General features: G+C 45.2%; 1 protein-coding gene across 3 annotated transcripts; it reads right to left on the reverse strand.

Moving 5' to 3' along the window:
- Nucleotides 1–7,292: 7,292 nt before the first annotated feature.
- dctn6 (dynactin subunit 6) lies at nucleotides 7,293–93,196 on the reverse strand. 3 transcript variants are annotated; one of them, XM_067992926.1, is made up of 7 exons: nucleotides 93,091–93,196; nucleotides 68,717–68,781; nucleotides 44,463–44,568; nucleotides 39,621–39,709; nucleotides 31,644–31,691; nucleotides 21,312–21,454; nucleotides 7,293–7,569 (listed from the first exon to the last, which is right to left on the reverse strand). In XM_067992926.1, exons 1-7 carry the CDS (start codon nucleotides 93,123–93,125, stop codon nucleotides 7,471–7,473), a joined length of 585 nt encoding a protein of 194 aa, XP_067849027.1. In that variant the 5' UTR covers nucleotides 93,126–93,196; the 3' UTR covers nucleotides 7,293–7,470. The 3 variants fall into 3 exon arrangements, with proteins under 3 accessions (XP_067849027.1, XP_067849036.1, XP_067849044.1); XM_067992935.1 differs by lacking the exon at nucleotides 68,717–68,781 and having other exon boundaries at nucleotides 44,463–44,561; nucleotides 93,091–93,140; XM_067992943.1 differs by lacking the exons at nucleotides 68,717–68,781; nucleotides 93,091–93,196 and adding an exon at nucleotides 48,013–48,047 and having other exon boundaries at nucleotides 44,463–44,561.
- Between the last annotated feature and the right edge of the window lie 50,983 nt (nucleotides 93,197–144,179).

The following is a 144,179-nucleotide window of genomic DNA, read 5'->3' on the forward strand; positions in this document are numbered from 1 at the left end:
CCTTTTACCTTGAATCTATGCCCCCTTGTTATAGAACCCTCAACGAAGGGAAAAAGCTCCTTAGTATCCATCCTATCTGTGCCCCTCATAATTTTGTACACCTCAATCATGTCCCCCCTCAGCCTCCTCTGCTCCAAGGAAAACAAACCCAATCTTCCCAGTCTCTCTTCATAGCTGAAGCGCTCCAGCCCTGGTAACATCCTGGTGAATCTCCTCTGCACCCTCTCCAAAGCGATCACATCCTTCCTGTAGTGTGGCGACCAGAACTGCACACAGTACTCCAGCTGTGGCCTAACCAGTGTTTTATACAGCTCCATCATAACCTCCTTGCTCTTATATTCTATGCCTCGGTTAATAAAGGCAAGTATCCCATATGACTTCTTTACCACCTTATCTACCTGTTCCGCCGCCTTCAGGGATCTGTGAACTTGCACACCAAGATCCCTCTGACCCTCTGTCTTGCCGAGGGTCTTCCCATTCATTGCGTATTCCCTTGCCTTGTTAGTCCCTCCAAAGTGCATCAACTCGCACTTTTCCGGGTTAAATTCCATTTGCCACTGTTCCGCCCATCTGACCAACCTATCTATATCGTCCTGCAGACTGAGGCTATCCTCCTCGCTATTTACCACCCTACCAATTTTTGTATCATCAGCGAACTTACTGATCATACCTTTTACATTCATATCCAAGTCGTTAATGTAGACCACAAACAGCAAGGTCCCTGTGGTACCCCACTGGCCACAGGCTTCCAGTCACAAAAACAACCTTCGACCATCACCCTCTGCCTTCTGCCACTAAGCCAGTTTTGTATCCAAAGTGCCAAGGCACCCTGGATTCCATGGGCTCGTACCTTCTTCACCAGTCTCCTGTGCGGGACTTTATCGAAGGCCTTACTGAAATCCTATTAAAATCGGCCTTCCCCCAATTTAGAACCTTTATTTCCGGCCCCTCCCTGTCCTTTTCCATGACCACCTTAAATCTCACCGAATTATGGTCACTGTCACCAAAGTGCTCACCTACTAGCACTTCTTCCACTTGGCCGGCCACATTCCCTAGAATTAGGTCCAGTACCGCCCCCTCTCTTGTAGGACTTTCTACATGCTGGCTCAAAAAGCTCTCCTGGTTGCACGTTAAGAATTTTGTACCCTCTAAGCCTTTTACACTCTGAGTATCCCAGTTAATATTGGGGAAGTTGAAATCCCCCACTATTATTACCCTATTATTTGCACAATTTTCTGAGATTTGCCTACATATCTGTTCCTCTATCTCCCCCTGACTGTTTGGGGGTCTATAGTACACTCCCATCAAAGTGCTTGCCCCCTTTTTGTTTTTAAGCTCCACCCATATGGCCTCATTTGAGGAACCTGCTAATATATCATCTCTCCTTATGGCAGTAATTGATTCTTTAATTAATATTGCGACCCCCCCTCCTCTTATACCTCCCCCTCTGTCTCGCCTGAAGATTCTGTACCCCGGAATATTGAGCTGCCAGTCTTGCCCCTCCCTCAACCATGTCTCTGTGACAGCAACAATATCATACTCCCATGTGTTTATCAACACCTTCAGTTCATCCACCTTATTTGCAAGACTCCTTGCATTAAAATAGATGCCATCCAGCCTTGCTCTTACATATTTGCCCTGTCTTCCAAGCTGACTTGTTTTTTTCTCAATATTTGGATGCACATCACCCCCTATTGTAGCTCCACTCTGTATCCCATCCCCCTGCCAAGTTAGTTTAAACACCCCCCCCAACAGTGCTAGCAAACCTCCCCGCAAGGATATTTGTCCCGCTCTGGTTCAGATGCAACCCGTCCGACTTGTACAAGTCCCACCTTCCCCAGAAGCAGGCCCAGTGATCCAGGAAACTGAAACCCTCCCTCCTGCACCAACTCTTTAGCCACGCATTCATCTGTTCTATCCTCCTATTTCTATACTCACTAGCCCGTGGCACTGGGAGTAATCCAGAGATTACAACCTTTGAGGTCCTGCTCTTTAATCTGCTACCTAGCTCCCTAAATTCTTGATGCAGGACCTCATCTCCCTTCCTACCTATGTCGTTGGTCCCAATGTGGACCACGACCTCTGCCTGCTCACCCTTCCCCTTGAGAATGCCCTGAAGCCGCTCAGTGACATCCATGACCCTGGCACCAGGGAGGCAACAAACCATCCTGGAGTCACGTTTACGGCCACAGAAACGCCTGTCTGTTCCCCTTACGATAGAATCCCCTACCACTATAGCTCTTCCACTCTTTTTCCTCCCAGCCTGTGCAGCAGAGGAATACTGGTGCCAGGAAGTTGGCTGCTGCTGCCTTCCCCTGATAAGTCATCCCCCTCAACAATATCCAAAGCGGTATATTTGTTTGAGAGGGGGACGGCCACAGAGGACCACTGCACTGCCTGCCTGCTCCTCTTACTCTGCCTGGAGGTCACCCACTTACTTCCTGCCTGTACAACCTTTCCTGCGGTGTGACCATCTCACTAAACGTGCTATCCACGACGTTTTCAGCATCGCGAATGCTCCATAATGAATCCATCCGCAGCTCCAGTGCCGCAATGCGGTTTGTCAGTCGCGCAGCTGGATACATTTCCCGCACACATGGTCGTCAGGGACACCGGAAGGGTCCCTGATTTCCCACATAGAGCAGGAAGAGCATAACACGAGGCTGGGCTGTCCTGACATGACTTACCCTTTAACTAATTAATTCAAATTAAATGAATCCCACCAATTTCACTTCAATTAAAAGGTATACTCAAGGGCCCTTGCTGAACAGCAGTCCCCCACTACACAACAGAGACCCGAGAATCCACAAACTCTAACCTTAGACAAATTCAGCAGGAAAATACTCACCAACCAATCACTTACCTCTTCCTTGGTGACGTCCCACTTGGATTACTTTTTGCTTCTTATTTATCTTAGGTCCAGGAGTTAAGTCCCTGAAAACAAAATATAAAAACGAACCTACCCTTTAAATTCCCTCTACCCCCCAAAAGGTTAGAGGAGGTGGGATTCATTTAATTTAAATTAATTAGTTAAAGGGTAAGTCATGTCAGGACAGCTTCCCTTTTTTTTTTGCCTTATCTTACCCTGTATGCTCCTTGTCATCCAGGGGGCTCTACATTTGGGAGTCCCACCCTTTTTCTTTGTGGGAACATGTTTACTCTGAACCCCTGGAATCTCCCCGTTGAATGCCTCCCATTGCTCTGACACTGATTTACCTTCAAGTAGCTGTTTCCAGTCCACTTTTGCAAAATCACTTCTCAGCTTAGTAAAATTGGCCTTTCCCCAATTTACAACTTTTACTCCTGTTCTATCTTTGTCCTTTTCCATAACTATGCTAAATCTAACTGAATTATGATCACTACTACTAAAACACTGTCCCACTGATACTCCTTCCACCTGCCCAGCTCATTCCCTAAAACTAAAGCCAGAACTGCCCCCACTCATGTTGGGCTTGCTACGTACTGGCTAAAAAAGTATTTAAGAATTCTGCGCCCTCTATACCTTTTGCACTGATTGTGTTCCAGTTAATATTAGGGTAGTTGAAATCCCCTACTGTTTTTGCACTTCTCAGAAATTTGCCTACATATATGCTCTTCTATCTCCCTCTGACTATTTGGGAGTCTACAGTACAATCCCAACAATGTGACTGCAGCTTTTTTGTTCTTTCTGACTCACTGACTCCTGCAAGTGAATTTCTAAGACTGCCATTTTCATCCTTGTCAACTATTTTCAGCTGACTGTCCATGTGAAAGGCTGAAGGTTGACAAGTGTGTAGCAGTGTAGCTGGATCTTTATTGTGTGAGTGGATGGGAACTGCAGGTAACTCCAGTCATTCATTGAGTTTGTGCACATATAAATCCCAATATTCTCTGCGTATAGCAACTCACATCCAAATTATGACTCTCAGGGTTCTCTGCCCACTTTTATTTCTGTAGCGATGGCAGATAACAGACTATGCAAGTCCAGTTGAAAGCACGTGAATTTCGTGCTGCCTGGTCATTTACCTAATTCCTGCGAGCAGCCAGGCCTAGCTGCGCTGTTGAGTGGCTGCTCACCAACAGGGGGCCCCGATATCACGTGAGTGGCTCGCAAAGGCAGCCTGTACCTCTTACTTGGAAAATATAAGATACAGGTCCGCACAGAGTCTGAACGGAGATCAGACATCGCACACGTAAAACACAGATACAGGTCCCGTCCCTCTGTTTACAAACTGTTGTTATGTTAAAACAATGAACAATGGTTGCGCACTATTAAATCCCACATCCTCCAATCTGCACGCCAGACCTCACCAATCTGCCGATCTGAGTTTGTACGAGGTCTGCGAGACAGCGTGCACCAAGGTTCTCTGCTGATGCACTAGACGCCTTGGTGCAAGAGGTGCAGAAGAAGGGGCCATCCTATATCTGCAGGGGACAAGAGACCCTCCAGACATATGCTCAAGAGGCAGTGGGAGGTAGTAGGAGACGAAGTCAACCTCAGGCGCATAGCACCAAGAACATGGATGCAGTACAGGAAGAAGTTCAATGCTTTGACACGAGTAGTCAAGGTGAGTGAGGTCAACTGTCAAGTGACATCTCCTACCAAATGCACCACTAGCCGCTTCCGCTGCTCCACACACTACACCCTCTATCACCCACATACCAATAAACTCTTTCAATCAGTACTCAACTCTGCCAATCAGATGCTTCTTCTCACCCTCACACCTTATCACTGTTGCAAGCCGCACACCCACAACTCACAGGTCACACACACTAGCGGCTATTCAACCATGACAGGCACTTCACCCAAACATCCTGCAGGACACTCACTGATACACGTCCCGCTTTCTTGTAGGAGAAGGTGGTGCATAACAGGAGTCAGCAAATGGCAGTGGCTCCACGGAACATAAACCTCTCAGGATGACAGCACTCCTGTCCCACCCCTGCCACTCTGCCAGTGCCCTTGCTGTTGCCTGTCAGCTAGCCGGCCCACTCCCTGTAGAGTACTGAAACTTTATTATAGGAACATAGGAAGATAGGAACAGGAGTAGGCCAATTAGCCCCTCCAGCCTGTTACGCCATTTAATGAGATCATGGTTGATCTGTGATTCCATATCCCTGCCTTGGCCCCATATCCCTTAATATGAGGGGACTCAATAGGGTAGATGCTGAGAGGATGTTACCCCTCACGGGGGAATCTAAAACTAGAGGGCATAGTCTCAGAATAAGGGGTCGCCCGTTTAAGACGGAAATGAGGAGGAATTTCTTCTCCCAGAGGGTCGTGAATCTTTGGAATTCTTTACCCCAAAAAGCTGTGGAGGCTGAGTCATTGAATACATTCAAGGCTGAGTTAGACAAATTTTTGATCAGCAAGGGAGTCAAAGGATATGGGGAAAGGGCGGGAAAGTGGAGTTGAGGTAAAAATCAGATCAGCCATGATCTCATTAAATGGCAGAGCAGACTTGAGGGGCCGAATGGCCTACTCCTGCTCCTATCTCTTATGGCCTCTTATGGTCTTATGTTTGGTTAACAAAAATCTATCAATCTCAGATTTAAAATTAACAAATGAGCTAGCGTTAACTGCCATTTGCAGAACAGCGTTCCAAACTTCTACCACCCTTTGCGAGTAGAAGCGTTTCTTAACCACTCCTGCAAGTCCTGGCTCTAATTTTTAGGCTATGTCCCCTAGTCCTAGTATTCAAGTATAGGAGACCTTCAAAAATAGGTACAAATGCATCAGCAGCCAGGAGCAATAATCTAGTAACTAACCTGTAAATCCTGCATGGTCCTTTAAATAGTGCTGGTGGGGGGGGAATCATCCATACTGTTTACAACCTGTTCAGCTGTGCAAGGTTAAGACAGTGCGTTAGCTGGAGAGTTGAGTTCCAAAATCATATCAGTCCCTTTAAATTAGCGTTGCACACTGATCTAATGCATATTCTCTTTCCTTTACATGCTGCCAGCATTCGTTATCTGGCGTTATATGGTGTCCGGCACACGTCACGCTGGAAGCCACATAAATACTGCGGCTACAAGAACAGATCAGAGGCTGGGTATTCTGTGGCGCGTGACTCATCTGACTCCACAAAGCCTTTCCACCGTCTACAAGGCACAAGTCAGGAGTGTGATGGAATCCTCTCCACTTGCCTGGATGAATGCAGCTCCAACAACACTCAAGAAGCTTGACACCATCCAGGACAAAGCAGCCCGCTTGATTGGCACTCCATCCACCACCTTAAAAATTCATTCCCTCCACCACCGACGCACCGTGGCTGCAGTGTGTACCATCTACAAGATGCAGGGCAGCAACTCACCAAGGCTTCTTCGACAGCACATCCCAAACCCGCGACCTCTATCAGCAGGCGCAGGCACACGGGAACGCCACCACCTGCACATACCCCTCCAAGTCACACACCATCCTGACTTGGAAATATATCGCCTTTCCTTCATCGTCGCTGGGTCAAAATCCTGGAATTCCCTACCTAACAGCATTCTGGGAGAACCTTCACCACCACTGCAGCGGTTCAAGGCGGCGGCTCATCATCAGCACCTTCTCAAAGGCAGTTAGGGATGGGCAATAAATGCTGGCCTTGTTAGCACGTCCACATCCCATGAATGAATTAAAAAAAACGTGCACATGCATTCTGGACGCCATTTTGGGTCCTTAGGAGGCCGTGTTGTGCCTACAAAACGGGTGCTACACGGCCCAATTTATAGCTCGCAGTTTTAAAAATCAATGAGGAAACAATCCAGTTCATTTTTTTTTAAAATACAAAGAACCATTGACCACTCAGAAATCTCAGCCATGACGTAGAAACTCTTAAAATTATGTTTGCAATCAAAATGTAACCATAGACATTACAACAAATCTCTAATTGTTTTCAGTCGGTGAAGCATACATGCCAACCATCTGTTTTTTAAGCGATCAGCGTTGACACTTTTAGTTACAGGTAGCTATCATTTCTTGTTTGACCAAGGATACAGCCTACAACATCAGAGATAGAAAGCACTGTGTTGAAAATGGGATCAAGGAGCCAACATTAAAGATGAGCTTTATTTATGACCAAGTTCTGGCACTTTAAGCTTTAGTTTCCTCATTTAATTGGGGGGGGGGGGGGATAATTTTATATGAAGTATTTTGAAGATTTGAAGTGTAATCATTTTGACTTTAAAATCTAATCTTTTGTCCATAACTAAGACTATCTGTGTGATAAATCATCTACAAGATTGCTTCATAAGAATGGGATTAACTGAAAAATGTGAAAAAAACAGGACATGAAGTTAATTGAATGGTGAAACTGAATACTTAACAATTGTTCTGCCTAATTTCTAGTTTCATTTTATTGCAAAGGACACATTACACACTTCAGTAAAGAGTTTTACGTACAATTGTTTATCTTATTGTAGCTCAGATTACTGTTTTTAGGTGACCATGCATATAACAAAATAAAACTTATTGATTACTCTGCAGAACCCAGATTCTGGTTCTATTCAGCTCTTTACTGGAGTGGAGCTTCCTTTGACTGTTTTCTTCAGGTGATGATAATTAGGCAGAATCTTCATCAGGAAATCCAGCTGCAGTGTTTGTGGCTGTAAATGAAAAGATTAGACACTAATTAAACAGATATTCGGGCCATTGCATTTCATCATGTAGGTAACCAACAGCAAAATTAAATTTCAACAAAGAATAAAATCCACTAAATTGGATGTGAATGTTCATTTCTTTTTGGTGCTGGTGGAAGTGAGGAATGGAACACTTGTTCACATTTCACCTGGTGTCAGTATCAAGCTGCTATACAGCATGAGCCAAATGCAGAGTGGAGGTATTTTGACTGCTCCAACATTGGAGTAGATTTTCTACAAGGAACTTGCATAATTTTGACCTCCCATTTATAACTACCACACTTAACAATCCAAGCAGTGTGGAAACCTTGTACAATTATATCAAACTGTTCACCACTGAGGTGAGCAAGTGTTCTAGTTTAGATGATACATTTGTGTTGAAGATGCAGCTATAATCTACATCTGTAAATATGTCCTAGACCATTGGCCAGCCAATGGTTTGTTCTAGTCCTGTACATTCTTGCATTCCTAGGTTTTCTCACTAGTTGGAAAACTGGCCTTTAGAGCTGATGTTAGGAAATGCAAAACCAAAAAAAAAATTTAAAATGGCTCCTATCTCCAAAACAGATAGTGAGAAGATAGGCAGAAAGCCTATCCTGTAGGTGTTTTACCTATGCTTCGAAAGAGTTGACGAGTCCTGATCAGGTTCTAGGGAAATCTTGATGAAACAACACTCCTGATGTTTCAAAGATGTGGAGATGCTGGTGATGGACTGGGGTGGACAAATGTAAGGAATCTTACAACACCAGGTTATAGTCCAACAATTTTATTTTAAACAACAGGCAGCAGTATTCCAGATGGTGCACCTACTTGTAACCACGAGGTATATGTTTACCCAATTCTTAAGTATGAAAAGGAGCAGAAAGCTATAGGCTGCAGGAAGATATCAATGGACTGGTCAGGTGGGCAGAAAAGTAGCAAATGGAATTCAATCCAGAGAAGTGTGAGGTAATGAATTTGGGGAGGCAAAGGCAAGGGAATATACAATAAATGGGAGGATACTGAGAGGTGTAGAGGAACAAAGGGACCTTGGAGTGCATGTCCACAGATCCCTGAAGGTAGCAGGACAGGTAGATAAGGTGGTTAAGAAAGCATACGGGATACTTTCCTTTTTTCTATTTATAAAGCCCAGGAGATTTATGAGAATATTGCCAGGATTGGAGAATTTCAGCTATGAGGATAAACCCAGCAACTATAGGCCAGTCAGTTTAACCTTATTGGGGGGGAAACATTTAGAAACAATAATCTGGGACAGGATTAACAGTCACTTGGATGAGTGTGAATTGATTAGGGAAAGCCAGCACGGATTTGTTAAAGGCAAATCATGTGGTGTATATGGGCTTTCAAAAGGCGTTTGATAAAGTGATACATGAAGCTTATCATCAAGATTGCGGCCCATGGAATAAAGGGGGCAGTAGCAACATGGATACACAATTGGCTAAGTGACAGGAAACAGAGAGTAGTGGTGAATGGTTGTTTTTCGGACTGGAGGAAGATGTGCAGTGGTGTTCCCCAGGGTTGGTGCTGGGACCACTGCTTTTCTCGATATGGACTTGGCACCACTGCTTTTCTTGACTTGGACTTGGGTGTACAGGGCACAATTTACAAATTTGCAGATGACACAAAACTTGGAAGGGTAGTAAACAGTGAGGAGGATAGTGATAGACTTCAAGAGGATATAGACAGGCTGGTGGGATGAGCGGACACATGGCAGATGAAATTTAACGCAGAAAAATGCAAAGTGATACATTTTGATAGGAAGAACGAGGAGAGGCAATATAAACTAGGAGGGCACAATTCTAAAAGGGGCACAGGAACAGAGAGATCTGGGGGTATACGTGCACAAATCTTTAAAGGTGTCAGGGCAGGTTGAGAAAGCGGTTAAAAAAGCATACGGGATCCTGGGCTTTATAAATAGAGACATAGGATATTAAGAGGGAGGCGGGTTGGCAGCGGGTAACGCGCCCGGTGAAATCGGAGTGCTCCACACGCGATCGCAGCCTAATTGAATGTACTTACGCGTGCTTCTGGGTTTCCCATTCCAGACCTGCACAGCGGGCGCACTGCGCACCCGCATCACAGGCTGTCAGCAGGAGGAGCCCTATTTAAAGGAGCAGTCCTCCAATGCTGCTCCTGCAGCAAAGAACCAAAATAATAGAATGGACCAGGCCAGGGGCAAAGCTGCTCCAAGATTTTCTGACTCCTTACTCCAGGTGCTGCTCGATGGGGTGTGGAGTAGGAGGGAAACGTTTTTCCCATCTGATGGGAGGAGGTGGCCTCCCTCTGCCACCAAGGATGCCTGGCTCGAGGAGGTCAGCAGCAGCAGCAATGTCGGCCGAACCTGGGTCCAGTGCAGCAAGTGCTTTAATGACCTAACCAGGTCAGCCAAAGTGAGTATACTTACACATTCTCCCACACTCTGTCTTCCATATCACCTCCACCACCACACAACTCCTTCTGCACTGCCACCACAATGCTCTCGCATCACTCCTCATATCCACTCAACCATCATCCTCACCTTGCCTGCACTTACTCATCGCCCCAGTTCCCATTCGAACACTACCACGCAACGCAATCCTCATACAATCTCATAGCTATGTCTCAAACGCACCCTCCCCATCATGCATCTCCCTCACGGTCACCCCCACCCACACCAATGCATGCAGCGGGTCACTATGCAACCATCACTCAATCACGCCTCTCTGTTTTGCCTTGAGGAGAAGAGATGCCAGAATGCCCGGGAGAGGGCAAGGACCGGAGGGGGCCCGCCACACCAGGTGGTCCTAACGGACATGGAGCCGCACGCTGGAGTGCCTGTCCGTGGCGGACGCCGAGACTGGGAGCGCACAAACGGCTGGTGACAGAAATCTAACACTCAGCACTAATGATAGCGAATGATCTTAACATCTGCAGCACCTCAACATCTGTTCTCTTAAAAGGCCATGTGCGACCGCTGTGACTGCAGAGGGCGATTCCTCAAAGGACCTGCCAGCCTCTGATAAGGCATCGTCACATCTGAGCCAGCCATCCACCAGCGCAGATATACACACCTCGGTGGGTCCCCATCCTCACTTAGTTGGGCTTGCACATGGTGAGTCACCACGCACATGTGAGCACGAGCAGACCCTAGTGGCAGGGGCAGCCGTGGAGAGTCCGCGTCGGTGGGTGCACTCTTCTCCAGGCTCTGTTCAGCTGGACCCAGATGCTGAACCCTGGGGGCCAGCCATGAAAAGGAGAATTATCGAGGGCCAGCAGCACATTGCCAAGGTACTGGAACAATTGCCACGCGCACTCTCCACAATCGCGCAGATGTTGGAGGAGTCCAACTCCTGCTTGAGTGGAATACTGTCACAGGGACGTGAAGGCATCTCTGAGATAGTGTCGCAGGTAGGTGCGGGAATGTCTGCGATGGAGGAAAGGCTAGCCTCCATTGAGCTTCAAGCACGGCTCAACAATGAGTCCATTTAGACCCTGACAACAGCCGTTCAGATTCAGGGTGAGCAACATTCTGCCGCCTTAACCAGGCTGACAGATACATTACAACTGGCCTTCCAAGGCTTCACACAAGTCCTCCAAACTGTCGTTCAGCAGGGTGGAAGGAGTGATGTGGGCCTGGGCCAAGAGAGGAATGATGGCAAAAGGGGACATGGAAGTGGGGACGCCACTCAAAGCGCTTCCACATCTCACCCGTTGCCCCCCTCTCAACCAGTACCCGCAATGCTGCCTCCTCTCCAGGTGGCCGAGACTGTCCCTGCAGTCTTTGGAGGGGCCCTCACGGGCACCATAACCCAGAGGGCGTCCGCGCAAAGCATCTCATCGGTCAGGGCACGAGCAACCTGCCACTACCTCTGCTGAAGCCACAGGGGTAGCACCACGTAGGGGTTCCCGTAAACGTAAGGCTAAGTTTTGTGAGCACATAGGGTGTATGACAGAATGTCATGATTTTCATTCAGTTATGTTTGTTTTGCCAAGCACATTAAAATTGTTATCACCACTACTGCCAGGTCTTTGCAAATCTTGTCTGGTTTGTGCAATAATTCCCTTTCCTGAGGATCACCATGAAGACCCACACCTGATACCACCCATTGTGTCACTGCAGAGTGGGTGTAGGTGTATTTGCAGGGCTTTTTTGTGCAGACGACTGAGACACGCCGGTGATGTCCCCGGTGACACCCTGCAAGGATCCGGAGGAGAAGTTGTCGAGGGCAGTGGTGACTGACAGCTACAGGTAAGAAGATGGTGCTCGGGCCAGCCGGGAGCAGCTCGGCATCAAGGAGGCTACAGATGTCCACGACTACATGTCGAGTGACTCTGAGCCTTCGTGTGCACTGCTGCTCAGAGAGGTCCAGGAAGCTGAGCCTTGGGCTGCAGACCCTGTGGCGAGGTTAGTGCCTTCTGCGACACATCGCTCTCTGCGGTTGCCCTCCCTCCTGCTGTGCAGGTGGATGTGTCACAGCACTGTGTTTGTGGAGCTCCACGAGTCAGAGGTGGACGGCGTGGCTGGTGATGCTGTTGTCCTCCGATGAGGTCATGACTGCAGCTATGGCGGCCCCAATCCGCAAGATGTACATTTGAGGGGGTCTGCAAGGTAGGTAAATGGGTCTGCACATTGGAGTTGAGGTTCCAAGTTTGTGAATTTTTATGTTAGGAGGAAGATGGTGCAGGCCAAACTTTGTCCAAAGTGACAGAGTGGCCTCCTGCAATGAGTGAGGGTCTCACCCACCCCCCGCCCAACCTGTCAAATGGACCTTTGCAGCTTCCACCGGCTGGTGGCTGCAACACATCTGTTTCAACTGTTAAGTGTTTCCCCCAGTACGGGAAACATGCTCAGTTGAGATGAAAATCCCACCCCTCCTAAAATATCCTCCCAATCAGGTCTGCAAACGACCTGAACCATCTAATTAATTTTTTAAAAGTAGGATCCCGCCGGCTTTAATTGTCAGTGGGAGTCACGCATGCGGGGGCTGCGCGCACATCATTGGGGAACCCAGATGTGGGCGGGTTGGAGCCGGGCTCTGGACCCGCCCCAGGAATTTCAAATTTTTTTTATATATGCGTTCATGGGATGTGGGCGTCGCTGGCAAGGCCAGCATTTATTGGCCATCCCTAATTGCCCTTCAGAAGGTGGTGGTGAGCTGCCTTCTTGAATCGCTGCAGTCTATGTGGTGAAGGTTCTCCCACAGTGCTGTTAGGAAGGGAGTTCCAGGATTTTGACCCAGCGACGATGAAGGAACGGCGATATATTTCCAAGTCGGGATGGTGTGTGACGTGGAGGGGAACGTGCAGGTGGTGTTGTTCCCATGTGCCTGCTACCCTTGTCCTTCTAGGTGGTAGAGGTCGCGGGTTTGGGAGGTGCTGTCGAAGAAGCCTTGGCGAGTTGCTGCAGTGCATCCTGTGGATGCTACACACTGCAGACACTGTGTGCCGGTGGTGGATGGGAGCCAATCAAGCGGGCTGCGTTGTCCTGGATGGTGTCAAGCTTCCTGAGTGTTGTTGGAGCTGCACTCATCCAGGCAAACGGAGAGTATTCCATCACACTCCTGACTTGTGCCTTGTAGATGGTAGAAAGGCTTTGGGTAGTCAGAAGGTGAGTTACTCACTGCAGAATACTCAGCCTCTGACCTGCTCTTGTAGCCACAATATTTATATGGCTGGTCCAGTTAAGTTTCTGGTCAATGGTGACCCCCAGGATGTTGATGGTGGGGGATTCGGCGATGGTAATGCCGTTGAATGTCAAGGGGAGGTGGTTAGACTCTCTCTTGTTGGAGATGGCACTTGTCTGGTGCGAATGTTACTTGCCACTTATAAGCCCAAGCCTGGATGTTGTCCTGCTGCATATCTCGCTACATGCAGGCACGGACTGCTTCATTATCTGAGGGGTTGCGAATGGAACTGAATACTGTGCAATCAGCGAACATCCCCATTTCTGACCATATGATGGAGGGAAGGTCATTGATGAAGCAGCTGAAGATGGTTGGGCCGAGGACACTGCCCTGAGGAACTCCTGCAGCAAAGACCTGGGGCTGAGATGATTGGCCTCCAACAACCACTACCATCTTCCTTTATGTTAGGTATGACTCCAGCCAATGGAGAGTATTCCCCCTGATTCCCATTGACTTCAATTTTACTTGGGCTCCTTGGTGCCACACTCTGTCAAGTACTGCCTTGATGTCAAGGGCAGTCACACTCACCTCACCTCTGGAATTCAGCTCTTTTGTCCATGTTTGGACCAAGGCTGCAATGAGGTCTGAAGCAGAGTGGTCCTGGCAGAACCCAAACTGAGCATCGGTGAGCAGGTTATTGGTGAGTAAGTGCCACTTGATAACACTGTCGACGACACCGTCCATCACTTTGCTGATGATTGAGAGTAGGCTGATGGGGCGGTAATTGGCCGGATTGGCTTTGTCCTGCTTTTTGTGGACAGGACATATCTGGGCAATTTTCCACATTGTCGGGTAGATGCCAGCGTTGTAGCTGTACTGGAACAGCTTGGCTAGAGGTGCAGCTAGTTCTGGAGCACACGTCTTCAGCACTACAGCTGGGATGTTGTCGGGGCCCATAACCTTTGCTGTATCCAGTGCACTCAGCCGTATCTTGATATCATGTGGAGTGAATCGAATTGGCTGAAGACTGGCTTCTGGGATGGTTGGGAAATCGGGAGGAGGCCGAGATGGATCATCCACTCGGCACTTCTGGCTGAAGATGGTTGCAAACGCTTCAGCCTTGTCTTTTGCACTCACATGCTGGACTCTGCCATCATTGAGGATGGGGATGTTTACAAAGCCTCCTCCTCACGTTAGTTGTTTAATTGTCCACCACCATTCACGACTGGATGTGGCAGGACTGCAGAGCTTTGATCTGATCCGTTGATTGTGGAATTGCTTAGCTCTGTCGATAGCATGTTGCTTCCACTGTTCAACATGCATGTAGTCCTGAGTTGTACCTTCACCAGGTTGGCACCTCATTTTTAAGTCTGCCTGGTGCTGCTCCTGGCATGCTCTTCTACACTCCTCATTGAACCAGGTTGATCCCCTGGCTTGTTGGTAATGGTAGAGTGAGGAATATGCCGGGCCATGAGTTTACAGATTGTGCTGGAATACAATTCTGCTGCTGCTGATGGCTCACAGCGCCTCATGGATGCCCAGTTTTGAGCTGCTAGATCTGTTCTGAATCTAACCCATTTAGCACGGTGATAGTGCCACACAACACGTTGGATGATATCCTCAGTGCGAAGACGGGACTTTGTCTCCATTTTAGCAGCCCCCCCCCACCACACGCCACGAACGTACCCACTTGGACATCTGAAAATCGACCCCATAGAGTACAAAAGTACAGAAGTCATAAAACACTAGTTCAGCCACAACTGGAATACTGTGTACAGTTCTGGGCACAGGATTTTACTGAAAGATGTGAGGTGCAGAAGAGATTTACTGGAATGATTCCAGGGATTCAACGATTTGTGCACATATATCCCCAGATCTCTCTGTTTCCTGTACCCTTTTTAGAATTGTGCCCTCTAGTTTATATTGTCTCTCCTTGTTCTTTCTACCAAAATGTATCACTTTGGATTTTTCTGCGTTAAATTTCACCTGCCACGTGTCCGCTCATTCCACCAGCCACACGTGGATAGACTGGAGAAGCTCCTTGGAACAAATATGGTTGTGAGGAGAATTGATAGAGGTATTCAAAATCATGAAGGGTCTAGACAAAGTGGATGGAGAGAAACTGTTCCCATTTACAGAAGGGTCAAGATCCAAAGGACATAGATTTAAGATGATTGGCAGAAGAATCAAAGGTGACACGAGGAGCGGATCGGAGCAGAGAGAGCTGCGACGGAGTTCGAAGTGACGTCAGGAATCAGAAAGGGACGCGACACAGGGGAGGCACCTGATTGGTAAGTAGGTTCAGGTGAGTATTTCTACTTATCTACAGTAACTAAAGTAAAAAGAAAGGTAAGGTCTGCAGGTCTTATAGCAAGTAGCGTTTTTTAGTGAATCAAGGTCCCTAGTGTAGTTAACATTCTCTAAATTAAGAATAATTTAAAGAAGTAAACTCCTTAAAGGGAGTGGTAAGTAGTTTTTCTTTCCTTTTTTTTCTCTTGACATTGTCGTTGTTGTTAAGCTAAACTTAGGGGTTAAGTCATGGCAGGAGATCCCAGAGCCGTGTCACGTTCCTATTGTGGGATGTGGGAATTCAGGGATCCTTCCTGTGTCCCTGGTTCCTTCACCTGCGGGAAGTGTGTCCAGCTGCAGCTACTGTTTGACCGCTTGACGGTTCTGGAGCTGCGGATGGACTCACTTTGGGGCATCCGCGATGCTTAGGAAGTCGTGAATAGCACGTTCAGTGAGTTGGTCACACCACAGATAAAAATTACTAAGGGAGATAGTGAATGGGTGACCAACAGACAGAGGAAGAGTAGGAAGGTAGCGCAGGGGTCCCCTGCAGTCATCTCCCTCCAAAACAGGTATACCGTTTTGGATACTGCTGGGGAAGATGGCTCACCAGGGGAAGGTGACAGCGGCCAGGTTCATGGCACCGTGGCTGGCTCTGCTGCACAGGAGGGCAGGAAAAAGAGTGGCAGAGCTATAGTGATAGGGGACTCGATTGTAAGGGGAATAGACAGGCGTTTCTGCAGACGTAACCGAGACTCCAGGATGGTATGTTGCCTCCCTGGTGCAAGGGTCAGGGATGTCTCGGAGCGGCTGCAGGACATTCTGGAGGGGGAGGGTGAACAGCCAGTTGTCGTGGTGCATATAGGTACCAACGATATAGGTAAAAAACGGGATGAGGTCCTACAAGCTGAATTTAGGGAGTTAGGAGTTAAACTAAAAAGTAGGACCTCAAAGGTAGTAATCTCAGGATTGCTACCAGTGCCATGGGCAAGTCAGAGTAGGAATGACAGGATAGCTAGGATGAATACGTGGCTTGAGAGATGGCGCAAGAGGGAGGGATTCAAATTCCTGGGCCATTGGAACCGGTTCTGGGGGAGGTGGGACCAGTACAAATTGGACAGTCTGCATCTGGGGACTGGAACCAATGTCCTAGGGGGAGTGTTTGCTAGTGCTGTTGGGGAGGGTTTAAACTTATGTGGCAGGGGGATGGGAACCGATGCAGGAAGTCAGTGGGAAGTAAAGTGGTGACAGAAACAAAAGGCAGTAAGGGAGAGTGTACAAAACATGATCGGACAGATGGTCTAAGAAAGCAGGGCAAAGACCAAGGGAAATCTGGATTAAACTGCATTTATTTCAATGCAAGAAGTCTGATGGGAAAGGCAGATGAACTCAGGGCATGGATGGGTACATGGGACTGGGATGTTATAGCTATTACTGAAACATGGCTAAGGGAGGGGCAGGACTGGCAGCTCAATGTTCCAGGGTACAGATGCTATCGGAAAGATAGAGCAGGAGGTAAGAGAGGAGGGGGAGTTGCGTTCTTGATTAGGGAGAACATCACGGCAGTAGTGCTTTAGACTGAGACTTTTTTCCCTGGAGAGTAGGAGGTTAAGGGGTGATCTTATAGAAGTCTATAAAACAATGAGGGGCATAGATAAGGTAGATAGTCAAAATCTTTTCCCAAAGGTAGGGGAGTCTATAACAAGGGGGCATAGATTTAAGGTGAGAGGGGAGAGATACAAAAGGGTCCAGAGGGGCAATTTTTTCACTCAAAGGGTGGTGAGTGTCTGGAACGAGCTGCCAGAGGCAGTAGTAGAGGCGGGTACAATTTTGTCTTTTAAAAAGCATTTGGACAGTTACATGGGTAAGATGGGTATAGAGGGATATGGGCCAAGTGCAGGCAATTGGGACTAGCTTAGTGGTATAAACTGGGCGACATGGACATGTTGGTCCGAAGGGCCTGTTTCCATGTTGTAAACTTCTATGATTCTATGAGGAAAAACTTTTTTACACAGCGAGTGATTAGGATCTGAAATGCACTGCCCGAGGGGGTGGTGGAGGCAGATTCAATCATGGCCTTCAAAAGGGAACTGGATAAGTACTTGAAAGGAAAACATTTGCAGGGCTATGGGGATAGGGCGGAGGAGTAGGACTATCGCTGGATTGCTCTTGCATAGAGCCGGAGCGTACTCAATGGGCCGAATGGCCTCTTTCTGTGCTATAACCTTTCTATGATTCCATGAAAGATTGGATAGGCTGGGGTTGTTTTCTCTGGAACAGAGGAGGCTGAGAGAAGATTTAATTGAGGTGTATAAAATTATGAGGGGCATCGATAGAGTGGATTGGAAGGACCTATTTCCCTTAGCAGAGAGGTCAATAACCAGGGAGCATAGATTTAAAGTAATTGGTAGAAGGACTGGAGGAGAGTTGAGGAGAAATTTTTTCACTCAGAGGGTTGTAGGGGTCTGGAAATCACTGCCTGAAACTCACTGCCAGAGGCAGAAACCCGCATTGCATTTAAAAATTACTTGGATAAGCACCTGAAGTGCTGTAACCTACAAGGCTATGGACCAAGAGCTGGAAAGTGGGATTAGGCAGGATAGCTCTTTTTCGGCCGGCACAGACATGATGGGCTGAATGGCTTCCTTCTGTGCTGTAAATTTCTATGATTCTATGAGTCAGGAGGTGAACCACTATCTGCAGAATACCCAGCCTCTGACCTGTTCAAGTTGCCACAGCATTTATGTGGCTGGTCCAGTTGAATTTCTGGTCAAGGATGTTGATGGTGGGGGATTTAGCGATGGTAATGCCATTGAACGACATGGGGAGGTGGTTAGACTCTCTACTGTTGGAGATGGTCATTACCCGGCACTTGTGTGGCACAAATGTTATTTGTGACTTATTAGCTCAAGCCTGGATGTTGTCCAGGTCTTGCTGCATGTTGGCACGGGCTGCTTCATTATCTGAGGAATTGCAAATGGAGCTGAACACAATCATCAACAAACAGCCCCGCTTCTGACCTTATGATGGAGGGCAGGCCATTGATTAAGCAGCTGAAGATAGCTGGGCCTAGGAGGCTGCCTTGAACTCGTGCAGCGATGTCCTGGGCTGAGACGATTGGCCTCCAACAACCACAACCATCTTCCTTTGTGCTTGTTATAATTCCAGCCACTAGAGTGTTTTCCTCCTGATCCCCATTGACTTCACTTTTATGAGGGCTCCTTGGTGCCACATGCAGTCGATTGCTGCCTTAATTTCAAGGACAGTCACTCTCACTTCACTTTAGGAATTCAGCTGTTTTGTCTATGTTTGGACCAAGGCTGTAATAAGGTTCCTGGCGGAAACCAAACTGAGCGTCAGTGTGCAGGTTATTGGTGAGTAAGTGCTGCTTGATAGCACTGTTGACTACTCCTTACATCACTTTGCTGATGATTGAGTGTAGATGGATAAGATGGCAAATGGCCAGGTTGGATTTGTACTGCTTTTTGTGGACAGGACATACCTGGGCAATTTTCTACATTGTCCAGTAGATGCCAGTGTTGTAGCTGTACTCAAACAGCTGGTTTTGGAGAACAAGTCTTCAGCACCACAGCTGGGATGTTGTCGGAACCCGTAGCCTTTGCTGTGTCCAATGCACTTAGCCATTTCTCGATATCACGAGGATTTAACTGAATTAGCTGAAGACTGGCATCTGTGATGGTGGGGACCTCAGGAGAAGACCGAAGGAAAATCCACTGGGCATTTCTGGCTAAAGGTGGTCAGGAGAGTACGTGGGTTTTAAGGAGGCTCTTAAAGGAGGAGTAAAGGGGGTGCAGCAGAGGGTAATGCAGATTGTGGGATCTAGGTGGCTTAAGGCATAGCCGCCAATGGTAAGGCAAAAGATGGGGACGCACAAGAGGCCAGTCCAAGGAACAGAGAGTTGGATGGGGTACGGTTGCAGTACTGCAAGAGGTCACAGAAATAGGGAAGGGCGAGGCCCTGAAGTGATTTAAACACAGGATGAGAACTTTAAATTTGTGGGGTTGGAAAACCGGAAGCAATGTAGGTCAGCAAGGATAGGGATGATGGGTGAGTGGGACTTGATGTGAGAAAGGAAAGGGGCAGCAAAGTTTTGGGTAAGCTGAAGGATGGGCGGGCTGGCCAGGATAGCATTGGAATAGTCAAGTCTGAAGGTTACAAAGTCATGGATTAGGATTTTAGCTGCAGATAGGCTAGGGTAGGGGCGGTGTCCACGTACGTTATGGAGGTGGAAGTCTCTGTGATGGAGAGGATATGGGATCGAAGGCTCAACTAGGAGTCGAATAGGATACCGAGATTGCAAACAGTCTGGTTCAGCCTGAGACAGTGATTGGGGGGGAATGGAGTCGGTGGCAAGAGTACGGGGTTTGTAGCGGGGGCTGAAGAAAATGGCTTTGCTCTTCCCAATGTATCACTGGAGGAAATTGTGGTTCATCCAAGCAGTCTGACAGCACAGAGACAGTGCAGGGATTGAGTGGAGTGGTGCGGTGCAGAGGTAGAGCTAGATGTCATGAGTATATGTGTAAGAAGCAGCATGTAGATAGGAAGACAGCACCAGCGATGGATCTTTAGAGGGCTCCTGAGACTGAAACATGAAGAGGTGGAACTGCAAGTACTTGAAACCAACAAAGATCACATTGCACATTAAAAATATCACTAATACACTGACATGCGCCCTTGAGTACTTGAGATTGATTTAAATCAACCAACTCTTCCCTCTACTGAGGATTGTCCCTCTATTACCTGTTCCTAACTAACAAATGGATAGAGAGCACGAAAAGGGAACTGCAGTCTCTTCCATTATCTTACGGTTGCACTTTTGACAGAAAATGTTCACTCTTTTACTCCCCCTCAGCACCACTGCAAGTAGAATAGTACACATGCAAAGCAAAAAACACAATCTCCCACATTGTTGGGTAGGAGTATCTTACATTTCAATTTCATTCATCCGATTAACTTACTTTCTTTTGCAAGCTCATGGCATCTGGACAAGTACCTGGTGAGAGTAGAATGGATACAGTAGTCTAGTGGCTATCGTATTGGATTAGAAACTCAAAGGTCAGGAGTTCAAATTCCATCATGGCAAGTTGTGAAATTGAATTCAATAAATCTGGTAATTTGTGGACTAGCACTGGAAAATGACCATGAAAGCTACGAAATTGTCATAAAAATCCAATTAGTTCACTTGTCCTTCAGGGGACTTGCCACCCTTACCCAGTCTGGTCTACATATGACTCCAATCCCACACAGTGGTCGATTCAATACCATCAGGGCAATTAGGGACGAGCAATTAATACTTCCTTGCCAATGTCGCTCACATCCCAATAACAAATAAAATTTAAAATTCTCATCCTTGTATTCAAATCCCTCTATGACCACACCCCTTCCTATCTCTGTAACCTCCTCCAGCCCTACAACCTCCGGGATCTCTGTGCTTCTCTACTTCAAGCCTCTTGCCCATCCTTGATTTCCGTCACCCCACCATTGACGGCCATGCTTTCAGCTCCCTCCCTAAACCTCTCTCCTCCTTTAAGACGTTCCTTAAAACGTACCTCTTTGACCAAGCTTTCGGTCACCTGTCCTAATATCTCTATGTGGCTCGATGTCAAATTTTGTTTGATTACGCTCCTCTGAAGCTCTACCACGTTAAATGCGCTATATAAATAGAAGTTGTTGTTGTATATTATTAGAAAACCTCTCATTGCATTGCTATTCCTCAGCACACAGAAACACAGCATCGCGTCTTCTACCTGGGAAGAGAATCTGAAGTTGCATTAACCTACACTGTAAAGATCTCACCTGTGGCCGTTCTGACTGCACTCTTCGCATACAGTCTACCCCGTAGATAACTGTGTTCTCTGGAATAACTTCACAGGAATTTACTTGGCAGCAGGCTCCAATAATACAGCCACTGGATAGGATCACATTTCTACCTATAAATGCTGAGACAAAAAAAACCCAGAAGTTACAAACATTTGAAATAGATAAGTGGTAGCTCAAAAAAATCTCAAAATATGCAGTTTAATTGACACAAATTTATTCCAGAAAAATGTAATCGAGGTAGCAATATCCATCCATATATGATGCAACACTGCTACTACAAATGAAGGTGAAGGTTAAGCTATTGCTTAAAAATAAACACCTTGGGCACGATTTTAACATGTCAGCGGGTGGGTGACTAGTCGTGTGGGAAACCTGGAAAACTTTTCTGCTTCTGCTTGAGCGATCACAACTAAATTGAAGGCCCTTAATTTTACTTCCGGGTTTCACGTCTCCAAGCTGCGCAGCAGGCGTACTGCGCATCCGAATGACGTATTGTGAACTGGAGTATTTAAAGGGCCATTGCAATCATGGATTTTGCAGGAGAAAGGAGGAAAATTGAAAAATGCAGCATCATAGGTCGAAGGCAGAACCCCGTTTTAGCGACTCTTCGAGTTGCTACTGGCTGGTGTCAGGAGCAGGAGGGAATATACCTGGCTGATCGGAGGAAGCGCCCTGCTTCTGCCACCAAGGTGTGGCTGGAGGTGGCAGAGAAGTTTAGCAGCAGGTGGGTGCAATGCAGGAAGTGCTTTAATGAACTAACCAGGTCAGGAAAAGCGAATACAGTTACTGATTCACCTACATCCTGTGATGTACAATACGCCCCCCTCTCTCTTTGTTTTGCCAAGCATACTCCATCACATCACTCCTCACAGCCACTTAAGTCTAATCAGCTTACTTTTGCTTTCTGTGCACTTCCTCACCTCCCCATTTATGAACCCATCACTCCAATCCTAATGCAATGGGATGAATCTGTCTGATACTTACTCTCTGTGATGTAACCACTATTGTCAGCCTCACCCAAAGCAATGCATCCATCGGGTGAACACATCACCTTCACTCACTCACACGTCTGTTCTTTCTCCCCTTGTAGGAGAAGGGAGCGCAAAATGCACGGGAGAGGAATAGGACTGGAGGGGGCCCAACGCAAATAGTACCCTGTGAGATGTGGAGGAGGCAGTGTTGGACATCAGTCGCACAGTTGCATGCCTGGCCGTCGGACATGGCGAGATTGGCAACCCGCAGATGGCTGGTGACAGAACTTTAACATCCTTCACGCACATCATGAATTGATGTTATCAATGGTTGATCTGTTGCACACCTCAATATGCTCATTAGAAATTAACTTCTGCAATGATTTTTTAATATTGCTTTATGTTCTCTTCCAGGGCCTTTAAGGATTGATGAGGAGGCAGGCGCCATGGAAGATGACGATTCCTCAGAGGAGCTCAATTCCTCTAAGGGTGCACCATCACATCACATCCAGCCATGCGCCAGCGCAGATACTGGCACTTCAGTGGATCCTGTTAGACAGATAGTTGGGTTGTTACCTGCTGATTCAACACTCGAGAATGGACAAGCAGGCACTGGTGGCAGGAGCACCTGTGGGGAGTCCGCGTCGGGGAGCGCACTCCTCTCCAAGCTCTGCTCAGCTGGAAACAGATGAAGAACCTCAGGAGACATCGTGGAGAGTGAGAATGAGCGAGGCAGAGCTCCACCTTTGTGAGGTAATGAAAAACGTGTCACGCACATTCTCCACAACAGCGGATAGGATGGAGGAGTCCAACTCCATTGCTAGCGGATTGGTGGCGCAGGTAAGTGCGGGAATGTCTTCGATGGAGAGAGTTGCAGCCCCCATTGAGCTTCAAGCACGCTCTCAAATGAGTTCATGCAGGTCATGACAACGCCCGTGCGGACTCTGGATGCCAACATGTCTGCCATCTTAAACAGGCAGACAGAAACTTCAGCCATGGCCTTAGAAAGCACCACATCTCCTCACCAGCCTGCTGTTCAGCAGAATGGTGGGAGTGATGTTCCACCGGCCCGGAAGAGGGATGACGACGAAAGGAGACACGGAAATGGGGACTTCACTCAAAGCACTCCCACGTTTCACCCGTTGTCCACCGCCACCCCCCCCACCCCATCAGTACCTGAAATGCTGCCTTCTCTTCCGATGTCAGAGTCTGCCCCTGCATAGATGCAGGTGGAGCAGTCTTTGGCAGGCTGCCCCTGCATAGATGCAGGTGGAGTAGTCTTTCAGTCTTTGGCAGGGCCCTCATGGGTACCAAAACCCAGAGGTCGTAGGCAAGAATCTGAGCAACCCGCCACGACCTCTGCTGAAGCCACAGGGGATGCGCCCTGTCGAAGTAGTAGGAACAGGAAGGCAGAGGTTTTGTAATCACCAAGAGTGTGCTCGGAATGTCATGTTTTTCATTTATATTTGTTTTTTGTTAAATGCAGATTAAATGTTAGAATTCTCACCACCACTGCCACGTCTTGCCCATTCCTGAATCCCTTTTGTGATGTGCTTCACCATGAACACCAAAACACGATGCCATCCATTGGGCACATGTACAATGGGTGTATGCGTGATAGAAGGACTGTTAGAGGTGGTCTGAGTAGTTCACTATCTTCACGTTGCAGATCTCATTATGAGGACCTGTTAGATACGAGTGAATCCCTGGCATCACGAGCATCCATGTGCGCCGCTGCTATGGCAATGGGTTCCCCATCTTCATCCTCTTCTTCAATGTTGCCAGCAGATGAGGATGCTTCATGAGCACATTCGAGCTCCTCCATCCGTAACCCTCTATGTTGTGATGTTGTGTAGGATGCAGCACACAATGATTATTCCGCACACCCTTGCAGTGAGTACTGAAGGGCTCCCCCACATCGATCTAGGCACGTGAAACGCATCTTGAACATTCCTCTGATTTGTTCAATGACAGGCCTGTTGGTGATGTGACTGTCGTACCGCTGCTGTGCCTCATTAGTGGGGTTTCTCATGAGCTACGTCTGCAGGGGGTATCCTTGTCTCCAAGGAGCCAGCCCTTAATTCTGTCTTGTGCGTGGAAAAGGGCAGGAATGTTGGACTCGCGCAAAATGAAGGAATCATGGCAGCTGCCAGGGAATCTGGCATACACCTGCTAATACCTCCTCCGGTGGTTGAAAATCGCTGCGCATTGACGAAGTGATATCTCTTTCGGTTTATGAACGGTCCTGGTTCACGTGGAGATCCTCAGATCAATTGCGCCCTGCACCCGTGGGAAGTCAGCCAGAGATGAAACCCACTGCCCCCTCAGTCCAGCTGATGTCATTGCGGGGGAAGTTGATGTAGTCGACTGCCGTGGCAAAGAAGTCATCCATCACCACATTTATGTGCAAACGACTGAGACGCCCTGGAGATGTCAACGGTTCCGCCCTGGAAGGATCCGGAGGCAAAGAAATTGAGGGCGGTGGTGACTTTAACTGGGACGGGCCACTAGGTCCAGCCGGGAGCAGCTCTGCATGAAGGAGTGTGCAGATTTGTGTGACCACCTGGCAACTCAATCTGAGCATGCGTAGGCACTGCTCCTCAGAGGGGTCCAGGAAGCTCAGCCTCTGCCTGTAGACCCTCTCACATGGGTAGTGCCTCCTGTGACCTCCGCCCCTCCATTGGTCCCCTCTTTGCTCTTCTGCAGGTCCTTGAGGTGCACCTGCAACTCGCAGAACTGCATGCCGTGGTGTGCCTCCACCTCACATGTGCTGTGGAATAGATCCATTGTGACCCCACTCTGATGTTGTTAGTTTGAGGGGGTCCAAGATGTAGGTAAATTTGTCTGAACACAAGAATTCTCAGCGTGAACAAAGAATTCTCAGTCTAAACATAAAGCACTCCCAGCCAAAGGTTTGTCTGAGAGAACTGAGCGCCCTGCTGCAAAAGCTCACCTTTTAGTCATGTGTCAATCACTGATTTAAAAGGTCCAAATGAGGGTCGGCTGCAATGCACCTCCATTTCCATGGCATGTTTCAGAGACCATGGGAGACACATTCAGGGAAAGTTAAGATAGTTTGTCCGGCTCAATACACAAACATTTAATTGCCTTAAGTGGTTCAACAGCGTTAATTATATATTGGCCCGCCGATTTTAAGTGCCAGCGGGGCTTCCGGGTGTCAGTTGCGCACACGCATCCAAACGCATCTGGGTTAAAACCAGAAGTGGGCAGGGCCGGGATGCGGTCCCATTCCGAAATCTTGTAATTTTCACTGCCCACCCGCCTCCAACCCACCCATTTTTGGGGGTTAAAATTACCCCCCTTGTGTCTAGTGCACATACGGGTGTTACATCTAGTTGACTCAAATTACATATCTGTAAAACAGCAACAAACATCAAAAAATTAAAAGAATGTAAACTACTGATCACAAAAAAGTATCAAAAAATGGGCAGTAGCCAATAAGAAGAAGTTACTTTACATACTTTTTGAAAATCCTTTGGGCGGATATCTAGATTTCTCACTAAACTGCAAAACTTAGTGCTGGAAATAAGGTGTACAGCATAAGAGATACTTAAAAAATTTACAAGAAAATTAAACTTACCTATTTGGCAGTTTCAGTGTTCAAAATGGCTCTAACAATGTTTTATACCAAGGTCCTTTTGTCTCTGAGAAGCCTGGAGTTTCCCTGAGTTACGACTGAAGAGGTTCAAACAACTCCTAGAATGCACCAGTACTTAGCTCAAGAAATCTGTGCCTCCAAGTCCCAGAGTTTTATTTACTGATTGACAAAACTGGCAATTCAGAGCATGCCAAGACTTGCTGTTAAGAGCTACCCACTCCAGTAATGGAAAAAATAATGAGGACTGATTGCACTAATACCCTTTAGAAATGTAAGACGGAGGCAGACAGATAGAAAGATAGGGTGCACAGTTACATTGAAAATAGTCTACCACCTTCTTTACTTCATATAATTCAAACAATATTTGATCCTACTTAATTTAAATCTAACACATGCCACCATTTCACAACTAAATAATTTATTATTTCTAAATCCACTAAAAGGGAAAGGAATGTGTAAAGTTCGAAGTCCTACATCTTTGAAAAAGAAAATTACACTTTTACTAGTTATGTCTGATATTTACTTCCTTCCTAGGCTGGTCTGGAGCAACCCCACTGCAAGATAATTCCAGGAGTAAGTACCTCGAACCTGTTCACCATTCTGTGGATCGCCAGGGCCGATTTATACCTCAATTCCACTTATCCGCCTTTGATCCAAATTCCTGGATAGCCTTACCTAACAAACATCTGTCGACCTATGTCTTGAAGATTTCAATTGACCCAGAATCCACAGGCTTTTGGGGAAAGAGTTTCACATTTCCACTATCCTTTGTGTGAAAAGAATCCTGATTTCACTTTTAGATCATTTGCTCTAATTTTAAGATTGTGCCCTCAAGGGAATACAAACCAAGTTTATACAACCTAACCTCATAATTTAAGCCTTTAAACCTTGGTATCATTCTCATGTCCTCTTCCTCTACTGTGGTAACATATGCAAAGTATTCATTCAACAAGTCTGCCATTTTCTTATTATCCATGTTAAACCCCTGTTCAAAAAAGGGGAGGGATAAACAGGGCAATTACAGGCCAGTCAGCCTAACATCTATAGTGGGGAAACATTTAGAGACAATAATCTGGGACAAAATAAATTGGCACTTGGAAAAGTATGGGGTAGTAAATGAAAGCCAGCACGATTTCTTAAAGGAAAATTGTGTTTGACTAACCTGACTGAATTCTTTGATGAAGTAACGGAGAGGGTTGATGAGGGTAGTGCAGTTTATGTGTATATGGACTTTCAAAAGGCACGTGAAAAAGTACCTCAAAATAGACTTGTTAGCAAAATTAAACCCATGGGATTAAAGGGTCAGTGGTAGCGTGGATAAAAGATTGGCTAGGGGACAGAAAGCAGAGAGTAGTGGTGAAAGGTTGTTTTTCAGACTGGAGGGAAGTATACAGCTGTGTTCCCCAGAGGTCAGCATAAGGACTACTGCTCTTTTTGATATATATTAATGACCTGGACTTGGGTATAGAGGGTATAACTTCAAAGTTTGCAGATGACATGAAACTCGGAAATGTAGTAAACAATGTGGAAGATTCTAACAGACTGCAGGAGGACATAAACAGACTGGTGAAATGGGCAGATACATGGCAGATGAAATTTAATGCAGAGAAGTGTGAAGTGATGCTTTTAGTAGGAAGAATGAGGAAAGGCAATATAAACTAAACGGTACAATTTTAAAGGGGGGTGCAGGAACAGAGAGACCTGGGGGTGCACATACACAAATCTTTGAAGGTAGCAGGACAAGTTGAGATGGCTGTTAAAAAAATCATATGGGATCCTGGGCTTTATTAATAGAGGCATGGGCCCCAATATTAGAATGGAGGCGGGATGGCTGGGGGGGGTGGGGGGTGGAGGGGGAGGGTGAATGGGCATGTAACCCAACCAATAAAAAATGTCCGTTTTCCACACGATCGCAATTGAATTGGTGCCACTTTTTAACGTTGCTTCTGGGTTTGCCATCGGAAAGCTGTGCAGCGGGCGGACTGCACACCCGCATCACAGGCTGTCAGCTGGAGGAGCTCGATTTAAAGGGCCATTGCTCCAAAGGCTTTTACTGGAACAAAGACCCACAAACCACAACGGAGCAGCACAGGGGCCAGGCTGCTCCAAGGTTCAAAGATGCCTCACTCCAGCTGTTACTGGACTGGGTGAGGAGGAGGAGGGAGGTGTTTTACCCGGCGGACGGGAGGAAGTGCCGTGCCTCTGCCATCAAGAAGGCCTGGCTCGAAGTGGCAGAGGAGGTGACCAGCAGCAATATCTCCCGCACCTGGAACCAGTGCAGGAAACGTTTCAATGGCCTAACTAGGTCAGCAAAAGTGAGTACACTTACTGATTCTCCTACATTCCATGTTGCACTGCCAAGACTAATCCATCACATCACTCCTCACACCCACTTAAGGCTCATCCTCAACTTACCTGCACTTCCTCACCTCCCCATTAGTCACCCCACCACTACCACTCACCCCAATCCTCATCCAATGTGAAGGCTCTCTCTCATACTCACCCTCTGATGCACCTCTTTCACAGTCAGCCTCACCCAAAGCAATGCATTCATCAGTTAGCCACTTCACATCACTCACTCAGACTTCTGTTCTTTCTCCCTTTCTAGGAGAGAGCGCAAAATGCACGCGCGAGGACGGCAAGACTAGCACCCCACAAACGTCTGGTGACACAACTTTAACGTTCATCACACACAATATGAATTAATGTTAACAATGGTTGCATCTTCAACACCTCAGAATGCTCATCGCAATATGACACATCTGTGATGATGCTTGATATTACCTTCTGTTCTCTTACAGGGCCTTCAGCGACTGCAGTGGGCGATTCCTCAGAGGACCTGCCGGCCTCTGAGGGTGCACTGTCACATCTTAGTGAACCATTCACTAGCGCAGATACTCACTCCTCGGTGGGTCCTAGTACTCAGTTAGTTGGGTTGGCACAAGTGAGCACAAGCAAACAATGGTGGCAGGGGCAGCTGTGGAGAGTCCGCTTTGGTGGGACCACTCCTCTCCCGGCTCTGCTCAGCTGCTCGCAGATGCTGAACCCCGGGGGCCGTCCTTTAAAAGGAGAATGATCGATGGACAGCAGCACATTTGCGAGGTACTGGAACAGGTGCCACACGCACTCGCCACAATAGTGCAGAGGATAGAGGAGTCCAATTCCTGCATTAGTGGAATGGTGGCACAGGTACAGGAGGGAATCTCTGAGATACTGTTGCAAGGACGTGAGCAACTGTCTGAGATAGCGTCACAAGTAAGTGCAGGACTGTCTGCGATGGAGAGAAGGCTAGCCTCTGTTGAACTTCAAGCACGGCTCACAAGTGAGTCCATTCTGGCCCTGACAACGGCTGTTCGGACACAGGGTGAACAACATTCTGCCGCCTTAAACAGGCTGACAGATACCTTAGAGGTGGCCTTCCAACACATCACACATGTCCACCATACTGTTCTCCAGCAGGGTGGTGGGAGTGATGTGGGCCTGGCCCAGGGGATGGATGATGGCAAAAGGGCACATGGAAGTGGGGACGCCACTCAAAACGCTCCCACCTCTCAACTAGTACCCACAATGCCGCCTCCTCTCCAGGTGGCCGAGTCTGCCCCTGCACAGGTGCAGGTGGAGCAGTCTTTGGAGGGACCCTCACGGGCGCCAAAACCCAGAGGGCACAGGCCCAAACATCTAAGCAGTCAGAGCACGAACAAGAGCAACCTGCCACTACCTCTGCTGCGGCCACAGGGGATGCACCACGTAGAAGTAGTCATAAGAGAAAGGCAAAGGTTTTGTGAGCACAAAGGGTATGCACAAGGGTTTTTGACAGACTGTCATGTTTTTCATTTATGTTTGCTTTTTGTTATATTCACATTAAATGTTATGATTGTCACCACTACAGCCATGTCTTGGCCATTCTTGACTGGCTTTTGTGATAGGGCCCTTTCATGAGGTTCACCATGAATGGCAACACCTGATGCCACCCATTGAGTCACTTTACAGTGGGTGTATGGGGCCTCCTCTAGCGGCACCCCTCTCTGTTGTGCCGGGCACAACTACTATAATGCGTCCCACTCTGTCTGGTGCGTAATGAAGCGCTCCCCCAGAACAATTAAGGCACCTAAATTGCATCTTGAACGGCCCTATAGCATGCTCAATTGTAGACCTGGTGGCGACGTGGCTATTGTTATATTGACGTGATTGTTCGGTGATGGGGTTCCTCAGAGGTGTCATGAGCCATGTGTGCAGGGAGTATCCCTTGTCTCTGAGGAGCCAGCCCTTAAGGGTGTTCCGGTGCTTGGAAGAGAGGCAGGATGTTGGATTCCCTCAGGGAATCTGGCGCACATGTGAAGGAATCTTTTGCGGTGGTCACAAACAAGCTGAGTGCTGATGGAGTGATACCTCTTTCTGTTGATGAACAGTCCTGGCTTGTGTGCAGGTGCTCGTATTGCCAAATGGGTGCAATTGATTGGAGATGTCTGTGACTACCTGGCAACTCACTCTGAGCCTCCATATGCACTGCTCCTCAGAGAGGTCCAGGAAGCTGAGCCTTGGTCTGTAGACCCTGTGGCGGGGGTAGTGCATCCTGCGACGTCTCTCTCTCTGTTGTTGCACTCTGTGCTCTTGTGCAGGTGCCTGTGGCGCGGCAGTGTTGTGGAGGTGCAAGTGGTGGAAGTGCACACCATGCCTGGCGAGGCTGGGGATGTTGCTCGTCCTCGTAGGTACTGCACAGGAGGAGGCCATTCGGCCCATCATGCCTGTGCCGGCTCTTTGACAGAGCTATCCAATTCGTCCCAGTCCCCTGCTCGTTCCCCATAGCCCTGTAAATTTTTTCCCTTTAAGTATTTATCCAATTCCCTTTTGAAAATTACTATTGACTCTGCTTCCACCACTTGTTTTATTTCTTATGCTATACGCAGATTCGTGTACAGAATTCTTATTTGGGTAACTGACCTTACCCTGCCCATATGTCCTGATGGTGCATTTTTCACACTTTCGGATCCATCAAACTTTTATAAATCACAAGTCCATTCCAGAGATGTTCTCAGGTATTATACTTTTCAGCAAGGATATTTGTCTGATTATTTATTACTATTTATCTATATTTCTTATTTTTTTTTCTTACATCTTAAAGTCTATAAATTTGAAACATTACGTTGCAGTGCTCACCAACCACTTAATTATCAAGATTTTGTTTTTGTGAGTTTTTTTAAAAATTCTTCTGAGGCTCAGACTATCTGGATTCATTTTAAATTGGCTAAAATCAGTGCTCAGGGAATTCCAATGGGATCAGCAGAGGTGAGAGCATACTGTCTCTAGCACTCACAACTGAAGAAGCACTTTCACTTTTAACCCACTCGGTTGGGTCTCCAACAGGTCTGTCTGAAGACACAGGTGGATGTGTGGGCAGTGCTCTGACGTGGCAAATCACCAGATTAATCAGTTGCATAGCACCAGCCAATCTTGCCAGCAGGGCAACATTGCAGTCAACCCTGATCCTGCTGGTCTCTCATTTATCTGCCAAGATCCTCGTGGATAATTGAGAATTTGAATAACAAGAGTGCAGGTATTCAAGATTCCACTGTATTTTGTTTTTCTGAGGCTTTGAAATTTTCAGAAATCACTGCTAGGATGAAACAGTAATGGAGAAATCTCTAACTACTGACAAACTTCATTGGAAACTTCTTGAATAGCCTGTTTCAGCAAAAAGAATTTAGAAAAGCAACTCACCTTTAGATTCAATTACATTGTTATCTCCAATCTTCAGAGCTTCAAAATCTGATCATTACAGTTAAAGAAAACTAACCATTTCCCTGAATTTCCTCATCATTCCAATCTTTCTCTTGCGAAGGCAACTTGTCATTCTGAGGAAGAGTCCCCGGTACTTTACATAAGAACATAAGAAATAGGAGCAGGAGCAGGAATAGTTCATCAGGCCCCTCGAACCTGCTCTGCCATTCAATAAGATCATGGCTGATTTTCAACCTCAACTCCACTTTCCCGCCGATTCCCATATCTTTTGATTCCCCTAAGAGTCCAAAAATCTATCTATCTCAGCCTTGAATATACTCAACTAATGCAAGCATTCAAAAAACAAAATACTGCCGATGCGGGACTCAACATTGATTTCAATAACTTCAGATCATAACCACTGCTCGTTTTTTCAGATAGCAGGTGCTGGTAATGGTTCTGCTATTGCCATTTTTTTGTTTCTTTGCCTTGCAAAATTATCCCTTTTGTCATTTAATCTCTCCTACCCTCCACCCCATCCCTTTTGTTCTTTCCTCCAATCTCCTTTACCTGGCTCTGTACTTGCTTAAAAACTGTTAAAGTTTTAATTCTTCCCGGTTCTGACGAAAGGTCATCGACCTGAAACATTAACTCTGTTTCTCTCTCCACAGATGCTGCCTGACCTGCTGAGTATTTCCAGCATTTTCTGTTTTTATTTCTTACAAATATTGTTCACAACTCTCCTCCCCCACCCACCCCCACCTCTGAGACATCGATGCCAATACTAGCACCCGAATGCTGCCCTGTCTGAGATGCACTAACTTAGTACAAACCAGCTATCAAATCTGGGACCCTCATGATCTGTAGTTATGTCAGTGAGCATTTGGGGAAGTCCACAAATGCAAAATATCTGAAGCAAAATTGTAATTAAATACTAACATCACAGCAATTTATCTCCGTACAGTAATTACTCAACAGTAGTACTTCAGACTGATATTTTAAACAAAGACTAATAAACGCTGTCTCCAATATACAAAAATATCACTGGTTAATGCAGGAACCAATGAAAGTTCGAAGGATTCCAAATTTTGTATTTTTTGTATTGGAATAACTGTTGCAGTCAGAATTCCAAGAGGCCTACAGAATATTTGGGTAAGAGAAACAAAAAATCAATTTATGGATGAAACAACTCTCAGAATAACATTTTTGCATTGAAAGTGACATCCTGATGCTGATTGTGCTGGTGCATAATTCCTAGCATTTGCTGATTTTCTTTTTTCAGCCTCGCTCTTAAAATTACAGCTTTAAAACAATACAGCCCATCTCTACTCTTGTGTAGAAGAGGAATTTTCTTCTTGCAAATACTGGATCAATTAGCATTGAGGGCCACAATAAAGGAGGAAGTGTAGAAATTGCAGGTGACAAACAAGGGAAAACAGCTTAATACAGAAGTCAGTACTAATCTGTGTAATATGAATTTACTCTGAGATACAGGCTAACACTGTTTAGATTAGGCCTTTAGGGTTCTGTGAGCTAAGCAAAATAGGATGTGTTTTCAAGTTTAGGGTAATTTAAGAAGGAAAGGAAGTTTCATCAAAGGATCTGTGTAAAGAATTATGGCTTAGTTTGGAGACAGTATGTGTGAACTAGATTATTGATATCTTGAGAAGAGTGAATGGTAACAGCCATGCAAAGTTCTACTTCTGCTGATAAGAGATGGAGCCACCTACATTCCAGAGAGAATAAAGTATATATGGTGCAACATCGCCACCTACTGGAGCAGTGGCACGGCAGTCCTCTTAAGAGTGAATAGGTGTCAGAATAAAATAATTACCCAGTTAAAATCTGAGGGGTAATCTTCTGTTTAGATTGTGAATGGCAGTTTCAGGTCACCCTTGCAGCCTGAAGTAGCAGATACCTTCATAGTATTTCTTTGAATCCAAGATATAAAGATGCCAGGAATGCACTTCTGAATTCAGATTAATCGTGAGTTCCTCCTCCAACCACCTCCCTAAGTGATTTGTTATTAAATGGAGGTGACAGCAGTAAACAGGGTGTAAAATACAAGCAATGCTGTCGGAAACGGACAGGGGAAGATAGCCACACTGCACTGATGCACCCGTTTTCAAACTAGGGTCGCCAAGGTAATCAGGTTTCTGTATTGTCTTTTCATTTGTTGTCTGACTAGCACATTACTTCTTTTGCTACATACTAATGAAATTAGAACACTGTTTTCCTTTGGGTGGCCAACAGTATCTTTCTGAAGTTAGGACAGAGTGTCCCTAGGAGTGTGTCCATTTTTGTATACAATATCACAGCGGTTTCTACCCGAAATAAACGGAGCACTTAAGATGCTACAACCGGTAACTTTGAAATTGATGTTAATGGCAATGGATAATGGTTATCGCTTTATGGCAGATACCAGCGACTGCCTGTCTTAAATGTCGACGTTTTAAGTGGTGGGGACTGTAACATCGTTAGGTGCTTCGCATAAGAACAAAAGAAATAGGAGCAGGAGTAGGCCATACAACTCCTCGAGCCAGCTCCTCCATTCAATAAGATCACGGCTGATCTTCTACCTCAACTCCACTTTCCCACCATATTCCCATATCCCTTGATTCCCTTAGTGTACAAATATCGGTATCGATATTTGTACACTAAGGGAATCAAGGGATATGGGAATATGGTGGGAAAGTGGAGTTGAATATACTCAACGACTGATCATCCACCACTCTCTGGGGTACAGAATTCCAAAGATTCAGAACCCCAAGTGAAGAAATTTTTCCTCATCTCGGTCCTAAACGGTCGACCCCTTATCTTGAGACTATGACCCCTAGTTCTAGACTTTCCAGCCAGGGGAAACAACCTCTCAGCATCTACCCTTTAAGAATTTTATACGTTTCAATGAGATCACCTCTCATTCTTCTGAATGCCAGAGAATATAGGCCCATTCTACTCAACCTCTCCTCATAGGACAACACTTTCATCCCAGAAATCAATCTAGTGAATCTTCATTGCACCCCCTCTAAGGCAAGTATATCCTTCTTAGGCAAGGAGACCAAACTGTACACAGTACCCCAGCTGTGGTCTCCCCAGAGCCCTATATAATTGCAGCATGACCTCCTTGCTCTTATACTCCAAATGTAAACAATTTTACAACACCAAGTTATAGTCCAGCAATTTTATTTTAAATTCACAAGCTTTCGGAGGCTTCCTCCTTCCTCAGGTAAATGTTTCATCTTATACTCCAAACCCCTTGCAATAAAAGCTAACATATCATTTGCCTTCTTAAATGCTTGCTGTGCCTGCATGTTAACTTTCTGTGATGTGCGTACAAGGACGCCCAAATCTCTCTGAATAACAACATTTCATAGTCTCTAACCTTTTAAAAAATATTCTGCTTTTCTATTCTTCGTACCAAAGTGGATAATTTCACATTTCTGACCTGCCATCTTCTCACCCACTCATTTAACCTGTCTATATCCCTTTGCAGCCTCTTTCTGTCCTCCTCACAGCTTTGTATCATCAGCAAACTTGGATACATTACACTCGGTCCCCTCATCCAAGTCACTGTAAACAGCCGAGGCCCAAATTATGTTTGGGCCTTGCGGCACCCCACTAGTTACAACCTGACAACCCCAAAATGACCCATTTATTCCTACTCTCTGTTTTCTGTCCACCAACCTCAATCCATGCTATTACCCCCAATCACGAGCCCAAATCTTGTGTAACAACCTCTTATGTGGCACCTTATCAAATGTCTTTTGAAAATCCAAATATACTACATCCACTGGTTCCCTGTTATCTACCCTGCTAGTTACACCCTCAAAAAACTCTAATAGATTTGTCAAGCACAATTTCCCTTACATAAAACTGTGTTGACTCTGTCTAATCATATCTGTAGTATCATAATAGGCACAGCACAGGAGGAGGCCATTCGGCCCATTGTGCCTGTGCTGGCTCTTTGAAAGAGCTATCCAATTAGTCCCATTCCCCTCCTCTTTCCCCATATCCCTGTAAATATTTTCCCTTCAAGTATTATCCAATTCCCTTTTGAAAGTTACAATTGAATCTGCTTCCACCACCCTTTCAGGCAGTGCATTCCAGACCATTACAACTCACTGCATTAAAAAAAAAGGTTTCCTCATGTCACCTCCGGCTCTTTGGCCGATCACCTTAAATCTGTCACATCTGGTTACCGACCCATCTGCCACTGGAAACAGTTTCTCCATATTCACTCTACCAAAACCGTTCATGATTTTGAACACCTCGAAATCTCTCCTTAACCTTCTCTGTTCTAAGAAGAACAACCCCAGCTTCTCCAGTGTCTCCATATAACTCAAGTCCTTCATCTCTGGCACCATTCTAGTAAATCTCCTCTGCACCTTCTCTAAGGCATTGACATTCTTCCTAAAGTGTGGTGCCCAGAATTGAACAGAATAGTCCAGCTGAGGCCCAGTGTTTTATAAAGGTTTAGCATAACTTCCTTGGTTTTGTACTCTATGCCTCCACTAATAAAGCCCAGGATCCCATATGCTTTTTAACAGCCTTCTCAACTTGCCATCTTCAAAGATTTGTGTCTTCTGTAGTGCAATCACATTTTTCCTGTAATCTGGTGACCAGAACTGTACTCATTACTCTGTACAGCTTAACTGGTGTTTTATACAGTTCTAGCATAACCTCTCTACGGCTCGGCTAATAAAGGAAAGAATCCCGTATACCTTCTTAACCACTTTTCCTGCTACCTTCAGGGATCTATGGACATGCACTCCAAGGTCCCTCTGTTCCTCTACACTTCTCAGCATCCTACCATTTATTGTGTATTCCCTTGCCTTGTTTGCCCTCCCCAAATGCATTACCTCACACTTCACTGGATTGAATTCCATTTCCAACTTTTCTGCCCACCTGACCAATCCATTGTCATCTTCCTTCCTCACAATCAGCCAAATGGCCAATTTTTGTATCATCCGCAAACTTTTTAATCATGCCCCCTACATTTAAGTTTAAATCAATGATATTTACCACAAAAAGCAAGCGACCTAGTACTGAGCCCTGCGAAACCCCACTGGAAACAGCCTTCCGGTCATAAAAACACCCCTCGACCATTACCTTTTGTTTCTTGCCACTGAGCCAATGTACAATCCAACTTGCCACTTTCCCTTTGATACCTTGTGACACCTCATGTCACCCAGCACTCTTGAAAGAAGCCACAACCTGCCCTACACATTGCTAGCAAAATCTAGCGGGTTCCTGATGGTTTGAGTTAATTAGTACGTTTACAGTAGGTACATAGTATCATAGTAGGTATAGCTCAGGAGGAGGCCATTCGGCACATCGTACCTGTGCTGGCTCTTTGAAAGAGCTATCCAATTATTCCCATTCCTCTGCTCTTTCCACATAGTCCTGTGATATTGTTTCCTTCAATTATTTGTCCAATTCGCTTTTGAAAGTTACTACTGAATATGCTTCCACCACCCTTTCAGGCAGTGCATTCCAGATCATTACAACTTGCTGCGTAAAAAGAAAGATGTTTCCTCATATCGCCTCTGCCTCTTTTGCCGATCGCCTTAAGTCTGTGTCCTCTGGTTACCGACCCATCTGCCACTGGAAATAGTTCTCCCTTTTTTCTCCGTCAAAACCGTTCATGATTTTGAACACCTCTATCATATATCCCCTTAACCTTCCCTGTTCTAAGAACAACTACTGCTTCTTGCCACATAACTAAAGTCCCTCATCCCAGGCACCATTCTTGTAAATCTCCTCTCCCTAAGACTTTGACATCCTTGCTAAAATGTGGTGCTCAGAATTGAACAGTGGCCTAAACAGGTTTATAAAGATTTAGCATAACTTCCTTGCCTCTATTCCTGTACTCGATGCCTCTATTAATAAAGCCCAAGATCCCATATTATTATTTTTTTTTTATAACAGCCTTCTCAACTTGTCCTGCCACTTTGAAAGATTTGTGTCTGAGCACCTCCAGGTGTCTCTGTTCCTGCATCTCCTTTAAAATTGTACCATTTAGTTTGTATTGCTTTTCCTCATTCTTCTTACCAAAATGCATCACTTTACACTTCTGTGTGTTAAATTTCATCTGCCATGTGTCTACCCATTTCACCAGTCTGTTTATGTCCTGTTACTATCCTCCACATTGTTTACTACATTTCCAAGTTTCATGTCATCTGCAAACTTGAAATTATACCTTCTATACCCAAGTCCAGCTCATTAAAAGAGCAGTGGTCCTAATACTGACCCCTAAGGAACACCACTGAATACTTCCTCCAGTCTGAGAAACAACCGTTCACCACTACTCTCTACTGGCCTTTAGCCAATTTTGTATCCATGCTGCCACTGTCCCTTTAATCTCATGGGATTTAATTTTCCGAACATGTCTATTACGTGGTACTTTATCAAATGCCCTTTGAAAGTCCATATACACATCAACCGCACTACCCCCATCAACTCTCTGAGTTCTTTGAAGAAGTAACGGAATCAAGTTAGTCAAACACAAATCCGCGCTGACTTTCATTTACTAGCCCATAGTTTTTCAAGTGCCAATTTATTATGTCCCGGATTATTGTCTCTGTTATTGCCGGGTTTATCCCTCTCCCCTTTTTTGAATAGGGGTCTGCAATCCTCCAGTCCTCCGGCACCATCCCCTTATCGATAGAGGATTGAAAGATTATGACCAGTACCTCCGCAATTTCCACCCTTACTTCCCTCAGCAACCTAGGATGCATCCCATACTTATCTATTTTAAGTACAGCTAGCCTTTCAAGTACCTCTTTTGTCAATTTTTAGCCCATCCAGTATTTCAACTATATCTTCCTTTACTGAGACTCTCGCAGCATCTTCTTCCTCGGTAAAGACAGATGCAAAGTACTCATTTAGTACCTCGGCCTTCCACTCTGCCTCCATGAGTAGATCTCCTTTATTATGGTCCCTAACCGGCCCCACCTGTCCTCTTACTACCCGTTTTCATGCCTGTCGAAGACTTTTGGATTCCCTTTTATGTTGATCGCCAGTCTATTCTCATACTCTCTCTTTGCCTCTGAATCTTCTGAAAGGTGACATGAGGAAAAGCTTTTTTCCACAGCAAGTGGTTAGGATCTGGAATGCACTGCCAGAGAGGGTGGTGGAAGCAGATTCAATCACAGCCTTCAAAAGGGAACTGGATAAGTACTTGAAAGGAAAAAAATCTGCAGGGCTAGGGGATGGAGCGGGGGAGTGGGACTTGCTGGACTGCTCTCGCATAGAGCCGGCATGGACTCAATGGGTCGAATGATCTCCTTCCATGCTGTAACCTGTGATTCTAACGTTCTAAAGTTCATCCAGGAACCAAGAGTTCCCGGTGCCTAAGGGGTACGGGTTAACAAATTCAGTAAGTCACCAAGCAGAGAAAAAAATCAGCTGTCAGAAACTAGTAATTTTTTTTTTAAAAAGAACTCAAAATAGCCACACTATGATTTTTATTTTACTGTGTATTTGTTGAGCAGCAACTCACATTAACTTGATAAAGTTTTACTAATTCTAATTAAAAGGATACCACTTGGCATTTAACTAGTAAAAAATCAACATTGTGATAGCCTAGCTGAAAACAAAAATAGAGCTGCTGGAGATAACATTGATCTTACGAAAGAGCTGGGTTATCTTTGATTAGATTACAGTAATCAAATATCTTTAAACTAATACAACCACAGTGCATATGGAAACAGATACCACACCAAAAACAATTCCTGATTTTGCTTAAGTTTCATAACAAACTTATTGGCATTGAAGATAAAATCTTCTGGAGAAATTGAATTCTTAAAACTAACCTAAAAGTTAGTAATCTCAACACTCTGGTCACCCAATACTCTGGTCACCCAATACTCTGGTCACCCAATACTCTGGTCACCCAATACTCTGGTCACCCAATACTCTGGTCACCCAATACTCTGGTAGCAAATCCCACTGATAATTATTTACAAGAAAGGATACGACACCCAACTTCAAATACATTGTTTGTTCCAATAGTCATTAGTTTGAGTTCAATATCTCCCTTCTGAGGCCTGCGATTTTCTGGATAGCTGGAAGAAACAACAATTAGTAATTTTTATTAAAACTAGAAAGCAAGGACTCATTTATTGCTCAAAAGATGACAGCAACTTTCATTTTAAGTTGCACCTTTAACACAGAAACTGTCCTAAGGTGCTTTATGGGGGTGAGGCGGGGTGGAGGTGAAGAGGAAAAACTAAATTAAAAGGAAGGGTGTTTGAAAGTGTGGTTTAAAAGTTAGGTTTTGAGAAAGTTTTCAAAAGCTGGAGAGAGAAGTGGAGAAGTTAGTGCTGAGGCAGCTAAAGGCAGTGCAAGCACAAAGGGTCAGAGTCGGGGGACTGAAGGATGCAAGAGGGGATTTAAGGATGAAGGAAGTTACAAAGATACTGCTGCTGCAAAGCTATGGAAAGATTTGACAACACGGAATAGGATTTTAAATTTAATGTGCTGAGGGACTGAAGCCAGTGTAGGTCAACAAAGACGGAGGTGATGGGTGAGTTGGGCAGTGCATCATCACGACATGGGTGTCACGATAGATAATCTATGTATTACATAACATCTATAATCTATTAAAAGTATAGCACACAATTCCTATAACGTCATATTTACTTCTTGTCACACTTTGTTGGTAACATTCTACTGAGCAACAAAGTGAATAACATACGCACTTATTATAAAGCCTGATGCACGGCTAACTGGATTGCAGGTAGAAAAGGTCATAAAAAGGCAAATGGGATTCTAGAACTTATACATAGGGGCACTGAATTTAAAAGCAAGGAAGTGATGTTAAATTTGTGCAACACACTGGTTAGGCCACAATAGAAGTGTTGTGTGAAATTCTACGCACCCCACCATAGAAAGGATATTACAGCCACAATTCAGCAGAACAACGCCAGGAATATGAGAGGTTATAAAATTTTGTTTGGTATTCCCACTTCACAAAATGTAAAGTGACTGCTGCCAATTTCTAAAGTTCATCCAAGAACCAAAATGTTTAGCTGCTTGGAGGTGTACAATCAGCTAGCCACTGAGATGAGAAAAAACCCCAATAGGAAGCCCCATCCTTTGTTCAATGGTTTTGTTGACTATATTTACAGCCATCCCACAAGCACTATTCTTGCTTGCCAAATAACCCCTTTTCATCAAAGGGCACCTGTAGCAACTGTAGCTGTAGTTCTTAAGAAAATCCTAACAAACCTAGCCAAGCAAGATCCCCTGGGCAATGGACCATGCACCAATATTAAAGGCATCCTTTCAAGGTGTGAGTCCCACTGCTTGCAGTCTTTGTAACAAATGTAGTTAGGCCGTTTGCTGGTAAGAAAACCTCAATAGACCTAATTACAGATAATGCACACATCCCTTGAACTCTAAAAGGCTGAATAGATAGGCCTCCTACGGAATGGCCTACGTGCATTGGTGTCAACATCTGAAAATGATGTTAATGACTGATGTGGAGATATGCAGGAGGTCAATGGAGGCTTGATAAACCCAGTAAGTTCTATCCGAGACAATTTTCTAGAACAACATGTCAAGGATTTAGTATTGTGTAATGAGACAGGATTAATTAGTAACCTTATAATAAAGGATCCCCTGGGGAAGAGTGATCATAATATGGTAGAATTTCACAGTGAGTTTTAGCCCAAACCAAGGTCTTAAATTTAAACAAGGCCAATTATGTAGGTATGAGGGGTGACTTGGCTAAGGTAGATTGGGAAATTAGATTAAAGGATGTGACAGTAGATAAGCAACGGCAAACATTCCCAGCGAATATACATACCCTTGAGGAATAAAAACTCTACAAGAAAAGTGATCCAACCATGGCTAACTAGAGAAGTTAGTATTAGATTAAAAGGGGCTTACAATGCTGCCAAAAAGAGTGGTAAGCTTGAGGATTGGGAAGGTTTTAGAAATCAGCAAAGGATAATCAAGAAATTGATAGAGAGAGAAAATTGAATGAGAGCAAACTAGCAAGAAATATAAAAAGATTTTAAGAGCTTCCACAAGTATATAAAAAGGAAGAGATTAGTGAAAGTAAGCATGGGTCCCTTAGAGGCAGAGACAGGAGAAATTATAATGGGGAATAAGGAAATGGCAGAGAAGTTAAACAAATATTTTATATCTGTCTTCACAGTAGAAGACACAACAAATATACCTGAAATAGTGTGGAACCAAGGGTTTAATGAGAGGGAGGAACTTAAAAGTAATTAAGATTAGTAAAGAAAAAAAGTTTTAGAAAAATTAATGGGACTAAAAGCTGACAAATCCCCTGGACCTGATGGCCTACATCCTAGGGTTTTAAAAAGAGGTGGCTGCAGAAATAGTAGAGGCATTGTACTTGGTTTTGATCTTCCAGAATTCCCTAGATTCTAGAACGATCCCCATGGATTGGAAGGTAAATGTAACCCCACAAAAAAGGGAGAGAGAAAACAGTTAGCCTGACAACCGTAGTAGGGAAAATGTTAGAATCTATTATTAAGGACTTAGTAACAGGGCACTTAGAAAATCATAATATGATTAGGCAGAGTCAACATGGCTTTATGAAAGGGAAGTTGTGTTTGACAAATCTATTAGCGATTTTTGAGGGTGTAACTAGCAGGTTGGATAAGGGGGAGCCAGTGGATGTAATATGTTTGGATTTTCAAAAGGTATTCGATAAGGTGCCACATAAGAGGTTGTTACACAAGATTAGGTCTCATGGGATTGTGGGTAACATATTAGTATGGATTGAGGATTGGTTAATGGACAGAAAACAGAGAGCTGGAATAAACGGGTCATTTTCGGGTTGACAGGGTGCCGCAGGGATCGGTGCTTGGGCCTCAGCTATTTACAATCTATATCAATGACTTAGATGAAGGGACTGAGTGTAATGTTTGCTGATGATACAAAGCTAGGTGGGAAAGTAAGCTGTGAAGAGGACGCAAATGATAGAGACAGGTTAAGTAAGTAGGCAAAAGGAGTATAATGTGGGGAAATGAGGTTATTCACTTTGGCAGGAAAAATAAAAAAACTGAATATTTTTTAAATGGTGAGAAACTATTCAATGGTGTTCAGAGGGATTCGGGTGTCCTTGTACTTGAAATGAAGTTAAAATGCTGGTATAACAAGCAATTAGGAAGGCAAATAGTATGTTGGCCTTTACTGCAAGAGGATTGGAGTACAAGGGTAAGGAAGTCTTGCTGTAATTGTATAGGGCTTTGGCGAGACCACACGTGGAGTACTGTGTGCAGTTTTGGTCTCTTTACCTAAGGAGGAATATACTTGCCTTGGAGATGGTGCACTAGATTGATTCCTGGGATGAGAGGGTTGTCCTGTGAGGAAAGATCGAGCAGAATAGGCCTGTACTCTCTGGAGTTTAGAAAAACGAGAGGTGATCTCAGTGAAGCATATAAGATTCTAAGAGGGCTTAACAGGGTAGATGCTGAGGGGACATTTCGGAAGATCTGATGCGGAAAGTAGTATCGTCAGAGCAATTGCGACAACAGTAGAGAACCTGGGAGAAAGCAGTGGGATGGGAAGAAGCATAATCTCTGTAGTTGTGGAAAATGCTGGGTTTGTAATGAATGTCACAATTTTTATTCTTTTTGGCTCATCAGAACTGGAAGGTATTACAATTGAACAGCATTTAAAAAGGAAGACAACAAAGGGAAGGGGGATAAAACCACAAACACAAATACACAGAAATAGAACAACCTTTAAAGTGGTTAAGTTCAAAACACGAGACAGTTTGCATTGGCTCAACTCATATCTTGCATTGCAGCAGACAGCAGACAGTTATTTTGCGAAAGCATACTCTTAATGGACTACCTATACTGTAATAGGGCATTGCAATGGAGCTCCTGACCAGCAATACCACATTCCCTTCCCTTGAGCATAGAACCATGATATGGCCTAGTGCAATACTGGTGCAAGCCAAAATTATGCCAAAGAATAATACAAGTAGAACAACATCAGTGGATGAAGAATTTCAGCAAATACCTCAAGCAGTATATTCCTGAAAGAACTGCAAGAAACCACTGCTCACCGATCTGGGGAAATAAAATCTCTTCCCTCCCCCCACCCCGTAAAACAAGGACTTTTGTTCTTGTAGATGGTCATCAAATCACCCTCTCCTTCCCCGCGTTCCCCCCCACAAACAACTTAGCATCAACACAAAATAATTGCACTCACGCCTGTCTACCAGAATGGCCTCTCTGCCCGTCACCCCCCACCATTAAGACACAAAACACGTCCTCTAACCACTTCTACCTTTCCCTAACTATGCAGCAGAATTGCCCCTTCCTCACTAAGCATTAAAATCTGCCAAACTTCCCCACCGACCGGAAACATGGACTCTTTGCCCCCACCCTCTCCCCTACCACAAGACGGTTTCTCAGCCTTTTCTCTCCCCCATCCCCATTCCATCTGCCTTATCCACTCCCTTGCCTGTGTCCAATTATTCCCCCACCTTCGAACATCGCTTGACTCAAATTCTGTACTTGGTCTTGGCTCTCTGTATGGCAGACTATAAGAAAATACGCAGTTTGAGCTGATCATGGATTTGTCTAAAATTTTCAAAGCTGTAATGAGACATATTGCACTTTTGGCTTCTTCATCATTAGTTGTATATAAGTTTTGTTTCAGCTTTCAAATGGAAGTGTGTAAATGAAAAATGAAAGTGAGGTGTCATTACACTAGTTGTTTTAAATGTATACACACTAAAAGAACAAAATTATTAAAATAATTTTCTGTTACATCTCAAATGCTTTTCTTTGGGAATACCCATTTAACATTTGGTCTCATACTCACCTGTTAATAATAAGTGCTTGTTCTTCAATCAAGTTCCCTTCACCAATGATGATTGGACCTGCTTCAGCAATAATGCGAGCCTTAGGGTGTACTACTGTCCTAGGTCCTTAAAAAAAGAGACTCCATTAATACTGCCTTCACCCTCACCCAACAACTTATGGACAGAGCAACAGGGTACAGAAGTATGTACATTTGTCAGAATAATGCAGTGTATGAGAACCAGAACTATTAAAAATACAACAAAAAATTATTTTGCACTAATTGTTGCAATTAAAGAAATTAAAAATGCCCTTCCAAGTAAAATTAAAACCATTAGGTTTATCCCCAGAGGTTAAAAGTGAAGACGCACTTAAGAATAGAACTGTAGCAAGATTTGAATTGCTGGTTTAATTTACTTAAATGGTGTAAGTTATTTGTTGGAAAAATTCAGGACAGGCAGTGTCTGTGGAAAGAACAGAAGAGTTAATGTTTGGATGCTGCCTGACATGCTGAGTGTTTCCAGCATTTTCTGTTTTTGTTTCAGATTTCCAGCACCTGCAGTTTTTTGCTTTTTGTTTAAGTTGTGTTTTTCCCTGAATGCCCCCGTTTGTTCCTTTGATCTGAAAGATCTATTTTGTTCTACATCCATATTGCTCCGGGATATACCCCACAATGTTATATTCCACAAGGGGAGTCAAGGCCAAGTGCAATACTCAGATCATAGGGTTAGAGGGTGGGGTCAATTTGAACAGGGCCAAGGAAGGACCGGAATGATGGAGGCCAGAAGTGATCAAAGGGGCAAGGTAGAATATGGTTGGGTGATGAGGAGGAGTATGAATTAGGTTAGAGGCTATGGGGAAAGGTGAAGGAGGATTATGGGGGGAGGGGCATTAGGGAAGACAGAAAATGGTTAAACTCAAGGGGAAGGCAGAGGTTAGGGGCAAGGTAGTTTCAGTAGCAGAGGGGCTGAGGCAAAGGCAGAGACGGGCGATATTACAGAGGTGGAAGTAGGAGGTCTTGGTAATGGAGACACTATGGGTTCGGAAGCTCAGGTCAAATAAGACGCCAAGGTTGCTATCAGAATAACGTACAGGGTGGATAAAGGGGAACCAGTGGACGTAGTGTATTTAGACTTCCAGAAGGCATTCGACAAGGTGCCACATAAAAGATTATTGCTCAAGATAAAGAATCACTGGATTGGGGGTAATATTCTGGCATGGGTGGAGGATTGGTTGTCTGGCAGGAAGCAGAGAGTTGGGATAAATGGTTCATTCTCGGACTGGCAACCAGTAGCCAGTGGTGTTCCACAGGGGTCGGTGCTGGGTCCCCAACTCTTTGCAATCCATATTAACAATTTGGAGGAGGGGACCGAGTGTAACATATCAAAGTTTGCAGATGATACAAAGATGGGAGGGAAAGTAGAGAGTGAAGAGGACATAAAAAACCTACAAGGGGATATGGACAGGCTGGATGAGTGGGCGGAGATTTGGCAGATGCAATATAATATTGGAAAATGTGAGGTTATGCACTTTGGCAGGAAAAATCAGAGAGCAAGTTATTTTCTTAATGGCGAGAAACTGGAAAGTACTGCAGTAGAAAGGGATCCGGGGGTCCTAGTGCAAGAAAATCAAAAAGTTAGTATGCAGGTGCAGCAGGTGATCAAGATCAATGGAATGTTGGCTTCCATTGCTAGGGGGATAGAATATTGCTGCAGTTATGTAAGGTATTGGTGAGACCGCACCTGGAATACTGCATACAGTTTTGGTGTCCATACTTAAGAAAAGACATACTTGCTCTCGAGGCAGTACAAAGAAGGTTCACTCGGCTAATCCCAGGGATGAGGGGGTGGACATATGAGGAGAGGTTGAGTAGATTGGGACTCTACTCATTGGAGTTCAGAAGAATGAGAGGCCATCTTATTGAAACATATAAGATTGTGAAGGGGCTTGATCGGGTGGATGCGGTAAGGATGTTCCCAAGGATGGGTGAAACTAGAACTAGGGGGCATAATCTTAGAATAAGGGGCTGCTCTTTCAAAACTGAGATGAGGAGAAACTTCTTCACTCAGAGGGTAGTAGGTCTGTGGAATTTGCTACCCCAGGAAGCTGTGGAAGCTACATCATTAAATAAATTTAAAACCGAAATGGACAGTTTCCTAGAAGTAAAGGGAATTATGGGTTATGGGGAGCGGGCAGGAAATTGGACATGAAACTGAGTTCGGATCGGTCAAGGCCCTGTGGGTGGTGGAGCGGGCCCAGGGGCTGAGTGGCCGGGTCCTGCTCCTACTTCTTGTGTTCTTTAGATTTGAGGTTAGGATCAGATCAGCCATGATCTTATTGAATGGCGGAGCAGGCTCGAGGGGCCGATTGGCCTACTCCTGCTCCTATTTCTTATGTTCTAGTCTGGTTCAGCCTGAGACAGTGGCCATGGAGGGGGTCGAATCGGTGGCTGGGTAACCTAGATTGTGACGGGGGCCGAAGACAATGGTTTCGGTCTTTTCAATGTTTAATTGGAAGAAATTTCTGCTTATCCAGTGCTGGATGTCGGACAAGCAGCATGACAGCATAGAGGCAGTGGATGGATTGAGAGAGGTGGTGGTGGTGAGGTAGAGCTGGGTATCGTCAGCATACATATGGAACCTGACGTGTCTTCAGATGATGTCGCCAAGGGGCAGCAAGATGGGAGGTTGGCCAAGAGGCATTGGATTAGTTCAGTCTGGAGGTAACAAAAACAGAGCAGAGTTAGAAGCTGGTAGGGAAGGGTAATGAAGTACAGTAAGAGGCCAGAGGAGAGTTAGCAGACTGAAGGGGTGGGAGAGAATCGAAGGTCACTAAAGGATGCCAGAAGCAGGGTAGAGTTCCGATCAAGCATCCACAAGACTGCAATCAGTGACACCAGTACAGTATGCCCAGCCAGAGCGAAGGATGGGGAGCAGAGGATGTGGAAGGGTAGAGAGAGGAAGAGGTAGGGGTATCATTAGGTTTAGAATAATTATGGGAAAGGACAAGGAACAATCAAATGTGAAAATGCTTTTCTGGAGGAGGGCAAATTTCAGTGAGTTAAAAAGAGATCTTGCCCAGGTGGATTGGAATCAAAAATTGGTAGGCAAAAACAGTAATTGGACACTGGGAGGCCTTCAAGGAGGAGTTGGTTTGGGTACAGAGTAGGCACATCCCTACGAGGAGGAAAGGAAAGGCACCCAAAGCTAGAGCTCCCTGGATGACAAAAGATATAGAGATTAAAATGAAAGAGAAAAAGGAGGCTTATGACAAAGTACAGTTCATAATACAGTAGAGATCTAAAAAAGGGAATAAGCGGCTAACATAAAAGGGAACCCAAAAGTCTTCTATAAACATATAAATAGTAAAAGGGTAGTCAAAGGACGGGTGAGACCAATTAGGGACAAGGAGATTTTTTTTGTGGAGGCAGAGGTACTAAATGAATATTTTGCATCTGCCTTCACTAGAGAAGAGTATGCTGCCATTGTAGCAGTAAAGGAGGAGGTACTAGCAATATTGGATAGGATAAAAATAGATAAAGAGGTGGTATTTAAAAGATTGGCAGTACTCACCTGGTCCAGATGGGATGCATCCTAGGTTACTGAGGGAAGTAAGGGTGGAAATTGCGGAGGCTCTAGCCACAACTTTCCAATCCTCCTTAGATATGGGTGCTGGAGGACTGCAAATGTTACACCTCTGTTCAAAAAAGGGCAGTGGGATAAACCCGGCAATTACAGACCAGACAGCCTAACGTCCGCGGTGTAAGGATTTTGGACATTGGGTTAAACCCAATCTTTTAATCTTTTGAGCTACTGGACAATTCAACATAAAGGGTTAATCAGTCCCTTTAAGGATTTAGGCATTCACTTGGATAGTATATTTACAGTACATTTGAAAACAAAGGTTAACTTACCCTGGACATTACAGTATAAATGCACAATTGCAAAACAGCGATGTGCAGACCGTTTAAACTGGACAGTTAGACATCAGTTTAACGCTGCAGGAGCAATACAGTACAGAAACTGTAGACAGGCTGCGACTTTCAATAACAACCGATAAGGAGAAACTTCCAGAAGGTTTTCGATGTCAACAACAACTGCGAAGGACAAAGAACTGATAGGACACCTGGCTTCGCGTAGAAGGGAGGATATAAGGGGTTCACACGGTTCATGAGTGGTCCAACCAGCCATTAATCTTAATTGTATGGACAAATTGGGCCTTCTCGTAACTTGGTTCACACCTATTTGCTCAGAAGCATATAAAGATAAGACATTGTAGCAGTCAAAACAGACAGACAACATTGGAGAAGCTGGCAGAAGCTTCAAGAGTTAACCGCTGCAGCATGCGTTCCTCCAACGAGACTTTGTTTCTGAACTTTGACAAAAAGACTTTGATTCTGAGCTTTGATCAAACAACTTTGTCTCTAAACTTTGATGAAAAGACAAACCTTGATGAGAAGAATTTCGACACATCGCCTATTACCACAGTAATCAACTCCCTACTTTTGGACCTAAACGACTGCTTTGACGCCTGCTCCTGTGCTCTTTTAAATCATTAAGTAAGGGACGTTGTGAACCCCCACTTGCATTATCAGGTAGAGCAATCCTTGTATTAATTGAGTTGCTTCACATTTGCTATGTGTGCTTTTTAAATTACTAAATAAAGAAACACTTGGATTCACAAAAACCACCACGTCAGGTGGCTTTCTTTGCCTGAACCATTGTCCAGATCCATGAATCTCTGGGAAAAATCCTAAATTCCCGACATAATGGCGTCCAAACAGTCAGGGACTCTGACATAGTTCAAAGAAAGTGTACCAGTGCACGTGAAATGACCCCGCAGAATAAAAGCTAAAGAAAAATCCCTGGTCAACGTCCAGAGAGACATAGGAGGATATAACAAGCAGGATGAAGAAAAATACTGGAGCCACGTTTAGACAGAAAACAGGGAAGAGAGTTTTCTGGGCAGGAATGGGTGGAAGGTATAATCTGAGAGAAATTATTCTTCAGCTTAGGTAAGGCGGGTGGAATATAAAATGGAAGCAGCAGTTCAAAACTACATAGCAAAGAAGTTGCCAAAGATTGAAGAATGGTTCCTGGTTGAGGACCATCAGGTAGGCCCCTTCAAAGTATACGATGATATGTGGATACATATGTTAGCAGAGAGGCCGAAATTTTTTTGAAAGGCTAAAGCTGTATGGCTCGTAGCCTTCAGTAAACAAAAAAAAGCGATGAGAAGCACAAGGCAGGGTTAGAAGCAGAAGTATTGGATCTAAAGCAGGACCTAGAAGAGGTAAAGGCAGTTGGGGGACGCTACAAAAAAAAGGCAGGTTTAGACACAGAAGTCGCTAGATCAAAATCCTGGAACTCCCTACTTAACAGCACTGTGGGAGAACCTTAACCACATGGACTGCAGCGGGTCAAGAAGGCAGCTCACCACCACCTTCTCAAGGGCAATTAGGGATGGGCAATAAATGCTGGCCTTGGTAGCGACACCCACATCCCATGAATGAATAACAAAAAAGTATCAGAACTAAAGCGGACAGTGGAAGAGGTAGAGAAAAAGTTAGAAAAGACACTTGATGTGAAATGGGAGGGACAAAACAGTGAAACACGTGTCCAAACACTCCAAGGCTATGTAGAGTACTTTCAGACCCAAGCAGTAATGAAAGAAACTGAATTAGGTTGTATTGCAGGAGGCTCAAAGTGAGACATTACAGCAATTGCACAAAATACTTATGGAAAGAGATGATCTAAAGGCGAGTATGATCTAAATATGAGTACAAATGAGCGTCAATAAAGAACTTCGTAGAGGAACAGAAATATCTCAATCCCATTGTAGATACAGGATAGCTGAATTAGAAAAAGACCTGCAAGTAAAACAAGGAATTATCTGCTCCATGAAAGGAAATGATAGTGATAATGATTTAGATGGCCAGGATTGGGGTGAGTTAAAGAAAGATCAGCCGTGGGACGAGCGCCCCCCATCATGGTAGCAGTGGCCCCTCCAATGGCACCTATGGAACAGGTCAAGTGCAATGCAGATATGCCCAAGGTGTAAGGGGAACTGTGGCCAGCAGATTTACTGTGCCCTACACCCCACAGCAGCTACAGGAAATGCCCAAACAGATTCCCAAATTTGATGGCAAGGGACATGTGGTGAAACATTTCACAGACATAGAACAAGTTGCTGATGTTAGTGGGATGGACGAAGCTGAAAAAGTCCACTTGTTACTGTACACCCTGGGATCAATGGTATATGGGGCGCTCCCTCAGGACAGAAAACATGGCAGAGGAATCTGGGCAGAAACTCAAGTGTCTGTACTCACTGCCATTGGCTTTAACAGGGGGGAATCCCAGCCAGGTATTGACCAAGTGTAAGCAAGAACCCAATGAGCATCCCAAGGTATATGCCTATCGCTTACGGCAACACTATGATAGCGTCTATGGGCCAGGACTAGATCGAGCTGCCCCAGCAGACCGTTCCGCTGAGGCTAGGTGGTTGAGGACTTTGATTAGACACGCACAACAGTACCTGCAAGCGGCGTGGGTGGATTTTGACCGAGAAAACGTAGCCCAGACTGACCCCATAGTTCTGAGACGGATGGTACTGAGATGGGTGAACAGAAATTTGGCGGGTAAACCAAAACAATCAGTATTGTACAATGCAAGCTCCAGCATGGAAATATGAGGTTCCTCAAAGAGAGGGACACAGAATAAATCCCTGGGCTGATAAACAATGTTACAATTGTGGGAAAGTGGGACATTGTACCAAACTTTGCAGAGCACCCCCCCCCCCCACTGCCGGAACCCTGCCCACAAGGGAAGCAGAACTCAGGGGGAGAAAAACCAGCAAAGCTGTATCCCAGTTTGGTGGACATAGAAAACTTTATTACCACAGCATTAAAAGGGGTGCAGTACAAGAGTTACCCAATGCTCCTCCTATATGCGTAATCGAACAACAAGTGATTCCAGCGGTTAATTCACCGCAAACCACCCCCCCCCCCCCCACCACCAATGACGGGGACAGGCCTCTAAGTATTTGTGACCGTTACAATATGACTTACATGGATGACCGTGTGTAACCGCTGCGGCTGGAGACCACCGTGGCATATTTGGTTGACACGGGAGCATCCAGAACTGTCATTTCTGTACGAGAGCCGAGGGAATCTCTGTTTTCCTCTGGGACACCCTCTAAATTAAGTGGATTTATGGGGAACACCCAGGTGGATGTTAAATCCCAGCCAATTCCTATCAAAATAGGATCTAGTGAGGGCAAACAGCTGGATGATTGAATGAACGATGTCTCAAAGAAGGAACAGGAGAAGGGGCAATTGTTAGGGCATCTTCCATTAACTAGGGCAAACAATATTACCTGTGCAGATGCTTTGATAGAGAGAAGTCAAAGATGTGAGGTATTGGCACGAAATGTGCTGGAATTACAGAATAATCTGAGTGCGGTGGAATTAAATAGGCATGATCTGAAGAGTAGCTTTAGACAAACAATACAAACCCTACATTAATTAGAGCCGGGAGGCTCGCAACACATGGTTACAGTTTTAGATGACAAGCCTGTATCGTTAAAACAGACCCCTGTTGCGGTTACTGCATCCAGGCTCAGTCGGCACGGAAGAGTTAAAGGAAAAAGAAAATAAGCAGAAACAGTTAGAAATAGAAGCACAGGAGAAGGAAATCCAGCAATTTGGAGATGAGATTGTTGACCGATAAGCAGTAGTAGCTTGTTCAGAAGCATTTAAAGTTTCTGGAGAAAGGAGCCATCTCAAAACTGAGAGTGAAAAGGGAAAATGTGAGGTGTAAAGATGGTCTGGGAATTGCACGAGTGAAAGAGGCAGTCGAAGAGGTTCGAGAAAGTGAACTGAGGAAGAGACTTCCAGCAATGGTGGAGGAGGAGAAAACTTTTAAACAGGCGAGCCTATACAAGCCTGATAAATGATCTTTCCCACGAGATGTTAAATCGGTTCAAAATTGAGTTAAGGAAACCTTGGAGATAGAAAATGGAGTTCAGAGATAAAGGATAACACAGGATTTAAAACAGATGAAAAGGGAAAAGGGAAGATTCCCTCTCCTGTTACAAGCTAGAGAATTTTTCTTTAGCTTGAGTGTTTATTGCTTTACTTGTTTTGTGAATGGTTGAAGTGATTTAAAACATTTTTCTTAATGTGGTTACATCTTGAAAACACAGGACATGGAGATGGAAATTCCAAATTCAGCTGTCCTGTGTACGTCTGTGTGTGGGATCGATAGGGTTAATTTCAGACGGGCCGCTCACAAAAAGGAGAGCGCAAGACCTTGGAAGATAAGACAGAAAAGCTAGCCAGTCTCTCCCATGTATTTTCTCGACATATTTTGTTGGGTTTCTTTGAAATTTTGTGCTATTGTTGCAATGCTTTAGTCAGGCGTATAAATTTTTAAAATTTCATAATTTAAGATAGTTCCCCACGGTGATAGAAGGAAATCTGATGTGTCACGGAGAAAAGTAGCAGTGTAAGGTGGCCAACCACAACCACCACAAAGGTCCAATAAAGGCACTTAAAGGAAATCAGAAAGCAGACGAATTGGCTAAGAAAGGAGGAGAGAAGGAAATGGATTAGGATCTGGTAGTAATGTTTCCCCCATTGGAAACTAATCAGCCTGAGAAATTGCCCGACCCAATCAATTTGAAACAATTACAAAAAGAGGATCCTGTAATAAAGCAGGCTTGGTGATGCTAGAAAAGAAAAAAAGCCCAAGGGCTTTGCTATGCTAATCAGCCCAAATTAAAGGTGAAAGATGGGATCCTGCTGTATGATCAAAAGTGGGTGGTACCACAGAATAAGTGTAATGCTTTTCTTTACCAAGCCCATGACGCACCCACTTCAGGACACCGCCCGGTCCACGGGGAACATTAGAGAGGCTCCAGCGCGTGGCATGGTGGCTAGGAATGAAAAGCCAAATGGAGCATTGTCAAAACTGTTTAATTTGTGTACAACACAACCCGGATTACTTGCCTCCCTGCTGTACTGTGGGATGAGCAGGCTGACAACATCTTACACCCACCTGTGGAAGGACATAGAGCCCTCAGTCCTAGATGACTGAGACAAAGGCCAGTCCCTCTGCTTGATAGGTACGCTCCTCCACGGGAGTACAGACAAAGACGGTTACGATATGTAAATGGCAGAAGACATTTATATGTTGTTCTCCTTAGAACAGAGAAGGAGAAGGGGAGATTTGATAAAGGTGTTCAAAATCATGAACGGTTTCGTCAGAGTAAACAAAGAGAAACTGTTTCCAGTGGCAGACGGGTCGGTAATCAGAGGATACAGATGCAAGGTGATCGGCAAAAGAGCCAGAGGCAACATGAGGAAACATCTTTTTACACAGCGAGTTGTAATTGTCTGGAATGCACTGCCTGAAAGGGTAGCGGAAACAGATTCAATAGTAACATTCAAAAGGGAATTGGATAAATACTTGAAGGCAGAAAATTTACAGGGCTATGGGGAAAGAGCAGGGTAATGGAACTAATTAGATAGCTCTTTCAAAGAGCCGGCATAGCCGGTGGACCGAATGGCTTCCTCCTGTCCTGTAGCTACTATGATATAATACTATGATAGTAGGCAGCAGGGCAAACAGGGAGGGGAGAAACCAGGTTTCAGTCACTCCTACAACATCTATTTCTCCCTATGTATGAGCATTGTTAGTTGACTTATTTTATTCTTTATATTGCTTGCATTCATACAAGCACAATTCAGGTATATCATACAGCACAAACGGAAGCCATTCGGCCCATCATGCCTGTGCCGGCTCTCTGAAAGAGTTACCAGTTAGTCCCACTCCCTTGCTCTTTCCTCATAGCCCTGCAAATTTTTCCTTTTTAAGTACATATTCAATTCCTTTTTGAAAGTTACTATTGAATCTCCATCCACCATAGGCAATGCATTCCAGATCATCATTACTCGCTGAGAAAAAAAAATCTCATCTCCCCCCTGGCTTTTTAAAATCTGTCCCCTCTGGTTACCGACCCTCCTGCTAGTGGATAGAGTTTCTCCCTTTAACATCCTTACACCCTTGTTCATAATTATTAACATATAATCTGATCTGCTTCTCCCTTCCTTCTGCCATACTAGTTGAAAATCCACCCCTTATTTACCCTTTCTGCAAACACATTGGTACCCATTTGGTTCAGGGGAACTCTGTCCCTCCTGAACAGCTTCCCTCTGTCCCATAACTGGCCCCAATGTCCTAGGAATATGAAACCGTCCCTTTTGCATCATCTCTCAAGGCACACATTAAATAGATCTGATCTGCTCTTGCCTAACCTGCCCAGCATGTGCTACAGGAAGTAATCCTGGAATTGCCACCCTTGATGTCTTGCTTCTCGGCCTTGACTCTAACTCCTCATACTGCCTCTGTAAAGACGTCCATGCTACTCTTTCCTACGTCATTGGTTTTCCCACCTGCTCCATTATATCCTTCACCCTGGCACCAGGGAGGCAACACACCATTTGTAACTCACTGTCATGGCAGCAAAAAGGCTGTCTAACTCTCTAATAATTGAATCTTTCACCACTACCGTGCGCCTATTCTTTCTTTTTGCTCTCCTGGGTAATCACTTGCACCACACTGCCATGGCTTTGCTTATGGTTTCCTTCCCCTGTATTTCAGATCTTGTCGTTATCACAAAACTCAGCACAACAACTGGACAGTTTCAGATGCACAGGGATTTCCTGCTCCTCTCTGCTTTTCCTTCCTGCCATACAAGTGGTCACCCATTTCTACTGCTCCTGACTCCTCTCAACCTGTGGGGTGACCATTCCCTGGAATATATGTTTCATAATCCTTTCCACTTTCTGTATGTTGTGGAGTATGGTCAGTTTGTACTCGAGCTCAGCATTTTTCTGCTCCAGCAACAGAACCTTCCAACATTTCATACATGTGCGCTCCTCCTTGTATCTTTTGGTCCAAGAAGGCCCACATCTTGCATACCACAGAAACAACTTTGCAATTGCATTTACCATTTTTCTAAATCTGACGCTGCCACCTTCGTTTCTAAAAATAAGTACGTTTCTTTTTTGGTGGGGAGATGAAGGTGGACGGCAAAATCCATCCAGTAACGGACTTTACTACGAAAAAGGCAGCGGCTGACTTATTTGCTAGCACTTCCAACTTGCAGTGAGATCGTGTGCAAATTCCTGGCCTAGGATTCACTAAATTACATCGTATCTAAATTAGCAAATCAGAAAAGGAGAGGAAGGCAGAGGTGGAGAGGAAGAGTTTAATCAGAAGTGGCTTTAAGGAAGGCCTTAAAAAAGGCAAAGGAGGTGGAGAGGCAGAAGGGCTTAGGTAGGGAGTTCCAGAGCTCGAGGATTAGGCGGCTGAAGGCAGAGCCGACAAAGGTGAGATGAAGGGGGGTGAGGGCGGGTTAGCACAAAAAGCCAGAGTCAGAGGAAAGGAAAGTTTGTGGGGAGGGTTGTAGTGCTGGGCATGGCCATGAACGGATTTAAACATGACAATGAGAATTTCAAATTACAGAATCATACAGCATAGGAGGCCATTCGGCCCATCCTTACTCTTTGAAAGAGCTCCCAATTAGTCCCACTCTCCTGCACTTTCCCAATAAACCTGCAAATTTGTCCTTTTCAAGGATATGTCAAATTCATTTTAGAAAGTTACTACTGAATCAGCTTTCAGGCAGTGCATTCCAGATCATGACTCGCTGCATAAAAAAATTCTGATCGCCCCTGATTCTTTTGCCAATGTTAAATCTGTGTCTTCTGGTTACCAACCTACCCACCAGTGGAAACAGTTTCTCCCTATCGACTATCAAAACCCCATATAATTTTGAACATCTCTATTAAATCTCCCCTTAACCTTCATAAAATTGGTGGCATTGGGGGAACAGGGGCCAATGAAGGTCAACAATAACAGGGGTGATAGGACAGTGGGCTTTGGTGTGGGATAGGATATCAGCAGCAAAGTTTTGGATGAACTGAAGTTTAGAGAGAGTGGCAGATGGTAGGCCAACTAGGAGAGTCGAGTCTGGAGGTGACAAAGACATGGAAGAGTGCTTTCAGCAGCAGATTGGCTGAGGCAGAGACGGAGACAGGGGATGGAATGCAATTGGTGTAATATGGTACTTTATATGTAAGTGTGATTATAAAGCGAGATTTTAGTAAAAGAAGTCTGCTTTGCATTATATACAGGCCTGCCTCAGATAGAGATTCTTGGATTCTGAATTAAAATTATGTAAACCACAACTACTGAATTACAACACCAGAAGTTTAATTATCCTTTTGGTGTTAACAATCCTCTGACAAACATCCAAATGCCTTGAGAACATCTATCTCCCTGGGTGCTCTGAGGCAGTGTTGCTACTCGCCAGCTTATCAATCTTCACAGGGAAATAGGGGATGTGTGGCATCTTCATGATAGCTCGTGCCATCGTGGGTCGGTGCAGTGCCAGACGGATATTCCTTTGCAGGAAAACATTTTTTTTGTATGTATGTAAACATTGCCTTGTTCTCTAATTAACTGAGAAACTGCATGGTTTTAGCTGTTAGTTTTATAGTTCCAATTAGCTCCTGAAGCACAGCATTTAATCATGGGAAAGGAATGTATTGCAGAACTGTTATGTGTAATCAACAACGTGCCTCCCACTCCCACTTCATCAATCTTCCCATGTGCCATTCATTTAAACCCAGAGATACAGAAACTTTTTATACGACCAGATGTTGAGCTTAGTTTCCTCTCCAGACCAACTTGATCCATTACTAGTAAAGGGTCAGTTGACAGCATTCTCGCCGGAGTCCGAAGTTTATGAGGTCAATCCCCACTCTGAATCTTCAGAATATAATCTAGGCTTACACTTAAGTGCACCACTGCTAGAGGTGCCAACTTTTGGAAGATCCCGTGGCACTATCAAAGAACAGGCAGTTCTCCTGGTGTCCTGGACAACATTTCTCCTTCAACTAACAACCTACATTTATATAACACCTTTAACGAAGTAAAACTTCGCAACGTGCTTCACATGAGTGTAATCAGACAAAAACTGACACAGAGCCAAATAGGGCAGGTGAGCAAAAACTTGATCAAGTTTTAAGGAGTGTCTTAAAGGAGGAGAGGTGGGGAGGCAGAGAGGTTTAGGGAGGAAATTCCAGAGCTTAGGGCCTAGACGGCTGAAGGCACAACCACCAATGGTGGAGTAAAGGAAATGGAGGATGCACAAGAGGCCAGAGTTGGAGGAACGCAGAGTTCTTGGAGAGTGGTAAGTCTAGAGGAAGTTACAGAATAGGGAAGGGCTTTGAAAACAAGGATAAGCATGTTAAAATTGAGACATTGGTGGACCAGGAGAACAGGGGTGATGGGGAATAGGACTTGGTGCGAGTTAGGATATGGGCAGAGTTTTGAATGAGCTTAAGGTTATGGTGGGTGGAAGGAAGTAACAAATGCATCGGAGGGTTTCAGCAGCAGATGGGCTGAGCAAGGGATGGGGATGGGTAATATTACGGGGGGGGGGGGGGGGGGGGGGGGGCGGGGGGTGGAAGTAGGCAGTCTTGGTGATGGAGAGGCTATGGGGTCGGAAGTTCAGCTCAGAGTCAAATAGGACACCACAGTTGCGACCAGTCTGAGACAGTGGTCAGGGAGGGGGATGGAATCGGAGGCTAGGGAACGGAGTTAATGGCATGAGTTAATGACACTGGCTCCAAATTGGAGGAAATTTTTGCTCATTCAGGACTGGGTTTCGGACAAGCAGTCTGACAACACCGAGGCTGTGGAGAGGTCGAGAGAGGCAGCGATGAGACAGAGCTGGGTGTTGTCAGCGTATATGTGGAACCTAATGTTGTGTTTTCGGATGATGTTGCCGAGGGGCGGCATGTAGATGAGAAATAGGAAGAGACCAAGGATAGATCCTTGGGGGACTCTATGGCTTCTCGGAAAGAGAAGCCATTGCAGGGGATTCTCTGGCCATGACTGGACAGGCAAACTGGAAGCAGGCGAGGGCAGCCCACTAAGTGGGACAACAGAGGAGAGGCGTTGGAGGAGGATGGTGTAGTCAACAGTGTCAAAGGCTGCAGCCAGGTCGAGAAGGATGAGGAGGGTTAGTGCACCACTGGCACAATCACATAGGATGACAATTGTGACTTTGATTAGGGCCATTTCAGTGCTGTGGCAGGGGCGGAAGCATAATTGGACAGATTCAAACATGGAGTTGCGGGAAAGATGGGCACGGATTTGGGAGGTGAACGTGTTGTCAAGGACTTTGGAAAGGAAAGGGAGGTTCGAGATGGGGCGGTAGTTTGCAAGAACATTAAAATACATTATCTGGTCATTTATCTCGGTTGTTGTTTGTGGGATCTTTTTGTGCACAAAGTAGCTGCCATAATTGGCTGCAAGACACCAGCATCTGCACTTCAAAAAGTAATTTGTTGGCTATGAAGTGTTTTATATATCGATTACTGAAATGTTTGGTGGTGGTGGTGGTGGAGAGGAGGGGGCGGCACAACAGTTTTTGAAAATTTGTAGGTAAATTGGGATTACGGGCAAGTACCACGAGAACTACTCGGTTCTGTTTGAGTCTTCTTTCAGTCAGGGAATCAGGCCTGGCAGAAGTAGGAAAAGATCCACTGAACTGGAAATGGGCTGAGACATAGGCCTACTTGGCAGAGCCGCTCAAAGACTGCCTGAGAACTTGGCCTGGCTGCCCAGCAATCTAGTTAAGATGTTGGCCAGGCAACTTGGCTTGGGGCAAAGTAAACAGGCAGGTCGTCAGGCCCAAGAGCAGAGCAATCAGGAAGGAAGTTGGCTAGGACGGTCTCAGGGACAGATCAATCAGGCAGCAGGTTGGCTGAGAGTCGGGCCCAAGGACAGCTTCATCAGGCTGGAGGTCAGGCCCAGTGTAGCATAAATCGGACGGGAGGTTGGCGCACAGGTAGAACTTTCAAGCCTTAGATTTGATCATTCTACTTTTTCATTCAGCACTGAGAAGTGACAGTCTACCCCATAACTTCAAACTCCACTGAGGCAGATGTGAAGGAATCCGTTACACATCTCTCACTTTTGAAAATCAAACATCAGGCATTTCATTTTTAAAACTATTTCATATAATTTGTCACAGAAAAGTCAATTACAGTAAGGAAGTGTGAATAGAGATATGGTAGTATAGTTTCATAGTACGTACAGCACCGGAGGCCATTCGGCCCATGGTGCCTTTGCCGGCTCTTTGAAAGAGCTATCCAATTAGTCCCATTCCCCAGCTCTTTCCCCACAGCCCTGTAAATTTTTTTACCTTCAAGTATTTATCCAATTCCCGATCAGACTAAGAGAGAGTACCAGAAAGTCTAAGACTGGTTTGCAGTGCATATGCGTAAACGCACGAAGCGTGGTAAAACAAGATTGGTGAGCTGCAGGTGCAAATAGCCACATGGGAATACGATGTTGTGGCGATAACGGAGACCTGGCTCAAAAAAGGGCAGGATTGGGTTCTAAACATTCGTGGATACTAGGTATTCAGGAAAGATAGGGAAGGAAAGAAAGGAGGGTGGGTGGCAGTAATGATTAAGAAGAATATTGCAGTACTGGAAAGAAAGGATCTCCTGGAGGGGTCAAGGACAGAATCTATTTGGTTAGAGTTAAGAAATAAAAGTGGTGCCATTACACTGCTGGGTGTATTCTATAGGCCACCAACCAGTGAGAAGGATATATAGAGGAGAAAATTTGCAGGGAAATTACAGAGAGGTGCAAAAACTATAGAGTAGTGATAACTGGGGACTTCAACTATCCTAATATAGACTGGGATAACAATAATAATAAGGGGCAAAGAGGGGGAGGAATTTTTGAAATGTGTTCAGGATAACTTTCTTAACCAGTACGTTTCTGGCCCAACGAGGAAGGAGGTATTGCTGGACTTGGTTCTAGGGAATGAGATGGGCCAACTGGAGCAAGTGTCAGTGGGGGAGCACTTAGAGAGCAGCGATCATAGTGTTAGGTTTAGAATAGCTATGGAAAAGGACACGGACCACTCTAGAGTAAAAATACTCAATTGGAGGAGGGCCAATTTCAATGAGAGAGTAAATTGGAATCAAAGATTGGCAGGCAAAACTGTAATTGAACAGTGGGCGGCCTCTAAAGAGGAGATGGTTCGGGTACAGTCCAGGCACATTCGAACGAGGCAGAAAGGTAGGGCAACTAAAGCCAGAGCTCCCTGGATGACAAAAGAGATAGTGAGTAAGATGAAACAGAAAAAAGGGGCGTATGACAGATGTCAGGTTGATAACACAAGTAAGAACCAGGCAGAATATAGAAAGTTCAGAGGGGAAGTGAAAAAGGAAATAAGAGGGGCAAAGAGAGAGTATGAGAATAGACTGGCAGCCAACATAAAAGGGAATCCAAAAGTCTTCTACAGGGATGTAAACAGTAAATGGGTAGTAAGAGGAGGGGTGGGGCCAATTCGGAACCATAAAGGAGATCTACTCATGGAGGCAGAGGGGATGGCCGAGGTACTAAATGAGTACCTTGCATCTGTCTTTATCAAGGAAGAAGATGCTGCCAGAGCCTCAGTAAAGGAAGATATAGTTGAGATACTGGATGGGCTAAAAATTGATAAAGAAGAGGTACGAGAAAGGCTAGCTGTACTTAAAGTAGATAAGTCACCCGGTCCAGATGGGATGCATCCTAGGTTGCTGAGGGAAGTAAGGGTGGAAATTGCGGAGGCACTGGCCACAATCTTCCAAACATCCGTAGATACAGGGGTGGTGCCAAAGGACTGGTGAATTGCAAATGTTACACCCTTGTTCAAAAAAGGGCTACATCATTAAATAAATTTAAAACAGAAATAGACAGTTTCCTAGAAGTAAAGGGAATTAGGGATTATGGGGAGCAGGCAGGAAATTGGACATGATTTGAGGTTCGGATCAGATCAGCCATGATCTTATTGAATGGCGGAGCAGGCTCGAGGGGCCGATTGGCCTACTCCTGCTCCTATTTCTTATGTTCTTATGTAAGGATAAACCCAGCAACTATAGGCCAGTCAGTTTAACCTCAGTGGTGGGGCAGCTTTTAGAAACGATAATCCGGGACAGAGTTAACAGTCACTTGGATAAGTGTGGAATGATTAGGGAAAGCCAGCACAGATTTGTTAATAGGCAAATCGTGTTTAACTAACCTGATAGTTTTTTGATGAGGTAACAGAGAGGGTAGATGTGGGCAATGCATTTGTTGTGGTGTATATGGACTTTTAAAAGGCATTTGATAAAGTGCCGCATGGTAGGCTGATCATTAAGATTGCAGTCCATGGAATAAAACATGGATACAGAATTGGCTAAGTGACAGGAAACAGAGTAGTGGTGAACGGTTGTTTTTCGGACTTGAGGGAGGTGCACAGGGGTCGGTGCTGGGACCTTTGCTTTTCTTGATATATATTAATGATTTGGACTTGGGTGTACAGGGCACAATTTCCACATTTGCAGATGACACAAAACTTGGAAGGGTAGTAAATAGTAAGGAGGATAGTGATAGACTTCAAGAGGATATAGACAGGCTGGTGGCATGGGCGGACACGTGGCAGATGAAATTTAACCCAGAAAAATGCGAAGTGATACATTTCAGTAGGAAGAACAAGAAGAGGCAATATAAACTAGAGGGCACAATTCTAAAAGGGGTACAGGAACAGAGAGAACTGGGGGTATATGTGAAGGTGGCAGAGCATGTTGGGAAAGCGGTTAAAAAAGCATACGGGATCTTCGGCTTTATAAATAGAGGCATAGAGTACAAAAGTATGGAAGTCATGATGAACCTTTATAAAACACTGGTTCAGCCACAACTGGAGTATTGTGTCCAGTTCTGCGCACCGCACTTCAGGAAAGATGTGAAGGCCTCAGAGAGGGTGCAGAAGAGATTTACTAGAATGATTCCAGGGATGAGGGACTTTAGTTACATGGATAGACTGGTGAAGCTGGGGTTCTTCTCCTTGGAACATAGACGGTTGCGAGGAGATTTGATAGAGGTATTCAAAATCATGAAGGGTCTAGACAGAGTAGATAGAGAGAAACTGTCCCCATTGACAGAAGGGTCAAGAACCAGAGGACATAGATTTCAGGTGATTGGCAAAAGAACCAAAGGTGACATAAGGAAAAACTTTTTGTTTTAAAGACACGGTGAGTGGTTAGGATCTGGAATGCACTGCCCGAGGGGGTGGTGGAGGCAGATTCAATCATCGCCTTCAAAAAGGAACTGGGTAATTACTTGAAAGGAAAAAATTTGCAGGGCTACAGGGATAGGGCGGGGGAGTGGGACTAGCTGGATTGCTCTTGCATAGAGCCTGCAAGGACTCGATGGGCCGAATGGCCTCCTTCCGTGCTGTAACCTTTGTATGATTCTATACTCCAGTTAAGGCCGAACCAGTGTTTTATAAAGGTTCAACATAACTTCCTTGCTTTTGTACTCTATGCCTCTATTTATAAAGCCCTGGATCCCATATGCTTTCTTATCTGCTTTCTCAACCTGTCCTGCCACCTTCGAAGATTTGTGCACAAATACCCCAAGGAATCTCTGTTCCTGCATCCCTTTTAGAATTGTACCATTTAGTTTATATCGACTCACCTCGTTCTTCCTGCCAAAATGTATCACATCACACTGCGTTAAATTTCATCAGCCATGTGTCCACCCACTCCACCAGCCTGCCTCTGTCCTCGAAGTGAATTACTAGCCTCCTCACTGTTTACTACACGTCCACATTTTGAGTCATCTGCAAATTTTGAAATTGTGCCCTGTACACCCAAGTCCAAACCATTTATATATCAAAAAAAGCAGCGGTCCTAGTACCGACCCCTGGGGAACACCACTGTATACCTGCCTCCAGTCTGAAAAGCAACCGTTCACCACTACTCCCTGCTTCCTGTCGCTTAGCCAATTTCATATCCATGCTGCCACTGCTCCTTTTATTCCATGGGCTTCAATTTTGCTGTCAAGCCTATTATGTGGCACTTTATCAAAGCCTTTTGAAAGTCCATATAGACAACATCAACTCTCTGTTACCTCATCAAAAAACTCAATCAAGTTAGTTAAACACGATTTGCCTTTAACAAATCCGTGCTGGCTTTCCTTTATTAATCCACACTTGTCCAAGTGACTATTAATCTTGTCCCAGATTATTGTTTCTAAAAGCTTCTCTACCACCGAAGCAAAACTGACTGGCCTGTAGTTGCCGGCTTTATCCTTATACCCTTTTTTGAACAACATTTGCAATTCTCCAGTCCTCTGGCACCACCTCCATATCGAAGGAGGATTGGAAGATTATGGTCAGCACCTCTGCAATTTCCACCTTTACTTCCCTCAGCAACCTAGGAAGCATCCCATCCGGAATGGGTGACTTATCCACTTTAAGTACAGCCAGCCACTCTCGAACCTCCTCTATCAATTTTTACCCATCCAGTATCTCAACTACCTTCTCCTTTTCTGTGACTTTGGCAGCATCTTCTTCCTTGGTAAAGACAGATGCAAGGTATTCATTTAGTACCCCATGCCCTCTGCCTCCATGAGTAGATTTTCTTTTTGGTCCCAAATCTAACCCACCTCTCCTCTTACTACCCATTTACTATTTATATGCCTATAGATGACTTTTGGAACCCCTTTTATGTTAGCCACCAGTCTATTCTCATACTCTCTCTTTGCCCCTCTTATTTCCTTTCTCACTTCTTCTCTATACTTTCTACATTCAGCCTGGTATTCACTTGTATTATCAACCTAACATCTGTCATACTGCCCCCTTTTTCTGCTTCATCTTTATTATCATCCAGGGAGCTCTGGCTTTGTTTGCCCTACCTTTCCCCCTCTTGCGAATGTACCTAGACTGTACCCGAACCATCTCCTCTTTAAAGAGTGCCCATTGTTCGATTACAGTTTTGCCTGCCAATCTTTGATTCCAATTTATCCGGGCCAGATCCATTCTCAACCCAGTGAAATAGGCCCTCCTCCAATTAAGTATTTTTTACTCTAGATTGCTCCTTGTCCTTTTCCATAACTAATCTAAACCTTGATACTATGATCACTGTTCCTAAATGTTCCCCGACTGACCTTTGCTCCACTTGACCCACCTCATTCCCCAGAACCAGATCCAGCAATGCCTCCTTCCTCGTTGGGCCAGCAACATACTGATCAAGAAAGTTCTCCTGAACACACTTCAGAAATTCCTCCCCCTCTTTGTTATTTACACTATTACCAGTCTATATTAGGATAGTTGAAGTCCCCCATTACCACTACGCTATAGCTCTTGCACCTCTTTGTAATTTCCCTGCAAATTTGCTCCTCTATATCCTTTCCAATAGTTGTGACCCATAGAATACACCCAGTGGTGTAATGGTGCCTCTATTGTTTCTTAATTCTAACCAAATAGATTCTGTCCTCGACCTCTCAAGGACATCCTGTCTCTCCAGCACTGCAATATGCTGCTTAATCAATATTGCCACTCCCCCTCCTTTTTTTCCTTCCCTATCTTTCCTGAACACCTTCTATCCATGAATATTTAGTACCCAGGATAATCCTTATTCTTCACTTTTAATACAGACATGTGGACTCGAGCTGGAGAGACATCAGATTAATAACCCTTGTTGATAAACCTAATAGAACCCATTACATACAGCGTGCACAAGAGCGACATCATTTATGCTCACGAACAAAGAACTTATCGAGGGTTCGCAAGCTGAGCCCTCTGAACGCTCCCAACCGCCCCCTGCAAGACTAGATAGAGTTCCTAAATTGCTGTACATAGAATTTTACAGCACAGAAACAGGCCATTCGGCCCAACAGGTCTATGCCGATGTTTATGCTCTGCACAAGCCTCCTCCCACCTTACTTCATCACATTCTATCAACATATCCTTCTATTCCTTTCTCCCTCATGTACTTATCTAGCTTCCCCTTAAAAGCATCTATGCTAATCGCCTCAACTACTCCATGTGGTAGCAAGGTCCACATTCTCACCACTGTCTGAATAAAGAAGTTTCTCCTGAATTCCTTATTGTATTTATTAGTGACTCTCTTGTATTTATGGCCCCTAGTTTTGGACTCCCCCACAAGTGGAAACATCTTCCCTACATCTATCCTATTGAACCCTATCATAATTTTACAGACCTCTATCAGGTCACCTCTCAGTCTTCTCTTTTCCAGAGAAAAGATCCCTCTTAGTGAAGGTATCATCCTTGTAAATCTATTTGGCACTTTCTCCAATGCTTCTATATCCTTTTTGTAATATGGAGATCAGAACTGTGTACAGTACTCTAAATGCGGTCTAACCAAGGTTCGATACAAGTTTAACATAACTTCTCTGCTTTTGAATACTATTCCTCTAGAAATCCAGAAAGTTGTTAGTATATAAAATGTCCTGCCAGAGACAGCGATGGAACCAGAATCCAAAATCTAGCTTTTAAAAGGAAAGTGAATAAATATTTAAAAAAGAAAAAAATGAGGAAAGGGCAGGGAAATTAGATTAAACGGCAAAGGCGCAATGAGCTGAATGACCTCCTTTTGTGCTGTAAAATTCTGATTCTGTATCGTTAGAGGCTGAAGAGAAACATTGCATCAATTGGGCTAACTAAATGATACTAAAGCATCCTGGGAAATTGTGCAAATTACATATGCTTAGACTGTACCATTTACCTTCACAGCTCACAGTTATAACCCTGGGCAAAGATATGTCACCAAGCCCAGCTTTATGGGAACAGCTGAAGTCTTTAAGTATAATCTTCATTAGTATTAAAAGACATTTCAGTGGATAAGTGTAATCATGTTCGCGTGCAATCTTTTTTTATTATTTTGCCTACAGCCTTATCTATGTGCGGAACCACAAGAGATGGGTGAGATCCTAAATGAATATTTCACATCGGTATTTACGGTTGAGAAAGGCATGGATGTTAGGGAACTTGGGGAAATAAATAGTGATGTCTTGAGGAGTGTACATATTACAGAGAGGGAGGTGCTGGAAGTCTTAACGCGCATCAAGGTAGATAAATCTCCGGGACCTGATGAAATGTATCCCAGGACGTTATGGGAGGTTAGGGAGGAAATTGCGGGTCCCCTAGCAGAGATATTTGAATCATCGACAGCTACAGGTGAGGTGCCTGAAGATTGGAGGGTAGCAAATGTTGTGCCTTTGTTTAAGAAGGGCGGCAGGGAAAAGCCTGGGAACTACAGACCGGTGAGCCTGACATATGTAGTGGGTAAGTTGTTAGAGGGTATTCTGAGAGACAGGATCTACAGGCATTTGGAGAGGCAGGGACTGATTAGGAACAGTCAGCATGGTTTTCTGAGAGGAAAATCATGTCTCACGAATTTGATTGAGTTTTTTGAAGGGGTTACCAAGAAGATAGATGAGGGCTGTGCAGTAGACGTGGTCTACATGGACTTTAGCAAAGCCTTTGACAAGGTACCGCATGGTAGGTTGTTACATAAGGTTAAATCTCACGGGATCCAAGGTGAGGTAGCCAATTGGATACAAAATTGGATTGACGGCAGAAGACAGAGGGTGGTTGTTGAGGGTTGTTTTTCAAACTGGAGGCCTGTGACCAGCAGTGTGCCTCAGGGATCGGTGCTGGGTCCGCTGTTATTTGTTATTTATATTAATGATTTGGATGAGAATTTAGGAGGCATGGTTAGTAAGTTTGCAGATGACACCAAGATTGGTGGCATTGTGGACAGTGAAGAAGGTTATCTAGGATTGCAACGGGATTTTGATAAATTGGGCCAGTGGGCCGATGAATGGCAGATGGAGTTTAATTTAGATAAATGTGAGGTGATGCATTTTGGTAGATCGAATCGGGCCAGGACCTACTCCGTTAATGGTAGGGCGTTGGGGAGAGTTATAGAACAAAGAGATCTAGGAGTACAGGTTCATAGCTCCTTGAAAGTGGAGTCACAGGTGGATAGGGTGGTGAAGAAGGCATTCAGCATGCTTGGTTTCATTGGTCAGAACATTGAATACAGGAGTTGGGATGTCTTGTTGAAGTTGTACAAGACATTAGTAAGGCCACACTTGGAATACTGTGTACAGTTCTGGTCACCTTATTATAGAAACTAGAAAGAGTGCAGAAAAGATTTACTAGGATGCTACCGGGACTTGATGGTTTGACTTATAGGGAGAGGTTGGATAGACTGAGACTTTTTTCCCTGGAGAGTAGGAGGTTTAGGGGTGATCTTATAGAAGTCTATAAAATAATGAGGGGCATAGATAAGGTAGATAGTCAAAATCTTTTCCCAAAGGTAGGGGAGTCTATAACGAGGGGGCATAGATTTAAGGTGAGAGGGGAGAGATACAAAAGTGTCCAGAGGGGCAATTTTTTCACTCAAAGGGTGGTGAGTGCCTGGAACGAGCTGCCAGAGGCAGTAGTAGAGGCGGGTACAATTTTGTCTTTTAAAAAGCATTTGGACAGTTACATGGGTAAGATGGGTATAGAGGGATATGGGCCAAGTGCAGGCAATTGGGACTAGCTTAGTGGTATAAACTGGGCGACATGGATATGTTGGGCCGAAGGGCCTGTTTCCATGTTGTAAACTTCTATGATTCTATGATTAGAAATCTCATAGAAAAACAGAATTTTTTTTTCAATGAATGTTTTGAGTGATTTGTTCACTTTTTTTCTTTTAAATTTTTATTTTATTGGTAGGTTCTCCTGACATTTGGGATTAGTTGTTTTCATAAGTCGCTCATTATTAGTTGCTCATCAGTAGTTGCTCATTATTAGCTTTCTGGCCACTTTCCTCTCTTTCAATTAATATGTTTCCGACCTCTTCAGTTTTGATTTGCTGCTTCGAGCCAAATAAACAGTGATGCTGACATTATAAATGCTTACAATGCACTTCTAATTCAAAATTATTTAATTCAATTTATCTGTTAATGTAATTCTTTAAAGCGCTAAACTCCCATTTTGCTTAATTGAAAATATTGGATAATTCAATTTATCGCACAAAAAATGACTATATAAAGCATAATCAAAAAATTGTGTCACAGGAAATATGGTTAATGTGCACAGGAACTATGTACTATGCATGTTTTTTTTAATGTACTATTATACATATATTTGATTGATACGGTGGAGTTAGTTTTATTTCATTCTGGGTTCTTTTTTGTCCAATGGATGCAATAAAGGAGATTGGCCTTTTATGCCAGTGTGCTCCATTTAGTTAATGTGTGATAACATCCACTGAATATTACTTGCTAAACTTAATTTATCAGAATCAAACAGTTGTTATCCCAAAAATCAACAATCGTGTATTTGAACAACATTACTTACCAATAGTTACATCTCCCTTGATTTCACTTTCAACACAGACAACAGCTCCAGCTGCAATTTTAACACTGCACAGAAAAGATTTTATTGGTGAAGAATATATTGTGTGATTTTTTAAAAAAAAACAAATACAGGTTCCACATCACCCAGGTAATTAGTGAATTATACCAATTATGGAACTGCTCAAAAGCTTAAACATTCACTAGCAGAAAGTACATGATGAAATTTTTACCTATTTTGCCTAGAAGGAATTTCTGGTATAATTTATAGTTTGTTAAGATGTGGGAGGAGATGAATAAGCAGATGTTGCATCTACTGCGCTTGCACGGAATGGTGCCAAGGGAAGGAGAACAGATGTTAGGGGTAATGGAAGAGTGGACCAGGGTGTCATGGAGGGAATGGCCCCTTCAGAATGCTGAAAGGAAAATGGTACAATTCTCAATTTACATTTCAAGCCACCAAACAATTGAAATGAGATAGAGAAGGAGATTTGTAGACAGTTTGGAGAGTTATGCAAGAACAAAGGGCAATGATATTGAAAGCTGGACGGGTTGCACCTCAACAGGGCCGGGACCAATATCCTCGCAAGGAGGTTTGCTAGTGCTGTTGGGGAAGGTTTAAACTATCTTGGCAGGGGGATGGGAAATTGAGCGTAGATTCAGGAGAGAGAAGCAGAGCCGGAAACGGAAGCAGAAAGTTAGTAAGCGAGTTTGGAAGGCAGAGGAAACAACGGTTTTAAAACTAGACAACAAAAGAGTTTGGCAGTGCTTAAAGGTATATATTTCAATGCAAGGAGTCTAGTAAATAAGGCAGATGAGCTGAGGGCACAGATAGAAACGTGGAAGTATGATATCTTAGCTATTACTGAAACATGGCTTAAACAGGGGCAGGAATTGCAGCTCAACATTCCTGGTTACAGGGTTTTCAGACGAGATAGCGATGGGATAAAAAAGGAGGGGGTGGCAATATTGTTAAAAGAAACAATTACAGCCATGAGGAGGGATGATATGTTAGAGGAATCATCAAATGAGGCCATATGAAGAACAAAAAAGGGGCAATCACACTGCTGGGAGTGTACTCAAGACCCCCAGTCAGAGGGAAATAGAAGAGCAAATATGCAGGCAAATTTCTGAGAAGTGCAAAAATAGGGCAGTAATAGTAGGGGATTTCAACTAACTTAATATTAACTGGGATAGAATCAGTGTAAAAGGTATAGAGGGTGCAGAATTCTTAAAATGCATTCAGGAGAATTTTTTTTAGCCAGTACATAGCAAGCCCAACAAGAGAGGGGGCAGTTCTGGACTTAGTTTTTAGAAACTTACTAGAATGATTCCAGGGATGAGGGACTTTAGTTACGTGGATATACTGGGGAAGCTGGGGTTGCTCTCCTTGGAACAGAGAAGGTTGAGAGGAGATTTGATACAGGTATTTAAAATCATTAAGGGTCTAGACAGAATAGATAAAAACTGTTCCCATTGGCGGAAGGGTGAAGAACCAGAGGACATAGATTTCAGGCGACTGGCAAAAGAAGCAATGGTGACATGAGGAATAACGTTTTTCCTCTGTGGTGAGTGGTTAGGATCTGGAATGCACTGCCAGAGGAAGGTGATGGAGGCAGATTCAATCATGGCTTTCAAAAGGGAACTGGATAAGTACTTAGAACATAAGAAATAGGAGCAGGAGTAGGCCAATCAGCCCCTCGAGCCTGCTCCGCCATTCAATAAGATCATGGCTGATCTGATCCTAACCTCAAATCTAAATTCATGTCCAATTTCCTGCCCGCTCCCCGTAACTCCTAATTCCCTTTACTTCCAGGAAACTGTCCATTTCGGTTTTAAATTTATTTAATGATGTAGCTTCCACAGCTTCCTGGGGTAGCAAATTCCACAGACCTACTACCCTCTGAGTGAAGAAGTTTCTCCTCATCTCAGTTTTGAAAGAGCAGCCCCTTATTCTAAGATTATGCCCCCTAGTTCTAGTTTCACCCATCCTTGGGAACATCCTTACCGCATCCACCCGATCAAGCCCCTTCACAATCTTATATGTTTCAATAAGATTGCCTCTCATTCTTCTGAACTCCAATGAGTAGAGTCCCAATCTACTCAACCTCTCCTCATATGTCCACCCCCTCATCCCTGGGATTAACCGAGTGAACCTTCTTTGTACTGCCTCGAGAGCAAGTATGTCTTTTCTTGAAAGGAAAAAACCTGCAGGGCTGTGGGGATAGGGCGGGGGAGTGGGACTAACCGGACTGCTCTTGCATAGAGCCGGCACGGACTCGATGGGTCGAATGGCCTCCTTCCATGCTGTAACATATGATTCTATAATTCTAGTTTTAGGGAATGAAGCTGGGCAGGTGGAACGAATCTCAGTGGGAGAGGATTTTGCTGGTAGTGATCACAATTCAGTTAGATTTAGCATAGTTATGGAAAAGGACAAAGATAGAACAGGAGTAAAAGTTCTCAATTGGCGAAAGGCAAATTTTACTAAACTGAGAAGTGATTTAGCAAAAATCACTAGAAATAGCTACTTGAAGGTAAATCAGTGTCAGAGCAGTGGGAGATATTCAAAGGGTTTCCCCCTTTGTGAGGCTTCCCACTAAGAAAAAGGGTGGGACTGCCAAATCTAGAGCCCCCTGGATGTCTAGGAGCATACATGATGTGGAGATGCCGGTGATGGACTGGGGTTGACAATTGTAAACAATTTTACAACACCAAGTTATAGTCCAGCAATTTTATTTTAAATTCACAAGCTTTCGGAGGCTTCCTCCTTCCTCAGGTAAATGTTCAGGAGCTCCTCGAAACCTACGCATTTATACATATAGAACAATACATGGTGTTTACAGAATGCCCCTGCAACTGCCCGTTGCCAAGGCAATCACCGTGTTCAGACAGAGAGGTGTCACCTGCAGAACCCCCGAATACACATTCAACAAAAAAACAAACAGGAAAAAAAACAGAGAGAGGCAGAAACATCCGGAAGGCAGAGAAAGCCAGCAAATGACCCATTATATTAAAAACAGATAACATTTGTTCGCTGGTGGGGTAACGTGTAGCGTGACATGAACCCAAGATCCCGGTTGAGGCCGTCCTCATGGGTGCGGAACTTGGCTATCAATTTCTGCTCGACGATTTTGCGTTGTCGTGTGTCTCGAGTCGTGTGTCACATTGGAAAGGATATCCAAGAAGATCGCGCATTTAGACACAGACATCAAGTTTTTACAGAGCTGCAAGAAAGCAGACAAGATCCCGAAAGGACTCCAGATCACGAACCCACTCAAGTCCACATACAACTCGGATTACGCTGAGAGACTCTGCCGCCGTACCTCTCGCACACTCCGCAACCATCTCATACACCAACTCTACAGCAGACGCCACAACCTCGAAACCAAGATAGAGTCCATACTCTCAACCTGTACTCAGGACACAGCAGACCAGCTACGTTATACCGCCAAACAGACGAGGCAACGGAACTACGCTGCCTACATGAAAACCAAGAGCAGGAAGCTTGAGAAACTCGGCATCACCACCAGCAACGACCAAGCTTCCCCTGGTACCACGGTTGCAACCACAGGGAAGTCTATTGTCAATTTATCCGACCACACCCTTCAACCAGACGAAATCGAAGTTCTCAGCCGAGGGCTCAATTTCTGCCCCACTACCAAAATGGACCCCACTAGTCTCGCGGCGGACACAGAGGAATTCATCAGGAGAATGAGGCTCCGGGAATTCTACCACAAACCCCAAGATTTCAGCAGCGAACCCAATGAGACAATCGACGATCCGGAACAGCAGACAGAGGGATCCGCGGTACAGCAACCGAAGAGGAAAGAGTCAAACTGGACTCCTCCGGAGGGTCGCTGCCCTCAGCTGGACATGTATGCTCAAGCTGTCAGGAAATGCGTCAATGCCAGATTCATCAGCCGCACTCAGAAGACAGTCCAGAATGTCACCCGAGCACAACGCAACGCCATCAACGCTCTCAAGACCAACCGCAACATCGTCATCAAACCAGCGGACAAAGGAGGAGCCATAGTCATACAGAACAGAACAGACTATTGCAAAGAAGCATACCGACAACTGGACAACCAGGAACACTACAGACGGTTACCCGCAGATCCGACCAAAGAACACACCCACCAGCTCAACAAACTGATCAAGACCTTCGATCCAGACCTTCAAAGCATCCTACGCACTCTCATCCCACGTACTCCCCGCGTGGGAGACTTCTACTGCCTCCCAAAGATACACAAAGCCAACACATCCGGACGTCCCATCGTATCAGGCAACGGAACCCTGTGTGAGAACCTCTCTGGATACATCGAGGGCATCCTGAAACCCATCGTACAGGGAACCCCCAGCTTCTGTCGCGACACTACAGACTTCCTACAAAAACTCAGTACCCACGGACCAGTTGAACCAGGAACACTTCTCACCACGATGGACGTCTCGGCACTATACACCAGTATCCCCCACGATGACGGCATCGCTGCGACAGCATCAATACTCAACACCAACAACAGCCAATCTCCGGAAGCCATCCTACAACTCAAGGTAGATAAATCTCCGGGACCTGATGAAATGTATCCCAGGACGTTATGGGAGGTTAGGGAGGAAATTGCGGGTCCCCTAGCAGAGATATTTGAATCATCCACCGCTACAGGTGAGGTGCCTGAAGATTGGAGGGTAGCAAATGTTGTGCCTTTGTTTAAGAAGGGCGGCAGGGAAAAGCCTGGGAACTACAGACCAGTGAGCCTGACATCTGTAGTGGGTAAGTTGTTCGAGGGTATTCTGAGGGACAGGATCTACAGGCATTTGGAGAGGCAGGGACTAATTAGGAACAGTCAGCATGGTTTTGTGAGAGGAAAATCATGTCTCACGAATTTGATTGAGTTTTTTGAAGGGGTAACCAAGAAGATAGATGAGGGCTGTGCAGTAGACGTGGTCTACATGGACTTCAGCAAAGCATTTGACAAGGTACCGCATGGTAGGTTGTTACATAAGGTTAAATCTCATGGGATCCAAGGTGAGGTAGCCAATTGGATACAAAATTGGCTTGACGACAGAAGACAGAGGGTGGTTGTCGAGGGTTGTTTTTCAAACTGGATGCCTGTGTCCAGCGGTGTGCCTCAGGGATCGGTGCTGGGTCCGCTGTTATTTGTTATTTATATTAATGATTTGGATGAGAATTTAGGAGGCATGGTTAGTAAGTTTGCAGATGACACCAAGATTGGTGGCATTGTGGACAGTGAAGAAGGTTATCTAGGATTGCAACGGGATCTTGATAAATTGGGCCAGTGGGCCGATGAATGGCAGATGGAGTTTAATTTAGATAAATGTGAGGTGATGCATTTTGGTAGATCGAATCGGGCCAGGACCTACTCCGTTAATGGTAGGGCGTTGGGGAGAGTTATAGAACAAAGAGATCTAGGAGTACAGATTCATAGCTCCTTGAAAGTGGAGTCACAGGTGGATAGGGTGGTGAAGAAGGCATTCAGCATGCTTGGTTTCATTGGTCAGAACATTGAATGCAGGAGTTGGGATGTCTTTTTGAAGTTGTACAGGGCATTGGTGAGGCCACACTTGGAGTACTGTGTACAGTTCTGGTCACCCTATTATAGAAAGGATATTATTAAACTAGAAAGAGTGCAGAAAAGATTTACTAGGATGCTACCGGGACTTGATGGTTTGACTTACAGGGAGAGGTTAGACAGTCTGGGACTTTATTCCCTGGAGAGTAGGAGGTTAAGGGGTGATCTTATAGAAGTCTATAAAATAATGAGGGGCATAGATAAGGTCGATAGTCAAAATCTTTTCCCAAAGGTAGGGGAGTCTATAACGAGGGGGCACAGATTTAAGGTGAGAGGGGAGAGATACAAAAGGATCCAGAGGGGCAATTTTTTCACTCAAAGGGTGGTGAGTGTCTGGAACGAGCTGCCAGAGGCAGTAGTAGAGGCGGGTACAATTTTGTCTTTTAAAAAGCATTTGGACAGTTACATGGGTAAGATGGGTATAGAGGGATATGGGCCAAGTGCAGGCAATTGGGACTAGCTTAGTGGTATAAACTGGGCGACATGGACATGTTGGGCCGAAGGGCCTGTTTCCATGTTGTAACTTCTATGATTCTATGAACTCATCCGCTTCATCCTGGATCACAATGTCTTCACCTTCGATGACCAGTTCTTTACCCAAACACACGGAACAGCCATGGGGACCAAATTCGCACCCCAATACGCCAACATTTTCATGCACAAGTTCGAGCAGGACTTCTTCACTGCACAAGACCTCCAACCAACACTATACACCAGATACATCGACGACATTTTCTTTCTATGGACCCATGGCAAGGAATCACTAAAGAGACTACACGATAACATCAACAAGTTCCATCCCACCATCAAGCTCACCATGGACTACTCCTCAGAATCAGTTTCTTTCTTGGACACACGAATCTCCATCAAAGACGGGCACCTCAGCACCTCACTCTACCGCAAGCCCACGGACAACCTCACGATGCTCCACTTTTCCAGCTTCCACCCTAACCACGTCAAAGAGGCCATCCCCTATGGACAGGCCCTGCGAATACACAGGGTCTGCTCAGACGAGGAGGAACGCGATGGACACCTACAGACGCTGAAAGACGCCCTAGTAAGAACGGGATATGACGCTCGACTCATCGATCGACAGTTCCGACGGGCCACAGCAAAAAATCGCATAGACCTCCTCAGGAGACTAACACGGGACGCAACCAACAGAGTACCCTTTGTCGTCCAGTACTTCCCCGGAGCGGAGAAACTACGCCATGTTCTCCGCAGCCTTCAACATGTCATCAATGAGGACAAACACCTCGCTATGGCCATCCCCACACCTCCACTACTCGCCTTTAAACAGCCACCCAACCTCAAACAGACCATTGTTCGCAGCAGATTACCTAGCTTTCAAGAGAACAGCGTCCACGACACCACACAACCCTGCCACGGTAACCTCTGCAAGACATGCCAGATCATCGACACAGATACCACCATCACACGAGAGGACACCACCCACCAGGTGCATGGTTCATACTCCTGTGACTCGGCCAACGTTGTCTACCTCATACGTTGCAGGAAAGGATGCCCCAGAGCATGGTACATTGGCGAGACCATGCAGACGCTGCGACAACGGATGAACGGACACCGCGCAACAATCGCCAAACAGGAGGGTTCCCTCCCAGTCGGGGAACACTTCAGCAGTCATGGACATTCATCCACCGACCTTCGGGTAAGCGTACTCCAAGGCGGCCTTCGAGACACACGACAACGCAAAATCGTCGAGCAGAAATTGATAGCCAAGTTCCGCACCCATGAGGACGGCCTCAACCGGGATCTTGGGTTCATGTCACGCTACACGTTACCCCACCAGCGAACAAATGTTATCTGTTTTTAATATAATGGGTCATTTGCTGGCTTTCTCTGCCTTCCGGATGTTTCTGCCTCTCTCTGTTTTTTTTCCTGTTTGTTTTTTTGTTGAATGTGTATTCGGGGGTTCTGCAGGTGACACCTCTCTGTCTGAACACGGTGATTGCCTTGGCAACGGGCAGTTGCAGGGGCATTCTGTAAACACCATGTATTGTTCTATATGTATAAATGCGTAGGCTTCGAGGAGCTCCTGAACATTTACCTGAGGAAGGAGGAAGCCTCCGAAAGCTTGTGAATTTAAAATAAAATTGCTGGACTATAACTTGGTGTTGTAAAATTGTTTACAATAGGAGCATACAGGGTAAGATAAGACTAAAAAGGAAGGCTTATGTCAGATACCGAGAGCTCAATACTGCAGAAAGCCTAGAGGACTATAGAAAGTGCAGGAGTGAAATTAAAAAGGAAATTAGGAAAGCAAAGAGAGTGCTTGAAAAAATACTGGCAAGTAAAATCAAGGAAAACCCAAAGATGTTTTATAAATCCATAAAAAGCAAAAGGATAACTAAGGAAAGAGTAGGTCCTATTAGGTTACCTTTTTGGTCTCTATCTGTGGAGGCGGAAGATGTGCGTAGGATTCTTAATGAATATTTTGCGACTGTCGTCACAAAAGAGGGGGACAATGCAGACATTGTAGTTAAGGAGGAGGAGTGTGAAATATTGGATGGGATAAACATAGTGAGAGAAGAAGTATTAAGGGGTTTAGCATCTTTGAAAGTAGATAAATTGCCAGGCCCGGATGAAATGTATCCCAGGCTGTTAAGAGAAGCAAGGGAGGAAACAGCGGAGGCTCTGACCATGATTTTCCAATCCTTCCTGGCTACAGGCGCTTTACTGGAGGATTGGAAGACTGCCAACGTTGTACAAAAAGGAAGAAAGGGATAGCCAGAGTAATTATAGGCCAATTAGCCTAACCTCAGTGGTAAGCAAATTATTGGAATCAATTCTGATGGACAGTATTAATCATCATTTAGAAAGGCACGGATGTGGATGTGTTACGGTAAGGTCGTGTTTGACTAACTTGACTGAATTTTTTGAGGAGTTAACGAAGAGGTCGATGGATTTTAGCAAGGATTTTGACAAGATCCCACATGGCAGACTGGTCAAAAAAGTAAAAGCCCATGGGATCCAAGGGAAAGTGGCAAGTTGGATCCAAAATTGGCTCAGTGGCAGGAAGACGGGTATTTTTGTGAGTGGAAGACCGTTTCCAGTGGGGGTTCCGTCGTGCTCAGTACTAGGTCCCTTGCTTTTTGTGGTATATATTAATAATTTAGACTTAAACATAGGGGGCACGATTAAGAAGTTTGCAGATGATACAAAAATTGGCCGTGTGGTTGATTGCGAGGAAGAAAACCGAAGACTGCAGGGAGATATCAATGGACTGGTCAGGAGAACAGAAAAGTGGAAAATGGAATTCAATCCAGAGAAGTGTGAGGTAATGCATTTGGGGAGGGCATACAAGACAAGGGAATACATAATAAATGGGAGGATACTGAGAGGTGTAAAGGAACAGAGGGACCTTGGAGTGCATGTCCACAGATCCGTGAAGGTAGGACAGGTAGATAAGGTGGTTAAGGCGGCATGCGGGATACTTTACCTTATTAGCCAAGGCATAGAATATAATAGCAGGGAGGTTATGTTAGAACTGTATAAAACATTAGCTAGGCCACAGCTAGAGTACCGCGTACAGTTCTGATCACTAAATTACAGGAAAGATGTGATTACACTAGAGAAAATACAGAGAAGATTTACGAGGATATTGCCAGGACTGGAGAATTTTAGCTCCGAGGAAAGATGGGATAGGCTGAGGAACCTTTTTGGAACAAAGGAGGCTGAAGGGAGATTTATTTGAGGTGTATAAAATTATGAGGGGCCTAGATAGAGTGGATAGGAAAGACCTATTTCCCTTTGCAGAAAGGTCAATAACCAGGGGGCATAGAGTTAAAGTAATTGGTAGAATTAGAGGGGACCAGAGAATGTTTTTCACCCACAGGGTGGTAGGGGCCTGGAACTTACTGCCTAGAGTGATGGTAGAGACAGAAACCCTCATCACATTTAAAAAGTACTTGGATATGCACTTACACTGCATGCTGTAACCTACAAGGCTATGGACCACGTGCTGGAAGGTGGGATTAGACTGGATCGCTCTTTCGGCCGAGACAGACACGATGGGCCGAATGGCTTCCTTCTGTGCCGTAAATTTCTATTATTCTATGAAAGTCAGCCAGCATCAATTTGTTAAAGGTAAGTCACGTTTGATAAATTTAATAGAGTTTTTTGAAGATGTGACTGTATAGATTAAAGGGATTGCAGTATATGTAGATATGTGTCTCACAGAAGGCTGGTTACAAAAATCAGGCATATGGTACAAACAGAAGCATAGAGTATAAGAGCATAGTGGTAATGATTAATTTGTACAAGCCAATGGTTAAGTCACAGTTAGAGTACTGTGTGCAGTTTTGGGCGCCCCATTGTAACCATAGAGTGCAGAGTATAGATTCACCATGATGATACCAGGGACAAGAAACTATGGATATGAAGAGAGATTTGAGATAATGGAACTGTTCCCTTGCAGCAGAGAAGGGCAAGAGATTTAATATCGGTCTCTAACATTACAAAGGATTTTGAGAGATTGAATAAGGAAGGACAATTTCCTCTAGCTGAGGAGTCAGTGATTGGGGGGGGGGGGGATCATGAATTTAAAATTGCCACTAAAAGAATGGTTAGCAGAAATTTCTCTATATAGAGAGCTGTAAGAATGGAATGCTTGCCAGTGAGTAACTGAGGCAGCAACCTCAGTTCAAACATTTGAACTGGGAAGAAACAGATCAACATTTGAAGTAGAGGAAGATATAGGGCTATGGGGAAGAGAGCAGGGCAGTCAAATTAGTTTTGGACTGCTCTGGAAAAGAGCTACCACAGACACAATGGGCTGAATGGCCTCCTTCTGTGAAGTAAATCTCCATGGTTCTAGTGCAGATTTAGAATGGGAAGATCCTGCCTGACAAATCTCATCTTCTTTGAGGGTGTTACAGATAAACCAGATAGCGGCACTTCATATAATTTATTTGGATTTTTGGAAATCTTTTGTCAAAGTTAAACGCAAAAGGCTTGTAATTAAACTAAAAACTATAGGAATCCTTAGCACAAATAGCCTGCACAAAAATAGGGAGGACAGAGGATGCAGCAAAGGATTTACAAAACAATTTTGAGCAGTTGTGCAATTGGGCATCTTAAATTTAACATCCTGAATGTAAAGTGCTGCATACTGGTCAAAAAAATACCTGGCATAAATATAAAATGAATAGAACTGACTCAGCACAGGGTGACCCCCAAGAAAGAAATCAAGGCATAATAGTAGAAACATCAGTTTCAATTTGGCAAAGCAATTTTAAAAATCTAAGTAAATGGGAGAATATATAGTCAGTTTAAAAAGTTTGCATTATAATGGTAGAGATCAGAATAACGGGAAGGGAGTGGTAATGGCAGTTTTGATGGGGATGGTACCAGATGAGAGAGACGAATCAGCAAGCATGGGGGAGAAGTGAAATAGGGTGGTCAGGAGCTGAGAAGACAGGGGTTAAGGATAGATTTTTTTTTACTGTTGCACTATATTATAGAATCATACTGCACACAAAGAGGCCATTCAACCCATCATGTTCATGCTGGTTCTTTGAAGAGCTATCCAATTAGTCCCACTCCCTGCTCTTTTCCCATAGCCCTGCAAATTTCTCCTTTTCAAGTATATATCCAATTCCCTTTTGAAAGTTACTATTAAATCTGCTTCAACCACTCTCAGGCAGTGCATTCCAGATCATAGCAACTCGCTGCGTAAAAAAATCTCCTCATTTGGATTTTGTGCCAATTACCTTAAATCCGTGACCTGTGGTTACCGACCCTTCTGCCAGTGGAAACAGTTTCTCCCCATCTACTCTACTAAAACCCCTCATAATTTTGAGCACCTCATTAAATCTCCCCTTAACCTTCTCTGCTTTAAGGAGAACAATCCCAGCTTCCATAGTCTCTCCAGGTAATTGAAGTCTCTCATCCCTGGCACCATTCTGGTAAATCTCCTCCGCACCCTCTCCAAGGCCTTGACATCCTTCCTACAGTATGGTGTCCAGAATTGGAACAATACTCTAGCTGAGGCCTAACCAGTGATTTATGAAGGTTAACCATAACTTCTTTGCTTTTGTACAGCCAAGAATTCCGTATGCTTTTGAACAGCATCATCAACTTGTCCTGCCACTGTCAAAGATTTGTGTATGTGAATCACTAGGTCTCTGTTCCTGCTTCCCTTTTAAAATTGTAGTAAAGATACATATGGTAAACAACATTTTTTAATAAAAATATAAAATTGGCTCCAGACAGGCTGAACCAAAAAGGACTGTTGAATTGCACCTCATTAAAGACACCAAAAGTAGGACTGATCAGCATAGCAACTTGCAGAACCTTGCTCCAGACCAGATGAAGATCTACTTAAGTTGGCTGCATTAAGACACTGAATCCTGGGGTTGTACTTGAAGAAGCCTATTGTTGGCAAGTAACCGGCCCAGAGGTTTGGTTCAAAAAAATTCAACAATCGCCCTGACAGCTCGCTTGCTACCTGGATGCAGGCTTACAGATTGCTTCTGGAATGGCTGACCTGACCACGAGAGAAAACCAGATGCTATACCACAACCTGTGTCCATCAAGATACTTAGAGGGTCTTGACAACCCTGGGAAAACCATAAGTACATATAAACTTTCATTAAGGGGTTTGTCTAAGATAGACTTTTGTTTTCCAAAAGGGTATCCATTATTGGGAGTCAGCAAGCTTTTTTTTAATAAATTGTTAAAGCAATTCTAAATCGTGCATAAACCAAAGATGTTATTTAATTCTAATGTTGATTTTTTTTCCATAACGTATAATAATTTGTTTAAGGCAAATCGTGTTTAACTAACTTGATTGAATTTTTTGATGAGGGCAATGCAGTTGATGTTGTGTATGTAGACTTTCAAAAGGCAATTGATCAAGTGCCACATAATGGGTTTGTCAGCAAAATTGAAGCCTGTGGAATAAATGGGGCAGTAGCAGCACGGATACAAAATTGGCTAAGTGACAGGAAACAGAGAGTACTGGTGAACGGTTATTTTTCGGACTGGAGGAAGGTATACAGTGTTGTTCCTCAGTACTAGGACCACTGCTTTTTTGATATATATATTGACTTCAACTTGGGTGTACAGGGCACAATTTCAAACATGGCAGATGAAAGTGATAATATTTTTAGGGGGGGGGGGGGGGGGGGGAAGAACGAGGAGAGGCAATATAAACCAAATGGTCCAATTTTAAAGGGGGCGCAGGAACAGAGACACCTCGGGGTATTTGTGCACAAATCTTTGAAGGTAGTAGGACAGGTTGAGAAAGCCGTTAAAAAATCATATGAGATCCTGGGCATAGAGAGTACAAAAGTAAGGAAGTTATGTTGAACCTTTATAAAACACTTTGGCCGCAGCTGAAGTATTGTGTGCAACTCTGGGCACCGCACTCAAAGAAGGTGAGATTTACTAGAATGGTTCCAGGGACAAGGGACTTCAGTTATGTGGATAGACTGGAAAATCATAGAAAGGTTACAGCACGGAAGGAAGCCATTCGGCCCATCGAATCCGCGCCGGCTCTATGCAAGAGCAATCCAGCTAGTCCCACTCCCCCGCCCTATTCCCGTAGCCCTGCAATTTTTTTCCTTTTAAATACTTACCCAGTTCCCTTTTGAAGGCCATGATTGAATCTGCCTCCACCACCCCCTCAAGCAGAACATTCCAGATCTTAACATTCGCTGTGTAAAAACATTTTTCCTCATGTCACCTTTGGTTCTTTGCCAATCACCTGAAATCTATGTCCTCTGGTTCTTGACCCTTCCGTCAATGGGAACAGTTTCTCTATATCTACTCTGTCTGGAACCTTCATGATTTTGAATACCTCTATCAAATCTCCTCGCAACCGTCTCTATTCCAAGGAGATGTACCCCAGCTTCTCCAGTCTATCCATGTAACTAAAGTCCCTCATCCCTGGAATCATTCTAGTAAATCTCTTCTGCACCCTCTCTAAGGCCTTCACATCCTTCCTAAAGTGCGGTGCGCAGAACTGGACACAATACTCCAGTTGTGGCCGAACCAGTATTTTATAAAGGTTCATCATGACTTCCATACTTTTGTACTCTTATGCCTCTATAAAGCCCAGGATCCCGTATGCTTTTTTAACCGCTTTTTCAACATGCCCTGCCACTTTCAATGATTTGTGCACATATATCCCCAGATCTCTCTGTCCCTGTAGCCCTTTTAAAATTTTTCCCTCTAGTTAATATTGCCTCTCCTCATTCTTCCTATCGAAATGTATCAGTTCGCAATTTTCTGGGTTAAATTTCATCTGCCACGTGTCCACCCATGCCACCAGCCTGTCTATATCCTCTTGAAGTCTATCACTATCCTTCTTACTATTTACTACCCTTCCAAGTTTTGTGTCATCTGCAAATGTGGAAATTGTGCCCTGTACACCCAAGTCCAAGTCATTAATATATATCAAGAAAAGCAGAGGTCCCAGCACCAACCCCCGGGGAACACCACTGTGCACCCCCCTCCAGTCCGAAAAACAACCATTCACCAATACTCTCTTGCTTCCTGTCCCTTAGCCAATTCTGTACCCATGTTGCTACTGCCCCCTTTATTCCATGGGCTGCAATCTTGATGATAAGCCTACAGACTATATACACCACAATCTTTTAAAAGTCTATATACACAACTACATTGCCCTCATCTACCCTCTCCGTTACCTCATCAAAAAACTCTATCGGGTTAGTTTAACACGATTTGCCTTTAACAAATTTGTGCTGACTTTCCCTAATCAATCTACCCTCCTCCAAGTGACTGTTAACTCTGTCCCGGATTATCGTTTCTAAATGCTTCCCCACCACTGAGGTTAAACTGACTGGCCTATAGTTGCTGGGTTTATCCTTACACCCTTTTTTGAACAAGGGTGTAACATTTGCAATTCTCCAGTCTCTGGCACCACCCCCGTATCTACGGATGTTTGGAAGATCACGGCCAGTACCTCCGCAATTTCCACCCTTACTTCCCTCAGCAACCGAGGATGCATCCCATCCGTACTGGGCGACTTATCTACTTTACATACAGCTAGCCTTTCTAGTTCTTCTTCTTTATCAATTTTTAGCCCATCCAGTATCTCAACCATATCGTCCTTTAATGAGACTCTGGCAGCATCTTCTTCCTTGGTAAAGACAGATGCAAAGTACTCATTTAGTACCTTGGCCATCCCCTCTGCCTCCATGAGTAGATCTCCTTTATGGTCCCAAATCGGCCCCACCTCTCCTCTTACTACCCGTTTACATGCCTGTAGAAGACTTTTGGATTCCCTTTTATGTTAGCCCCCAGTCTATTCTCATACTCTCTCTTTGCTCCTCTTATTTCCTTTTTCACTTCCCCTCTGAACTTTCTATATTCTGCCTGGTTCTTACTTATGTTATCAACCTGACATCTGTCATACGCCCCTTTATTCCGTTTCATCTTACTCACCATCTCTTTTGTCATCCAGGGAGCTCTGGCTTTAGTTGCCCTACCTTTCTGCCTCGTGTACCCGAACAATCTCCTCTAAGGGCCGCTTGGGGTTGTTCTCCTCAGAGCAGAGGTCAAGAGGTGATTTGGTTGAAGTGTTTAAAATCATGATGGGTTTAAATCAAGTAAATAAAGAGAACCCGTTCCCATTCATGGAAGGGTCGAGAACCAGAGGACACAGATTTAAGGTGATTGGCAAAAGAACCAAAGGCAACATGAGGGAAAAACTTTTTACGTAGTTATGGTTTGGAATGTGTTGCCTGAAAGGGTGGTGGAAGCAGATTTAATCATGGTTTTCAAAAAGGAATTGGATAAATACCTGAAGGGAAAACATTTGCAGAGCTACGGGGAAAGAGCAGGGGAATGGGACTAAGTGGATTGCTCTTACAAAGAGTCAGCACGGGCTCGATGAGCCAAATGGCATCCTTCTGTGCTGTATCCATTCTATGATTCTATGGTTCATTTATGCCTGGAGTTTCTTTAGGAAAAAGAGCCCATTAAATTAAATATAAAATTAAATTGTGTAGAGAAATAACAACACATTGTGTCTTTTGACCCTACATAGTTTTGATGCAAAATGTGGGCACCCTAATTTTTACATCTTAAGATATTTTGTTTTGCAATTAAGGATTACGAACTGTTGTTTAGACTGAAGTCACAATTTCAGGCATTGTGACTTTTAAAAGAAATTATCTTATTGAATGGTGGGACAGGCTTGAAGGGCCGTATCGCCTACTCCTGCTGCTATTTCTTATGTTCTTCAAAGAATTAGAAAGACATTTAAACTCTGCATTTCTTAACGAACAGAGAAGAGATGGACCTACAGGATCAGTTGGAGTAACCAATCGTGTAAAGTAAGGTAAAATTTGAACCCGAGGCAAAAGTGAGTGAAATCAGTTCAAAGCCTTCCCTTGAAATGGGGGGGGGGGGTTGCGGAGGGGTGAAGATTTAACACTCAATGTCCAATAAATGGAAACTCATATTGGAAAAACAAAAATTATACTAGACAGGGAAATTACCAAAATAGGCAGATTTCTAGTCAGCAAAGAAGCCCACATTTTTACAGAAGGCCATATAGAGGACAGCAAAAAATCTTAATGAGCAGGATCTAGAAACTATAGAAAGATATAGTTGTGAGTCTTTAATAGACACAGCTTCAGAAGTAACTTTAATTACAAGAAGCATGTTTGATAAATTGGTCATTGATCAAAAGAAGAATCTTAGTGATCTGCATATAATAGCTGATGGAGGGAACTCTTAAAAGCCACATGGAAAAGTTTGGATTAAAATTAAAATAGGGAAAATTATCTGTGTATGTCACAGATAAATATGGAGACGAGTTTTTGATAGGCAATGATTTGCTTAAAAAGATTCTCCCCAGTAATGAAGTCTTGTGGTGTCAAGTTAAAAAGCCCATACCATATGGGAAATATCTCCAAGATCATGAGATAACAGTAGAAACCTGTTTTCTTGAACGAGAAGATTCAATATTAAAAATTAACTTTGTTCGATCCGCAAAATCTACTCTGCTATGGCTAGGAGACCCAGATAAATAAGTAACGTGAAGAGTCAGAATTAATTTTATTTCTATATCAAAGCGAAGAGTTATTAAGAGTGAGCTGGAACCCAAAGGATTAAAGATTTTTGTTTCAGAAGTAAGTGTTTAAGATTGTTTAAGAGGACAGGAATCAGTAAACAATGATCAGTAATAAATGACAGCCAGCACGGATTTGTTAAAAGCAAATAGTGTCTGACAAACTTGATTGAGTTCTTTGATGAAGTAAACAGAAAGGGTAGTGCGGTTGCTGTTGTGTAACTGGACTTTCAAAAGGCATATAATAAAGTACCATACTAGACTTGCATACAAAATTGAAGCCCATAACATTAAAGGGGAAGTGGCAGCGTGGATACTTAAATGAATAAAGGACAGAATAGTGGTGAACAGTTGTTTTTCAAACTGAAGTATACACCGGTGTTCTCCAAGGGTCAGTGTAAGGACCACTGCTCTTTTTCGTATATTAAAAATGGCCTAGACTTGGGTATACAGGGCAAAATTTCAAAGTTTGCAGATTACATGAAACTTGAAAACGTAGTAAACAGTGAGGAGGACAATAATAGACTTCAGGAGGACATACAGACTGGTGAAAGGACAAGACACATGGCAAATGAAATTTAATGCAGAAAAGTGTGAAGTGATGCATTTAGGAAGGAAGAAGGACAAGAGGCAATATAGGGGAGAAACTGTTTCCACTGGCAGGGGGGTCAGTAACCAGAGGACGCAGCTTTAAGATAATTGGCAAAAGAACCAGAAGGGAGATAAGGAGATTTTTTTTAAAAAACACAGCGAGTTGTTATGATCGGGAATGTACTGCCTGAGAGGATGATGGGGAAGTAGATTCAATAATAACTTTCAAAAGGGAATTGGATAAAAACTTGAAAATGAAAAATCAGGGATATAGAGAAAGAGCATGAGGGTGACTAATTTGATTGCTCTTTCAAAGAACCCGCACAGGCACTATGGGTGGAATGGCCCTCTTCTGTACTGTACAATTCTGTGATTCTAATGAGAGCGCTCCTGGCAAATGGCCTAATTATTCAAGGAGACGAAGGAGATAAATTAAAGCATGCTCAAGTACTATGTAGCATTAAGGATGACAGTGACATTGTATACATACCTGTAAAAGTAAAGAAAGGCACCACACTTTATAAAGGATGTTAAGGCCTTAAAGAGGGTGCAGAGGAGATTTAAAAGAATGGTACCAGGGATTAGGGAATTCAGTTACGTGGAGAGACTAGAGAAGTTGGGATTGTTCTCCTTACAGCAGAGAAGGTTAAGGGGAGATTTAACAGGTGTGTTCAAAATTGAGGCTGGTAACTAGAGGACACAAATTTAAGATAACTGGCAAAAGAGCCAAGGGAAAGATGAGGAGAAATATTATACTCAGCAAGTTGTTATGATCTGGAAGGGTGGTGGAAGCAAATTCAATTGTAACCTTCAAATGGGAATTGGATATATACTTGAAAAGGAAAATTTTGCAGGGCTAAGGGGAGTGGGACTAATTAGTAGCTCTTTCAGAGCAGGAACCATGGGCACCATCCTGTGCTGTATGATTCTATGAAAACTTTGCTTTGTTTAGGATGTGAAAAATCAGTAATCAGTGAAACCTTCCTTAAGAAGTTCAAAAGACAGAAGCCTGACCTACCTTTTAAAAAGACTGGCCTCCAAATGTACCTTACGGAGATAAAACTTTGGTAAGCTCAGGGACCTCTGCCTGGCAAATTCAAATCAGAGATAAATATATATTGCACTACTTTCAAGTAGTAAGGGGCTAAATTACCCAATTTGTATTGGTTCGGATTGTCTTATAAGAATGGAATCCCAAAAGCCCAGGGGACTAAAGGTGGCAGTGTGGATATAAAATTGGCTAAGAGACAGAAAGAAGAGTGGTGGTGAACAGTTGTTTTACAGACTGGAGGGATGTATACAATGGTGTTCCCCAGGGGTCAGTATTAGGACCACTGCTCTTTTTGATGTATATTAATGACCTGGACTTGGGTATAGAGGGTATAATTTCAAAGTTTGCAGATGACACGAAACTCGGCAATGTAGTAAACAATGTAACATAGGCAACTGGTGAAATGGGCAGACACACGGCAGATGAAATTTAATACAGAGAAGCGTGAAGTGATACGTTTTGGTAGGAAAAAAATGAGAGGCCATATAAACTAAACGGTACAATTTTAAAGGGGGTGCAGGAACAGAGAGACCTGGGAGTAGGAACATGAATAGGCCATTCAGCCCCTCGTGCCTGCTCCGCCATTTGATAAGATCATGGCTGATCTGTGATCTAACTCCATATACCTGTCTTTGGCCCATATCCCTTAATACCTTTGGTTGCCAAAAAGCTATCTATCTCACATTTAAATTTAGCAATTGAGCTAGTATCAATTGCCGTTTGTGGAAGAGAGTTCCAAACTTCCACCACCCTTTGTTTTCTAATCTCGCTCCTGAAAGGTCTGGCTCTAATTTTTAGACTGTGCCCCCGACTCCTAGAATCCCCAACCAGCGGAAATAGTTTCTCTCTATCCACCCTATCCGTTCCCCTTAATATCTTATAAACTTCGATCAGATCACCCCTTAACCTTCAAAACTCTCGAGAATACAACCCCAATTTGTGTAATCTCTCCTCGTAACTTAACCCTTGAAGTCTGGGCATCATTCTAGTAAACCTACGCTGCACTCCCTCCAAGGCCAATATGTCCTTCCGAAGGTGCGGTGCCCAGAACTGCTCACTACTCCAGGTGCGGTCTAACCAGGGTTTTGTATAGCTAGTGTATGTACACAAATCTTTGAAGGTGGCAGAACAAATTGAGAAGACTGTTAAAAAAGCATATGGGCTTTATTAATAGAGGCAGAGAGTACAAAAACAAGGAAGTTATGCTAAACCTTATAAAACACTGTCAGGCCCCAGCTGGAGTATTGTATTCAATTCTGGGTACCACACTTTAGGAAGGATGTCAAGGCCTTAGGTAGGGTGCAGAAGAGATTTACTAGAATGGTGCCAGGGATGAGGGATTTCAGATATGTGGAGAGACTGGAGAAGGGGTTGTTCTCCTTTGAACAGAGAAGGTTGAGAGGAGAATTTATAGGTGTTCAAAATCATGAACGGCTTTGATAGCGTGAATAAGGAAAAACTATTTCCAATAGCAGAAGGTCGGTCACCAGAGGACACAGATTTAAGGTGATCAGCAAAAGAACCAGAGGTGACATGAGGAAACATTTTTTACGCAGCTGTTAGACATTGGTGGAAGGTACCCCATGTTGATTGTAACTTTTCCTTCGCCACCTTAATGCATAACCCACTCATGTAACTTGTTAGGTTCAGAATGCAAAGGTACATCTTTTTACCTTTGCATCCCAAGAGGATGTAGCATAAATACACATGATAAATGAAAGTTTTTTTTTATTCGTTCATGGGATGTGGGCGTTGCTGGCGAGGCCAGCATTTATTGCCCATTCCTAATTGCCCTTGAGAAGGTGGTGGTGAGCCGCCTTCTTGAACCGCTGCAGTCCGTGTAATGAAAATTCTCCCACAGTGCTGTTAGGAAGGGAGTTCCAGGATTTTGACCCAGCAACGATAAAGGAACGGCGATATATTTCCAAGTCGGGATGGTGTGTGACTTGGAGGGGAACGTGCAGGTAGTGTTGTTCCCATGTGCCTGCTGCTCTTGTCCTTCTAGGTGGTAGAGGTCGCGGGTTTGGGAGGTGCTGTCGAAGAAGCCTTGGCGAGTTGCTGCAGTGCATCCTGTGGATGGTACACACTGCAGCCACTGTGCGCCGGTGAAGGGAGTGAATGTTTAGGGTGGTGGATGGGCTGCCAATCAAGCGGACTGCTTTGTCCTGGATGGTGTCGAGCATCTTGAGTGTTGTTGGAGCTGCACTCATCCAAGCAAGTGGAGAGTATTCCATCACACTCCTAACTTGGGCCTTGTAGATGGTGGAAAGGTTTTGGGGAGTCAGGAAGTGAGTCATTCGCCACAGAATACCCAGCCTCTGACCTGCTCTTGTAACCACAGTATTTATACGGCTGGTCCAGTTAAGTTTCTGGTCAATGGTGACCCCCAGGATCTTGATGGTGGGGGATTCGGCGATGGTAATGCCGTTGAATGTCAAGGGGAGGTGGTTAGACTCTCTCTTGTTGGAGATGGTCATTGCCTGGCACTTATCTGGCGCGAATGTTACTTGCCACTTATGAGCCCAAGCCTGGATGTTGTCCAGGTCTTGCTGCATGCGGGCTTGGACTGCTTCATTATTTGAGGGGTTGCGAATGGAACTGAATACTGTGCAATCATCAGTGAACATCCCCATTTCTGACCTTATGATGGAGGAAAGGTCATTGATGAAGCAGCTGAAGATGGTTGGGCCGAGGACACTGCCCTGAGGGACTCCTGCAGCAATGTCCTGGGGCTGAGATGATTGGCCTCCAACAACCACTGCCATCTTCCTTTGTACTAGGTATGACTCCAGCCAATGGAGAGTTTTCCCCCTGATTCCCATTGACTTCAATTTTACTAGGGCTCCTTGGTGCCACACTCAGTCAAATGCAGCCTTGATGTCAAGGGCAGTCACTCTCACCTCACCTCTGGAATTCAGCTCTTTTGTCCATATTTGGACCAAGGCTGTAATGAAGTCTGGAGCAGAGTGGTCCTGGCGGAACCCAAACTAAGCATCGGTGAGCAGGTTATTGGTGAGTAAGTGCCGCTTGATGGCACTGTCGACAACACCTTCCATCACTTTGCTGATGATTGAGAGTAGACTGATGGGGCAGTAATTGGCCGGATTGGATTTGTCCTGCTTTTTGTGGACAGGACATACCTGGGCAATTTTCCATATTGTCGGGTAGATGCCAGTATTGTAGCTGTACTGGAACAGCTTGGCTAGAGGCGCAGCTAGTTCTGCAGCACAAGTCTTCAGCACTACAGCTGACTATGTTGTCAGGGCCCATAGCCTTTGCTGTACCCAGTGCACTCAGCCATTTCTTGATATGACGTGGAGTGAATCGAATTGGCTGAAGACTGGCTTCTGTGATGGTGGGGACATCGGGAGGTGGCCGAGATGGATCATCCACTCGACACTTCTGGCTGAAGATGGTTGCAAACGCTTCAGCCTTGTCTTTTGCACTCACGTGCTGGACTCTGCCATCATTGAGGATGGGGATGTTTGCAGAGCCTCCTCCTCCCGTTAGTTGTTTAATTGTTCACCACCATTCACGACTGGATGTGGCAGGACTGCAGAGCTTTGATCTGATCCGTTGGTTGTGGAATCGCTTAGCTCTGTCTATAGCATGTTGCTTCCGCTGTTTAGCATGCATGTAGTCCTGAGTTGTAGCTTCACCAGGTTGGCACCTCATTTTTAGGTATGCCTGGTGATGCTCTTGGCATGCTCTTCTACACTCCTCATTGAACCAGGGTTGATCCCCTGGCTTGTTGGTAATGGTAGAGTGAGGAATATGCCGGACCATGAGGTTACAGATTGTGTTGGAATATAATTCTGCCGCTACTGATGGCCCACAGCGCCTCATGGATGCCCAGTTTTGAGCTGCTAGATCTGTTCTGAATCTATCCCATCGAGCACAGTGGTAGTGCCACACAACACGTTGGATGGTGTCCTCAGTACGAAGACGAGACTTCGTCTCCACGAGGACTATGCGGTGGTCACTCCTACCAATACTTATAAAGAATAAAATCAGCTCCGGACAGGCTGAACCCAAAAGGACTGTTGAATTACAGCTCGTTAAAGACACCAAAAGTAGGACAAATCACCACAGTAATATGCAGAACCTGGACCTATTTAACTTGGCGACATTAAAGACACTAAAAGAAAACAAATGAGTGTGTCAATCAATCCTGGTGTTGAAATTGAAGAAGCCTATTGTTGGCATGTAACCAGCCCAGAGGTGTGGTTCAAAAATAAAGGACTCAAAAAGCTCTGGACCTCCTGCTTTCTCCCTCATGGCTCCCTTTCTACCTGGATGCATGCTTATTGATTGCTTCTGAAATGGCTAACATGACGACGAGAGAAAATCATGTACTACACCACAACCAGTGTATGGGGACTTGACAAGCCTGAGCTAACCACGAGTACAAATAACCTTTCCTTTGTTTTCCAAAAGGGAATGCATTTTGGGGAGTCAGAAGGTTTTTTTTTATTGTTGATAAAGCAATTCTAAATTGTGCATGAACCGAGGATGTTTAATTCTAGTGTTGATTTTTATTTTCTAGTACATAATAAATGATTGCTTACTTTACAAAGCCATGGTTTATGCCTGAAGTTTCTTTAGGGAAAAAAGCCTATTAAATTAAATATAAAATTAAATCAGAGATAAAAAGGCATTTCCCCAAATTAAAGAACACATTGCACCTTTTGTCCCTACACCATTTATAAATATGTATAACATGGAGATGGTAATGCTACAAAATTAGCTGATGTGATAAGTCACCAGTGTAGGGGAGGTCAATAACATCTTTTTTTAAATCTCAGGATGCAATAAGGAAAAATTGAACGTGAATAAAAAGGAAAAAAAACTGTAAATGCTGGAAATCTGCAACAAAAATAGAAAATGCTGAAAGCACATGGTAAATTATTCAGCATCTGTGTAGAGAACAGACTACTCAATATTTCAGGTGTAACCCTGTAACAGAACTGAAAAAAATGAACAGCATTTAAAAGCAAGGGGGAGAAAAAGAAAAAAATGAGTAGAATGATCTGTAATGTGCTTTTAAAAACAGAAGATATTTACAAGACAACAGGACTGAACAGCATAATGAAAGAAATGCCAGACAACGAACATACCAATAGAAGAGGTGGGGGGGTACAATCAGGTCTAAAATTGAAACAGGATAAGCTTGTAAAACAGGGACGGATCTAACAGCCTGAAGAGAAGAAAAGCAGGCCAACACCAAGAGCGCAGACTACCCCAAAGAATGAATTTGGTTACTATTATAGAACTTTGCTGAAGTACCAATAATCAATACAGTTCCCACAGCTCAATGGGTCATAGCTAGCAATCTGAGGTTTGTGCACACTGGGAATTCAGGGGAGGGAGTTATGAGTTCAGGCCCCACTCCAGGACACAGCTGACACTTCTGAGCAGTACTAAGTCAGTACTAAAATGTCAAAGGTGCCAGCTCTCAGGTGAGGTTGTTAAACTGACAACCAGTCTGCCCATTCAGGTGTACCCCATGGCAATATTCAAAAAAGAACTGTCCTGGTCAATATTCATCTGACAAACAACAGCAAAAATGGATTAACTGGTCATTTATCTCTGTTGTTTGTGGGAATTTTCTACTGCATTTGCCTACATAACACTGACTACACTTCAAAAGTAATTCATTGACGGTGGAGCGCTGAGGTATCCTGGGGACGTGAAAGATGCTATACAAATGCAAGTTCTTTCTTTCCTAAGTAGCATGTCTAGCGGCCAATCAACAACCTTCTCCGCATTCAGATTAGCGATACTGGGGCGTTCCTACTCCTCCAGCTTCTCGCTAATAGAGACCTGTTTCTTTCCGGACGGCTGCCTCAACTAGGGCTGATTCTCTCCCTCTTGGTTCAGCTTGATAATGAGCTACATTCAAAATTCCTGAATGATTTACACCCCCCACCCCGCGATCCGGTGCCAAGTGTTGCCCTTTTTTCTAAAATAAAATCTAAACACAGATATGCTGCAGAATCCCGGCCCTCCCTTGAAACCATTTTTTGTTCATTCGGCATAGTGCTGTCGCGATTCAGACCTAGGCCGCCTTTTTTTTTTACCTTTTCTGTATTAGTTTTCCCGTCGAAGCCTCCATCTTGCCGCTAACCACCGTTAGCGCGCCGACGCACTGGACACGGAAGAAAAATTTGGCGTAACGAAAACAAAGCGTCAGACTCCTGAGGGGAGGAGTTACTGCGCGTATGCAGGATTGAGATTGAGTTCGAGTTTGTCGCAGAAGGGATAGAATTATTTTGTCGTTGAAACCGGTGGGTCTAAGATCACAAGATAATTATGCACCGGAAAGGCAATTTTGCCCACGGTTTACAAATCAAGATCACTAACAATATTCTCTCACTTATTTTAGTTTTTGATTTGCTGCACATAAAACACACCCTACCCCCCCCCCCTTATAAAAGGGGGGCCTAAATAAGAAATTAAAAAAACAATATTCTCTAACTGTGATGACATATCCCTCCTTTTCTTCTCTGCAGCTTTGTCAACCACACGAGCTGCTCCAATATGTCTTCCATTGACCAGTGAATGCAACTGTCCAACCGTAGCCACAGAAATTCCAATGTAAGGAATCTTACAACATCAGGTTATAGTCCAACAGTTTTATTTGAAAATCACAAGCTTTCGGAGGCTTTCTCCTTCGTCAGGTGAGTGTGGGATTCCATGAAGGTTACCGCATATCTAGTCAGAGAACAATGCCTGGTGATTACAGATAATCTTTCCAACTGCCCTTTGTCAAAGCAATCATGATGTGGAGATGCCGGTGATGGACTGGGGTTGACAATTGTAAACAATTTTACAACACCAAGTTATAGTCCAGCAATTTTATTTTAAATTCACAAGCTTTCGGAGGCTTCCTCCTTCGTCAGGTAAATTGCTGGACTATAACTTGGTGTTGTAAAATTGTTTACAATTGTCAAAGCAATCAGACAGAGAGACATTACATACAGGGCTACTGAATATACAAACGGTCCGAACCCAAAGACAGAGAGAGAGAGAGAAACATCCGAAAGGAAGAGAAAGAGAGAGAATGGACCAGTTGTATTAAAAACATATAACTTTTTTTGCTGGTGGTGTAGCGTGACATGAACCCAAGATCCCAGTTGAGGCCGTCCTCATGGGTGCGGAACTTGGCTATCAATTTCTGTGCGACGATTTTGCGTTGTCGTGTGTCTCAAAGGCCGCCTTGGAGAACGCTTACCCGAAGATCGGAGGCTGAATGTCCTTGACTGCTGAAGTGTTCCCCAACTGGGAGGGAACCCAGTCTTGACAATGGGCAGTTGGAAAGATTATCTGTAATCACCAGGCATTGTTCTCTGACTATATATGCGGTAACCTTCATGGAATCCCACACTCACCTGACGAAGGAGAAAGCCTCCGAAAGCTTGTGATTTTCAAATAAAACTGTTGGACTATAACCTGGTGTTGTAAGATTCCTTATATTTGTCCACCACAGTCCATCACCGGCATCTCCACATCACAGAAATTCCAGTAACAGCTTATCTTCTCACACCTGCAACATTACCTTGGAAGCTGTGAAGGTGCCATCATTCACCCCCTCCTCTTCCTCATCTACATGCTGCCCCTTGGTGACATCATCCACAAACATGGGCCTCCATTTTAGCACCCGTTATCGGGTGCGTTCCTGGCGGGGGGCCTCCGAAAATCGGGGAATCCCAGAGCGGATCGGGAGCCCGGCTCCAACCCACCCACTTCCGGGTTCCCCACAGACGCGCCGACGTGTGCGCGCAGCCCCCGCATGTGGGACTCCCGCAGGCAATTAAAGCCAGCGGGGTGCCACTTGAGACTATTTACCCAGGTATTTCAGGTCATTAACAGACCTGATTAAGGGAATATGTCAGGAGGGGTGGGATTTTAGAAACAACTGGGACTGTTTCCCATACTGGGGGAAACACTCCCAGTTCAAATGGACGTGTTGCAGCTATCAGCCTGTGGCAGCTGCATAGGTCCATTTGACAGGTTGAGGGGGGGGAGACCCTCACTCATTGCAGGAGGCCACTCTGTCACTTGGGACAAAGTTTGGCCTCCACCACCCTCCTCCTGACAATCAAATTCACCAACTTGCACACTTACCCCGGGGTCCAGAGACATGTACCTACCTTGCGGACCCCCTCAGATGTACATCTTCCGGATGGGGGCCGCCGTAGCTGCAGTCATGACCTCCTCGGAGGGCGAACAGCATCACCAGCCTCGCCGGCCAAGCCGTCCACCTCTGACATGTGGAGCTCCACAACAGAGTGCTGTGACACATCCACCTGCACCGCAGAGAGATGCGTCGCAGGGGGCACTACCCTCACCACAGGGTCCACAGACTGAGGCTCAGCTTCCTGGACCTCTCTGAGCAGCAGTGCACATGGAGGCTCAGAGTCACTCGACATGTAGTCGTGGACATCTGCAGCCTCCTTCATGCCGAGCTGCTCCCGGCTGGCCCGAGCACCATCTTCTTACCTGTCGCTGTCAAAGTCACCACTGCCCTCAACAACTTCTCCTCCGCATCCTTCCAGGGTGCCACCAGGGACATCACCAACGTCTCTCAGTCGTCTGCACCAAAGAGTCCTGCAAATACACCTACACCCACTCTGCAGTGACACAATGGGTGGCATCAGGTGTGGGTCTTCATTGTGATCCTCAGGAAAGGGCATTATTGCACAAACCAGACAAGATTCGCAAAGATGTGGCAGTAGTGGTGCCAATATAATATGTGATGTGAGTTGGTCAGAAATTAAATAGAAATAAAAACCATGACAAACCCTCAAACTCTCTTGTGCATCCCCTTCATGCTCACGACACATTTGCCTTACGCTTCCTACTGCACATATGGATTGCATGCCCTGTGGCTGCAGCACAGGTAGTGGCAGGTTGAGTGAGGCTGACCGTGAAAGAGATGCATGAGAGGGTGAGTATGAGATGGAGCCATGAGATTGTATGAGGATTGGGTTGAGTGGTAGTGGCGGGATGAGTACTGGCGAGGCGAGTAAGTGCAGGTAAGATGATGATGAGCTTTGAGTGGGTATGAGGGGTGATGTGATAGAGTAGTGTTGGCAGTGCAGAAGGAGATGTGGGGTGGGGGCGGTGATGTGGCAGACGGAGTATAGGAGGATGAGTAAGTGTACTCACTTTGGCTGACCTACTTAGGTCATTGCAGCGCCTCCTGCACTGTATGCAGGTGCGCAATATGTTGGTGGTGCAGGTGACCTCCTATGCCACCTCGAGCCAGGCCTTCCTGGTGGCAGAGGCAGGCCGCTTCCTCCCGCCCACCGGGGGGAAGATCTCTGTCCTCCCCCTCCTCCTCACCCCATCTAATGATACCTGGAGTGAGGCATCATTAAACTGGGCTGCTCCATGCTGTAATTTTTTCTATTTGTTGCAGCATCTGTCAGTGGAGGACTGCCCCTTTAAACAGAGCTCCTCCAGCTGACAGAGCTTACTGCGCATGCGCAGTCCGCCCGACGCGCAGATCAGCAGTGGGGAACCCGGAAGACCAGGTAAGTGGATCCAATTAGGCTGCGATCGCGCGGGGGGCAGCCTGATTTCGCCGGGCGCGTTACCCAAGCGCCCAATAGCCCCCCCACCGCGAACCCGCAGCCCTGGTAACATCGAGCCCATGGTGTCAGATTCCACATGCATGCTGATGATACCCAGCCCTACCTGTCCACCAACCCCCTCTCAACCTATCAACTGCCATTTTTGCCACCAACTCCATCTACCTCCCTGGCCACTGTCTCAGGCTGAACCAAACCAACCTTGGCGTCCTTTTCGACCCCAAGCTGAACTTCCAATGAAGACCACCCACTTCCGCCACCATAACATCACTTTTGCTCTTACCTCAGCCCATCTGCCGCTAAAACCCTTATCTATGCCTTTGTCAAGACTCAATTACTCTAATGGTCTCCTAGCCGTCCTCCCAACCTCCGCCTCCGTCAATTCAAATCATCAACTTCAAATCATCCAAAACTCTGCTGCTCATATTCTATCCTGCACCAAGTCCCACCCACTAACCTAAATTGGCTCCTGGTTTTCCAACACCTAAAATTTAAAATTCTCATCCTCGTGTTAGATGATGGTTTTTATTTATGATTAGATGTTCTATCTACTCCTGAAATCAATAAAGTTCTTCCATGTTGAGGTCAGCATTCAGAGTTTATTAAGCATACAGTATAACCAATTGTACATAGCACACACTTAACAGATTGTACTTACAACAACACCAGGTCATGGTAGGTTGGGGACTCAAACACGTTACAGGTCTCAGCTCAGTATCTCAGTATCAAATCCAAATAGTCATTACAGCTGCCAATTTTTATACATTTCTCACACCCTGACTACGTGACAATTCACATTTTCTGCATTGCACGGTTAAAAAACAGGCTCATTCCAGGATGCTAAAGAGGACATCTCCCACATATCCCTCACTGCAGTGCCAGGGCCAATCAGTACATCACTTTCCCCATTGACATGAGAGAGTTGCAGCAGTGTCTGGCTTACCACGTCCCCAAGGTACGATGGACTGCACACATCAGGGCAACAAAATACCAGCCAGCAGCCTTCATAAATAGGAAAGGCTACCAGTCAATTAATGTACTCATCTCTAATCACAGAAACAGGTTTGTACAAGACACCCAGGCAGCTATCACAGTGCTTTTATCGTGCAACATTCAACTAAGCCCCCAATATTTGACTATTCCAGGATTGTGACTGGACGGCTGCTAGAGGACAAGGATACCCCTACATACATGTCTCATGACACCGTTCCGCAACCCCACCGCATCGGAACAACACAGGTATAATGAGAGCCATGGGACCAGCAGGATCATAATTGAGCACATTATAAGGCTCCTCAAAGAAATGGTTCCAGTGTCTATACAGCTCTGTGGGCTCCCAACAATATACAGAAGAGTCTCTCACATCGTAGTGGTGTGCTGCATCCTGCACAACCTTGCCATTCAGAGAGATCTGTATTTGGAGGAGGCATACGAATAGGAGCAGCCCTCATTGCATGAGGAAGACCAGAGGGATTGGCGAAGAAGCAGCAGAAGAAGGAGGACCATCTCAACACCTTGCAGCAAGAGATTTAATGGATGAGTTGCTCAGCGATTCTGATGGTCTGCTCATTCCCATGCCCTCAAAACTTACACAAAGTCCCTCTGCATTAACATTACATCCTTCACCATTTCCTTAACCCTGCAATGAAACCATTCAGCCAACCGACCAAGTATTTGCCAATTCCCTTTTGAAAGTTACTATTCAATCTGCTTCCACCACCCTTTCAGGCAGTGCATTCCAGATCATTACAACTCGCTGCATAAAAAAATGTTTCCTCATGTCGCCCCTGGCTCTTTTGACGATCATCTTAAATCTGTGTCCTCTGGTAGCCAACCCTTCTGCTTCTGGAAACAGCTTCTCCTTATTTACTCTGTCAAAATTGTTCATGATTTTGAACACCTTTATTAAATCTCCTTCTCTGTTCTAAGGAAAACAACCCCAGCTTCTCCAGTCTCTCCACATAACTGAAGTCCCTCATCCATGGCACCATTCTAGTAAATCTCTTCTGCATCTTCTCTAAGGCCTTGACATTCTTCCTAAACTGTGGTGCCCAGAATTGAACACAATACTCCAGCTGAGGCCTAACCAGTGTTTTATAAAGGTTTAGCACAACATCCTTGCTTTTGTGTTCTATGCCTCTATTAATGGAGCCCAGGATCCCATACGCTTTTTAAACGGCCTTCTCAACTTGTCCTGCCACCTTCAAAGATCTATGCATGTGCACCCCATTTAAAATGGCACCATTTAGTTTATATTGCCTCCCTTCATTCTTTCTACCAAAATGCATCACTTCACTCTTACTGATAGTGCAGACTCAGAAGCTGCTGTGAAACTGCAGTGAAGACAAAAGTGCCAATATGATAAAGGTGATGAACTTAATTCCCAACACTATAATTGCCTTCCATTCATTTCTCACCCAAGTGTCAACCATGGTACCTTTCTTATAAGGTTTCCTAGCTCTACTACTCCTTCGCCCGTAAGTGGACTCAGCAAAGCTGGTGGAAGGCTGCTCTTTCTCATGTTGGGAGCCTTGAGATGTTCATGGCCGGTGATTTCTGGGCACTCAGGCTTCTGATGGACCAGCTGCAGACTGCAGCACCTCAGCTGCTGATTGTTGGGTGTATATTGGATATTGTCAGACATACCCTTATGTGGAGGTGTTATTATGCGATATTGCCATACATTCTTTACCTCTAATACAAGTTTGAGGAGTAGGGAAATACTTAAAAAGGTCTGATTAATACTTTATTAAATCAAGTCAATGAGATAATAAAACATAACCCCTTACATGCAGTATATATGAGATATAGGTACCAATAATACTCACATACTGATTATAGGCCAGTCAGTTTAACCTCAGTGGTGGGGAAACTTTTAGAACTTTTAGGGATGGGCAATAAGTGCTGGCCTTGCCAGCGATGCCCACATCCCATGAACGAATAAAAAAAAACAATAATCCGGGACTGAAATAACAGTCACATGGACGAGTGTGGATTTCCTATCTGTGATGTTAAGCTAGCTGGTCTAGTTCTATCTCCCTTTTTAAAGATAGGAATAACATTAGCTGTCTGCCAGTCCTCAGGCACTATTCCCTTTTCTAATGAATTTCCTAACTTCTTTTAATATGCGTGGATATGGTCCAGGGGTTTTATCATCTCCAAATTTGATTAGTTTATCAATTATCTCCCCCCTTTCTATCTTAAATCTGTCAATGAGTAATAGAGCGGTTGAAAAATTTAGAACTTACTAAACAACCTAAGAGCTCAGGATATTAAACGTCTTCTTGAAAAGGCTGTTGGTAGTACACACGATCTAAGGTGTGCTGAATCGGTTAGGCAAGGTGGCAACTTTTCAGATTAAGGAAGTCCTAGAGCAATAATCAGGTTGAGACTTTAAAGGCGGTGACCTCGACCCAGATTGAAAGGTTGTGGTTTATTTGGACTAAATATCAGGCAGTGCCTCATCAGAACGCTGCTCAGTACATCAGTCTGGTACTGAGGGGCAATGAGCTGGTCTTAGAGACCAGGTTAAGTTAGTTTGGCAGCGGGTGGCACTTTGTTTGACCTACTAGCCAAAGCGAATGTTGCTTATGATAATCTCCAACGAGAACAGGTTCGCACATTCATCAATGAGGCCATGTTGAGAGAGCAGATTCAGATTAGGACCCTTTTGATGGACCAAATCGTCAAGGGCACTCCTATAGAGGGTGGGGTCGTGTTGGACACCATAGGTAGGGTGATCGCGACAGCTATACGAACATCGATCTAAGGAGAATTGCAGCCTTTACACTTACAGACGACCCGGTATCAATGTCTGTAAGTTTAACGACTAGTGTGACATCAGAACAGATCACCTCGCAGTCGATGATTATTCAGGTGACTGGGGCTCCTTACTATTGCTCGGCCACAGTCCTTATTGCACTCCAAATGGGGAACTGGACAGGTGAACAGGTTTTTCTCCAGTCAGACATTAGGGAGACATCAGGAAGTGACCGGGCCCAGTAGAACAGCATGATCATTGATTAAGCTACATGGTTCATACTCCTGTGACTCGGCCAATGTTGTCTACCTCATACATTGCAGGAAAGGATGCCCCGGAGCATGGTACATCGGCGAGACCATGCAGACACTGCGACAACGGATGAACAGACACCGCACAACAATCGCCAGACAGGAGGTTCCCTCCCAGTCGGGGAACACTTCAGCAGTCAAGGACATTCAGCCTCCGATCTTCGGGTAAGCATTCTCCAAGGCGGCCTTCGAGACACACGACAACGCAAAATCGTCGAGCAGAAAATGATAGCCAAGTTCCGCACCCATGAGGACGGCCTCAACCGGGATCTTGGGTTCATGTCATGCTACATGTAACCCCACCAGCAAAAAAAAGTAATCTGTTTTTAATACAACTGGTCATTCTCTCTCTCTCTCTCTCTCTGTCTTTGTTATCTGACCCCTTGTGTATTCAGTATTCTTGGATGTAATGTTTCCCTGTCTGAACACCATCCACACCTTTGATTGCGGTGATTATCTCTCTGCCGAGGTGTGATAACGGGCAGTTGGAAAGATTATCTGTAATCACCAGGCATTGTTCTCTGACTATATATGCATTGCCTTTATGGAACCCTTTACTCACCTGACAAAGGAGCAAAGCTCCGAAAGCTTGTGATTTCAAATAAAGCTGTTGGACTATAACCTGGTGTTGTACGACTCCGTACATTTGTCCACCCCAGTCCATCACCGGCATCTCCACATCGAGAGTTTTTGAGAGGGAGCATGCCGTATCTTTATACTATTCAGCTGCATTGTTCTGCACGTAAGCATCTCTGGCCTTATCTCCTAGCTGTAAGCTATCCCACAGTGCTGACGCCACGTTAGCAACTCAAGATAAGCTGTTTTACGTAACATAGCTAAATGACCTCAGCTCTCATCTCTGTTTACAAGCTGTTTGTTCCTTTGAGGAATGTGTGGCCTTTCTTATCTTATTAATAAATCCACCCCAGCATCTTTAACTTAAAATGTAAAGCATAGAAGTCTTCCTCAGGTCTTCCATATTCTGGGAGCATAATATTAAATTGAAATGAACATACATGCACGCTTTCATGCACCTGAAAAATGTTGATTCCCTGAATGGGTTATGAACTCAGAAAGTGCCAAATTTTACATGCTAATCCCAAATTGTGCACCTCGGGACTATTTACCTAATTTGCATTACTAGCTGTCTGTAGTGGCCATCCACAGAAAACCAGTTTCATAATTTGATAATTTAATCAAACACTCATTCTGTCAATTACTCCAAATCAGTTCAAAATCAAAAACAGAAGGACCCAATATCTCAAAAATAATACATGTGTGTATACATTGGCTGTAAAACACGTCCTGAGGTCATGAAAGGTGCTATATAAATGCAAATTCTTTCACATATATAGAGAAAACAATTAACAAACTTAAGACAGCATATGCTTATAAAAAAGACATTGATTAAAATGCTTAAAATACTCCCAACATCAAAGACAAGACCACAGAGGGCTTTCAGGTCTTTCAGCTCTTTGAAAAGAAAAGGGTGGATCTAACATCGAAACCAAACATCACACAGACACATTTTTATGAGAGACTTTCAAACAAAAGAAATGTTGTGGCTTCTTAAACATTTGTAACATTCTTAATGTTAAGCAAACTTCCATACATTCACACACACTTTCACATAGACCGAAATTCCAGCAACCTTTTCCTTTTAAAATAAAAACAGAAAATGCTGGAAATGTGAGCATTTTGTCTTTTCTTCCTCACAACAATTTTAATTCTTGCTGTGGGCTTTTAGCTTCTTTCTTTTTTTTCTAACCTTTTTGTTACACCTCAAGTGTCCAACCCAAGGCTTGATAATGAACTCTGCCTCCTGCTCAATATCTTTTTGTTGAACAAAGGTGTGGATGTAACTTTCTACAGAGACTTTAAATCCTTCTAAACAATGTCTTGCTTGTTGGTCAACAATTTTAACTTTAAGTTGGATTTCATTCCCCTGTGCTCCTTTTTCCTCTATTTCTCATTACTCTCCCTCGACTACAGGCCAGTGAGCCTAACATCAGTGGTAGGAAAATTATTGGAAAAAATTCTGAAGGACAAAATTAGTCTCCACTTGGAGAAGCAAGGATTAATCAGGGATAGTCAACATGGCTTTGTCAAGGGAAGATCATGTCTGACTAATTTGATTGAATTTTTTGAGGGGGTGACTAGGCGTGTGGATGAGGGTAACGCAGTGGATGTGGTATACATGGATTTCAGTAAGGCCTTCGATAAAGTCCCCCACAGGAGACTGGTCAAGAAGGTACGAGCCCATGGAATCCAGGGTGCCTTGGCACTTTGGATACAAAACTGGCTTAGTGGCAGAAGGCAGAGGGTGATGGTCGAAGGTTGTTTTTGTGACTGGAAGCCTGTGGCCAGTGGGGTACCACAGGGATCGGTGCTGGGTCCCTTGCTGTTTGTGGTCTACATTAATGACTTGGATATGAATGTAAAAGGTATGATCAGTAAGTTCGCTGATGATACAAAAATTGGTAGGGTGGTAAATAGCGAGGAGGATAGCCTCAGTCTGCAGGACGATATAGATGGGTTGGTCAGATGGGCGGAACAGTGGCAAATGGAATTTAACCCGGAAAAGTGCGAGGTGATGCACTTTGGAGGGACTAACAAGGCAAGGGAATACACAATGAATGGGAGGACCCTAGGCAAGACAGAGGGTCAGAGGGATCTTGGTGTGCAAGTTCACAGATCCCTGAAGGCGGCGGAACAGGTAGATAAGGTGGTAAAGAAGGCATATGGGATACTTGCCTTTATTAGCCGAGGCATAGAATATAAGAGCGAGGAGGTTATGATGGAGCTGTATAAAACACTGGTTAGGCCACAGCTGGAGTACTGTGTGCAGTTCTGGTCGCCACACTACAGGAAGGATGTGATCGCTTTGGAGAGGGTGCAGAGGAGATTCACCAGGATGTTACCAGGGCTGGAGCGCTTCAGCTATGAAGAGAGACTGGGAAGATTGGGTTTGTTTTCCTTGGAGCAGAGGAGGCTGAGGGGGGACATGATTGAGGTGTACAAAATTATGAGGGGCACAGATAGGATGGATGCTAAGGAGCTTTTTCCCTTCGTTGAGGGTTCTATAACAAGGGGACATAGATTCAAGGTAAAAGGCGGGAGGTTTAGAGGGGATTTGAGAAAGAACTTTTTCACCCAGAGGGTGGTTGGAGTCTGGAACTCACTGCCTGAAAGGGTTGTGGAGGCAGGAACCCTCACAACATTCAAGAAGCATTTGGATGAGCACTTGAAATGCCATAGCATACAAGGCTACGGACCAAATGCTGGAATATGGGATTAGAGTAGACAGGGCTGATGGCCGGCGCGGACACGATGGGCCGAAGGGCCTCTATCCGTGCTGTATAACTCTATGACTCTATGACTACAATTGATTGTAGCAGCAAGCAACCATACTGTTTTCCGCTGTTTATTTTTATAACCTCTTTTTTCGTTTAACTCCGATCTCGCTCTACTACAAATGAGAAATGACACCACACTCGTGCATACTTCTGCATATTTCTCTTGCCACTTTGGCAACTTCTTCTCCACATATTTCTGGGTTTCCTCTTTTCCGTTATCTCCGGTAGCTTCCTTTCGAAGGCATTTGTCGGTCTACTTGGTCAACTTAATCGGAGGATCGGAACCCTCACCCCTGTGGTTGTATCACAGTTATCCCTGGTTGATCCGTGGTACCGATAGATCACCCTGGGACCCCTGTACTTCTTTGCAACTTCTTCAATCATTAACCCACTACATAGTCTCATCCTGGCTAAGCTCGCCAATTTGTAAGAGATTCAGAAGGAGACCGAACCAATCTGGTGCACAGTGAGTATATTTTATTAGTAGCAGATTTAAAAGAACACACAGCACCACAGAGGTAACAAGCTGAATCATTGGCAACAACAATTTATATAGCTCCTTTAACGTAGTAAAAAGTCCCATGGTGCTCTACAGGAGTGTTATCAAACAAAATTTGAACTGAGCCTCATAAGGCGATATTAGGACAGGTGACCAAGAGCTTGGTCAAAGAGATAGGTTTTAAGGAGCGTCTTGGAGGAGGAGAGAGAGGTAGAGAGGCGGAGAGGTTTAGGGAAGGAATTCCAGAGCTTAGGACCTAGGTAGCTGAAGGCACAGCCGCTAATGATGGAGCGATGAAAGTCGGGGATGCACAGGAGGCAAGAACTGGAGGAGCACAGAGATCTCAAAGGGTTTTAGGGCTGGAGGAGTTTACAGAGATAGGGAGGGGTGAGGACATGGAGGGATTTGAAAACATAGATGAGAATTTTAAAATCGAGGCGTTGTTGGACCAGAAGCCAATGTAGGTCAGCGAGCATGGGGTGAAGGGTCAATGAGACTTGGTGTGAGTTAAGTTACAGGCATCATAGTTTTGGATGAGCTCAAGTTTATGGAGAGTGCAAGGTGGGTGGACGGCCTGGAGGGCATTGGAATATTCAAGATAAGAAGTAGCAAATGGAGAGCTGCAGAAGAATTATGGTGAATGGAGGGCCAAAGGCTAAAGAATTGGGATTTAGAAAATGCAGTTGTAAGTGACAGAGATTTTTCGAAGGATGGCTACAAAATGAAATGGGGTTAGAAGGGGTGTCACCAAAGAGCAGCATGTAGATGAGGAAGAGGAGGTAAGGCTGAACTGGACAACAATGGAAAGGCTTTGGACAAGGATGACCATGTTGATGGCTGCAGAAAGGTTGAAGAGGAAGAGGTGGGATAATGCTGCATGGTCACAATCACAGAGGATATAATCTGTGACTTTTGGTGCTGTGGCAGGGACGGAAACCTGATTGGAGAGATTCAAACAAGCGTTTGCAAGAAAAATGGGTACAGATGTGAGAGGTGACAACATGTTCAGGGACATTGGAGAGGAATGAGAGGTTGGAGATGACGTGGTAGTTTGCAAGTACAGAGGGGTTGAGCGTGGGTTTTTTCTTGAGGTGGGTGCTTATGGTGGTTTTGAAAGGAAAGGGGACAGTGCCTAAGGAGAATGAGCCATTTACAATGTCAGCTAGCATGGAAGAGAAGTTGGGTGGTCAGCAGTTAAGTGAGAATGGGGTCAGGGGAGCAGGAGGTGGGTCTCATCCACAAAATGAGCTCGGAGAGGGAATGAGGGAGATAGAAGAGAAATTAGAGAGAGACATGGGTTCAAGGATAGGGTAGGGGTGAGCCTCAGGTTTGGCTTGGTTAAGGGGACTGGGGGAAGTCGCCGTGGCTGGCTGAATCAATGGTCTCAATCTTAGTGACAAAGTAGTCATGAGATATTTGCACTTGTGAAGGTGGAGGGGTTTAAGGAGAATAGAAGCCAGGGGCTATTGTTGATCTCCAGGATGATCCTGAAGCAATGGGTGGTTTTGGCAGAGGAGAGTTTGGCCTGTTAGTGCTTGATGTGGCTCAGCCAGATCTGGTGATGGATGGCCAAACCAGTAGTGCTCCAGATATGCATGGATTTGTGCCCCATGTACTTGAGGGAGTGAAGGTGGAGGCCCTATCGGGGAAGGGGTGGGGGGGTGGTGGTCAACTGGGGTGGAAGGAAGTAAAGGTTTTGTTGGGGACAGGGGCGTCAAAGGTGAAGGTTGAGCAACAACAACAACTTGCATTTATAGAGCGCCTTTAACATAGTAAAACGTCCCAAGGCACTTCACAGGAGCGTTATTAAACAAAATGTGACATCGAGCCACATAAGGTGATAATAGGACAGGAGTCCAAAAGCTTGGTTAGAGAGGTAGATTTAAAGCATCTTGGAGGAGGAGAGAGAGGTAGGGAGGCGGAGAAGTTTAGGGAGGGAATTCCAGAGCTTCGGGCCTAGGCAGCTGAAGGCACAGCCACCAATGGTGGAGCGATTAAAATCAGGGCTGCGCAAGAGGCCAGAATTGGAGAAGCACAGGGATCTTGGAGGGTTGTAGGGCTGGAGGAAGTTACAGAAATAGGGAGGAGTGATGCCATGGAGGGATTTGAAAACAAGGATGAGAATTTTAAAATCGAGGCGTTGCTGGATCGGGAGCAGAGGGGTGATGGGTGAACAGGACGTGGTGCAAGTTAGGATATGGGCAGCAGAGATTTCGATGAGCTCAAGTTTACGGAGGGTGTAAGGTGGGAGGTTGGCCAGGAGAGCATTGGAATAGTTGAGTCTAGATGTAACAAAGGCATGGATGAGGGTTTCAGCAACAGATGAGCTGAGTCAGGGGTGGAGATGGGTTTTGTTACGAGATGGAAGTAGGCGGTCTTGGTGATTGGGAGGATATGGGGTCGGAAGCTCAATGCAGTGTCAAAAAAGATGCCAAGGTTACGAACGGTCTAGTCCAGCATCAGACAGTGGCAGGGAGAGGGATGGAGTCGATGGCTATGAAACGAAGTTTGTGGCAGGGACCAAAGACAATGGCTTTGGTCTTCCCAATATTTAATTGGAGGAAATTTCTGTCCATCCAATACTGGATGTCGGACAAGCAGTGTGACCAATCAGAGGCAGCGGAGGGATCGAGAGAGGTGGTGGTGAGGTAGAGCTGGTGTCATCAGCGTATATGTGGAACCTGAGATTTTGCTTTTGAATGATGTTGCCGAGAAGCAGCGTGTAGATGAGAAATATTACGTTCATGGATCCCGCTTTCGTGGAAACTGTCAGCACGGTATGTGAAAGTCATTGCAGTCCTTCATCTACTCAGCACCTTGCCAGACAGTCCAAATCCCACAATAATTTGTTTGGATTCCAATTTCTTATGTCTCACACCAACTGAATATCTGTCCTTTTGGCAAGTGAATGATTGACTATTAAATATGCGATACTATTTCAGGCAATCAGTGTGCTTGCAGAGAAACATCAAACTGTTACTGTCATAGAATCATAGAATCATAGAATGGTTGCAGCACAGAAGGAGGCCATTCAGCCCATCAAGCCCATGCTGGCTCTTTGTAAGTGCAATCCAGTTAGTCCAATTTCCCCGCTCTTTCCTCGTAGCCCTGCATCACAGGCTGTCAGCTGGAGGAGCCCTATTTAAAGGGGCAGTCCTCCAATGCTGCTCCTGGAGCGAACACCTAAAATTACAGAATGGAGCAGCCCAGGGGAAAGGCTGCTCCCAGATTTAGTAATGCCTCACTCCAGTTGCTACTGGATGGGGTGAGGAGGAGGAGGGATATATTCTACCTGGCGGACGGGAGCAAGTGGCCTGCCTCTGCTACCAAGAAGGCCTGGCTCGAGGTGGCAGAGGAGGCTGCAGATGTCCACGACTACTTGGCGACTGACTCTGGGCCTCCCTACTTGGCGACTGCCTCTGCTCCTCAGAGAGGTCCAGGAAGCTGAGCCTCGATCTGTAGACCCTGTTGCTAGGGTAGTGCCTCTTGCGACGTCACTCTCTCTGTTGTTGCCCTACGTGCTGTTATGCAGGTGGCAGTGGCGCAACATTGTGCTGCGGAGCTCCACGTGGCCGAGGTGGACAGCGTGCCTGGCGAGGCTGGTGATGTTGCTCATCCTCGGATGAAGTGATGAATGCAGCTATGGCGCCCACCTGACGGTGTGAGTTTGAGGGGTCCACAAAGTAGGTAAATCTGTTTGCACAGCAGAGTTTTGGGTATAAATTAAGAATTTTGAGTGGAAACACAAAGGTCATGCAGCCAAAACTTTGTCAGAGTGCCCTGCTGCAATAAATGAGGCTTTCCCCCCACTGTCAAATAATCCTTTGCATTTCCCACTGGCTGCTGGCTGAAACACGTCTGCTACAACAGGGAGTGTTTCCCACAGCATGGGAAACACGCTGAGGATCCTGCAAAATTGCACCCCTGCCAAAATCTCCACTCAATGACGTCTTAGACCATAAGAACATAAGAGATAGGAGCAGGAGGAGGCCATTCGGCCCCTCGAGCCTGCTCCGCCATTTAGTGAGATCATGGCTGATCTGGTTTTTACCTGAACTCCACTTTCCCACCCTTTCCCCATATCCTTTGATTCCGTTGCTGATCAAAAATTTGTCTAACTCAGCCTTGAATGTATTCAATGACTCAGCCTCCACAGCTTTTTGTTTTTTTTTTCATTCGTTCATGGGATGTGGGTGTCGCTGGCGAGGCCAGCATTTATTGCCATCCCTAATTGCCCTTGAGAAGGTGGTGGTGAGCTGCCTTCTTGAACCGCTGCAGTCCGTGTGGTGAAGGTTCTCCCACAATGCTGTTAGGAAGGGAGTTCCAGGATTTTGAAGCGACAATGAAGGAACGGCGATATATTTCCAAGTCAGGATGGTGTGTGACTTGGAGGGGAATTTGCAGGTGGTGTTGTTCCCATGTACCTGCTGCTCTTGTCCTTCTAGGTGGTAGAGGTCGCGGGTTTGGGAGGTGCTGTCGAAGAAGTCTTGGCGAGTTGCTGCAGTGCATCCTGTGGATAGTACACACTGCAGCCACTGTGCGCCGGTGGTGAAGGGAGTGAATGTTTAGGGTGGTGGATGGGGTGCCAATCAAGCGGGCTGCTTTGTACCAGATGGTGTCGAGCTTCTTGAGTGTTGTTGGAGCTGCACTCATCCAGGCAAGTGGAGAGTATTCCATCACACTCCTGACTTGTGCCTTGTAGATGGTGGAAAGGCTTTAGGGAGTCAGGAGATGAGTCACTCGCTGCAGAATACCCAACCTCTGACCTGCTCTTGTAGCCACAGTATTTATATGGCTGGTCCAGTTAAGTTTCTGGTCAATGGTGACCACCAGGATGTTGATTGTGGGGGATTCGGAGAATGTATTGCAGTTGAATGTCAAGGGGAGGTGGTTAAACTCTCTCTTGTTGGAGATAGGAACATAGAAACATAGGAATATAGGAACAGGAGTAGGCCATTCAGCCCCTCGAGCCTGCTCCGCCATTTGATAAGATCATGGTTGATCTGTGATCTAACTCCATATACCTGCCTTTGGCCCATGTCCCTTAATACCTTTGGTTGCCAAAAAGCTATCTAGCTCAGATTTAAATTTAGCAATTGAGCTAGCATCATTTGCCGTTTGCGGAAGAGAGTTCCAAACTTCTACCACCCTTTGTGTGTAGAAATGTTTTCTAATCTCACTCCGGAAAGGTCTGGCTCTAATTTTTAGACTGTGCTCCCTACTCCTAGAATCCCGAACCAGTGGAAATAGTTTTTCTCTATCCACCCTATCTGTTCCCCTTAATATCTTATAAACTTCGATCAGAACTCCCTACATTACAGGTCCTACTCTGGAATGATGGGCTGGCATGGTACAAAAGCTTGACTGTCCAGGAGACCAGAAGTAGTGAGTACCCTCTGCATTTGCAGCTTGAGCTTGCATATTTTTCACAACATAGTTTGGTTTGACCATCAGAGGAATGGTCGAGAACTAGAGGACACAGATTTAAGGTAATTGGCAAAAGAACCAAAGGGCGACATGAGGAAAAACTTTTTTACACAGCAAGTAGTTATGATCTTGAATGCGCTGCCTGAAAGGGTGGTGGAAGCAGATTCAATCGTGGCTTTCATAAAGGAATTGGATAAATACTTGAAAGGAAAAAATTTGCAGGGCTACGGGGAAAGAGCAGGGTGGGAGAATGGGACTAACTGGATAGCTGGAAATCCGGACTGCTGTAACCATTCTATGATTCTATGATTCGATGAGAAGAAATATCAACTAGTGGGCATACTGGCAGGTGACACGATCGTCTTCTACCATCCACATTGAGAGCGAGTGAGTCACCCAGAAGGCTCAACTGTTCGGGATATTTCTCCAGTTGAGCCTTGCTCCGTCAGTAATATTTCTAGCTAATTGGAAGAAATCCCTTCCTCATTTTAAAAACATCAATCATATCTCTTTCAGCTTGCGCTTCACCAAAGCAAATGCCCCCAGTTCTGACAGCCTATCCTCATAACTAAGGGCTCGAAGATTTGGTATTATCCTGTTACACCAACTGCATCCTCTTCACTGCCTCAATATCCTTCATCAAAAATTGATGGTCCAAAATTGCAGATGTACAAAAGCCTCATGTTGCCTAAGTATTCTTCATTTGCCCTCAATGGTCATACCAATAAAACAACAATAACTTGCATTTATATAGCGCCTTTAACATAGTAAAACATCCGAAGGCACTTCACAGGAGCGTTATCAAACAAAATTTGATACCAAGCCACATAAGGAGCTTTTAGGATTGGTGACCGAAAGCTTGGTCAAAGAGGTAGGTTTTAAGGAGCGTTTTAAAGGAGGAGAGAGAAGTAGAAATGCGGTGAAGTTTAGGGAGGGAATTCCAGAGCTTAGGGCCTAGGCAGCTGAAGGCAAGGCCGCCAATGGTGGAGCAATGAAAATCGGGGAGCGCAGAGATCTCGGAGAGTTGTAGGGCTAGAGGAGGTTACAGGGATAGGGATGAGTGAGGCCATGGAGGGATTTGAAAACAAAAATGAGAATTTTAAAATTGAGGTGTTGCCAATGTAGGTCAGCGAGCACAGGAGTGATGGGTGAACGGGTGACTCCCAACTCTCACAGTCTATCCTGATAATTAAGAGCTCGAAGATTTGATATCATCCTGTAACCCCTTCTGCATTCTCCCCAATGCCTCAATATCTTACATTAAGTGTGGGGTCCAAAACTGGTCTCAAAACTCCAAGTGTGGATATATCAAAGCCTAAGTATAGTATTCTTCATTTGCCCTCAGTGGTCCTAACAATACAACCTAAAACATGGTTTCCTTTCCCTACAGCAACCTCACACTGCTTGGGCACCTTTAACATTGATCAACTACTACCACCAGGCCTCTTTCCTGATCTGTATTGTTTGGCAGACACCTTTGCACAGTATGGACATTCCTGGAGTTTCCTAGATCCACGTACATGACACTGCTCTTCTTCACATTAAGTAATATAAAATTATGAAGAGGTTCGATAGGGAGTGCAGCGGAACACAGGGTGAACGTTTCAGAGTTTGGTGAGTGTGGGAGTTCGGTGAATTGGGGGAAGGAGGTGCTGCTTTGTCTTGCTTTTCCTAACTTTTTCCGCAGAGCGGTGGTGGACCTGAATAGCAGAGGACTAAGAGTGGGGATAGAAGCAGCAGCAGACCTGCAACAAGAAACAACTACTGTGCGACGTCGCAGGTGAGGCAGGAGAGTCCGAGAGGTGAGGACAGTATAAAAGGAGAGACCGAGAGCGGGAGGAGAGTTTGAGAGGTGAATGCATTGTAAATCTAAGGCAAGTCATGGCAGCAGAGCTCGCACCCGTGATATGCTCCTCCTGCACTATGTGGGAAGTCATGGACACTACCAGTGTCCCTGGTGACCATGTGTGCAGGAAGTGTGTCCAGCTGCAGCTACTGGCAAACCGCATTTCGGAGCTGGAGCTGCGGGTGGACTCACTGTGGGTTGAATTGAGAAATAGGAAAGGATCTAGGACTATAGTGGGAGTTGTGTATAGGAGCCCTGGCAGCAGCTCTGAAGTGTTAGATTGTATAAATGCAGAGATTAGACAAGCATGTAAGAAAGGAATAGTGGTCTTAATGGGGGACTTTAACCTTCACATAGATTGGGAAAAGCAGACCAGCAACTGTCAGAAAGGTAGTGAATTTCTTGAGTGTGTCTGGGATAGTTTTCTACAGTTGTATGTCCTAGAGGCAACAAAGGGGCAAGCCATACTCAATTTAGTAATGAGTAATGAACCAGATTTAGTTAACAGCTTAACTGTGCGTGAAGATCTATCCAATAGCGATCATAACATGATTGAGTTCAATGTAGCGTTTGAAAGGGAAAAAAGTGAGTCAGCTGCTAAGATTCTAGACTTGGGTAAGGCCGACTTCAATGGGATGAGACAGAGACTGTCCACAGTAAACTGGGCAAATCTGTTAATGGGTAAAACGACTGATGATCAGTGGGAAATGTTTAAAGAAACTTTTAATGAGATACAGAACTGGTTTATAGTCCTGAGGGGCAAGAACTCTACTTGCCAAAAAAAACAGCCATGGACAACTAAAGAGGTAAGGGACAGTATAAGACGTAAGGAAAGGGCATGCAAAAAGGCAAAAAATAGCACAGATCCTGGCGAATGGGAAAAATACAAAGATCAACAAAGGATCACAAAACAGATAGTAAAAGCTACAAAAAGAGAGTATGAAAAGAAACTTGCAAGGGATATCAAAACCAACACAAAGAACTTTTATAGCTATATTAGGAAAAAGAGCATGGTCAGGAGCGGTGTTGGCCCTTAAAAACTGAAAGTGGGGATATTGTCGTTGACAATGGGGAAATGGCAGACATGTTGAATAATTACTTTGCGTCAGTATTTACAGTAGAAAAAGAGGATAGCATGCCGGAAATCCCAAGAAAACTAATATTGAATCGGGGACAGGGACTCGATAAAATTAACATAAGTAAAGCAACAGTAATGAAGAAAATAATAGCACTAAAGAGTGACAAATCCCCAGGACCAGATGGTTTCCATCCCAGGGTTTGAAAGGAAGTAGGTGAGCACATTGCAGATGCCCTAACTATAATCTTTCAAAGTTCTCTAGATTCAGGAACTGTCCCTCTGGATTGGAAAATTGCACATGTCACTCTGCTTTTTAAGAAAGGAGAGAGAGGGAAACCGAGGAATTATAGACCAGTTAGCCTAACATCTGTTGTGGGGAAATTGCTGGAGTCTATAATTAAGGATAGGGTGACTGAACACCTCGAGAATTTTCAGTTAATCAGGGAGAGCCAGCATGGATTTGTGAAAGGTAGGTCGTGCCTGACAAACCTGATTGAATTTTTTGAAGAGGTGACTAAAGTAGTGGACAGGGGAATGTCAAGGGATGTTATTTATATGGACTTCCAGAAGGCATTTGATAAGGTCCCACATAAGAGACTGTTAGCTAAAATAGAAGCCCATGGAATCGAGGGAAAAGTACGGACTTGGTTAGGAAATTGGCTCAGCGAAAGGCGACAGAGAGTAGGCATAATGGGAAGGTCCTCACATTGGCAGGATGTGACTAGTGGAGTCCCGCAGGGATCTGTCTTGGGGCCTCAATTATTCACAATATTTATTAATGACTTAGATGAAGGCATAAAAAATCTCATATCTAAGTTTGCCAATGACACAAAGATTGGTGGCATTGTAAGCAGTGTAGATGAAAACATAAAATTACAAAGGGATATTGATAGATTAGGTGAATGGGCAAAATTGTGGCAAATGGAATTCAATGTAGACAAATGTGAGGTCATCCACTTTGGATCAAAAAAGGATAGAACAGGGTACTTTCTAAATGGTAAAAAGTTAAAAACTGTGGATGTCCAAAGGGACTTCGGGGTTCAGGTACATCGATCATTGAAGTGTCATGAACAGGTGCAGAAAATAATCAGGAAGGCTAATGGAATGCTGGCCTTTATATCTGGAGGACTAGAGTACAAGGGGGCAGAAGTTATGCTGCAGCTATACAAAACCCTGGTTGGACCGCACCTGGAGTACTGTGAGCAGTTCTGGGCACTGCACCTTCGGAAGGACATATTGGCCTTGCAGCGTAGGTTTACTAGAATGATACCCGGCCTTCAAGGGTTAAGTTACGAGGAGAGATTACACAAATTGGGGTTGTATTCTCTGGAGTTTCGAAGGTTAAGGGGTGATCTGATCGAGGTTTATAAGATATTAAGGGGAACGGATAGGGTAGATAGAGAGAAACTATTTCCGCTGGTTGAGGATTCTAGGAGGAGGGGGCACAGTCTAAAAATTAGAGCCAGACCTTTCAGGAGCAAGATTATAAAACATTTCTACACACAAAGGGTGGTAGAAGTTTGGAACTCTCTTCCGCAAACGGCAATTGATACTAGCTCAATTGCTAAATTTAAATGTGAGATAGATAGCTTTTTGGCAACCAAAGTTATTAAGGGATATGGACTAAAGGCAGGTATATGGAGCTAGATCACAGATCAGCCATAATCTTATCAAATGACGGACCAGGCACGAGGGGCTGAATGGCCTCCTCCTGTTCCTATGTTCCTATGGTAGATGTAGAGAAGATGTTTCCACTTGTGGGGATGTTAAAATTGGAAAGCCATGTGGTGAAGGTTAGAATACTAGAGCGGGTCTTTAGTCATTTCCAAGCTTTATTCATAGCGATTCCCCTTATACACACAACAAACCTGACATAAGCTCTCCTATAAAAAGGATACCAGAGAGCCTCGAATTGATACCCACCACCTGAATACAATTAACATTCATTGATATAAATCATACAATTAACAGGGGGGAAGTCCAAAGCTTGGGGCCATAATTATAAGATTGTCACCAATAAATCCAATAAGGAATTCAGGAGAAACTTCTTTACTCTGCTACCACATGGAGTATTTGAGGCAAATAGCATGGGGTGAGATAAGGTTAAGTGGGAGGAGGATCATGTGCAACATAAACCTATTGGGCCAAATGACCTGTTTCTGCACTGTAAATTCTTTGTCTAATAACATCTGCCCCACATGGGCCATTCACCAAGTAATCTAAATCCACCTGTAACAAATCGACTCGTCAACAGTGAATTTTGGAATATAATGTTTAATCCTCTTCTGGATCAATAGCAAAAATGATGAACGGTGATGTAACCTGAGGCACTCCACTCATAATGTTTGCAAATTTTACATCCCTGTTCAAAAAAGTGTTGAGGGATAAACCCGGCAATTACAGGCCAGTCAACCTAACGTCAGTGGTGGGGAAACTTTTAGAGACATTAATCTAGAACAAAATTAATTGGCACTTGGAAAAGAATGGGCAAATAATTAAGAACATAAGAACATGAAATAGGAGCATGAGTAGGCCATATGGCCCCTAGAGCCTGCTCCCCCATTCAATAAGATCATGGCTGATCTTCGACCTCAACTCCACTTTCCTGCTCGATCCCCATATCCCTTGATTCCCAAGGGAGTCCAAACATCTATCCCTTTCAGTCTCAGCCTCAGTCCTAAATGGCCAACCCCTTATCCTGAGACTATGCCCCCTGGTTCTCGACTCTCCAGCCATGGGAAACAGCCTATCAGCATCTTCCCTGTCAAGCCCTCCATGTTTCAATGAGATCTCCTCTCATTCTTCTAAACTCAAGAGAATATAGGCCTATTCTACTCAATCTCTCCTCATAGGACAACCCTCTCATCCCAGCAATCAATCTAGTGGACTTTCGTTGCACCGCTTCTAAGGCAAATATATCCTTCCTCAGGTAAGGAGACCAAAACTATACACAATACTTAAGGTGTGGTCTCACCAAAGTCCTGTAGAATTATATAATGATTTCCTTACTCTTGTACTCCAACCCCCTTGCAATAAAGGCCAACATACCATTTGCCTTCCTAATTGCTTGCTGTACTTGCATGTTAACTTTCTGTGTTTCATGTACAAGGACACCAACATTTAATAGTTTCTAACCATTTAAAAAATATTCTGTTTTTCTATTCGTCCTACCAAAGTGAATAACATCACATTTCTCCACATTATACTCCATCTGCCACATTCTTGCCCACTCACCTACCCCATCTATATCCCTTTACAGACTCTTTGTGTCCTCCTCACAGCTTACTTTCCACTTAGCTTTGTGTCATCAACAAACTTGGGTACATCACACTTGGTCCCTTCATCTAAGTCATTAATATAGATTGTAAATAGCTGAGGCCCCAGCACTAATCCTTGCAGCATCCCACTAGTTACAGACTGCCAACCTGAAAATGACCTGTTTATTCCTACTCTCTGTTTTCTGTCCGTTAACCAATCCTCTATCCATGTGAATATATTACCCCCAACCCCATGAGCCCTTATCTTGTGTAACAAACTTTTGTGTGACACCTTATTGAATGCCTTTTGAAAATCCAAATATACTACATCCACTGGTTCCCCTTTATCTACCTTGCTAGTTACATTCTCAAAAAACTCCAATAGATTTGTCAATCACGATTTCCCTTTCATAAGAGCATGTTGACTCTGCCTAATCATATTATGACTTTCTAAGCGTTCCGTTACCACACCTTAATAATGGATTCCAGCATTTTCCCAACTGCTGATTGGCCTGTAGTTCCCTGTTTTTTCTCTCCCTCCTTTCTTGAATAGCAGTGTTACATTTGCTACCTTCCAATCCACTGGGACCATTCTGGAATCTAGGGAATTTTGGAAGATCACAACCAATGCATCCACTATCTCTGCAGCCACCTCTTCTCGATCCCTAGGATGTAGACCATCAGGTCCAGGGGATTTGTTGGCTTTTGGTCCCATTAATTTCTCCAGTATTTTTTCTTTACTAATCTTAATTACTTTAAGTTCCTCACTCTCATTAGACCCTTGTTTCCCTACTGTTTTTTGTGTCTTCTGCTGTGAAGACAGATACATAATATTTGTTTAACGTCTCTGCCATTTCTTTACTCCCCATTATAATTTCTCCTGTCTCAGCCTCTAAAGACCCACATTTACTTTCGCTACTCCCTTCCTTTTTACAGACTTACAATCTGTTTTTATATTTCTTGCTAATTCTCAAATTCTCCCAAACCTCAGGCTTACTACACTTCTTTGCAACATTATAAGCCTCTTCTTTTAATCTAATACTATTCTTAACTTCTTTAGTTAGCCATGGATGGATCACTTTTCCCAAGGAGTTTTTATTCCTCAATGGGATGTATATTCGTTGAGAATTAAAAAGTATGACTATAAATGTTCACCATTGCTTATCTATCATCATATCTTTTAATCTAATTTCTCAATCAACCTTAGCCAATTTGCCCCCCATACCTATGTAATTGGCTTTGTTTAAGTTTAACTCTCTAGTACGTCACTCTTGAACTCAATAAGAAATTCTATCATATTATGATCACTCTTTCACAGAAAATCCCTTACTATGAGATTACTAATTAACCCTGTCTCATTACACAAGACAAGATCTAAAATAGCCTGTTCCTTGGTTGGTTCCATAATGTATTATTCTAGGAAATTGTCTTGAATGTATTCCATGAACACGTCCTCCAAACTACTTTTGCCAATTTGATTTGCCCAGTCTATATGAAGATTAAAGTCCCCCACGATTATTGCATTACCTTTGTTACAAGCTTCTCTTATTTCTTGATTAATATTCCGTCCAACAGTGTAGCTACTGTTAGGGGGCCTATAAACTAAACCCATGTTTTCTGCCCCTTGTTATTTCTTATCTCCACCCATACTGATTGTACTTCCTGATCTTCTGAACCAAGATCCTTTCTCACTACTGTCTTTACGTCATATTTTATTATCAGGGCTATCCCCTCTCCTTTTCCATTTTGTCTATCTTTTTGAAACGTCAAGCAATCTGGAATATTTAGTTCCCAACCTTGGTCACTTTGAACCACATCTCAGTAATGTCTACTAGATCAAACCCATTTATCTCTATTTGTGCCATTAATTCATCTATCTTGATACAAATGCTTTGTGCATTCAGATAAAGTGCCTTTAATTTTAACTTTTTACTATTTTCCCCTGATTTGACCTGATTGACTGTTGTGCTATTACTGTTAATCTCTCTATCCCTTCCTGACACACTCTGCTTATCTTTACCCAAATTGCTATATAGCCTTGACTTTTCTCTTTAGCTTTATAAATTTACCTTTTCCTGAACCCTCCCCCTCCCCCTTTTTAGTTTAAAGCCCTATCCACCACCCGAGTTATTCAATACGCCAGGACGCTGGAGGTCGTCCCAACGGAACAGCTCCCTCTTTTCCCAGTACTGGTACATGAATTGAAATCCCTATCTCCCACACCACTCTTTGAGCTATGCATTGAACTCTCTGATCTGTTTGACCTTATGCCAATTTGCGCATGGCTCAGGTAGTAATCCAGAGATTATTACCTTTGAGGTTCTGCTTATTAATTTGGACCCGAGCTTCTCAAATTCCCTCAGCAGAACCTCATTCTTAGTTCTACCTACTTCGTTGGTTCCTATACGGACCACGACAACTGGATCTTTCCCCTCCTGCTCCAAGTTCTTCTCCAGCCGCAAGGAGATATCCTTAACCCTGGCACTGGGCAGGCAACACAGCCTTCGGGACTCCTGGTAGCGGCTGCAGAGAACAGTATCCATCCCCCTGACTATACTATCCCCTACCACTGCCACATTCCTTTTTATTCCCCCCACTTGAATGGCCTCCTGTGCCATGGTGCCATGGTCAATTTGCCCAACCTCCCTGCAGCCTTTGTTCTCATTCACACAGGTAGCAAGTACCTCGTACCTGTTGGACATGGTCAAAGGCTGAGGCTCCTCCATCACTGCATCCTGGGTCTCCATACCTGCCTGACTCGCAGTCACACCCTCCCGTCTCTGACTACTGACCAAATCTAAACTGCTAGCTAACCTAAGGGATGTGACTGCCTCCTGGATCAAAGTGTCCAGATAACTCTCTCCCTCCCTGATGCATTGCAATGTCTGCAGCTCGGATTCCAACTCAACAACTCTGAGCTGAAGTTCCCTGAATTGCAGACACTTACTTGCAGATGTGGTTGCCCGGGAGCTTGCTGGTCTCCATCAACTCCCACATTGTGCAGTTAGGACACATCACCTGCCCTGTCATCCTTATCAAACCTTGTTTTATATATTTAATTAGTTAAAGTTTTTATTCACCTGATATTTTTCATTTTATTAACGAATTAGTTTATCTAGTTTAAGGTATTAATTTAATAAAGTAATAGCAAGTTATAGTTTCCCAGCTCTTAGTTTAAACCATTACACTAGCTTAGAGAGCAAACAAAGGGTAATACTCACCAACCAATCACCTACCTGCTATCCTGTGATGTCACTCCTTGATTATTCTTTTCTCTCTCGCTCTCCGCTGCTCCTTTATACCGGGGTCTCCGCTGGGGGGGATTCCCCGCTCGCTCTGGGTGCTCTCTCTCGCTCTCCGCTGCTCCTTTATACCGGGGTCTCCGCTGGGGGGGATTCCCCGCTCGCTCTGGGTGCTCTCTCTCGCTCTCCGCTGCTCCTTCATACCGGGGTCTCCGCTGGGGGGGATTCCCTGCTCGCTCTGGGTGCTCTCTCTCTCTCCGCTGCTCCTTTATACCGGGGTCTCCGCTGGGGGGGATTCCCCGCTCGCTCCGGGTTCTCGCTCTCCGCTGCTCCTTTATACCGGGCCGGTCTCCGCTGGGGGGGGATTCCCCGCTCGCTCTCCGCTGCTCCTATATACTGGAGTCTCCGCTGGGGGGGATTCCCCGCTCACTCTGTGTGCTCTCTCTCGCTCTCCGCTGCTCCTATGGGCTCGATTTTGGCGTCGTGTTTCCGGCGGGTTCCCAGCGGGGTGGCCCCGAAAATCCCGATATCCGGTCACGTGACCGGATCGCGACGAAATCCCGGCCACTTCCGGGTACCGCGCTGACGTGCGGGGCTGCGCGCGCAAGCCCCGCTGGTGGGAATCCCGCAGGCAATGAAAGCCAGCGGGGTTCCACTTGAGTGTACTTCCCTTGCTTGTTGTGGTCATTTAATGAGCTGAAGCAGCTGTCAAAAGAGGAAGTGTGGGATTTTAGGTTCAAGGCAGTGAGTTTCACACACTGGGGGAAACAGTCCCACCTCAACCAGGCGTGTTGCAGCCAGCAGCCTGTGGCAGGTGCCAAGGTGCACTCCTCTGGGGAGAGCCCTCACCCACGCAGGAGGCCACCGCGTCACATAGGGCAACCCCTGACCCCCACCACCCCCTGCCAAGCCAGAGGACAGACCGACACGAAACCGCAGCCCCAGTCCGAGGACCCACCCACCTACCCTGCACAACCCCTCAGACCAACACCTGCCAGATGGGTGGTGCGTTGACATCGTCGGAGGACGAACAGCATGACCAGCCCCAGCAGCCTCGCAGTCCACACCGTCCGCCTCGGAGACGTGGGGCCCCCCAACACGGTGCAGTGGCACACCCACCTGCACAGCAGGAGGGAGGGCAACCGCAGAGAGAGATGCGTCGCAGGAGGCACTACCCTCCGCACAGGGTGTACAGAGCGAGGCTCAGCTTCATGGACCTCTCCGAGGAGCAGTGCATACATCGGCTCAGAGTCAATCGCCAGGTAGTCGCCGACATCTGCAGCCTCCTTAACGACGAGCTGCTCCCTGATGGACCAAGCAGCATCTTCTTACCTGTCGCCGTCAAAGTCACCACTGCCCTCAACTTCTTCGCCTCCGGTTCCTTCCAGGGTGCCACCGGGGACATCACCGGGGTCCGTCAGTCCTCTGCACACAAGTGCATAAGGCAGGTCACCGATGGGTTGTTCCGCAGGGCCTCGCACTACATCAACTTTGCCATGGACGAGCGCAGCCAGATGGAGAGGGCGGTTGGATTCCATGCCATGGCCGGCTTCCCACGGGTGCAGGGTGTAATCGACTGCACCCACATCGCAATACGGGCACCCCCGCATGAGCCAGGGCTGTTCATCAACAGGAAGGGGTATCACTCCATGAACGCCCAGCTCATCTGTGACCACCGCCAGAGATTCCAACACGTGTGCGCCAGATACCCCGGCAGCTGCCACGATGCCTTCGTCCTCAGGGAGTCCGCCATCCCGCCCATCCTGCAGGCACCCAACGCCGGCAACGGCTGGCTCCTCGGCGACAAGGGGTATCCCCTACACACGTGGCTCATGACACCTCTGAGGAACCCCATCACCGAGCCGGAGCGTCGGTACAATGACAGCCACACTGCTACCAGGTCTACAATTGAGCAGACCATAGAGCTGCTCAAGATGCGCTTCAGGTGCCTTGATCGTTCTGGGGGAGCGCTGCAATACACACCATTCAGAGTGGGATGAATCATAGTTGTCTGCTGTGCCCTGCACAACATGGCCCAACAGAGAGGGGTGCCGCTGGAGGAGGCCCCATCCACACCCGCCACCCACATTGAGGAAGGCGAGGGCGAGGAGGAGGAGGAGGAGGAGGAGGAGGAGGAGGAGGCGGAGGACGCGCCAGAGGATGTTGGACGACCCATGCGCCGAACCACAACTCACCGGGATGGTCACCGGGCCAGGGAGGCACTCATACGTCAACGGTTCTCCTAGAGTCAGACACTGCGAGGTGCTCGCATCTCCTCACCTGCACATGCGAGCGGCCATACCAGCCCCCTCCACTGAAGACTGTTGCCAGTACTCCTGCACCCACAGCAGTGTGCCCAATGGGCGGCAGCAGGTGTTCGCCATCATGATGGCCTCCACGGAACGCACCAATTGCACAGGCCGCGGAAGAATGGACGAGAAGTGGCAGGAGTGGTGAGAATAGAGTATTTAATATCTCCAATGTGACATGATATAAAAAAAATGTACAAATTAATAGACACCCTGGTGTATTCCCTTTGTGATTATAACGCCTTTGCAATTCTTTTCCGGGTACCCCTACGTGGTGCTACCCCTGTGGCTCCAGCAGAGGTAGTGGCAGGTTGCTCGTGTTCTCGCCTTGACCGGGTAGATGCTTTTGGCGGACGGCCCCTGGGTTTCGGTGCCCGTGAGGGCACCTCCACAGACTGCTCCTCCTGCACCGGGGCAGGGGCAGACTCGGCCACCTGGAGAGGAGGCACCATTGCGGGTACTGGTTGAGAGGTGGGCGACGGGTGGGACGTGGGGGGCGCCTTGAGAAGCGTCCCCGCTTCCATGTCCCCGGTCACCATCATCCCTCTCGTGGCCTCGGCCCACATCACCCCTTCCACCCTGCTGGACGGCAGTTTGGATGGCATGTGTGAGGCCTTGCAAGGCCACCCCTAGTGTATCCGTCAGCCTGTTGATGGCGGCGGAATGTTGCTCACCCTGAATCCGTACAGACGTTGTCAGGGCCTGCAAGGACTCGATCTGGAGCTGTGCGTGACGCTCGAGGGAGGCCAGCCTGTCCTCCACCGCAGACAGTCCCGCACCTACCTGCGACACTGTGTCGCCGGTACCCTCCTGTGCCTGCGCCACCAATGCCCGCATGCAGGAGTTGGACTCCTCCATCGCCTGCGCTATTGTGGACAATGCGCGCGGCACCTCTCCCAGTACCTCAGCAATTAGCTGGTGCCCCTCGACGACTCTCCTTTTCACTGGTGGCCCCCTGGGTTCAGCATCTGGGTCCGGCTGAGCAGAGCCTGGAGATGAGTGCTCCCTCCGTCGCGGACCCTCCGCGGCTGCCCCTGCCACCAGGGTCTGCTCATGCTCACTCGTGCGCGGTGACTCACCAAGTGCTACCCCAACTAGTTGGCGAGGGGGACCCACCGAGGTGCGTGTCTCTGCGCTGGTGGATGGTTGGCTCTGATGTGACGATGCACCCTCAGAGACCGCCATGTCCTCTGAGGAATCGCCCTCCTCGATCGCTTCACACACAGACGGCCCTGCAAGAGAACACAGGGCACTATGAGGCATGTGGACCAACTTGACAGTGCGCCTGATGGCAGGTGATGATACGGTCACTCGCGATCATGGGTGTTGAGTGTCAGCTTTCCCTTACCGACCGTTTCGGCAGCGACACACTCGCCATCAGCCACTGACAGGCAATGTCGCGTGCGGGCGAGGTCGAGCGCCTCCACCTCGGCGTCGGTGAGCTCCACCACTTGCGGCGGGCCACCTCCGGTGCGTGCCCTTTCGCGATTGTTCTTGCTCCTCTTCTCCTGTGAAGGCAAAACACAGATGTGTGAGTGGGTGCGTATTGCATCGTGAGACGCATCGAGCATCGGTGTGGTTGGGTTGAGCGTGGCGCAGATGGATGGGAGGATGCGTGTGCCACGTGCCCATCCCATTGCATGGGGATTGGGGTGTGTGGTAGTGTTCGGGTGGGGTCAGGGACGGTGGGTACTTGCGTGCACGGCGAGGATGGTGAATGAGTGGCTGTGAGGATTGCTGATGGAGCGCAGTGGTGGCTGTGCAGGAGGGGTTGTGATCTGTTTGGCGTGATGGTGGGGACGGGATGTGGGAGGGTGCGTTGGTGTACTCACCTTGCCAGACCTAGTCAGGTCATTGAAGCGCTTGCGGCACTGCTCCCAAGTCCTTGGGGTGTTGCCCCTGCTGCTCACCTCCACCGCCACCTCTGCCCATGCCTTCCTGGTGGCGGCGGCAGGGAACTTGCGTCCATCCTCCGGGAAGAGCGTGTCCCTCCTCCTCCTCACGCCCTCCAGCATCAGCTGCAGCGCTAGGTCGGAAAAACGGGGCGCAGCCTTTCCCCTTGGCTGAGCCATCGTCAGCAACCTAATGATTGCAGCAGGAGGGGCTTTGGGAGACTGCCCCTTTAAGTGGAGCTCCTACATCGCGTCGACGGCACTGCGCATGCGCAGCCGGCCGGCACGCAGCTGGGGAGCGGAGAACCCGGAAGCAGGGCTTAATCGGTTCAATTATCCCGCGATCGCGTGGGGGACGCACGCGATTAGCCGTCTGCGTTTTCCACGCTCCCGGAGGACCACCCGCTGGGAACCCGCAGGCCTGCTAAATTCGAGCCCTATATACCTGAGTCTCTGCTGGTGGGGATTCCCCGCTCACTCTGCGTGCACTCTCTTGTTTTCCGCTGCTCCTTTATACCGGGGTCTCCGCTGGGGGGGATTCCCCGCTCACTCTGGGTGCTCTCTCTCGCTCTCTGCTGCTCTTATATACCTGAGTTTCTGCTGGGGAGATTCCCCGCTCGCTCTGGGTGCTCTCTCTTGTTCTCCGCTGCTCCTATATACCGGAGTCTCTGCTGGGGGGATTTTCCACGCTCGCTCTGGGCTCTCTCACTTGTTCTCTGCTGGGGGGTATTCTTGCGGAGAGGGTTGATGAAGGTCATGCAGTTGATGTTGTGTATATGGACTTACAAAAGGCATTTGATGGAGTACTACATAATAGACTTGTTAGCAAAATTAAACCCCATGAGATTAAAGGCGCAATGGCAGTGTAGATACAAAATTGGCTAAGAGACAGAAAGCAGAGAATAGTGGTGAATGCTTGTTTTTCAGACTGGAGGGAAGTATACAGTGGTGTTCTCAGGGGTCAGTATTAGGACCACTGCTCTTTTTGATATATATGTTAATGACCTGGATCTGGAGTTGGAGAGAGAGGGTATAATTTCAAAGTTTGCAGATGACACGAAACTCGGAAATGTAGTACAAAATGTGGAGGATTGTAACAGACTTCATGAGGACATGGACAGATTGGTGAACTGGGCAGACACATGGCAGATGAAATTTAACGCAGAGAAGTGTGAAGTATTGCATTTTGGTCGGAAGAATGAGAAGAGGCAATATAAACTAAATGGTACAATTTCAAAGTGGGTGCAGGAACAGAGATACCTCGGGGTTCACATACACAAATCTTTGAAGGTGGCAGGACAAGTTGAGAAGGCTGTTGAAAAAGCATATAAGGATCGTTGCCTTTATTAATAGAGGCAGAGAGTACAAAATCAAGGAAGTTATGCTAAACCTTTATAAAACACCAGTTAGGCCTCAGCTGGAGTATTGTGTTCAAATCTGGGCACCACTCTTTAGGAAGGATGTCAAGGCCTTAGAAAGGGTGCAGAAGAGATTTACTAGAATAGTGCCAAGGATAAAGGACTTCAGTTATGTGGAGAGACTGGAGAAGCTGGTGTTGTTCTCCTTAGAACAGAGAAGGTTATGGGGGGATTTGATAGAGATGTTCAAAATCATGAATGGTTTTGACAGAGTAAATGAGGAGAAACTATTTCCAGTGGCAAAAGGGTCGGTACCCAGAGGATTTAAGGTGATCAGCAAAAGAGCCAGAGGCGACATGAGGAAACAGTTTTTTATGCAGCGAGTTGTAATGATCTGGAATGCACATCCTGAAAGGGTGGTGGAAGCAAATTCAATAGTAACTTTCAAAAGGGAATGGGATAAATACTTGAAGGGAAAAAATTTACAGGGCTATGGGGAAAGAGCAGGGGAATGGGACTAATTGGATAGCTCTTTCAAAGAGCCGGCACAGGCATTATGGGCCAATTGGCCTCCTCCTATGCTCTACCTACTTTGATAATATGATACAATGTTAACTGGGATCCAATGATGTCAATCCATTGCATAAACATTTCACTAATCTCATGAGATCTAATTTTTTCAATCTCCTTCTCACCAGCACCCGCACAGATCCATCCAGCGCGGGGGTGGATTTAGACAGTCAGCTTGAGGTCAGCACAGTGGGGGATTAGTAGAGCAGAAGTGAACAGGAGCAAATGGAGGTGCTCGATGAGGAGCAGGGAGCATCTGGGTGGAGAGGGGAGGAGAGGGATTCAGATCTCCGGGGACCAGCCTTTAAAAGAAACAGAGCACGAGAGATTGTTGGTGTCATTGGTGGACTTGCGCAGGAGCCTTCAACACATGATGGCAGTGTGGAACAGTCCACATGCCCGCATCTGTAGCGTTCTTCTGCATGGCTGTGAAAGGTCACAATCAGCCTTGGAGTAAGTGTCAGCTCAAAAGACATCTGCAGTGCAGCCCTTGATCGAAGAGGCCACAATGTCAATTTTTATCTCTTGCTTGAATGCTCAGACTGCAGCCATAGGCAACTTGGGCTACAATATCACTTCATCCTTTGACAGGACAGAGCCATCAATAGGGGTTTCAATAATGTATTACTGAGGAACATTAGGAACAGGAGTAGGTCAGCCAGCCCCTTGACCCTGTTCCGCCATTCAGTTAGATCATGCCTGATCTACAACTCAACTCCATTTACCCGCCTTTGCTCCATATCCCTTGATACCCTTACCAAACAAAAATCTATCTATCTCAGTCTTGAAAGCTTCAATTGTCCCCCAGCATCCGCAGTCTTTTGGCGGAGAGAGTTCCAGATTTCTACTACCCTTAATGCGAAAAAGTTTTTCCTGATTTCATTCCTGAATGGCCGAGCTGTAATTTTAAATTTTGCCAAACACTGTTTCATTAAGTTGAAGCCCCTTTAACTGGAGGGGTCAAATCCATGACATCACAGGGCAAGCCTTACCCTCACACTTTGCATCACAGTGAAATGGGACATCACAATAGGTTTGGAAACTGCATAAATTTGAGGCAGGAGGCTGCACAACCAGTTTAAGTGAAGGAAAGAGAGCTGCACTGATTGTGACTAACTGGCTGATCTACCTAGGAGTGAATGCGATCGGGTAGAAGATCTGAACAGGTTTACTTTTTGGAGGGAACACAAACAATGAAAACCAGCAATCTTAGATAGGTTTACCTCAACATGGTTAGCTTGTATCATTATTTGTGAAAGTCATAACGAGCCATATAAACAGTTGAACAGACCCAGTAGTATTGATGCGCAGCCATAGAATTATAGCATCTAACAGTTCAGAAGGAGGCCATTTGGCCCATCGAGCCTATGCAACCTCTTTGTAAGAGCAATCAAGTTAGTCGCATTCCCCCGCTCTTTCCCCGCAGCCCTGCAAATTTTTTCCTTTCAAGTATTTATCCAATTTATTTTTGAAAGCCACGATTGAATCTGCCTCCACCACCCTTTCAGGCAGTGCATTCCAGATCATAACTACTCGCTGCGTAAAAAAGATTTTCCTCATGTCGCCTTTGGTTCTTTTGCCAATCATCTGTGTCCTCTGGTTCTTGACCCTTCCACCAATGGGAACAGTTTCTCTTTATTTAAATCCTTCATAATTTTGAACACTTCTATCAAATCTCCTCTCAACCTTCTCTGCTCTAAGGAGAACAACCCTAGCTTATCCAGTCTATCCAAGTAACTGAAGTCCCTCATCTCTGGAACCATTCTAGCAAATCTTTTCTGCACCCGTTCTAAGGCCTTCACATCCTCCCTAAAGACGGGTGGAATAGTTGAATTCCCAGTCGGGTGGAATAGTTGAATTTAATTTCATTAATAGATTTTCCATGGCGTTGCTCATAGGTAGTCTGGAGCCTGGTTACTGATGGTTACTGGGCTGCAATCTCAGGACCCTCACTGTTGTCCCTCACTGACAGGCTGGTGCCAGTCATTGAGTTTGGTGCTCACTCCCTGTAGTTGTAAATGGTGCTGTTGACTGTTTTCTGGAACCATATGTCGAGAAACCAACTAGGGAACAGGCTATTTTAGATCTAGTATTATGTAATGAGACAAGTTTAATTAGTAATCTTATGGTTAAATATCCTCTGGGGTAGAGTGATCATAATATGATAGAATTTCATATTGAGTTTGAGAGTGATGTAGTTAAGTTCAAAACTAGGGTCTTAAATTTAAGCCAATTACGTAGGTGTGAGGGGTGAATTTGATAAGGTAGATTGGGAAATTAGATTAATTAAGATGCTAGATAAGCAATGGCGAACATTTAAAGAAATAATCCATAACTCTCAACGAATATACAGTCCCTTGAGGAATAGAAACTCCAAGGAAAAAGTTGTGGAAAACCATAAAGAGATACCTGATCATATTAACTTTCTAATACACCTAAACCATAAAGAGATACCCTTAAAACCAAAAAAAAGAAATGCATGATGGATAGTTGACCATGTTAACTGACCAGCTGAATATAATAGAAAGCTTATGTTTTAGTTCTCACCAAAGACATACAGAAGCGCTATTGTTCGCTTATGTTGATAACTGTCTGACTAACAGAAATGAATGACCATATAGCCTTGAGACTAGGTACAGACCCACTGATAAGAAAGACTGTTTATTAAGGAAAATTACTTTCCTAGGACGGTGTTCAAAAATCACAAGACAGTCATGAGGAACCAGAGGGTGGGTTCCCTATTTTGATTGACTAACCACTTGAACCAATAAAGAATGTACGTGTACGCCCATATTCTACGACAGGTGGGCGTAACTGAATTAACTGTATAAATGTGAACTGTTTCCTTTGTTCAGGGAAGAGGTTGTTCTGACCATTGTTCAGAATACCCTTCCCTTGTGTACAAGTTTCTTTTAATAAATTCTTACTTGTCTGAAAATAAGTGTTTGGAGTTAATGCATTGTATATAATAGGTAATAAGTTTAAGTTTAAGTTTTCGACAGTTCTTGGAGGTCCCACCGAGATCGCTTGTGATCCCTGGTAAGTACGGGCACATGTTGTCTGTGCGAGCCCAGGCACACTGCGATTGATAAGTGTATGCATTAACTGACGTGACTAATTCTTCTGTTTGCCTTTAGGAATTGGAAGGCAATCATAGGAAATGTGTTTCATATAGACAAGGAGAAAAAGGGGAAAAAAAGAGAGAGAGAGACGCGCGACAGATTACTCGATATTGTCAGCTGTGGTGTTGTAGTAACGGGCTGAGAGAGCAATAACGGAGTAGATCTGTGATACCGGTGATTACTAGAGTGACGTTGAGATTGCTGTATGGGACCAACAGACGGTCAGCTGCTAGTGGAAAAAAAGGCGCCAGGAAAAGAGAGAGGTAACCAGGTTATGGACTTGTGTAAAAAATTTTAAGTGTGAAGTTGTAATTTGGACAAGCGCAGACTAGATGTTGCATAATTCAGAAAAGTGTGAAATTACAAGTCTGTAGTGCCGACAAACACAGACTGGTGTGGATGTCGCGGATTCGGAAAAGTGTGAAATTCTGGTTTACCTGAATTAAATGTTTAGATAGAAACACTAATAGTGCTCCCCCTTCTCAAAAGGAGAAGCACTTTAAAAAAAAAGTAGTGTTCCCCCTTCTCAAAAGGAGAAGCACTTAAAGGACCCCCTTCTCAAAAGGAGAAGCACTTAAAAGAAGCAGTGTTCCCCCTTCTCAAAAGGAGAAGCACTTACGGAAAAGAAATCTTGCGTAAGTCAGTTGATTCAACTAAGTGCAGACGTTTCTCTCACGCACCTAGCCTGAGCTGGTTATTAAGAGGGTTTTAACCCCACGTGAAGGCCAGGACCCTAAAGTAGGTGTAGAGAACACATGACATCTTGTCCAATCAGCTGAATTATCAAGTGCGGATAGGAGACCGTTATATCATTGTATAACATATTGTAGCGATTGTAAATAGAAGCTATGGGCGCCAGCGCATGCAAAATCCCTCCAAAGGGAACACCTGCTGCTTATATGTACAGAAACTTTAGGAAAGAAACAACTGACGAGTTGATAGTTTGGTCCAAATGGACCAGGACTAGAAAATATCCTTCCCCGAAGACGGCATATTTAATATGGATAGAATTAAGTGATTAGAAAAATGTTTAAAAGACAGAGACCCGAAAAAGAAAGGTTCTTTTGTTTTCAGTGTACTGTCTCTTTAAAAAGCCTGTCCTTATTGTGAGTGTTTTCTGTCGGTGTTGTGGGCCACGCCCCCTTCTTACTGCGTCTTACGTGTTTTCCTCTTTTGTGCAATGTATTTGTTTTGTCTTGTGTTTAATTCTGAGATTGCTGAATTAAAATTGGAGTTATTGAGGTCAAGTGGCCTATTAAATTCTGGTTCTTATAAAATGTGAGCATGTCAAATTCCAGACATGGGATCTTCAAAAAATTGGCATTTTGAATTTTTATCTTGTGATTGGCTGTGGTTAAAAAAAAAGGTTAAAAAAAATAACGGGACAGATAAAAAAAAAGCTATCTGGTATCACTGTGATAGGAAAAGTCGGAAAGCTGGAACAGCTCGGAGAGTTGGTTACAATCACTAAAAGTATGTAAAAAAAAATGAATTGGAAAGCTATAGTTGTGTATGATGCTGAAAAAAAAGTTAACCCCTTCCAAGGACACCGACATCTGTTTTCAATTCACCAAGCAACAACCTTTGCATTTCTATAAAATAATTGACAAAATGAGGTTTAATTGTAAAAGAAAAGATAAAGTGCAGCTTTAAAGAATTACAAGTTACAGTTGCAGGATGATCTCTGGTTATAAATTAATTTGATCTTCGAAGCATTTTGTGCTATTGTGATTGATTCTTCCCCTACCCCTTAAGGTTTTTTACAAGCAAGAAATAACTAACCCTTATTTCCGTATTGCTGAAGTTAAGAGTTTGGACTGCACTAGTTTTTTTTAAAGATGTTGGTCTGATACCTTTGGAGTCACAGCATTCTGAAAGTGGAAAAAGCAGGTACTGTTTAAACAGTTTTAAACAGTTTTATTGTCTCTTGATAAAAACAATGATTTTTGTGAATTTTGAAGGGAGACACCCTCTTTCTTCAGGGTGCATGGTGAGGATCCTTGAATCCTCCTCCCCTGAGGGAATAAAAAAAACAACAAAAAAAGAGATGGCGATAATGATCATATTAGATTGTAATTGTCGTCTGAAGGATAAGATTAGGGAAAAGGCTGTTTGCAAAGCTAAAGCAGAGTCTGAAAAGAAAGTAAAGAAGCTGCAAGCAAACAAGTTGGTTAATAAGAAACACTGGAGAAAACACTATGATTAAAATAAATCTCAAAAATAGTTATTTATTACAGTTATTTTTAAAACTATTGCCTCAGCCACAGATTAGGAAAATAATTGTCTGTAACTTTAAACATGGAAAAGGTATGCCTACATTCTTATAGTTGAGTTGGATGGCGATCTGAGGAAGGCAAACCTGGTACCGACCTCTGGAGAAGCTTTTGATTCATTTTTCATGTTAAAAGCAAAAGTTTGATGCCTGCTTAGGGAGTGTTTGCATTAAATAAGTCCACTTGAACGCATTCCAATATGTAGACATTAGGGGTGTTATGAAAGAAAGACTAAAAGTTTTTAAAGTATATTAAGAGAAAGAGGGTGGCTATGGGCAATGTGTGCCTCTTAAAAACAGATGCAGGTGATATTGTAATTGAAAGTAAGGAAATGGCAGTCCTGTTAAATAATTACTTTGTATTGGTCTTCACAGTAGAGGATGAGGATAAAGTACCAGAGATACCAGGAAAAATGAAAATAAATCAAGGGGAAGAACTTACTAGATTTAATATAAGTTTTTAAAAAATGGTAATGGAGAAAGTAATGAGACTGAAGATAGCCTTATGGGGGAGTCCAAATCAAGGGGGCATAACTGGTAAAATCTCCATGACCTGATGGTTTCCAACCCAGGGTTTTAAAGAAGTAGGTGAGGAAATTGTAGATGCTTTAGTCATAATTTTCCAAAACTCTCTTGATTCAGAAATTGTCCCCTTGGATTGGAAAATTGTCATTGTCATTCCATTATTTAAGAAGGCTAGGAGAGAGAGATCAGGAAATTATAAGAACATAAGAACATAAGAAATAGGAGCAGGAGTAGGCCAATCGGCCCCTCGAGCCTGCTTCGCCATTCAATAAGATCACGGCTGATCTGATCCTAACCTCAAATCTAAATTCATGTCCAATTTCCTGCCCGCTCCCCGTAAAGAGTTGGGGACCCAGCACTGACCCCTGCGGAACACCACTGGCTACAGGTTGCCAGTCCAAGAATGTACCATTTATCCCAACTCTCTGCTTCCTGTTAGACAACCAATCCTCCACCCATGCCAGAATATTACCCCCAATCCAGTGATTCTTTATCTTGAGCAATAATCTTTTATGTGGCACCTTGTCGAATGCCTTCTGGACCTATTAGTCTAATGTCTGTTTTGGGGAAGTTAGTAGAACCAGTTATTAGGGACAGTGACTGAGCACTTGGACGCATATGAACTAAATTAGAGAGCCAGCATGGATTTGCAAATGGTAAATCATGCTAACGAACCTAGTTGAATGTTGTGAGGAGGTTACTAACCTGGTAGATTAGGGAGTGTCTGTGGACTTCCAGGAGGCATTCGATAAAGTTCCACACAAGAAACTGTTAACAAAAATGAGAGCGCATGAAATTGGAGGCAACCTGTTGACATGGGTACAGAGTTGGTTAGAATTGGTAGGATAATGGGCAAGTACTCAAATTCACAGGATGTGACTAGAGGTGTCCCCCAGGCATCTTTACTGGTGTCTCAGGTTTTCACTATATTTATCAATGACTTAGATGAAAGAATACAGAGCTGTATATCCAAGTTTGCTGATGACGCTAGGAAAGGTGGCACAATAAGTATTGTTGATAGGAACAGAAAGTTGCAAAGGGACATTGATAGATTAAGTGAGTGGGCAAAACTGTGGCAGATGGAGTTCAGTGTGGGAAAGTATGAAATCATTCACTTTGGACCTAAGAACGACAGATCAGGGTATCTTCTAAATGGAAATAAGCTAGGAACTGTGGAGGAACAGAGAGATTTAGGGATCTGTGTACAGAAATCACTGAAAGCAAGTGGATAGGTACAAAAAATAATTTAAAAGGCTAATGAAATGTTGGATTTTATCTCAAGGGAGCTGGAATACAAGGGAGTGGAAGTTATTCTACAGTTCTATGAAGCTATGGTTGGTCCCCATCTGGAGTACTGTGTTCAGTTCTGGGCACCACACCACAGGAAGGATTCCCTTGGAGGAGGTATGGCACAGATTCTTCAAAATGACACCAGGATTAAAAGGGTTTAATTATGAGGACAGGTTGCATAGACCAGGCTTGTATTCCCTTGAATAAAGCAGATTAAGGGGTGATCTAATTGAGGTGTTTAAGACTATTAAAGGATTTGATAGGGTAGATAGTGAAAAACCACAACCTCATATGGGGGAGTCCAAATCAAGGGGGCATAACCTTAAAATAATCTCAGGAGCAAGATTATAAAACATTTCTACACACAAAGGGTTTTAGAAGTTTGGAACTCTCTTCCACAAACGGCAATTGATACTAGCTCAATTGCTAAATTTAAATGTGAGATAGATAGCTTTTTGGCAACCAAAGGTATTAAGGGATATGGGCCAAAGGCGGGTATATGGAGTTAGATCACAGGTCAGCCATGATCTTATCAAATTGCGGAGCAGGCACGAGGGGCTGAATGGCCTACTCCTGTTCCTACGTTCCTGTGTTCCTAAAGGGGGATGCCAGGAAGCACTTCTTCACACAAAGAGTAGTGGAAACCTGGAACACACTACCCCAAAAAGCTATTGAGCCTAGGTCAATTGAACATTTCAAAACAGAGATTGATTGGGGTTTTTTAGGCAAGGGTATTAAGATATTCACGGAATCAAGGCAGGTGGATGAAGTTAAGATACAGATCAGCCTTGGGTAACTTTGACTTTAACGGGTCTACACAGCATTGGGTTACATTAATTTCACTGGGTCTACACAACCTTGGATAATAGTGACTTCACTGGATTCACACAGCTGTCGGTAAAGTTGAAATCACTGGGTCGACATAGCCTTGGGGAACATTAGCTGCACTGGATCAACACAGCCACCGGTAGCATTGAAATCACTGAGGCTACGTGGCTGCGGGTAACATTGAAATCACTGGGTCTACACAGCTGCGGGTAACATTGAAATCACTGGGTCTATGCAGCCACAGGCACCAATGAAATCACTGGGTCTAAATAGCCTTGGATAACATTGACTTCAATGGGTCTAGACAGCTTTGAATAACATTGACTTGACTGGGTCTACACAGCCTTGGGTAATATTAACTTCACTGGGTGTACACTGCCTTATGTAACATTGACCATTGCGTCTACACAGCCTTGGGTAACAATGAAATCACTGGGTCCACACAGCATTGGGTATCATTGGCTTACCTGGGTGTACACAGCCTTGGGTAAGATTGAAATCATTGGGCCAAACAGCCTTGGGTAACATTGACTTCACTGGGTCTACACAGCCTTGGGTAACATCGACTTCACTGGGTCTACACAGCCTTGGGTAACATTGAAATCACTGAGTCTACACAGCCGCAGATAACGTTGAAATCATTGGGTCCACACAGCCGTGTGTAAGATTGAAATCACTGGGTCCACAGCTGTGGGTAACAATTAACAAAAATGAGAGCGCCTGGAAGTGGAAGTAACCTATCGACATGAGTAGACAATTGGTTAGGGGATAGGAGATAGAGTGTAGGAATAATGGGTATACACTCAAATTGGTAGGATGTGACCAGTAGTGTCCCCCAGGGATCTGTACTGGGGCCTTAGCTTTTCACTATATTTAAAAATGACTTAGACAAAGAAATAGAACATAAGAACATAAGAAATAGGAGCAGGAGTAGGCCAATCCGTCCCTTGAGCCTGCTCCGCCATTCAATAAGATCATGGCTGATCTGATCCTAACCTCAAATCTAAAGAACACAAGAAGTAGAAGCAGGACCCGGCCACTCAGCCCCTGGGCCCGCTCTGCCACCCACAGGGCCTTGACCGATCCGAACTCAGCTTCATGTCCAATTTCCTGCCCGCTCCCCATAACCCCTAATTCCCTTCACTTCTAGGAAACTGTCTATTTCGGTTTTAAATTTATTTAATAATGTAGCTTCCACAGCTTCCTGGGGCAGCAAATTCCACAGACCTACTACCCTCTGAGTGAAGAAGTTTCTCCTCATCTCAGTTTTGAAAGAGCAGCCCCTTATTCTAAGATTATGCCCCCTAGTTCTAGTTTCACCCATCCTTGGGAACATCCTTACCGCATCCACCCGATCAAGCCCCTTCACAATCTTATATGTTTCAATAAGATCGCCTCTCATTCTTCTGAACTCCAATGAGTAGAGTCCCAATCTACTCAACCTCTCCTCATATGTCCACCCCCTCATCCCTGGGATTAACCGAGTGAACCTTCTTTGTACTGCCTCGAGAGCAAGTATGTCTTTTCTTAAGTATGGACACCAAAACTGTATGCGGTATTCCAGGTGCGGTCTCACCAATACCTTATATAACTGCAGCAATACCTCCCTGTTTTTATATTCTATCCCCCTAGCAATAAAAGCCAACATTCCATTGGCCTTCTTGATCACCTGCTGCACCTGCATACTAACTTTTTGATTTTCTTGCACTAGGACCCCCAGATCCCTTTGTACTGCAGTACTTTCCAGTTTCTCGCCATTAAGATAATAACTTGCTCTTTGATTTTTCCTGCCAAAGTGCATAACCTCACATTTTCCAATATTGTATTGCATCTGCCAAATCTCCGCCCACTCACTCAGTCTGTCTATATCCCCTTGTAGGTTTTTTATGTCCTCCTCACTCTCTACTTTCCCTCCCATCTTTGTATCATCTGCAAACTTTGATATGTTACACTCGGTCCCCTCCTCCAAATTGTTAATATAGATTGTAAAGAGTTGGGGACCCAGCACCGACCCCTGTGGAACAACACTGGCTACTGGTTGCCAGTCCGAGAATGAACCATTTATCCCAACTCTCTGCTTCCTGTTAGATAACCAATCCTCCACCCATGCCAGAATATTACCCCCAAACCAGTGATTCTTTATCTTGAGCAATAATCGTTTATGTGGCACCTTGTCGAATGCCTTCTGGAAGTCTAAATACACTACGTCCACTGGTTCCCCTTTATCCACCCTGTACATTATGTCCTCAAAGAACTCAAGCAAATTTGTCAGACATGACTTCCCCTTCATAAAGCCATGCTGACTTTGTCCTCTTAAATTATGTTTATGAGAGCCATATATCCATGTTAGCTGACAACACGAAGTTAGGTGGCACAGTAAATATTGTAGATGGGAGCAGAAAGTTCCAAAGGGACATTGATAATGATAAAGTGAGTGGGCAAAATTGTGGGAGATGGAGTTTAATGTGGGGAAGTGTGAGGTCATCCACTTTGGACCTAAGAAAAATAGATCTGTGTATTTTTTAAAGGATGAGAAGCTGGAAACTGTGGTGGGGTAGAGAGGTTTAGCAATCCATGTACAGAAATCATTAAAAACTAGTGGACATGTACAAAAAATAATTAAAAAGGCTAATGGAATATTGGCCTTTATCTCTAAGGGGCTGGAATACAAAGAGGTAGAAGTTATGTTACAAGTATATAGAACTCTGGTTAGACCACATCTGGAGTACTGCATTCAGTTCTGGGCACCGCACCTCAGTAATAATAGAAACATAGAAAATAGGAGCAAGAGTTGGCCATTCGGCCCTTCGGGCCTGCTCCGCCATTGAAATGATCACGGCTGATCGTCTAACTCAGTACCCTTTTCTCGCTTTTTCCCCATATCCCTTGATCCCTTTAGCATTAAGAAATATATCTACCTCCTTCTTGAATATATTTAATGACTTGGCCTCCACTGCCTTCTGTGGTAGAGAATTCCACAGGTTCACCACCCTCTGAGTGAAGAAATTTCTCCTCATCTCGGTTCTAAATGGCATACCCCGTATCCTGAGACTGTGACCCCTGGTTCTGGACTCCCCAGCCATCGGGAACATCCTCCCTGCATCTAGTCTGTCTAGTCCTGTTAGAATTTTATATGTTTCAATGAGATCACCTCTCATTCTTCTAAACTCTAGTGAATATAGGCCTAGTTGACCCAATCTCTCCTCATACATCAGTCCTGCCACCCTGGAATCAGTCTGGTAAACCTTCGTTGCACTCCCTCTGTGGCAAGGACATCCTTCCTCAGATAAGGAGACCAAAACTGCACACAATACTCCAGATGTGGTCTCACCAAGGCCCTGTATAACTGCAGTAAGACAACCCTGCTCCTGTACTCAAATCCTCTTGCAATGAAGACCAACATACTATTCGCGATATATAGTATATTGGCCTTGGAAGGGTTGCAGTGCAAATTCACCAGAATGATACCAGAACTAAAAGGAAGACAGATTGCATATATTCCCTTGAGTACAGAAGACTAAATGGTGATCTGATTGAGGTATTTAAGATGTTTAAAGGAGTTGATAGGGTAGAGAGAGAGAAACCGTTTCCTCTTGTATGGGAGTCCAGATCAAGGTCGCATAACCTTAAAATTAGAGCTAGTCAGTTCAACGTGGATGTCAGAAAACACTTCTTCACATAAAGGGTAGTGAAAATCTGGTACACATTCCTCCCAAAAGCTAAAGAAGCTAGATCAATTGAACATTTCAACACAAAGATTAATAGGTTTTTTTAGGCAAGGGTATTAAGGTATTTATGAAATCAAGGCAGTTATATGGAGTTAAAATACAGATCAGGCTTGGGTAACATTGACTTCACTGGGTCTACACAGCCTCAGGTAATATTAGCTCCAGTGGGTCTATATAGCCTTGGGTAACATTGATTTCACTGGGCCCACACAGCCATGGTAAACATTGGACTATAAATTGGCCTGCGCCGGCTCTCTGCAAGAGCAATCCAGCTAGTCCCACTCCCCTGCTCTTTTCCCGTAGCCCTGCAAATTTCAGGTACCTATCTAATTCCTTTTTGAAAGCCACAATTGACTCTGCTTCCACCACGCTTTCAAGCAGTGCATTCCAGATCCTAACCACTTGCTGTGAATAAAGGTTTTCCTCATGTCGCCTTTGGTTCTTTTGCCAATCACCTTAAACCTGTGTCCTCTGGTTCGTGACCCTTCCGCCAGTGGGAACGGTTTTTCTTTTTTTACTTTATCTAGATTCTTCGTGATTTTGAAATCTCTTCTCAACCTTCTCTGCTCCAAGGAGAACAATCCCAGCTTTTCCAGTTTATCCACATCCCTGGAACTATTCTAGTAAATCTTTTCTGCACCCTCTCTAAGGTCGTCACATCCTTCCTAAAGTGCAGTGCCCAGAATTGGACGCAATACTCCAACTGTGGCCGAACCAGTGTTTTATAAAGGTTCAACATAACATCCTCGTTTTTGTACTCTATGCCTCTATTTATAAAGCCCAGGATCCTGTATGCCTTCTTAACCACTTTCTCAACCTGCCCTGCCACCTTCAACAACCTGTGTACATATACCCCCAGATCTCTCTGTTCCTGCACCCCCTTTAGAGTTGTGCCCTTTAATTTATACTGCCTCTCCTCGTTCTTCCTACCAAAATGTATCACCTTACACTTCTCAGCGTTAAATTTCATCTGCCACATGTCCGCCCATTCCGCCAGCCTGTCTATGTCCTCTTGAAGTTTATCACTATCCTCCCGTGTGAGGGCGAGAAGAAGCATCTGATTGGAAGAGTTGGATACTGATTGAAAGAGTTTGTTGGTATGTGGGTGATGAGAGGTGTAGTGTGTGGAGCAGTGGATGCGTTTAGTGGTGCAGTTGGTAGGATATGCCACTTGACAGTTGACATCATTGAACTTCTTCCTGCACTGCATCCATGTTCGTGGTACTATGCTCCTGGTATTGACTTTGTCTCCTACTGCCTCTTGAGCATATGTCTGGAGGCCCTCTTGCCCCCCACTGTGGATAGAGGATGTCCCTCCTTCTTCCACCTCTTGCACCAAGGCCTCTAGTGCATCAGCGGAGAATCTTGGTGCACGCTCTCTCACAGGCCCGGTACAAATTCAGATCGGCAGATTGGCGGGGTCTGGCATGCAGATTGGAGGATGTGGGATTTAGTAGTGCGCAACTTTTATTCAATGTTTTAACACAATTGGACAGTTTGTAAACATAGGGCCAGGACCTGCATCTGTGTTTTATTCGTGCAATGTCTGATCTCTGTTCAGACTCCATGAGGACCCGTATCTTATATTTTGCAAATAAAAGGTGCAGGCTGCCTTTATTTGATGCTAGCCACTTGCGCAATATCGGGGCCCCCTGCTGGTGAGCAGCCACTCAACAGCGCAGCTGTGCCTGGCTGCTCGCAGATATCAGGTAAATCACCAGGCAGCACAAATGTTACATGCTGCCTGCATCTCAACAACCTGGCGCAGGTTAATCGCGCATTGTGACCCCCATGCCCAGTTGCAGGGGTAATCCAATTTAACCCCCCCGTGTCTACACGGCCGCGGGTAACATTGAAATCACTGTGTCTACAAGGCTGTGGGTAACTTTGAAATCACTGTCTACACGGCACTAAATTGGGCCGTGTCGTGCCCGTTGTTTCGGTGCTACACGACCCCTCTGATATCCAAGATGGCGTCTTGGATGCGCACGCATGTTTCCTGCATGACGTGCACCAGATGCCATCTGGGTATAGGAGTTAGCGCATGTGCTAATCCCGAGAGCTGGAATCATGTAAAGTATGGAGAAAATGGCTGCAATCAGTGTGCAACGCTGATCTAAAGTGATACACACAATTTTGGACTTTAACGCTCAACTCAACGCACAGTCTTATCCCCGACCATCTAAACATTTCTTACAGTGCCTGAAGGACCCCGCCCCCACCTGCGCTATTTAAAGGCCCATGCAGGTGTTGCAGGTTAGTTGCTGGATTATTGCTTCTGGAGGAGTAGGAAGTGTTTTTTAAAGCTCCCTATTATTACTGAGAGTTCCGACACTACTTTTGAGAGTGCTTTGGCAGGCATTGCCTTATGGGTCGGGAAACTACAACCCTGGTGGAACAACATTCCTGCCAATTATGGGCGGTCTGCTAGGGCTCCCGTTGGGCATTCAGCATGACTGGGAGCATGCAGAGAGGCCACGCCCAGCAGGTCAAGCTGCGAGGAGACGGAGGACGAGGAGGCGCAGGGCAGGAGGCCCTACCCAATGAGGGCCTTCAGGGATCAATTCTCTTACCTCAACATGACCGAGGAGAATTGCATCCGACGCCTGAGGTTCACCAAGGAAGCCGTCACTGAGATCTGTTAACTGGTGCGGCCACAACTGCAGCCTCAGAGCAGGGCAAGGACGGCATTGCCTGTGGCTGTGAAGGTCACTGTGGCACTGAATTTCTACGGCTCAGGAGCATTTCAGGCCTCTGCTGGCGACATGTGCAACATCTTGCAGTATGCGATGCACTGCTGCATAAGGGAAGTCACAGACGCACTGTACCACATGAGGAACAGGTTCGTCACCTTCCCTCTCAACAGGCACAAACAGAACGAGCGAGCACAGGGGTTCGCCCGCATTGCTGGCTTCCCCATGGTGCAGGGTGCCATGGACTGCACACATATTGCTCTGCGTGCCCCGCACATCAACTCGGCTGACCTCGTCAAGCTAAAGAGCTTTCACTCCCGCAATGTGCAGCTGGTGTGCGACCACACGCATCGCAACTTGGAGGTCGATGCCCGCTACCCTGGGAGCAGTCACGACGCCTTTGTCATGCGGCAGTCCAACGTGCCAGCTATCTTTCATCCGACTCGGCAGGTCAAAGGCTGGCTAGTGGGCGAGAAGGGCTATCCCCTCACGACGTGGCTCATAACACCGGTCAGGAATCCACGCGCAGGTGCACAGCAGGCCTATAATGAGAGCCATGCTGCCACACACAACATCGTGGAGCACACCATAGGCCTCCTCAAACAACGCTTCCGCTGTCTGGAGGAGCCCTACAGTACTCCCCTGAGCGGGTGGACCGATTCGTGGTGGTCTGCTGCATGCTGCACAACCTCACCATCATGAGGGACCAGCCTTTGCCACCAATGACTGCAGCAGATCCTGAGCCAGAAGTGGAGGAGGAGGCTGTGGAGGAAGGAGCGGAGGAGCAGGAGGAGGAAGAGGCTGAGGAGGAGCAGCAGCAGGGGGTGGAGCCAGAAGAGGAGGTGGAAGAAGACGCAAGGTTGCAGCAGGAACCGCACGCCTTGTCTGCAAGGGCTGTGCGTGCTCGCCTGATCCGTGCCCGCTATCAATAATTGGAACAATATCCCCCAACTCACCGACAGTCCTACATTCCCCACCTTTCCCCTCCCACAAGACAATCAAATCGCCCTCCATCAGATCACACATCGGTATCCCTCTCAGCTCATTGCATGAATAAAAACTACCACCAAATGCCAAATCAAACTCTCATTTATGGATTAATAAATGAAAATATGCAAACGTAACAGAACTATTCAACCTTGTGCATTCCCTTAGTGCCAGTTGTCCGTGTGCCTTTACCTATCCTAGTGCTCCTACGAGGTGCTTCCCCAATGGCTGGAGCATGGGTGGTGGAAGGCTGCTGGCTTTCAATGGAGGAACGTCCAGATGGCCTTGCAGGATGACCTCGAGCAGTTCTGGGCCTGGAGGGCCCGGCTTCAGACAGTACCATCTCAGCATAGGCTGCAGCGGTCTGGCCTGGCTGGCCGACAGGCAACAACAGGGGCACTGGCGGAGTGGCAGGGGTGGGAGCAGGAATGCTGTCGTCCTGTGCCATGGAGCCACTGCCACTCTCCCAGGGCGGCGCCTGAGCACTCCTGGTGATTGGCTGGAGAACGGATGCTGGAGTGCTGTGATGCCCTGGAAGCCATGATAGCAGCAGTCTGAGCTTCCAATGCAGCAGTCTGAGCTGCGAATGCAGCAGTCAGACCTTGGATGGCAGATGGATGCTGTGACATCAGTCATCAGACGCTGCATCATGGTGGGTTCCACAGGTGCGCTGATGGAGGTGACCACCTGTTCCATGTTGGAAAGGATGGGCTCCAAGCTCTGTGCAAAGCCCTGCACCAAGTTGGACCTGGACTCCTCCATGCCCCTTCTCATTATGCACAGGCTTTCTGGCAGGCTTTCCAGTGCCCCAAGCATTTGGTGGTGTACGCCCATCAGCCGTCTTCTGTAGCCTGGCCCATCGAAGTCCTCATCTGACTCCTCTGCAGCAGAACTAGTGAGCGACCTCGCCCTCCGGCGAGTTGGCTCCTGTGGTATCCGTTCCCCCTCGCCCCGGCTCCTGCGCACTTGTGCTCGGTGTCTCACCACGTGCAGATCCCTCCTCTAACTTAACCTCAAAAGGACGCGCAGCGTCAATCTCTGAGCTGGTGGAAGTAAGTGTCAGATTGAGTGACGGTGTGGCTTCAGTGTCCTCCTCCTCCTCCTCGGGTGCTGCCAGGTGTTCTTGGGTATCTGCAATGACAAAGGGAAACAGGTTGAGTTGTGGAGTGGGAGAGGAGCAAGTAAGAGGTGCGTACTGACAGCATGGGCAGCACATGAGTCAGAAAAGATTATGGGAGGAGGGAGATGTAGAAAAGGAGAAGGATCATTAGATATGCAGAGACGCCCCCCCTTGACCGGGACCTCCAGCGCGGCACGTTGTAACAGCTGCAGCGACGGCCCGCCCAATGATCTGCAGCACTGTCTCCTCTATGGGGGTGAGGACGTGTAGACGTGCCCGTCCACCCTCAGGTCCCTCCTGCTGGCGGGTGTTATACGCCACCTTCTCCTGCAAGACAGAGGACAGTGTGTCATTGAGTGTCCTGCAAGGTGTGTGGGTGATGTGCCTGTCATGGCCGAATAGCTGCCAGTTTGTGTGACTTGAGTGGTGGTTGTGAGGCCTGCAAGTGTGGTATTATGTGCGGGTGAGATGCAGCATTGCGTATGGATGGGCAGTGTTTGTTGGTGGGTGGGTGGGTGACAGGAGGTGTCGTGCATGGAGTATTGGTGCAGTTGGTAGGACGTGCCACTTGACACTTGCATTCACTCACCTTGACCACTCGTATCAAATCATTACATTTCTTGCGGCACTGCATTCACGTGCATGGTGCAATGCTCTTCGCATTCACCTCCTGCGCCATAGCCTGCCAATGCCTATGCAGCTGTAGTCTAGATGGTCTCCGGCCACCCTGCGGGTACATGGCTGCCCTCCTCTGGTCCACACCTTCCACCAGGGCCTCCAGAGCATCGTCGGAGAATCTTGGTGCCCGCTCTCTTACTGGTGCAGCTACTCGTGATGCCATTCTCCCTTCTCCTCCTTGGCTGTGTATCTGCCGTTGGAAATGTGCCTGCACCTTTAAGTAGTGCAGGCAGCTGACAAAACTCACGTGCTGCCTGCAAAGGGTCCGTTGGGCACGGGGTGGTGGTGCGATCGCCCAGAATGGACCTTTATCCAATTTTTCCCCCACTGTGTCTACACGGCCGTGGGTAACATTGAAATCACTGACCCTACACAATCGTGGGTAACATTGAAATCACTGAACCTACACAATCGTGGGTAACATTGAAATCACTGAACCTACACAATCGTGGGTAACATTGAAATCACTGAACCTACACAATCGTGGGTAACAATGAAATCACTGAACCTACACAATCGTGGGTAACATTGAAATCACTGAACCTACACAATCGTGGGTAACATTGAAATCACTGAACCTACACAATCGTGGGTAACATTGAAATCACTGAACCTACACAATCGTGGGTAACAATGAAAACACTGTGTCTACTCAGTCGCAGGGATCAATGAAATCACTGGGTCTAAACAGCCTAGGGTAACATTGGCTTCACTGGGTCTACACAGCCTTGGGTAACATTAACTTCAATGGGTCTATGCAGCATTCGATATTATTGACTTCAATATATCCACACAGCCTTGGGTAATATTGAAATCATTGGGTCTACACAGCCTTGAGGAACTTTAACTTCACTGGGCCTGCACAGCCGCGCGTAACATTGGGTCTACGAAGCCTGGAGTAAGATTGAAATCTCTGTGTCTGCACAGATGCGGATAAAAGTACAATCACTGGGTCTACACTGCTTTGGGTAATATTGATATCACTGGGTTCAAACCGCCTTTGGTAACATTGACTTCACTGGGTTTACACAGCCTTGGGTAACATTGAAATCACTGGATCTACACAGCTGCACAAAACATTGAAATCACTGGGCCTACGCAACCTTGGGTAACATTGATCTACACAGCTGCAGGTAACAATCAATAAAAATGATAGCACATGGAATTGGAGGTAATCTATTGACATGGGTAGGCAATTGGCATGGGGATAGGACAGAGAGTAGGAAAAATGTGTATGCCCTTAAATTGGTAGGATATGACTAGTGGTGTCCTCCAGATATCTGTGATGGGAGTCTCAGCTTTTCGCTATATTTATACATGATTTAGACAGAGGAATAGAGTGCCATATATCCAAGTTTGCTGACATCACTAAGTTAGATGGCACATTAAATAGTGTAGATGGGAGCAGAAAGTTGCAAAGGGACA

Source organism: Heptranchias perlo, chromosome 1, assembly GCF_035084215.1.
Source record: "Heptranchias perlo isolate sHepPer1 chromosome 1, sHepPer1.hap1, whole genome shotgun sequence".
NCBI lineage: Eukaryota > Metazoa > Chordata > Chondrichthyes > Hexanchiformes > Hexanchidae > Heptranchias > Heptranchias perlo.

What these genes read in the sequence shown, in the direction of transcription:
- dctn6 (XM_067992926.1), bottom strand. Translation starts at nt 93,125, where the DNA reads ATGGAGGCTTCGACGGGAAAACTAATACAGAAAAG. An exon ending in GGAAAACTAATACAGAAAAG is followed by an intron (nt 68,782 to 93,090) that starts GTAAAAAAAAAA and finishes TTTTCTGTGCAG; the next exon opens with TGTTAAAATTGCAGCTGGAG. An exon ending in CAAGGGAGATGTAACTATTG is followed by an intron (nt 44,569 to 68,716) that starts GTAAGTAATGTT and finishes TCTTTTTTTAAG; the next exon opens with GACCTAGGACAGTAGTACAC.